This window comes from Diadema antillarum, unplaced genomic scaffold, assembly GCF_040938485.1.
Source record: "Diadema antillarum isolate AM-2024a unplaced genomic scaffold, OU_Dant_1.0 scf00000018, whole genome shotgun sequence".
Lineage (NCBI taxonomy): Eukaryota > Metazoa > Echinodermata > Echinoidea > Diadematoida > Diadematidae > Diadema > Diadema antillarum.
This window is the reverse complement of record NW_027270907.1, coordinates 1,028,169-1,172,347: the sequence shown is the minus strand read 5'-3', so window position 1 is coordinate 1,172,347 and position 144,179 is coordinate 1,028,169. Positions and strand designations below refer to the sequence as shown.

The 144,179-nt window shown below is 39.2% G+C and overlaps 6 protein-coding genes across 6 annotated transcripts in view; 5 read left to right on the top strand and 1 right to left on the bottom strand.

Annotated features, from left to right (window-relative positions):
- LOC139727886 (uncharacterized) overlaps positions 1–5,908 on the bottom strand; it is a 10,555-nt gene extending 4,647 nt beyond the window's left edge. The window contains exons 1-3 of the mRNA XM_071638862.1: positions 5,821–5,908; positions 3,638–3,863; positions 960–1,052 (exon numbers count right to left, since the gene is read on the bottom strand). Of these exons, the coding sequence (XP_071494963.1) occupies positions 960–1,052; positions 3,638–3,829 (285 nt within the window). The 5' untranslated portion in view covers positions 3,830–3,863; positions 5,821–5,908. The remainder of the gene's footprint in view (positions 1–959; positions 1,053–3,637; positions 3,864–5,820) is intronic.
- Positions 5,909–12,824: 6,916 nt separating this feature from the next.
- On the top strand, positions 12,825–15,632 carry LOC139727876 (uncharacterized). Its single transcript, XM_071638850.1, has one exon. It carries the CDS (start codon positions 12,825–12,827, stop codon positions 15,630–15,632), a length of 2,808 nt encoding a protein of 935 aa, XP_071494951.1.
- A 356-nt stretch (positions 15,633–15,988) lies between these two features.
- Positions 15,989–16,543, top strand: LOC139727867 (uncharacterized). The gene has a single exon (XM_071638840.1). It carries the CDS (start codon positions 15,989–15,991, stop codon positions 16,541–16,543), a length of 555 nt encoding a protein of 184 aa, XP_071494941.1.
- Positions 16,544–30,558: 14,015 nt separating this feature from the next.
- LOC139728123 (uncharacterized) lies at positions 30,559–78,006 on the top strand. Its single transcript, XM_071639086.1, has 21 exons — positions 30,559–31,014; positions 37,598–37,783; positions 38,521–38,883; positions 40,017–40,442; positions 41,194–41,310; positions 43,223–43,351; positions 45,696–45,821; positions 46,625–46,744; positions 48,403–48,558; positions 49,786–49,911; positions 50,476–50,601; positions 51,609–51,731; positions 59,086–59,172; positions 60,169–60,279; positions 63,964–64,155; positions 65,181–65,405; positions 67,548–67,684; positions 68,852–68,954; positions 70,575–70,862; positions 74,151–74,324; positions 76,121–78,006. The coding sequence occupies exons 1-21, from the start codon at positions 30,945–30,947 to the stop codon at positions 76,153–76,155; spliced, it is 3,420 nt and encodes a 1,139-aa protein (XP_071495187.1). The 5' UTR covers positions 30,559–30,944; the 3' UTR covers positions 76,156–78,006.
- Positions 78,007–88,667: 10,661 nt separating this feature from the next.
- Positions 88,668–106,274, top strand: LOC139727858 (sushi, von Willebrand factor type A, EGF and pentraxin domain-containing protein 1-like). The gene is made up of 8 exons (XM_071638833.1): positions 88,668–89,571; positions 92,064–92,281; positions 93,493–93,681; positions 98,277–98,438; positions 100,246–100,436; positions 100,898–101,098; positions 105,629–105,829; positions 106,201–106,274. The coding sequence occupies exons 1-6, from the start codon at positions 89,009–89,011 to the stop codon at positions 100,985–100,987; spliced, it is 1,413 nt and encodes a 470-aa protein (XP_071494934.1). The 5' UTR covers positions 88,668–89,008; the 3' UTR covers positions 100,988–101,098; positions 105,629–105,829; positions 106,201–106,274.
- A 1-nt stretch (position 106,275) lies between these two features.
- On the top strand, positions 106,276–142,486 carry LOC139727848 (sushi, von Willebrand factor type A, EGF and pentraxin domain-containing protein 1-like). The gene is made up of 23 exons (XM_071638825.1): positions 106,276–106,444; positions 108,017–108,256; positions 111,966–112,169; positions 116,269–116,567; positions 117,532–117,736; positions 118,125–118,286; positions 119,410–119,571; positions 121,297–121,458; positions 121,885–122,145; positions 123,006–123,160; positions 123,742–124,027; positions 124,737–125,007; positions 125,354–125,564; positions 126,955–127,105; positions 127,832–128,044; positions 131,365–131,493; positions 133,146–133,268; positions 133,771–133,808; positions 136,714–136,812; positions 138,709–138,760; positions 139,240–139,765; positions 140,523–140,836; positions 141,363–142,486. Exons 1-23 carry the CDS (start codon positions 106,285–106,287, stop codon positions 141,557–141,559), a joined length of 4,620 nt encoding a protein of 1,539 aa, XP_071494926.1. The 5' UTR covers positions 106,276–106,284; the 3' UTR covers positions 141,560–142,486.
- The last annotated feature ends 1,693 nt before the right edge of the window (positions 142,487–144,179 follow it).

Genomic DNA, 144,179 nt, shown 5'->3' with positions numbered 1-144,179 from the left:
GCATCCTGGTCACTGATTGGTCGGTGAGGAGACCGCCCACGCTGTGCTTGAATGAGCATTTCGGGAGTTGCTAGGGCTTACCTTCTATTGTCCGGAGGTGAAAACTGACTTGCGTGTCCCTTGATCGCGATTGCGTCGCAAGGAAAACTTTTAGGGTGCTTTTCTCGAAACAGTGATTTCCCAGACGTCTCGACATGCTCTCTTTTAAACATCGATATCCCCGTAGCCGATTAATTTCATAAGATGTGTTATATATCAATTTAAAGCAGAAAGATTAGGAAATTATGCCATGCAATTTTCAAATGATTGACCTCGCCCGACTTTAGGATCATTTTGTTGTAGCGGGTCACATATATACAGTACGTCACATTACTGATGCTTGTATTCACGAGTGGGCTAGACAAGTGTGACACAGGACACAGTGTGAAATGGAGTAATCTTCCTAATGGGACTAAATGAAATATTCAGCATTCCTTTTTTAATATATTCAATTTTTACTACTGTACCTTCCCTGAACACCACTCATGGGCTCCAGAGAATGTTACCATTGCCAACAGTAAGGCCTTTGGTCATTTCTACATCAGGACGATTGGTTAAAAATCTACTTTCACAATTTCAAGAAAATGAAAATGCGACAATCATAAGGTTTGAAGCACAACACTTAGATGCATCATGTTTGCAAGAAGGGGAACCTTAAAATTGAAGGAAAAGAAACTTAAAGTTTGTGTTCTTCTTAACAGTATATGGATATAGATATACTTAAAAGAAATTGGCTCTCATTTATCTAGACAGAACATACCAGTGCAACCATGAGTTACCACTGATTGTAATCGGAATCCCAACTGAGAGCACCACAGCTTTGTTGACATCAAACGCCTAAAACTTGACTTTGGGAGATTTGTGCATAGCGTGAGCCTGTAAGTGTAAATCAAAAGATCATCCAGAGTGATTTAACTTACTATATCTACTCCCCTATGTGGGTGGTCTGGAAAGCCAGCTGGTTTTCTGACGGTGATTTCATCGAGAAGCAGGAAAGGATCAAAGTACTCCATCTGTATGTTGGAAAAAAAAACACACACAAAAAAAACACACAAGAATAATGATTTTTACAAATTGCAAAAACCATTGACATGTTTCATTGACATCTGCGACAAAATGGTCCATCATTGTACTGCTTTGCCACATTAACAGTGAACATCCAAATTTGTAAGTCTTCAAGAAAAGGGTATTTCATTGACATTCAAGTACTGGGGAAAATCATTTGTATAAGGGGGATAATTATCAACATGAAGTTATGACCAACTGCACTGTCATTTTGAGCATCTACAACTGGGTTCTACCGCCATCTCAAAATACATAGTTTTGCTGTTTATAAACTGTAATGTCCTTTTTGCACATAATCTAAAGGGCTAAGTGTGCCATCCCCTAACTGATACTTATAACTGCCTGCTATTCTTTACAACACAAAAGAAAAGAGGAAGGAAATAAGTGAACTTGGCATGATATCAAATGAGTGAAGTTCAAGACACAACAGGTGTAACACTGGTGACCTTAAAGATAATAAAAAGTTTTGGTACCTCAAAAGCTTCCCTGAATTTCCTTGTCTTGGTTTGTGTTTCGGGTTAAAGTACGTTGTCTGTGAGAATTACTCGCCCCAAAGTGCTCTCATGTCTTAGTAATCATGCAATAATGGTTTCGGACCAGAGCAGACGCTGTACAGCGTCAATAAATATTGTACGAAACCACTGACTGCGACCAGCAGCGTGCAGCCCATTGTACGCATAGCTAACTGCGACCAGCAGCCCCATACGCATAGCGTAATGGGGCTTCGCATTGTAGCATTCAGAATCATGACAGAATTAGTATCGCGGGTAAATGTCAACTTAAAATCCAAAAATTTCTTCGATTTGAAGACTTACCAATTAAGTTGAAGTATTGAAAACAGGCTTCGAACAATGTTTGGTTCTGCCAATAGTCCCTTTCTGTTCGAATTGATGACTGAATGTGACTCGGTCGAGAGGACCTTGGGAGAGCTACATACACTGGATACTATGGCCAGCGCATGCGCACACAAACATCTTATCAGTTCATGGATTTGAAATTTGTGCGCATGTGATGTGTTCGCAGGCACTGGCTGTAGTATTCAGTGTACTGTATGTAGCTCTCCTAAGGTCCTGTCGACCGAGTCACATTCAGTCATCAATTCGAACAGAAAGGGACTATAGGCAGAACCAAACGTTGCCCGAAGCCTGTTTTCAATACTTCAACTTAATTGGTAAGTCTTCAAATTGAAGAATTTATGGGATTTTAAGTTGACACTTACCCTGCGATACTAAATCTGTCATGATCCTGAATGCTACAATGCGAAGCCCGATTACGCTATGTGTATGGGACTGCTGGTCGCTATGCGTATGGGGCTGCTGGTCGCAGTTAATTGCATGATTACTAAGACATGAGAGCACTCTGGGGCGAGTAAGTCTCACAGTGTTAGATATATGAAAGGTACTTTAACCTGAAACACAAACTAAGACAAGGAAATTCAAGGACACTTTTGAGGTACCAAAACTTTTTATTATCTTTAACATTTTTAAAAATATTTTTAATAGAACTTCCTTTACTGTCAAAATGCATTCATGAACCATACCCTGAAATTTTCACTGATTTTCAAGTATTTCTTTTTCACCACTTCCATTTTATCAGAAATTAATTTCTCAGGGGATGCTTAAATACATTTTACACTCAATTCAAGACAAATATTAACACTGTTGACAATACGATAGCATATGTGACCCTGCACCACAAAACCAACAAAAAGTCGCCACACATGGATTTTTAGTTAAGGGCTGATTCTGAAAGAGCAGACTATAAGCTTTAAAATGATATATAACTCAATTCAAATGGATTCTCCTAATCTATATAAATATTGGAAAGAAAGCACACACTCTGGGAAAGTTTGAATTGAGAAAAGAAGCTCTGAAGTACAGGGTCTATTCAAACGCTTTTCTTTACTAAGCCGTGCTACCTGTTCCATGAATGGGATAAAAAAAAAAAAATGATGTAAATCACTGTAGCGACAACACTGAAGGGATAATCAGATTAAGCTGAAATTAAGCATGCTCTATTAACACATTCTGTCCATAATAAATGTCAACTTTCAAAGCAGTAGCATCATCCTTTCAAAAGTTATTAGAGTTGAAAGTGAAGAGTGTGCAAAGGATTTTCAAGAAATGAAAGGGGCCTCTAAGAAAAACCTGATCACACTACTCTACTGAAATAGGGGTTGTTGAAAAACTGCTGAAAACACGCTTTTCCATTCAATTTATGATCCCAAACTCAAGAATAGTGTAGAAGGATAGCTCTTTCAGAAAAAATGGAAACTCAAAATCGACTCGGTTGACCCCTTTCACCTTTCTTGAGTCCTCACGTAAAATCAAGGGGTGCGACTCTTTGTTTGTTTTGTGACGCACCGTCACATATCATTGAATCTCCGGGCACTGTGTTACACATGCATCTGGTCTGATGGTAGCTAATGTATATCTGCAACGACGCATCATCTCATAATGTGCAGTGATTCTATTTGCTGTAGGGGAAAGAAACCTTGGATAGATACAATACAAAACATGTCTCCTACACGTACCTCATCGCATCCAATGCTCCTTTGGACTTTGGCTCCCAGACCCGCATCCGTGGCAATGCTGCCAAACCGCCTCATGACAAGTCTTGGGGATGAGCCTTCGGTGCCGGCATCTTCTCTCTCCTTGCTCTTGGCATCAGCCTTCTTCTTCTTCTTCTTTGCCAACGACCCGAAGTGGCTTCCCGACTGACCCATCCAAAGAGACCAGAGAGCCTGCCCTCGATGGCCACTGTGAGACAATACAGATTCATTAACCCTTTCTGTGACAGTCAAGTCACATTATGTGCAAATATTTCACACACACACACACACACACACACACACATGCACACACCCTACGGACAGAAAAAATAGTGTGGCATGCAGAGGATTAATAGAAAAACAAATCATAGATAGCATTGAAAGAAAGGAGACTGCTGGATGTAATCATAGACAACTAGCAATAACAAGACATTCAAAGTAGCATGCAGCAAAACTCTTAACCATCCTTACATCCGAGTATTCTCTCATCGTCTTGGGTTCACAGTCAATATTTTGCTTCGCCATCAGCAATGCATGATGGTATACAAGTGTCACAGCGATCAATCTGAAGAAACATGCAGATCCAGTCCAGTCTTATCAAACCGATAATTTGCAAATAATTGTGACAAAAAATTAATGAAATTTTATCCAAGTATAGTTCCTGTCTTTCAATGCAAGATTGTGCAGGCTATAAAGGCAAATCTTTGCAAAGTTGGCCTACAATGTTACATTGAAGTTTGTCAGCATGAAATGCAGGAATGATTGTACAATTTCCAATGGTCTCCATTTCCAGCTTGGTAAGATAATGACTCTCAAACTGTGCATTACAGTTTATTTACAATGAATAATCTTGTTGTACCCATTTACAGTACATATTCCCACCAGCACCAGAGGGGGCATTAGAGGACATGACTGTCTGTGTATTATAAACTCATGAAACAAACACTGTTTTTCCAGCATTGTCTGCCTACTGATGGCCTGGCACGTCCTCCAAGCTGCAGCTCTGGCAGCATCAGCCCAGTCTAACAAGATTGTCAGGTGTTGCTGCTCAACGGTTACCCTTTGTTGACTATCAAGTTTTCACTCGCACATTGGGTTGATTTCTACTCATGGCAGCATTTTTTTCCCCCACCACACCTGCACCTGTCAACTCAGGGACGACATTAAAATATGCATTCAGTAAGACAAAAAAAAAAAAAAAATTGAACTGCATTTTCCACATTGCAAACCATTTTTTTCTTTATTTCAGTCTCACCTTCTTGATTAAAAAAAAAAAAAAAAGCAAATTATACCTAACGTTAGATCTACATCTATTCTCCAGTCTCCAAGTTTACATTATGCAAACTACGGTGAACTTATACATCGTCACTGATTATAGAATACCTGTAATCAATATTTTTTACAATTTTCTCTTCACGGCTGTGCCTGTGGGGTATTCCACTTGCATAGTCTATGTTATTCATTCACACAGAACAGATTCGTGCATTGCTTGATACCTACCTACATGTAAAGATTATATTTCTCTTAAAAGCTGCATGTTTTCATCATTTCATGTAATGATTTAGTCTAGTCAATACAGACAAATCCCAGGCATTCATTCACATTAGGCTGGCCTGGCCCTGCACCTGCTCTGTGGCATGTCCTGACCACACGACTGACTGCTAAAGACGTCGTTAGTGCTGGTGTGAAGTGCAGAAACACTGCAACCTCGGAAAGCCCTCAACAGCTCCACACCAGCATTTGACGTGTAGAACTGTCGTTTGCAATTCTACAAGCCTCACAATCCATATTGAACCTCCATATTATGGGCTCTGAATTTACATCACACCTAACCCAGAGTAGCTAAGTTGTCATCGATGTTTGTGAATAGGGATGCACATGTATACAGTCTATTAAACGTTAGCAATGTGAGTCACTACGGCTCAATGTACCGTATGATACACTCACGTAGCAGCGGAGAGTGGCCGCTAGCTCAACCAATGCTACGGGGGCGCAGCACGTTCCAGACCCGTGTGGAGCGGTTCACTTGTCACATCTAACGACTGTCGACCACTGACTATTGGAGGCCATAACAAAACGAGGGATACGATGTTTTACACTCAGAGTGTCTACCAGTGCAGTGTTTACTGCCTTGCTACACCCATAAATTAGCGTCACTTGCTTACCCTTCAACAGAATGTTTCTCCTTGGCTCGAAACTCTTACACCTTGTTCATGGTCTCTGTGTCAGGCATGCCGTGCAGTTTACTGTTTGATATACGATCTTTCTTTCTTTTTTCCCCCCGGCCCTGCACTCTACGCAGACCTAGACCGACAGGTTGTGTGATCGACAGACACTCGTACCGATACAAACCAAACAAGAGATGGCGCTTTTGTGTTTGTCCGCACCGAACACTACACTTTTATTTTTTTGACTTCGCAGATTTTGTAAAAGTAAAAAGTATAATGTGATTTTTTTTCCCCCGGTGTCTGAGTGAAACAATAATCCTGACAATAGTGTTCTTGAATGAATTTTGTATCGATGTTCTCATTCTATGATAACGATGTAAAGTAATTATTTAGTGCATTGTGAATGCATGGCAAAGGGAAGGAAATAGAATATCGCTAAACACAAATAAAACAAAAAGAAAGAAAACACAGTCACCAAAGCGGCTGGGATAAGGATCGTTTTTTTCTATAATAGTTTTGGGCTTTATGATTTTTTTTTTGTTTTCATATAGAATATATAATTGCTTACCATCTAAGCATAGGAGAGGAGTGGCAATTTATGTCAAGCAAAACATCACTGCAAGAGAAATCGACTTTTCCAGTCATGACTTTGAGGAAAGTGTGTGGTGTGAACTGGAAACAGCAACTGGACTGGTTCTAATCGGGTGTTTGAATAGAAGTCCATCTAGTTCAATCGAGAATGACGAGCTTCTTCAACACTAACTTCAAAATGTCACTGAGCTGTCAAGGAATTATGTTCATATGGTATTGCTTGGTGATTTCAATATCCCGGAGATTGACTGGGATAGCAAGTCGGTGACGGGCTCATCAAGATTTGCCCAACAATTTCTGGATTTGTTAGACGATTAACTAAACCAGCTAATAACCAGGCCAACAAGAAAGAGACAAGGTCAGCAGGCAAACATCCTGGATCTGTCAATTACATACCAAGTTGACATAGTAGAATACTGGGAGCTGAACGCCCCTCTTGGCAAAAGTGATCATCTGACATTGGATTTTTCAATAGACGTACATCCTACGAGACTCAGGTCCACTCCACGATATGCATACTTTTAAAGGCAACTATGAGGGAATGAGGAAGTACGTCAGAGACAACAGCTAGTGTAGCGGCAGAAGTGTGATTTTTCCTCTGTATTTGACTTATAATGCCTACACTCATTCAGAATAATGAGATGTCAGTAGAGGAGATCTGATATGTATATAGTTCAAATATATTCATAGAGAGACGTGGGTCATAAGGGTTATGACAGAGGTCAAAAGAGGACTAACCGTGTCAAGATGACGAATCACTAAGGGGAATCTGCCCGACCCAGTGCACTTAGCACCACTGTCGGCACTGTTTCAAGAAGTTTCACTTCTAGAAATCTGGTTTTTTATATAATTTGTATAGAGAAAAGGGAAAATTGGTTTTAAACAGGCGAAACTTCTGACACTTCTTCACTGTGCAACTATCGGTGATAGAAGGCAGTCAGAACCAACGAAGCAGTGGAGGCTGCAAAATACAGTATGGGACTGTATGGCAACAATTGACTGGGGTTCTCAAACAGTTGGTAAGTTGAGATAGAAGCTTAATACTTGTTATTTCAGCCACACATCAATGATTGTCCCGATTCAATTGTGATATAAGAAGAAATGTTTGTTGTCATCATCATTTGGTATAACTAAAGGTGTGTACAGTTGTACAGTTGTAATAGTAAAGCTTTACAGCAATTTGTATGTCAAAATCTCAGTTATTTGAAGGAGATTCACACACACACACACATAATTTCATGCATTGTTATGACTGTATTATGCAATGATTATAAACACTCCGTTCACATTACCTAGACAGGTAGTTTATATAATGATTTGTAGAAGGTTATGAAGTGAACCCTTCAGAATGATGAAGTTATAAGACTTTGACCGATTACATTGTAAATATCATTCAGTTCAAGTACAATTGTATTATGTTTATGTTCATTGATTACTGCACTATAATCAATTATTGTTTATTAGTAATATTAGTCAAGTATAAACAAGGTGAGCTATAACGACGCTTATGCACAATTTGCAGTAGGGATTTACAGTGTAATTAAAGTGTATTATACATGTATTCCTTTGTTACAGTAAACCACTTCACCCATGAGACACTTTCGAGACACTTTCAGGACACTTCTCTACGACACTATACTTCATCACATCACTTCATCCCACGTTCGAATCTTAAGTTCACGTCGTGATACACATTGGTGTATTTATGTTCAGTTGTGATTCTTCAAGGAATGTTTTGATGAATCGATCATTAAATCAGGACAGGCCTGGATTATTGATTCAAGCAAACAACGAGTTGGACAGTGTTTCATTATTTCTTGACGACTGGTCGTGTGCCGGTGATGCAACAGTGCGTTTACAAGAACGAACCCCACCCAATGTAGTGAAGCTACATTTGAGTTTACAACTTGTTTGGATTTCAGTTTACAAGTGCTTTGAACTAAAGTTTTCAACTGGCTTTGAACGCTTACAACTAAGATGGAACAATCTAACCCTGTTGATACAACAATGGAGCAAGTGACAGCGCTGAAACGGTCTTGCATCGGTCACCTAGGAAACCTAACAAGGAGGTATGAAGAGTTGGAGCAGCTCTTTGTGAATTATGAAAATCAGGATGCCGTGCAACACAAATATGATCAGCTGAAAGGAATGTTTCTTCTTTATGAGAACAAGTACCATCAATACATTGCTCTGCTTAGTGGAGATGAATTACAGGACGCTATGCAGCAGTTTGAGTCGTACAAGCTTAATAAGGAGGAGTTCAACAAGCGGCTGTCTGGCTGGATGGAGGAAGCGACGAAACAGCAGAATGGTGGAGACGACGACGACGATGGGCGCCGATCTGTGAGGTCGATCCAATCAGCTCGTTCCATCCGCACTGCGAGTTCGACAACGAGTAGTATGAAGCTCCGCGAGGCCAGGGCAAAGCAGAGGCTCATGCAGCAGAAGCTTGAACAGCTAAGGGAAAGGCAGAAACTGGATAGAGAAAGGCTCGAACTGGAAGCGCGCATGGCTGAGATGGACATTGTTAATGAGAAGGAAAATGCCGACCTGGAAGCTGAATTCTGGGCACAAGAAATTGCAGACGAAGGCAACGGTTGGAAAAGAGAAAATATTATATGATTCAGTTAGAAAAATATAAACATGATATGAAAAATACATGGAAGGTGTTGAAGCAGGCTATGAATATATCAAAAAAGAAATCAGAAATTATAAAAATAAGACATGATAATAAAGTTTTTGAAGATCCTAATGATATAGTCAATATTTTTAACTCTTATTTTTCAATGATTGGAGGGAATTTGGCAGAAAAAATACCGCAGTCAAATATACATTTTTCTGAATTTTTAGGTCAATCCAATTCCAGTTCTATTTTTTTTGTTCCAACAACAAAATATGAAATAATAGATATTGTTACCGCAATGAATAACAAGCGAAGTGCCGGTTATGACGACATCAGTAATTTTATTTTAAAGGGGATTATATCTTCAATTGCTGACCCACTTTCATATATTTTCAATAAATCCTTATCAAGTGGTGTTTTTCCTGATTTTATGAAAATAGCCAAGGTTTTCCCTTTATTTAAAAAAGGAGATGATTCTGATATATGTAATTATAGACCTATTTCTTTGCTTTCATCTTTATCTAAAATATTGGAAAAATTGATATTTACGAGAACAATTAATTTTTTGAATTTGCATAATGTTTTTACAAATTCTCAATTTGGGTTCCGTCAGAAACATAGCACCATTCATGCTCTTTTAAAGTTTATTGACCACGCTGCGCACACTATTGATAATCATTCTCATCTTATTGGTATCTTCCTGGACTTCTCCAAGGCCTTCGATACAATTAATCATGAAATATTACTTTATAAACTGTTTCATTATGGAATACGCGGGAAGGCCTTGGAGTGGTTCAGGAGTTACCTACAAAACCGAAAACAATATGTATCTCTGAACGAGTACAGCTCGAGTTTAGAATTCATTAAATGTGGCGTCCCACAGGGTAGTTTATTAGGACCTTTACTTTTTATCATTTATATTAATGACTTTTGTAGATCATCTGACATACTCTCATTTATACTTTTTGCTGACGATTCAAATATTTTCTTTTCTCACCAAAATCCAGATACTCTTGTACGCATAGTTAATTCCGAATTGAAAAAAGTAACTCAGTGGATAAGAGCTAATAAATTATCTCTTAATCTTCAGAAAACTAAGTATATGTTTTTTAGTAATTCTTTAGAAGATTTAGACACAGGTATTGTTCTTGATAACACTTTGTTAGAACGAGTTCCTCATATAAAATTCCTTGGTATCACAGTGGATGATAAACTTTCGTGGAGGCCGCATATTACTAATATTAGTACAATAATTTCACGCAATATTGGTATTATTAATAGACTCAAGTTTCATATTCCATTGTCCTCTTTGTTGACGTTGTATTTTTCTCTAATTTTACCTTATCTTAATTACGGACTCCTAGCGTGGGGTAGTGCCCATCAAAACTTACTAGATAAATTACTTTTGTTACAAAAAAAGGTTATTCGTATTATTTGTGGCGTCTCGCCACGTTCCCATACAGAGCCATTATTTATTAAACATGAGATTTTGAAAATTAAAGATTTGTATTTTTTTCAACTTGGTCAGTTTATGTTTAACTACAATGTAAATGCACTTCCCAGTATTTTCAATTCAATGTTCCCACGGAACCAGTCTTTTCATGATTATCCCACTAGACAATCTAATGAGTTTCATTTACCCCTCCTGAGAACTTTATTGGCTCAGAATACATTTATATACACTGGTCCTAGATTTTGGAACTCACTGAGCTGTGAAATAAAAAATTCCCCATCTTTGTATTCTTTTAAGCGCAAGTTGAAACTTTTTTTATTAAATCCTCCCTGACATGTTTTTTTTTCATTAACAGCTATAGTTTTTGTTAACCTCAGAGTTCATCATCCACCCACCAATCATTCAAACACTGAATTTATTATTACGTAAAGAAGTAGCCATTACAATCCTTGCTCAGCTGCATGCAGCACCAACTCTATGAAGCACATTCTCTACCATCCTCTGTTCCATTTCCCTTATTCAGCGTGTAGGTATTCTCTCATTCTCTCTTTTCTTCTTTCTTTCCTTCCATATTTTTCATCTATTCTGGCAAGTTGTGTCATGTTGTTGCGTTTCTTCTGTTTTGTCCCGTCCTGTCGTATATTATATTCGTCACAAGTGTTTGTAAATAAGTAATTTATAGGTTTTATGAGTGGTTCACAATCTACAAGCTTTGCTTTTTAGTGGACCTCTCTATTCTTTCTTCCTTTTTTTTTTCAACTGAAGCATGACTTTGTATTATTTTTTTTTGCCAGTATGCGCTCCTATGTTTATTGATACCATTTATTAATTAAGACAAATGTTCTTTGTTTATGATGTAAAACCTGATTTATCTTGTTATGTTTTTGTTGAAAAAGAAGAAAGAAGAAGAATGAAAATAAATGAATTGAATTGAATTGAATTGAAGCCAGCTAACATCGCTGCAGAGAGAGACGTAGAATTTGGTAACGTAGAAGTACAATTACCTAACAATCAAGTAGTACATGAAAATGTTCGTGTCGAGAGTGAGATGTACAAGAAGACTCTCGATAGCAAGAAACCAGGTGAAACTGTTTCTACAACACAATTGTGTAATATGTTGATGTTGAGTATGAATATGCCGAAACCAGATATGATAACATTCGATGGCGATCCAATCAAATATTGGAATTTCATGAACAGCTTTGACATCAATGTAGCAAGTAAGATTTCCGATGATCGCATGAAATTGATGTATCTTGTGCAATTTTGTGAAGGTAAAGCTAAGGAGAGCATTGAGTGTTGTGTGTTGATGGACCCTCACATGGGTTACATGAAAGCCAGGGAGATACTGGCAGAGCAGTACGGGCAACCACACGTGATCACGAATGCATTGATGAGAGAAGTGCTGGATAGGCACCAAATTCGGCCAAACGATGGAGCCAAGCTCGTGGAGCTTGCTCGTCAAATGCGCAAGTGTGAAATTACCTTGACACAAATGGGTCACACTGCAAACTTGAACAGCAGTGAAACTCTGTTGAAGATACAGCAAATTCTCCCAGTTCACATGCAAGTGGACTGGGCAAAGCGTGCTCAGACAATGCTACGATCACGTGTGGAACCCAATTTCTGACGGAGTTCATAGAACAGCATTCACAGGTAGCAACCAATGTCTATGGCCAGAACATAGGTAAGTCCACGAGAGACGTTAGTCAAGCAAAGAAAGGTGGAAGGTCTTCTAGTGGTACTAAGAGACTGACTTCCTTCTCCACTCAAGGCTGCGAAGAGAGCCAGCCAACGAAAGAAAACACAGAGCGGCCTGGACGTAAATGCCCATTGTGTTCACAGGACCATGATCTGTTCAGGTGCAAGGACTTCCTGGCCAAGACGCCGAAGGAAAGGCTGCGAGAGGTGAGGAGGAAACGATTGTGTGACAACTGCCTGAAGCCGTCTCACATTGCGAGTGAATGCAGGTCTTCACAAAGGTGTAAAAATGATGGCTGCGGCATGAAACATCACACCCTCCTTCACTTTCAACGGGACAGTAGCAGTGTCAGTAACCAAACTGGGGCCGGCGCCAGCAACAATAACCCTCAACCTCAGGGTACGAATCTTTCAACAATAAAACAAGGCAAAGTGTGTCTTCGGGTGCTCCCAGTCAAGGTACGCGGAAATGGGAAAGAAGTGACCACCTGTGCGCTTCTTGACCAGGGAAGTGATGTCACCCTGTGCGATGAGAGGCTGGTCAAGGAGCTATGACTCAAAGGGTCGGCAAAGGAGCTTGAGCTAACAACAATCAACCAACAGAATCACAAAGTAATGAGTGTCGAAGTCGACATGACTGTTACTGGAATTGGGAAAACTGAAATCATCCAACTTGACTCAGTTTGGACGGTCAAAAAATTACCAATATCGGAGAGTAGCATGCCGCATGCCGAGGATGTTGAGAGATGGCCACATCTCAAGGGGCTAGAACTCCCAAATATGGAAAATAATGAGGTCATGCTGCTAATTGGTGGTGACGTCCCAGAAGCGTTCTGGGTCATGGAAGAACGGCGCGGAGGAAGAAAAGATCCATACGCCATAAGGTCACCACTGGGTTGGACCTTGATCGGACCTACCAACAATACGAAGAGGAAAACTGACTTCAAGGTGAATTTCGTCCACAACAAAGATGAGCAACTTCAGCAGCAGGTGGAACGATTTTGGTACATGGACTTTGGGGGATCCACACTTGGTGCCAAGGTGGGAGAGTCCCTCGAAGACAAACGAGCGAGATCTAAAATGGACCAATCCATCACCAAGGTCGATGGCCACTATCAGCTGGGTCTTCCGTGGAGGCATGAAAATCCATGCTTACCAGACAACCTCACACAAGCAGAGGCACGGCTGCAATATCTCAAAAGGAGATTAAAGAGGGATCCCCAGCTCCACCAAAGGTACACAGCTACCATGGAGGGATACTTGGAGAAGGGTTATGCCAAAGAAGTGGAAAAGACGGCCCAAGGAGAGCCACAGGATGGAGACTCGCGGAACGACAGAACCAATAAGACTTGGTACTTGCCTCACCATCCGGTACTTCATCCAAGAAAGCCAGACAAAACACGGGTGGTATTCGACTGCGCAGCGCAGTACAAGGGCATATCACTCAACAGTCAACTCTTGCAGGGACCAGATTACACCAATAGCCTAGTTGGTGTGCTGACAAGGTTCCGGCAAGAGAAGATAGCCTTAGTCGCCGACATAGAAGCCATGTTTCACCAGGTAAGAGTGACGCCAGAAGACTGTGAAGCGCTTCGATTTTTGTGGTGGCCTGGTGGAGACTACACTAAGGAGCCGAAACACTACAAGATGCTTGTCCACCTGTTTGGTGCCACCTCATCCCCCAGTTGTGCGGGTTATGCCCTACGCAAGACAGCAGAAGACAACCAAACAGACGAAAATGAGGCTGCTGTCAAGGCCGTACAAGAAAATTTCTATGTCGATGACTGTTTGACATCAGTTGGCACTAAGGAAGAAGCAGTGAAACTATGCGCCGACCTGCGACAGTTGCTCTCGAAGGGAGGATTTCGACTCACCAAATGGGTGAGTAATGATCATGATGTTCTCCAGACTATCCCTGTATCTGAAAGATCAACCTCAATTCTAGATCTGCATCTCGATGACATGCCTGTTGAACGCACATTAGGAGTACTGTGGAATGTTGGAACTGATCAATTTGGCTTCAGAGTGTCTGTTAAGGACAAGCCAGCAACCAGGCGTGGAATCCTCTCGATCACAAGCTCCCTGTATGATCCACTCGGATTTGCAGCACCATTCATCTTGGTAGCCAAGATCCTGCTGCAAGACATCTGTGCAAAAGGTCTAGGATGGGATGAAGAAGTAGGAGATTCTGAATGCATGCGATGGCAGCAGTGGCTGGAAGAGTTGCCCCAGCTGGAGCGCATCACCATAGACAGATGTCTAAAACCAACGTCGGAGGTCAGTCAGTACGAACTTCATGCATTTTGTGATGCATCTATGCGTGGATATGCTGCAGCAGTGTATCTCCGCACTACTTCTACTGATGGAAGCATCAAGTGCACCTTCGTCATGGGAAAGACCAGACTGTGTCCATTGAAGACGATGACAATACCGCGACTAGAATTGTCGGCGGCAGTACTGGCATGTTCATTGATGGAAGTGGTCAAGGCAGAACTCAAGCTACCGATTACGACCACTACTTACTGGACAGTTTTGAAGTACATACGCAATGAGAGTAGAAGATTCCACACATTCGTTGCGAATCGTATCACAAAGATCCAAAGTGTATCTGACCCATCTGAATGGCGTCACGTGGACACCAAGTCAAATCCGGCTGACGATGGATCAAGAGGACTTCAAGCCAGAGAGATGACAAGTGACTGTAGATGGATATGCGGTCCAGAATTCCTACAGAAACCCCAAGAATGCTGGCCACAACCTCCAATTGACTTGGGTGAAAACGATGACCTGGCAGCAAGCGGAGAAGTTCTCAACGACCCAGAAGTCAAAAAGGGTCTAGTAAACCTGACAACTGCTGATCCTGTACAGAAGCTCACTGAACGATACTCCACATGGAATGGCCTGAAGAGAGGCGTAGCGTGGATACTGCGGTACAAGGAATATCTGAGAATGCGGGTGTCAGGAAACCCACTGGCAAGACAGATGAGACACGACCTCACAGCGAAGGAGCTGGAAGTTGCAGAGCTTGAAATTGTCAAGCACGTTCAAAGGCATGCTTTCCCTGAGGAGATGAGAGTCAGGAGCAAAGCAGATTCTGTCAAACTCCAGCGGTCAAGTCGCCTTGCAAAACTGGATCCCATTGTGCATGATGGGGTGTTGAGAGTGGGAGGGAGACTTACAAAGGCTCCACTCTCAGATGATGTGAAGCATCCACTGATATTACCACACGATCATCATGTGACAAACTTGTTAGTCTCACATTTCCATGAGGAAGTAGGCCACTCAGGGGCGGGGATGACTTGGACAGCCTTGAGGGAGAAATTCTGGATACTTCGCGGAGGAGCAACGGTACGTAAGGTGATGGGAACTGCTTCAAATGCAAAAGGCGAAATTCCCCAAGAGGAGAACAGTTTATGGCCGATCTACCACGAGAAAGAGTGACCCCGAACGCCCCACCTTTCACCAATACGGGAGTGGATTTCTTTGGACCATTTCAGGTTAAGAGAGGAAGAACCCAGGTGAAGCGATACGGATGTATATTTACATGCTTGGCGTCGAGAGCAGTATATCTCGAAGTAGCCCACTCATTGGACACGGACTCATTTATAAACGCTCTGAGGAGGTTTATCAATAGGCGAGGACGTCCAAAGAAAATCCACAGTGACAATGGTACCAACTTCAAGAGCGGGTATCGTGAGCTCAAAGAAAGTCTCACACAACTAAACTCCCAGAAGGTCGGAAGGTTTCTGACACAAAAGGGCATAGAATGGGAATTCAACCCCCCAGGAGCCAGCCATATGGGGGGAATCTGGGAGAGGGTCATACGGGCTGTGAGAAGAATCCTGTCAGGCCTTCTTAAAGAACAGTTGGTAACAGATGAGGCACTCACCACGTTGATGACGGAGGTTGAAGCCATCTTGAACGCCCGGCCACTCACCCAATTGAGTATGGACTCGAACGACGATGAGCCACTTACACCAAACCATCTGCTTCTGTTGCGCCAGAACCCCTCCCTTCCACCAGGAGCTTTCTCGAAGGAGGACAGTTACCATCGGAGGAGATGGCGTCAGGTCCAGCACTTGGCAGATCAATTCTGGAAGCGATGGGTAAAGGAATACTTGCCGCTCCTACAAGTTCGCCAAAGATGGGCAAAACCCAAAAGGAACTTCGCCATTGGTGACTTAGTGCTGTTGGCAGATGACAGCAGCTCTCGTGGACACTGGCCTATGGGCAAAGTTGTGTCCACCTACCCCGACAAAAACGGTCTAGTCAGGCAAGTGGAGGTTAGAGTCGGTGCAAAACACTACCGACGTCCTATTTCGAAGCTCTGCCTGCTTGAAGCAAATGAGTAATAAGAATAATATGTGATTCTGCAATTGTCACAGCAGAGACTGCCGTGATACGTAGCTTTCAGTGAAGGCTTTTGATTGTTACATTTGTTGTTTGATTTTCAGTGCATAACATGGTACATTCATTAGGCAATATGTTTGTGCTTATTTGATTCAAGTTGATTGTAATTTTAAACGTTGCCGCTAGAATTAGTATTCATGAGAATGAGCAACTGGAAGAAGTTAGCTCATTGGGGCCGGTTATGTAGCGGCAGAAGTGTGATTTTTCCTCTGTATTTGACTTATAATGCCTACACTCATTCAGAATAATGAGATGTCAGTAGAGGAGATCTGATATGTATATAGTTCAAATATATTCATAGAGAGACGTGGGTCATAAGGGTTATGACAGAGGTCAAAAGAGGACTAACCGTGTCAAGATGACGAATCACTAAGGGGAATCTGCCCGACCCAGTGCACTTAGCACCACTGTCGGCACTGTTTCAAGAAGTTTCACTTCTAGAAATCTGGTTTTTTATATAATTTGTATAGAGAAAAGGGAAAATTGGTTTTAAACAGGCGAAACTTCTGACACTTCTTCACTGTGCAACTATCGGTGATAGAAGGCAGTCAGAACCAACGAAGCAGTGGAGGCTGCAAAATACAGTATGGGACTGTATGGCAACAATTGACTGGGGTTCTCAAACAGTTGGTAAGTTGAGATAGAAGCTTAATACTTGTTATTTCAGCCACACATCAATGATTGTCCCGATTCAATTGTGATATAAGAAGAAATGTTTGTTGTCATCATCATTTGGTATAACTAAAGGTGTGTACAGTTGTACAGTTGTAGTAGTAAAGCTTTACAGCAATTTGTATGTCAAAATCTCAGTTATTTGAAGGAGATTCACACACACACACACACACATAATTTCATGCATTGTTATGACTGTATTATGCAATGATTATAAACACTCCGTTCACATTACCTAGACAGGTAGTTTATATAATGATTTGTAGAAGGTTATGAAGTGAACCCTTCAGAATGATGAAGTTATAAGACTTTGACCGATTACATTGTAAATATCATTCAGTTCAAGTACAATTGTATTATGTTTATGTTCATTGATTACTGCACTATAATCAATTATTGTTTATTAGTAATATTAGTCAAGTATAAACAAGGTGAGCTATAACGACGCTTATGCACAATTTGCAGTAGGGATTTACAGTGTAATTAAAGTGTATTATACATGTATTCCTTTGTTACAGTAAACCACTTCACCCATGAGACACTTTCGAGACACTTTCAGGACACTTCTCTACGACACTATACTTCATCACATCACTTCATCCCACGTTCGAATCTTAAGTTCACGTCGTGATACACATTGGTGTATTTATGTTCAGTTGTGATTCTTCAAGGAATGTTTTGATGAATCGATCATTAAATCAGGACAGGCCTGGATTATTGATTCAAGCAAACAACGAGTTGGACAGTGTTTCATTATTTCTTGACGACTGGTCGTGTGCCGGTGATGCAACAGTGCGTTTACAAGAACGAACCCCACCCAATGTAGTGAAGCTACAGCTAGACTATTTGACATTCCTCCCGACTCAGACACCTCAACTAGATGTGCTCACATCGAGACAATCATCATGAAGGTCACTGAGATGTTTGTCCCCATAACAAGTACAAGCAGAACACCCGCAAACCACAATGGTTGAACATTGAGACCAGAGCTGCAATACAAAGGAAACAAAAGCGTGGAATGTATTCCAAAAGCGCAAGAGTGAGGAATCACGAGCCAGCTACAACAGAATACGAAATGAGACTTCTAAAATCGTCAAGCAAACGAAAAAGAACTTCAAACAAAAACTAGCAGAGGAAGTGAAAACCAATCCAAAGAGCTTTTGGAAATATGTACAGAGCAAAACAAAGCTAAGTTCTTCCCTCGGAGTTCTTACCAGATCTGATGGATCCCTTGCAGAATCAAACAAAGAAAAAGCAGATGTTCTGAATCAGTCTTTTGCGTCAGTCTTCACGATAGAGGACTCAACCAGCATACCTTTGTTTGAAGACAGATCTTTGGAGTCAACTCTTGATAACATCATAGTTACTCCAGAAATGGTCAATGAGCACCTTTCGAAATTTGACCATTCAAAGTTACCAGGTCCAGATAGCAATCGCGTGCTCAAGGAACTAGCTGAAGAACTAGCCCAACCTTTAACGGATCTCTTCAATGAGTCACTAGACAGTGGTATTGTTCCGATGTCTTGGAGAACTGCGAATGTAACACCACTGTTCAAAAAGGGAAATAAAAGAAACCCAGGGAATTATCGACCAGTCAGTCTCACCAGTACTATAGGCAAAGTCATGGAAAAGATCGTCCGAGACGAGGGAAACAGGCACATGATATCCAATAACCTCAGCCCCCATCAACATGGATGTCGTAAAGGAAGGTCGTGTCCTACTCAGCTACTGGAAGTATCAGAAGAATGGACGCAAGCGTTAGACAGCAACAACTCCATTGACTGTATATACCTAGACTACAAAAAAGCCTTCGGCAGCGTCCCACACCAAAGGCTTCAATCTAAAATCTATGCCTACGGTATCAGAGGAAAACTAGGGAATTGGATCAAATCAAACTTGCAGAATCGTCAACAACAAGTAGTAGTAAATGGAACTTCTTCGTCTAAACCAACCCATGTAACGAGTGGCATACCACAGGGCAGCATTCTTGGACCGGAGTTATTTCTCATTTACATTAATGATCTGCCTGATATCATTGGTGTGCCAACGACGACAGTTAAACTATTTGCCGATGACACCAAACTCTACTCTGTGGTAAACAACATCAGTGACCACACGGTCCTTCAAAGAGATCTTGAAAAGCTGAGCAAATGGACAGACCCATGGAAGTTACCTTTCAATACAGACAAATGCAATGTGGTTCATTATGAGTATTGCTCCAGATATGGCACCCTTGCTTGAAAAGGGATACACAGAAGATAGAGAAAGTCCAAAGACGAGCAACCAAGTCAATACCCAACCTCAGAAATCTCACATATCCGGAGAGACTAGCAGAACTGAAATTACCTTCATTAAGTTACCGCAGACACAGAACAGATCTTATCCAAACGTTCATGATTATGAATGGGCTGGAAGACATTAGACTAAGCAAGTTTTTTAACTTGAGAACTGACAGCAGGACTAGAGGGCAGAAGTACAAGGTGACGAAGAACAGATGCAGAACTCAAAAACGGTCAATTGTCTTCTAACAGCGTATCATCACGGAATGGAATAATCTCCCGGATTATGTGGTGAACAGTACATCACTCAACTCTTTCAAATCCAACTTGGAGAAAGCATGGAAGTCAAAAAAGGACAAATGCAACCCCGAACAACAATTTTTATGCCCATGTTCTCACTAAAATCGCAACAAAAGTTTGTTAGTTACCGTATCCAGATGATGGAGCAGCAGAGGGACAAATAAGTTTTGTATAACTTTAATGCCCACAACCAGGTATGTTAACCAGGTATGTTAATATGAAAGAGGCCAAAGGTCAACAAAAGTATGACAGAATTACTTCTGTGACACGACACATGCACTTCAAGCACTCAAATAGACCCTAAACTTTACAGGACAAGTTCACTTTCATAGACATGTGGGTTGAGTGAATGCAGCAATATTAGTAGAACACATCAGTGAGAGTTTGAGTAAAATCGGACAATCCGTTCAAAAGTTATGAATGTTTTAATTTTCTGGTCAGTCAAGGCAGGATGACAAGTTTGAATAGTACACTTATAAAGATCATGTTCTCAAAAAGGTAAAATAAATTGCATGTACCTGCTTTTATCGTTATCATAAATATGTTCAGAAAATACAGGAGCGAATGTTACTGCATGAGGCCAAAACCACAGCATCAACAATTTTTCTTCCCCGCAATGTTCGATTAGTTTCTAAAAGTGGGACCTATATCACACTAATGAAACAACTTAGACGACATTGCACAAAAAACAACATAACAACAACAACAACAACAACAACAACAGCAGCAGCTGCCGTAACAACAACTACAACAACAACAAAATATCACACAACTGCAGTGGCCGGAATTCGCAAAGGACGATTAAATCCAATCCATGGACAATGTACATTTCAACAACGTAAATCTATACACATGGTTTTTTTTTTTAATCCATGGACTAGTAAAATTAAAACATGACTTAGGTACATACTACTTTTGTGCATTTGGGCCAATAAGATACGACATTTAGTCCATTAATTATTACATATAAAGCCTGACAAATCTGCCTGGCTCACAGCTAAAATTTCATTGCAAACCCATGGATTACAATGAATTAATACCATGTGCCATTATTATGATATTCTAGGCCCTATGTCGGGTACAATATAAAATTTGTTTTACCCAACTTATAAAGATAGAATGCACGACTTACATACTTTTTTAGTCATTTTCAAACTATTGAACTGCATATGGAATAATGATTTTTCCTCTTTTTTTTAGATGATTTCAGCAGCTGATTTGAGTACGCTTACAGCTGTGTCTAATATGGTTCAACGGACTCTCCGTAAAGCTACGGTCACAAAGGTTCGTACGAACGATGCGTTCGTACGAATGTCACTGTTCGTACGAATTCTGGAGCTCGTATATAGAGATTCGTAGATGGGGCACAGATTCTTATACGGCCTTCTTACGAATTTCGTACGAACGCTGTTTAATTCGCAAGAACAACTTTAGACCTTTAGAAACGAAATGATTTATGACCCTAGAATTCGTACGTTTTTCGTAAGAATGCCTTGCGTTAATCTTTCGTCAGACTTATGGCCATCGTACGATTTTTTTTTTTTTGTCGTAAGATGGTCGTATAACGTGCAACTTACGGCACTCTCAAGTCATTCGTAAGAAGATTTACGATCTTTTAAAATATTTTGTCGGGTTGTTAAAAAGACACTGCTGCGTCCTGTCGAAAATTCTGTAACGGCTTGGTCACAAATGGCTCTACGAATTGCTACGAACGCCGTACGAACGATTTTTAGACAATTTCGTAAGATCTTCTTAATTAAGAAGGCCGTACGAAACCAGCGTTTGTAGAACGTTCGTAGACAGCTCTTAAGTTCATAGCCTGGTCGATGGTCTTGTCCAAGATTTTTTTAACTTCGTACGAAACCCTCTCTTCGTAAGACGGCCGTATGAACGTCGTACGAACATTGTAAGAACTACGCAAGATTTTTTTAGGATCGAGAGACAATTCTAGAAGCCTTAAATTCTTTCAACTGTTACATAATTTTCGACAGGACATGGCAGCGTCTTTTTAGCAACCTCACAAAATTTTCTTACGAATGACCTTAAGAGTGCCGTGACTTGCAGGTGCGACCAATTTACGACAAAAAGAAATCGTAAGATGTCCGTAGGTCTGACGAAAGAATAACTCAAGGCATTCTTACGAAAAACTTACGAATGTTACGGCCATTGTATAACTGAAAATTCTTTCGTTTCTCTAAAAGGTCTTAAGTTGTTCTTGCGAATTAAAAAGCGTTCGTACGAAATTCGTAAGAAGGCCGTAAGAATCTGTGTCCGATCTACGAATCTCTACGAATTCCAGAATTCGTAAGAACAGTAACATTCGCATTGTTCGTACAAAGCTTTGTGCCCGTAGCTTTATTCTTTCGTTAGACTTACGACCATCTTACGAAAGACAAGAGCCCTCTACGAACAACTTAAGACGTTCTTACAATCATCGCAAGAATTTAAGGCTTCTAGAATTGTCTCTCGATCCTATAAAATCTTGCGTAGTTCTTACAATGTTCGTACGACGTTCCTACTCCCGCCTTACGAAGAGAGGGTTTCGTACGAAGTTAAAAAAAAAATCTTGGACAAGACCATCGACCAGGCTACGAACTTACGAACGGTCTACGAACGGTCTACGAACGCTGGTTTCGTACGGCCTCCTTAAGAAGATGTTACGAAATTGTCAACAAATCGTTCGTACGGCGTTCGTAGCAGTTCGTAAATGCATTTGTGACCGAGCCTTTACCACGATTACATTCGATGAAAAGTTTAGGTCGGAGAGGTAGCCTTCTATACTAAGAGATCCAGAGCCGTAAGCAATAACAGCTGCTATTTCACAACAAAAATAAGGACATCTCGATACGGCTATCTTGCACGGAATGACAAGGCAGAGAAAAATAAGGCTGCTAGCTGCCTTTGATTTTTGTTCATGTCTTATTTTTCCAACTGTTGACCTGTTTGTAAATTCGTCATCATTCATGGACATGCAGATAATTAAGCTCCTGATATGCCTTGATTTACGGAAAGTGGTGTAACCAGTTTGTTGGATTTTTTTTTTGAAACTTTGCAGGTGCTGTTTTAAGATTTTGTTTAAAGTGCACATGTCATAATTATTACATTACAGCTTAATATAAAACCAGAAAGTGTAGTGCATTTTAAAAACATTGAAGATGTGCCCAGATTACTTTGTTTGTTTGTTTGTTTGTTTGTTTGCTTTTTTGCTTGCTTTTTTGCTTGCTTGCTTGTACATTTTTTTCTTTACAAATCCTGGTCTGTATCAATGCCGTCAAAGTAGTAAGATGTCTTTAACTTCTCTTCGGTTTTTTTTTTTTGAACAATCTTAGATGTATTTATGAACCATTGCTCTACCACATTTATCTGAAAAGAATGATGCTAATAAAATCAATAAATCAAGGATACTATTTAATCATAAGTAATTAGCGATAAGAATACCGATGTCTTCTGCCGCTCCTATATAGTTGCTACTATACTGCTGCCGATTGATCTAATCACCATAAGCATGATTATTATCATCATTTTAATAGTCTTGTTGATCATGGTGTTGGTGATGATGATGATGATGAGGTGACATCAATCAATATAGATTCTAAAGTAGAAATGACGATAACAATGACATTTTTTTCTCTACCAAGCGTACTTGCAGACTGACCGAGAATAGAATAGAATAGAATAGAATAGAATAGAATAGAATAGAATAGAATAGAATAGAATAGAATAAAATGAATTGAATTCGATTGAATTGGATTATTGGACTGAGTATAAATGAAATAAAATGGTAATAGTCACCATTAATAACCACAATGATAACTATGACAGGGAGGCAGGGGGGGGGGGGGATGGGGGAGGAGAAGGAATCGAGTGATTCAATCAAACTTCGATTTCTACCAGTCTTTTAAAAGCATGTATCATTACGCCCAGCCTTGGCAGGAGGTGTTCATATGTTTTGCGTATAACATGATGCACTCTCCTTATCGACAGAAAGTGTGATTACGGTCATGATATTGTTATTGTTCATTCAGCTGAAACGATTATTCTAGCGAGGACAGAAGCCTAGGAAAATTTGACTGACTCCAAGAGGCAGGTGTTTTTTTTTTCCCCCGGGCTTTACTTCCTCATGTGTTAGCTCATGTCCAGCAGCTGCAAATCTTTTTTTTTAATGTTTATTTTCTACCTCTTTTTTTAAGTGTGTGTGGATGGAGTGGAAGAAGACGTTCGAAAGTCATGGTTGTCTCGTGTGATTTTTTTCTGATGTTATTGTTTGTTTGTTTGTTTTTATTCATTTGTGTGTTTGTTTGTTTGTTTCTTGACAAAAGTGTGGGCGGCGGTTACGTGGCCCCTGACTTGCCTGATGTTCTTGTTTGAATCTATTTGAAAGAAAATGCTGAGTTACCCATTTTTGTTTCTGTTTTTATATACAAAATAGAATGGAATTCAAAGTTACGTAGCAGATGGCTGTGATTCCAGTTTGACTTTTAGTCTGAATTTCGCTATTTCGTCTTAATTTCAAGGAAAATTACACAGAAAAGCAGGAAACATGCTTCTATGTGAGGACCTACTCATGATCTTATGATTGCAGAAAAAAAATGGCGTGATTTTTACTTCAACTTAATGCATTTACACTTAATTTCTAAGAAATGATGTTGTACTAAATATTATTTATGCCTAGTTTTCGTCAGGTCTTCGTCAGCCTGAGGTCGAAAGCTTCTACACCAGCCGATATCGTGCGACATCTACTGTCTTCATTATTGTTTCAATTAAATATATATATATATATATATATATATATATATATATATGTATATATATACGCGTACATTGTATGTATAATCAAGCATAAGTCAGAATAGCAAACTTAAGTCAGTTATCAGCCAATCACAACTGAGTGTTCAGAGACTTATGTTTGATTTTTTTTTTCTTTCTGTCATAAGTTCGGTCTCAACTTTTATGCAACAGGACCCTGGATTACTGATCTGCAAAGCTCGACCTGATTTCTCATCCAAGTTCACGTAGATTGACAGTTTCCTTTAGCAGGTCATGATCAATTAACATGTCGGGATTTATTTAGGAATGGTTTTGAGGTCTGCTCCTACCAATAAAAGTACATTTTCTTTTTAATTTTAATATCCATCCCTCGGTTGTGATCATATACCCAATTAACTCTCTGCAAGAAACTAGGCAGTGAAAAATAAGGCTTCGAGCTGCCTTTGATTTTTGTTCATGTCTTATTTTTCCAACCATTGACCTGTTTGTAAATGCGTCATCCTTCACGGACATGCAGATAATTTAGCTCCTGATATGCCGAAACCAGTTTATAAGGTTGGAATTTTCTGAAAGTTTGCAGGTGCTGTTTTAAGAGTTTGTTTAAAGTGCACATGTCATAATCATATATTACAGCTGAATATAAAACCAGAAAGTGTAGTGCATTTTAAAAACTTATTGCAACACTGAAGATGTGCCCAGATTACTTTGTTTGTTTGTTTGTTTGTTTGCTTGCTTGCTTATACCTTTTGACAAATCCTGATCAATATCAATGCTATTAAAGCATTAAGATGTCTTTAACTTCTCTTCGTTTTTTTAACAATTTTTAAATCAATTTCTAAACCACTGCACTACGATTTCCACCTGAAAAAGTATGATGCTAACAGAATATTCAAATCAAGGATACTATGTAATCATAAGTAATTATCGATAAGAATACTGATGTCTTCTGCCCCTCCTATTATGTATGATAGCTGCTACTACTTCTACCGATTGATCTAATCACCATCATGATTATTATCATCATTATCATAGACAATGTTGATCATGGTGATGGTGGTGATGATGATGATTATGATGATGATGATGAGATGACATTAATTAATATAGATCCTAAGGTAGGAATGATGATAACGATGATTTTTTCCCTCTTACAAACTGACTTGCAGACTGACCGAGAATAGAATAGAATAGAATAGAAAAGAATAGAATAGAAAAGAAATGAAAAGAAAAGAAAAGAAAAGAAAAGAAAAGAAAAGAAAAGAAAAGAAAGGAAAAGAAAAGAAAAGAATATAAAAGAAAAGAAAAGAAAAGAATAGATAGAATAGAAATGAATTCAATTCAATTGAATTGGAATGAAGTGGACTGAGTATGAATTAAATAAAATGGTAATAGTCACCATTAATAGCCACAATGATAGCTGTGACGGGGAGGGGGGGGGGGGGGGGGGAGAAGGGGAAGAAGAAGGAATAAAGAGATTCAATCAAACTTCGATTTCTACCAGTCTTTTAAAAGCAGGTATTATTACGCCCAGCCTTGGCAGAAGGAGTTCATGTGTTTTGCGTATAATATGATGCACTCTCCTTATCGACAGAAAGTGTGATTACGGTCATGATGTTATTGTTCATTCAGCTGAAACGATTATTCTAGCGAGGACAGAAGCCTAGGAAAAAGTTTTACTGACTCCAAGAGGCAGGTATGTTTTTGTTTGTTTGTTTTTTTTTTTCCGGGGCTTTACTTCTTGACTGATGTGTTAGCTCATGTCCAGGGGCTGCAAATCTTTTTCTTTTTAAATGTTTATTTTCTCTCTTTTTTTTTTTTTTTTTGTAAGTGTGTGTGGATGGAGTGGAAGAAGACGTTCGAAAGTCATAGTTGTCATGTGTGATTTTTTTATGTTATTGTTTGTTTGTTTATTTATTTATTTGTGTTTGTTTGTTTGTCTATTTGTTTCTTGACAACAGTGTGGCGGCGGTTACGTGGCCCCTGACTTGCCTGATGTTCTTGTTTGAATCTATTTGAAAGAAAATGCTGAGTTACCCATTTTTGTTTCTGTTTTTATACACAAAATAGAATGGAATTCAAAGTTACGTAGCAGATGGCTGTGATTCCAGTTTGACTTTTAGTCTGAATTTCGCTATTTCGTCTTCATTTCAAGGAAAATTACACAGAAAAGCAGGAAACATGCTTCTATGTGATGACCTACTCATGATCTTATGATTGCAGAAAAAAATGGCGTGATTTTTACTTAATTAAATTCTGCTTTACCGACCGTTGATAAAAAGGCACAAAGTAATAACAACCACAATGTAGATTTTCTGGGTACCAATTCTTGTTATTTTTCTGTTTTATGATTCTGTTATACTTTCGATGCGTGGATGCTGTCTTCGTTTAGGAGAAAATATCTGCGTTTAGGAGAAAATGAAGAAATTATCATGAGTATCAAGGCTTATATCCAAGGCCGTCAATTAAGCCAACCTCAGAATAATGAAAACAGGCTTCTTGTTTTGTCGATGCCGAATAAGGAGAGAAGAAAACCTATCCACCAATTGTTGAATTTGCAGACAGAGTTTAATTGCGCATGCCTCGAAACGGAACCGACTGCTCCCTTGCAGCAATGAATGCCGAGTGGCGTTGTACATATACTAGTAGGCCCCTATATTATCAATGCTTCGACTTCTGGGTTACATGAAGTCTTCCAGTTAGGCCTACATTAAATTTTGCACTGTTCTGGGAGGACACGTAATCATCAGATCCCAAATATCATTTTGAAAGAGAAACCAAGTTCATGCTGTATTCACCAACAGTTTATTTCGGCACCTTTTAGAGCGATTCGCTCTTTCTCAAGTGTTGATACTGAGAGAACAATGACAATAACATATTGTTATTGTTCTCTCAGTATCAACACTTGAGAAAGAGAGAATCGCTCGAAAACTTGTGTGCCGAAATAAACTGTTGGTGAATGCAGCACGAACTTTGTTTCCGTTTTATATATATATATATATATATATATATATATATATATATATATATATATATTCATATATATATTCATGAAGATAAAATAATGATAGCAGCCACATAATGTAAGCTATAGTGAATAACATTTTCGATTACTCATTTGATAGCACACACCTCCTTTTTCATTTTCGGCATTTTCGGATTAACGAGCCTTTGGAATAACGAACCTCATTCTATTTCCCAGAGCATGAGCATGCCACAATAATCTCATTATGAAAGTTACAGTGATCATAATTAAGCAAACATTATTGCCTTATGATCCTTCTATAAGTTTGACCAGTGTACAGTTATAAATCATTGCACACACACAACCCCCCCCCCGAGATTTAGCAAGACTCCACACTCACCTAAATCAGACTTAAGTGTGTAATCACTTTTTTTTCTTTGATAGCTCCATGTTTATCAGTATTTATGCAGACTGCATAATCTTTACTTTTAAACTATGGGCAATGTTGCAATTCGTTCGACACGTTTGGGACGTGTACACACAAATACATTTTGAGAGTTAAAAACAGAAACAACAGCACTTGAAGTTGCATAACTCGCAACATCAGATCTGTGACTTATATTGGCTAACAATGTCCTCTCTCCATGGTAAAGATGCCCCTGATAAGTGGCATGAATATCCACATAACAATTGCATCATTGCTTGTGTTATTATTGTTATCGTTGTTACGTTTGCGTTTGCTCTAACAACTGGGTTATTCGAATTTTTGATTTATTTCAATTGTTCTTCCATTATCATGGCAAACGTAAGCACATCTTTGGTTTTATATTATATATTCGTTCCGTACAAAGTAACTTTGAGTCAATTGGGCTGTTGGGTTTACAGTGTGTAATGAAAGTGTATCTATACGCGACATAGGTACAATAGATGATACAGAAGGGCAGCTTGATTTCCTTGTGGCCCTTTGAAATAAACAATACATGTCGTGAAAGATGAAGTTTGACTGTTTTGGTCAAAGGTTAATTTGCCTGTTGAAATTTGTCAATACAAAGTTGTATCACCTGAGCCCTGTTGAATAAAAAAGATGCAATCAAGCAAAGTCAGAATATCGAACGTAAGTCAGTTATCAGCCAATCACAACTGAGTATTCAGAGACTTATGTTTGATTGTTTTCTTTCTGTCTAAAGTTTGATCTCAATTTTTATGCAACAGGACCCCGGACTACTGATCTGCAAAGCTCGACCTGATTTCTCATCCAAGTTCATATTGCAGGGGCGGATCCAGGAATTCCGTAAAGAGGGGGCGCGTTTACAAAATTAAAGGGGGGGGGGGCACGCACCCACTGGATTGACAGTTTCATACAGGTCATGATCGGTTATGCATGTCGGGATTTATTTAGGAATGGTTTTGAGGTCTGCTCCTACCAATGAAAGTACATTTTCTTTTTAATTTTAATGTCCATCCTTCGGTTATGATCATATACCCAATTAACTCTCTGCAATAAACTGGCATGAAATTGTCCAACAGTTACAAAAGAGAAGGAGGGGGGAGAGAAAGCGACCCGATTAGATGTGGAGGTGCATGCGCGTGGGTGTATGTAGGTGACTTTGTAAACCATGGACCATCCCTGATGATTCGGAATGTCAAAGGATGTCAACGTGACAGTACAGCCATGTCCTCCTCTTCATTGTCATCAAAGTCCTCATCATTGTCAACATTATCATACTGATCATAACACCCGTCACCTCGTCCCCCTTCAATAGTCGGAGAGTTGCCCCCGTCAAGAATAAAGGCACGTAGAAACTTTCTTGAATACTTCATTGGCAGTAAACTTGCATGTTATCTGTTCCTGTGGTTTGGGGTAACAATCAATCATTTGGGGCTGGCATTACCTGCGGTAGCGGAAGGATGTCCTTTGTCGTTAGCCTTGAATGTCCGCTGCTCGTGATACTACAACCGGTTGTGAACACCCTTTATAATAATAGGCACAGTAGGGCGGGACTCCCGATGCGTACGATAATGAGAAATTTGATTGCATCACTATACAACCTGACCAATTTTGGGGCCGGATATAGTTTTCACAGACTCAACACCCCTTACTAAACCTCTCAATGCCGTAGACAATATTTGTTTTTATGCCATATCAATAACTTTAGGACGTTGTGGTGTTCAGAGGGTTAAACGTTTATGATGTTATATACACCAATGAACCCGGAGAATATCCGCATCATTCCGTTGACCTAGTCATTGTACACGAATGCAGCAGATAGGTTCGAACTTATAATGTACAGGGAACGTCAAGGGAAAAGCCAAGGAAATACTGGCGGTCTGGGTAACCTGCTTTGTTTCTACATCTGACCGTCGTGTCGAATTCTTATAAATGGCCGTTGGGTCGATCGATTTTAGTATACTTTTCATCTCTTCATGCGGAACGTAATCAGTTTTGTGTGGAGCCTAAACCAGCGCTAACCTGCTGCACACGGGGACGCTCGGATTACGCAATCACGTGGCCGTCACACTCCGAGACAAATGTCCCGGATTACATGAAATGAACTGCGCTCATGTTGCCCTCGGGATCGCAGAATGTTCTTCCGCTGACAGCGTCGACGTCAAGCAAGGTACGCGATATCTCAAAGGACGGAGGGGTAATAAAAACGCCAGCACGATCAGTTTGCGCGATGTCACTCGGGCGGATGCAAACAAATGAATCACACGTAATGATCCCATCAGTTTACTCCTAAAAATGATAGTTTAAGCGTCATCAGAGATTCGCACGATAAGTGAGAACAATCTACAGGCGCTAAAACAACAACAACAACAAGGAGAAATGATAGCTTATACCATTCGCTCCTTTATGTTGTTTTGTCATCCTGAAGCATGCAGTATATATATATTCAGTCGCAATACATCTTCACACTCTCTTGGACCATCACCTGTGAGAAGTAACAACCAGGCATCTTGCCATAGCCTGTCACCTCTCGTAAGCAGCGCGTAAATCACCACTGGGAGCAACTGCGCAGACGGCGAAGCGACAAGAAGTTTTTCGCACCCAACCTATATTTTCACCGCGTTTGTTCGATAAGCATGTTGTGACTGTGTACATTTACACTTTCAGATCCCCGGCTAGATCGGCGTATTTGTCGCTTGCCTGCAAGAAGGGAACCTTTGTGTCTCGTCTCTCAAATTGGCAAGAATTGAGCGGTTGATGAGTTTGACACGGAGAATCATAGAAAATCAGTGTGACACCTTTGAACTTCCATCTTCCGCACATCAGAGGCACCCCTACGTTTGTTTACGTACGTCAAGCAGAACTCAGAAATCGGTACACCTCGGAGAGAGCAGGGCAGTTGGAAGCCTGTAACCATGGCAACGTTTCCCTGGATTTTGTTTACATTGTGCTTGACATTAGGCACAAGTTCAGCGCTAGTACAAGGTGAGTTGCACGGGAACCAGCTTTTGATACGTAGGATAGGCCTATGTCACATCCCTACTGGAAAGAACACAGTGTCCCACAGTGTGTTCACAGTGTGTTCACATAGTCGACTACTATAGTATGTGAAAACGCTCGAATTTAACAGTGTGAAAATGATTTCACACTGTGGTGTGATGGTTTTCACAGAGTGTTCACATAGTAATGCTTTGTTTCACCCTGTGAATTGATGACTCACATTGTGTTAACACTGTTAAAACGCTCGAATTTAACGTGTCTCACACTGTGGGACACTGTGTTCTTTCCAGCGGGGATTATACATTTGAATGTTTATGACATGATGCTTCATTTGTAGTCTATTTTGCATCATAACATCATACCCGATTATACCAATCATACCAACTCGAAGAAGTTTCAACACAAAACACAGCTCCATTTGCATGACAAAGAGAAAATTGTTCGAGTGACAAAGGACAAGAGACTACTAAAGTTTCTCAACTTCTGCCTCTTATGTTAATTTAATCGCTGTTAATTAAAACTGTTATGAAAAGTGAAAAAAAAAACAACTAAAATGTGTATGCCGGAATTGTTTTCCCCTGGATGTTTGACTCTACATTGAGAAGCAAAGATGAAATAAATGGGCACGACAAAACTGGAAAAAAAACCATGTGGGAAGGTTGTTTGTTTGTTAGTAAAGCCCCTTTCCATAGCAACAGTAAAGTAGATTAGATCAAGGCAAAAACGATGCCCTCAGCTAGCAACTTGACAATGTTAATTCCACGGGACACCTTGTGAAGTGCAAAGGAAAATTCGCAGGAGATTAAGGTCTGTTTGTTCCTGAATAAAGCGATATGTGAGGATGAATCATCGTATTGCGGTTGGACTACCGATGTTTTTTTAGTCCTTGTTTTTGTTTCTCAAACTAACGTATCACATATTTTATGGTTTTCCTCCTCCAAGATGTCGACACTTAAAACACTAAGAATACAGTAGGACCGCGATTATACGCCCATCGATTATCCGGATTCTCTGTTATCCGGATGTCGTCTGGCTGACCTTTTATTCTATATGCTTTCATGTATTTTCATTGCCAAACCGCACTCATAACAAACACACATTCAACCATTATCGTGCGAATACGCGACGGGACATATTCCAATCGTCCATCGCAGCGGACTAAAACTTTTAAGACAGTTTGTGAGACGATGTCAAAGACTGGTGCCGCGCTTGTCACTGGCACTGAGTACATATAGCAGTGTGGTTACAGTACAGTGCTGCAGAGGTATTCGACGAGTCGCAATATTGATCTCATTGTAGGCCAATATTAATTGATCAAGCAATACATGAAGGGATACTTTACTTTTATTTCGTTTAATTTCCACATCAATTTCTGAAGTATGAAACATAAAAATGCCATCCAGATAATCATGGCATGGTATATACTAGAAAGTGCTATATTTGAGCATTTCTCTTATCCGGTCAAATCGATTATACGGACGCCCGCCGATCCCGACGTGGCCGGATAATCGAGGTCCTACTGTATAGATTAGCCATAAACCTCAATCTTGCATGTATCTGAACTAGGTGCACACTTAGAGGGAAACATATATTTTCGAAATCTTCCCCCAACAGTCAAGACTTTTTATACTGGTATGTGCTTTAAATCCTATAATTACTCAGTCAAGTCTTCAAATTTTTCAAACAGGAGTAAAGGTCATTGGCATACTTTGCATGGTGAACTATAATTTCACAGATGTTTATTGAGTAGCCATAACTACGAAAAGTGAGATTTCACTCCCTTCTAAAGTTTGTATAGATAGACTGAAATTACACAAACAGAATGCAATTTTGCTTCATCGCAATTGGACGTGAGATAGGAACGTTTGGAGAATTTCGGAGCTTAACATGTTTCTACATGATACTAATTTTGTCTCCACCAAACGCATACTTCGAATGAAAAGATTATCGGCTCAAAATTCTCATTGACCTGCGCACAGATTTTCACAAAATTTCTATTTTTTTCCCCTCAATATGAAAGTAAGAAGAAAAGTTGTGTTCTTCACACTGAATGCTTGTTTCATTGTATTAACCTCTTAGAATTGATGACTTGATTGGCAAAATAAATGAATGTTAGGCATACAATAGAATATACATACACAAATTTGTGTACACACCTATGGGAGATTTACGCTCGATTTTTAACGAAGTGTAAATTCGCAAGCTTATGGTATTTAATTTATGTTTTTTCTCTTTTAAAGATAGTAACATTTTGCCACATAACGTACACTATTAGCTTTAAATCAGAAATGAATAGTAGTAATGCTTTCGTTTCTTGTTTGACACGTAGCTTTAATAAGACGTGACCCTTTGAATGTTTGTTTTAATTTAAATGAAAGAAGTTTTTTTTTTTGGATAGAATTATTGTGTTATTGTGACATTATGCATTACCGAAGGCTTCCTATCCAATAGGACCATCACGTGGAATGACCAAAAACAAATGAATTTTCCTCTCATCTTCATTTTGCGGAATCCACATGCCATGTTTGTAGAAACTCTCCCTCATTGTTAATCATGGGATGGTATTGCACTTCAGTGCTAGTTAATTTAATACTATTAAACTGTTACTTGGAAACACTATATGAAGTTGTGAGCTGTTCCAAGTTCGGGGTTTCTTCACACATGAGCAGAAAAATGTTATTTCTATAACGACAGGCCATGTTGGCTTATAAATTCACTGTATAAGCATAACCATCTGTGATGCAATGATTATTCAAATAATCCTTATAAATGGTGCTTGCCAGTAAAAGAGGTATTAGTTAATATCAACAGAAAAAGGACTATTGTTTGTTTGTTTTTATATCCGAAACAGTAAAAACATATACAAAATAAACAGTGTTAAACATGACATAATTGAAACATGGATCAAGGGTGAAGTATCAGAACACAATGAAACGAATTTACATGTGACAATGATTGTAGCCCATTTCAGATCTATCTACATGATAGATCTGGTCTTCCATTCATCAATACATTCAACGCAAAAATAATGAAATGGATGCTTTCCCAAGTAGTAGTTGCCGAACCATTCTAGTCACGTGGTCTACGCAGGGTCATCTTTTGTTTGAACATGATTAATGAATTCCAAATTCTTAATACTCCGGTATGGTATAGGTTGGGAAGCTAATGCATTATGTCGCTTTGTAAACGAGTGAAGTGCCTAACCAACTGAGAAAAAAAGGAGAAAGGTCATTGGTACCCATGTGAATAGATATGAATCGTGATCTAACTCCGATCTGGCTTATTAAAAGCGACAGTGACGACAAAGCGCAGGCCTGTGAACGTATATAGAGAAGACGAACAGATTTCTGAGCGTGTACTCAAACAACCCCAGAGACTCTTTCGCCCACATTTTTTTTTGGGGGGGGGGGGTGGGGGTGGGGGAGGGAAAGAGAAGGGAAGGGAACATTAATTTGTGATTACGCTACCCTCGACATCCGTTCCGATGACGAAGCGCGGGTCTGTTACCTCTATTTTTCTTCACTTTGCCCGGGTAAAAGTGACGAGTTAACCCCGCCTTACACCTAGCCCCCTAGCTGTCCCAGTTCATCCTTCATGGTACCACATCTGTATGACTCCTACTGATTGATGATGACCCCCAAAGCTTCCGTCTTCACAGTGAGTGTACCTTCCACCTCGAACAGATAAGCAGGGCAACTGTACGTCCCTGGCAACGCATCCTGTTGATATGCACATTGTTGTCAAATCATTTGTGTCCGTCATAATTGTGTTTTTCAAATAGGGAAAACAACAACTGCAAAGCGCACTCTCTCTTTACCAGCAAACACATTTCACCGAGACGTCGTTTATAGCAGTTTTCCTTCTTTTAAATGATGAAATGGAGGCCCAGAGGAAAACGTCTGCAGTGATAAATGTATGAAATGACTTTCTCATATCACAGCTGCAGTCTTCTGAGGTTATTAAATTTATTCCACTGACACTTTGATCTATCGTACTACCTTCTTTTTTTTCGCATGACCTCGAACCTCCGACATCAATAATTCCTATAATATTATACATTCTACAGTTCCCTTGACGTCTGTATACCCTTGACATTATTATGCCCAATATAGATTATTTCTGTAGGGAAATATTACAATTCTGGCATTGTCCCAAACATAGAATGCAGCATAACATTATGACTGTCAGCTATATAATACTCATATAGTGTATCAATATTATTCTCACTAATATCTTTTCAGGAGTAGTAGCCTATAATTAATGTGACATTGACATTGTTACCAAGAGTTCTATAGTGCTTGTGTGAGATGACTACAGGGGTGGGGTGGGGGTAGAGAAATACAACAAAACATGAAAGAAAATTTATGATCTTAAGACTTCGTCTATAAAGCCAGTGACTCTCATAAATGAATGGAAAACTGAGTGGCTTAGATAATAGAGCTGGTGCTGGTAGGACGAAGAGGACATGTTTAAAACCACTGTTAACCATCAGGAACAGTGATTTACAAAAATGTTTGAATTATCACATTCGATGCACATGTGTAGGTCAGTTGTATCACAAAACATCCTACGATATTAAAAGAAAAATGGCAATAAAGCCTAGAATATAAGGAGTTATCGTTTTTTTTCTCATTAAACCATAACTGTAGACGGTTGATTATAGAAATAATTTTCAAGAATTTGTTGTTCACATTTTGTATATTTAACAATATTTAACATTGATTATACTAATTAACATTATTGGTTGTTTCTATACCTAACTCATAATTTCAGAATTGTTTTAAAGCACTAAAGCTAGCTAAGTTTTGTGTTATCTGCAAATGATAAATAGTGTGTTTAAGGGGAGGATGAGATTATATTCGTATTCCATGTTTTCTCTTTAAGTGCGATTTTCATTTTTTTTTTTTAGAAGATAAGAGTAAGTTTCCAGTTTATCATCAAAACTCTCATTTTCCATCTCTCCCTTACTCAGTTTTCCGGCCAAGTGTGATATATGTTATATATAGGAAGAGAGGGAGAGAGAGAGAGAGAGAGAGAGAGGAAGGGAGAGAAAAAGAGGGGGGTGGGGGCAGTTTTCTGTCTGGGCCAATCATGATTAGTTTCCGTGGAAAGCGAGGGGGAATCGATTTGAATGATTCAATGTAGTCACATCTGTGTAAACATTACATACTAGTAGCTCAAAGTTACAAGTACTCATGTCATCGTAAGTAATACATTGTTTGTTTTACAATATGAAAGCAAATTGCAACAAACGATTTTAAGCGAAGAATGACACACAGAAGGGTTTGATTTAATCAAAACAAAACAAAACAAAACAAAGCAAAAGAAAACAAAAAAGCATTAACACTGTCATACTATCCATGATTTTGACAGTGAATTGAAGTTGCTCTGAGGTTTTTCCAACAATTATAATTATCATGTGATACTGCCACATTATGACTGTGTATTGTCACTTCATTTAATTCATGTTTATCGAGGGTTGTGGAATAGATATACTCTTTTGTAAGAATAGACATCCGTAGTTATGAACATTTTATTGCATTAAAAGCTGCGATTTTAAAAGAAAGGACTGTCAAGTGATCTATCATATCAATAAAATTGATTTGACACACGTGCTTTTCTGGTTATCGGCAGTACTCGCTTCCTGACAACAGTATAATAAAAATGATATAGTTATATATTGGAAAATTAATGTGAGCATTCCCATTACACGCCCCGATGCAAATCGAACGATGAAATGTTTTTATTGAATCCAATAGCAATATAGTCCATGATCACTGGCCAGCGATGTTCACATACTAGACGGGGTTGGGTTTTTTTTAGAGAAAATTTCATCAAATATCGTAAAATTTCCATAAAACTACAAACTTCACAAACCTTCATAAAACTTCATAAAGTACTGGAAATCGTCCACACGGTTGCTCAGCTGCAGGGTCGCTCTACATTTAGGGGAAAACAGCGGATATTTTGTCAGCAAACTTTTTAACACTTTGTCCAGCTGGTGACTCCAGTAATATAAATTTCATTCATCGGTGTAGTCATCTGGAAACAATGGGATTTCCGGTTGGATAGTGTTTGGCATGGCGTTATGTATTTACTAGTACGTGCACCACATTGTTGATCACTGCCTTCCGAATATCCCGGCTCTGCAGAATTTGGCTTTGTGCCTGAAAATGATGAGCATTCAGTATGCATTTCCGGGAAAGAATTATGAGCGCGTTACTTTCGATTCCATCGTCCCATGATATCCCGTGTTTTGGGGTGGTTTTTTGTTGTTGTTTTTTTTTTTTGTTTTTTTTTTCCTGTTAGTGAAGGGCGTTTGGCTTAACATTGGGTCTCACTGTGTTTCGCACGAAGTGCACTCATCTCGTTCTGTTTCAACACTAATAACGGGAGTGTAAATGGTGTGCACAGGAGCATAATCTGGCTCTTTACACAGGCAAGACATAGTTACAATTGTATTTCTGGTAGCTTTGCCCTTTATATTTGGAGGGTTAAGCGATAATGATGCTGATATCGACGTACATTATGTGTCTTCTCGTTTCTACTGTCATTCCCGCCGTTCTAGGGGATTTCAGCGGACGCTCGCAGATGTGCGGCGAGCCTCCGAGACTCGAACACGGCTCGTGGTCGCTCGTCGGCGACGGGGCCTTCGTGTCTTACCAGTGCCACTCCGGGTACGCCAGGTATGGGGAGGAGACACTCCGATGTCAGAGGGACCGAAGGTGGTCGGGCCAGGCCCCGATATGTGTGGGTGAGTTTCTGTCCGTGCTCATCACCATCATCTGCATCATCTCTCATCCTCCTCCCCCTCCTCCTCCTCCTCCTCTTCCTCAATTTCCTCTTTTGCCACTTCTTTCTTCTACATGCCCCCTCTTCCTCTTAGCATCCTCCCCTCCTCCTCCTCCTCCTCCTCTTCCTCGATCTCGTCGATTTTCCCCCACTTATTTCGTCTGCTATTTCTGCTTCTGCTACTCTAACTACAACAAGTGATTCTACAATTTCTACTGGTACTACTTTCTACTACTACTACTACTACTACTGCTACTACTACTACTACTACTACTACAAGTAGTAGTGCAGTAATAGTAGTCAGTAGTACAACTGCTACTGCTACCACTATTTTTTTCTATGTTGATCTACTACTTCCTCTTCTTCCCCTCCTCCTTCCCTGGTTCTCCTTTCCCTCCCTGCCTCCTCCTCTTTCCGTCTTTCTTTCTTTCGTTCTTTCTCTCTTTGTTTATTGTACATCTTAGCCCAAAGTACACAAATGATATTCTTCGGTTCAACATTGTCCTTGTACTTATGGCTATGGGTGGAAGGTAACCGGGCAAAGGGATTTTGTGTAAATACAGTTTGTATATAAACAAGGTACAATATCGTGATCACCCTCATGGCACGTGATCTCCTACAGAAAAAATGAAGACATTCTTTATTGTCATTATTATCATCATCATTATTATTATTATTATTATTATTTTACTTTTACAGCGCCTGGATGCAGCCCTCTGCCTAAATTTGCGACTGGACGCGCTTTCGTCCGCATGGAGGGCGCAGTGGTTGTGTACAAGTGCCCCAGACTGAGCTGGATCCAGGGGTCGAAGACCATATTCTGCGACGGCACTCGATGGAACGACACGGTGCCGACGTGCAGGCAGCAGAGCTTCCCGCGACTGGACTTCCTACCCATCTCCAACTGCCCGCCCCCACCCAAGGTGCCAGGTGCGGTCGTCGTCAAGAGTTTCGAATCGGTGGCCTACACATGCGTGAATCGCACTTTCCCGACGGTGGGGTCCGAAATCCTGCGGTGTCTGCCCAGCGGAGAGTGGGACAGGACGCCGATCATCTGTGCCAGTGAGTTAGCAGTGGCTATTTTGGTTTCACATGGAACGCCGATTTGGACAGAAATGAGTCAACACGAGGCGGCCTTTTGCGGTCACGCCACAAAGTTATCAATTAGCCTGTCTCGTTAAATAGTTAACGGAGCTGCGTGGTCTGATCGTGGGTGGGGTGCGATTAGACTATCTTCTGTGCGAGAACGTCACCATGCGCACATAATTGATAAGTATACAATTGTACAGTGTGATGTATATCACATCATAGACCTCTACCATGTACCATCACACTCTGGCAAACGAAGTTTTAACTGAGATTTGCATTTAAAGTCAATCATGTTCTCAATCCATCTATATCTTTGTCTGTTTGTCTGTCTGTCTTACACACACACACACACACACACACCACATACACAAAACACAAACACATGTATGATAATCATTATTTCTCGCAAGTGATTGACAAATCATGCATACCAACTTCATCCCATCCGAGTATGTATGCCCATGATATTCTTATCGTGGCTGTTACTCGAACACATTACGTCGATGTAGGGCTATTTGTCAATCAGTTGCAATAAAGACAACCCTACGCAAGAATCATTAATTTGAATAGATTACGATTTCTTTAATCTCACAAGAGAAGAGTAATAATCAAATCAAATCTCCTCCCACGCCCCTCGCCAACGACGCTGTCATAGCAACAGTTCCAGCTGTTCCCCTGCAGAACGTAATACAGGGGATCATCTTTCCTACCGACGACGACCATAAAGGGCTGAAACAGCCTCCCATAGGAAGTAGTGAATGCTTGATACATTTATGTCAAGGGTCAGCAACTAACCAACCATCATTGGACATTTGAAAAAATACAGTGTAAAAATAAAACAGTTCAGATGGGCAAGACAGGACAGGTCAAGCTTGGTCTACATCCCTAAGCATCTTCGGGAAGACAAGACTAAGGAGAACTCAAGAATGAAAAGAAAATGGAATAATAGGTGTTTCCATGAGGTAATTTCCTTAATATATTCTAGGGTGGCACGAGAACTTGACATATTAATCATTATTTTAATGTGAACAGTTTGTGCCTGTAAAATGATGTCTGTTTGACGGATAGATCCCTGAAGATTGTTTCCACATGTTCGCTCCCTGCAGAGACCGGGTGTGAACGCCTCACCGAGCCGGAAAACGGGCTGCTCATTGAGATGCACAGGCTGTCTGTGGTGGAGTTCCGCTGCTTCCTCAACTACCACCTCATCGGCTCCAGGGTGCTCTTCTGCGACGGGCGGCGCTGGAACGGAACAGCGCCCACCTGCGTCCAGGACATTCCTGTGCCGCCAGCTCCGACAGAACCCGCCACCAGAGACCAGTCGGTCCTCTTCCGGGTTCGGGAAGGGACGTCCTGCGGTCAGGCCCCGGTCGTCCGTCACGGAACTCCCCGGTACACGACCGAACTCGACGAGCAGGGCACTACCTACTGGGCGGTGACCTACCTGTGTGACCCCGGCTTCCGGCTGCTGAGACAGGGCCGGCTTTTTTGTTCGAGGGGAGCGTGGCTTGGGGAAAGCATCCAATGTGTTGGTGCGTACTATTGATGAAACACGCTAGAGGTTTCGTGTCGTATTGATCATACACGAAGAGATACCTAATTATGATAACTAATTAACCTGTCACTGTAGCATCGGTAGCACAATTAATGTAACTTTCAATTCATGTTGGTCAAGATTTCTCCATAGATTCAAACGGTCATGACACCAGCATCCTACCGACACCGCAAGATGTTTTTCCGTACATGACCGATTTTTTTTTTTTTAGCCATTACCATAATTAACATTTCTTCGTATAGAAGAGCTCGTTAAAAAGAACTGTGCTAATTTGGTGATTGAGATCTTGAAGAAATGAAAAGTTCTATCGTAAAACGAGCTTACTATAATTTTCTTAAGTTTAAGATATTTGTAATTAAAGCTGCAAAATAAGAGGGGAAAAAAGAAAATCATAACTTCTAGAATATTCCTTGTCATGTTACAAGTGAGGCATGACTGGAAAGGTTTTATTTTGCTCTGTCTGATGATGGATTTACTTTGAAATGTTTAAAAATGGTGCTTACTTGGTAGCCCATTTTGCGATAAAACTCTTCAAGTACGGATATACAAATGCCTATATTATTCTAAAAGGAGAGCAAGTTGATAAAAACTATGAAGAGTTATTTCATGAGAAATGATATATCCATGTATAGTTGATACGTGAGTGCGTGTCTTTTGTTTGTTGTTGTTTTTTCCTTCTTATTACACCTTTATAAAATGGTCTTGAAACTTGTTTTCCAACTGAAAAGCTCACTGTGGTTTAAGGAACGGGCGATGCGCGCACAACTGTCTGGACATCAACGGGCGGGCTACATGCACTTGTCGTCCAGGTTACCGCCTGCACATCAACGGGAGGAGCTGTGACGGTGCGTAAAGCGTCCTATCAGCTTTGCGCTCGCGGCATATCGCTCGGTTGGGTGGCGTTTTGCGAGAATCTAAGTGGCGAGAACCAATTCATTTTTTTTTTTGACAGTTAAAGCGTACAGGGGGCGGTCTGAATCAATGTAGCAAAATGTCGGATCAAAAATATTGATAGCCTGCGCGTTGGGCCATTATAAGTGTAGTCAGTAATGTATTCATGCAATGAAGACCCTGACCACTTCTTTTTCTTCTTCCTTTTTTTTTCAAGGCGGGATAGTTTTTCAAGCTTATTAATTTGCTTAATGAGAGAATTGCATTGATATACTGGTAAGATACCAATGATTTTATTGTGTATTTTATGCATGATGTATTGTGCAATGTTTTCCTGCTACTTTTTTAATAATGATGTTAAACATTAAATTGCGATGAAATGGACGATTTCCATGCTATTTTTATGACGCAGTCTGTCTGCATGTTACATTGTCATGTATAAGTTACTGTGTACTCGGAAAAAAAAATTCTCGGAATAAAATGAAAATAAAGATTGGAATCAAAATGTTGCAAGTACTCTAATTGTGTCGTCTTTATTAGGAAGTGATTAGGGTCGATTTACGCAACAAAGTTTTTGTTCGACTTATCAATCCATATGGGCTGCATTTTGACGTAAGTATGCAACCTATTATCATGAAATATTACGTGTAGTCTTTAAGAAAAAAATCTTTAAATAAGGAATTCTTATCGACAGTCGTATCTGTAGATATAACAGTGACGAGAAACTGAGAAGCAAAGGTGGCATGTTCTTGTTTGTTTGTCTGTTTTTTTTTTTAATTAAAAGCTAATGCTATCCCGTAACTGGTGGTTCTACAACTATATCCAACCCCTTTCTTGTGTATATTTTCCCCCAGAATAATTGTACTCGCCACCAGCTTTTTTTTTCATTAACTTCCAAAACTACTGAGCAAACAAGAAATAAATGAAATAATGCAACCTATATACTTCAACCTACTACTTGTGTCGGTACCAAAAACAGTATTAGCTCTGAGTGTGCCACTGACGTCATACGATGATATTTTTCTTTCGATTACAATGTGATCCTATCAACATTGTATATCATAAAGATAGATAGTAAGGATTTTTAGAATCGCGTGCAGGGAAAGGGTTGATCAAATTTCAGGTACCGTTAGATGTATGTTTTGTTTGTTTGTTTGATTTATTTTCTTCAAACATAAATTTTCATACATAAATCAAATTTCATTCCAGTAATATCACAGAAAACATCAATATACAGATTACAATGTACATGATTCAAAGAATGAAAATAGAAGATAGAAATAGAGGAAAGATAGTAGAAGAAACAAAGAAAAACTCGAAGTAAGAAGATGTAGTTCCCGTCTGTCTGCCTGTCGGATGTCAAGATGTAGTGGACTGTAATATTTATTGAAAATCTGATCGAATTCCGATGCACAATATGACATCCCTTCATTTATATAATCATCAATAGTCAGTCGTTGCAACCGGTCACAAATTCAGGGTCTCTTCAGAAGTCTTGCACAGATACTGAAAATACTTCATGAGTCAGTCAGGCTGTTCAATTATATCTCGGTTATATCTCCATTTAAGTCCAGTTAGCATGGAGGTCTCTTACCCCGAAAGAACCAATGTGTTCTTAGCTAATTGATGCTACTTGTAGGAGGAGGAGCTGCGCAGAGATTTACTTATCATGACTTTAACATTTGTGTCTTGTGTACAAATATCTGTACATCATTTTTTTTTTAATATTGGAAATAATTACCTCGATCATGTGGGTCACTTCGATATTTTTAAAATCTATTTTCTTTTACGATTTCAGTGTGCTTGAAGACGCAGTATTGTAACTATACTTCAATTAATGCTTTTTGAAATTGTGTTTCAATGCAGATATCAACGAATGCGCTCCGAACAGTGGTAGGGGACCTTGCAGCGAGAGATGCCACAACCACGGGGGCAGCTACTCCTGCAGCTGTCAGCGGGGCTATGAGCTCAACGCCGATGGACACTCGTGCGCATGTGAGTCAGTCAAGCCGGGGGAGGAATGGGGGAAGGCGGAGGAGGGGGGGGGGGGGGGGGCACCACTTGGAAGATGATTTGTTTCCTGTTTTTGCCTCGTTTTTCATGATGCATCAACTGTTGATAGAATGGCCCTGATTTTTTTTTTTCTTTTACAAGAGGATGTATATCAAAAGTCGGATTAGGTTAGAAGATCGTATCCATGGAGACGCGTTCATGACAGCCAACTTTCCAAGCGGAGAAGTACCTATGTTTTAAGAAGAGAATTGTTTTTCTCCCTAATTCCCCTTCAACAATAAAGTTGCCAGAACCCTGTATCTTCTCCGTGCACCTGTTTAGCCTCTTTACTCCATTGTATTCATGGCTATAGTTACACCCCAAAACAAACAAACAAAACACCCCTTACAAAACAGTCCAATTGAGAAGCAATGTCATGTTTATCGTGTTATGACGATATTCTGTCAACAAGTTCGCTTATATCATGAATTTTCGTGCAAAGATGAGTAGGATCTACTTAAGCACACACAATGCATTCTATAAGACGAAATAGCTAAATAACAGTAATTACTAGTCTGTAAATATAACAAACAGAAAAAATGGCATTGATTTCTAATCGGCCATGAAGTATTATAACCTGACTACCCCCGTTTGACCAAAAAAAAAAAAAATCTATTATTTTTATATCCCTGACTACCAATCATTTAATTTGTTTGTAGCATATTGATTTGTCCTGTATTTTTAAAGGCGTTATTTAACGGCACACCCTATAGCCAACGCAGAACACAGACGCTACCGACAGAAAAATAATTGGAATTATGCAGAAATAGTTTTTCTGACTATTAAATGCGCAGAAAGGTATCATACTTCGATAGCCTGGTTACGTAGTTAATGAGTAAATTATCATTCCTTTGATTAAATCCCGGGCTGTTTTATGGGATATTGTAAGCGAAAGTTCAATTTAATTTTAGTCCAATTTATTTATTTTTTTTTCATTTTCTACCACACAACGCAGTATAGGAAAATTACAAATAATCTAGAATAGAGACGCCTACACATTGATCGACGGTAAGATTAAAATCAGAGGTGACTAACTATTGAAAACAAGTATAGATAGTCTCACACCAAACTTGTTTCATTATCTACATGTTCTGAAAAAAAGTAGGGGACCACTTGTCTAAGCAGTGCTTATACTCGTATGTGGACAACTAATATAATCGACGCAAAACACTTAGACTTTCTTGATTTACAAAAGAAAAATATAAAGTAATTCAAAACAGGACAGACATTACAGGACAGAAAAGAAGAAAACCCACAAAAAAAAACAAAAGCGCAAAAGCACAGCAACATATGACTGTAAATGTAAATGAAACGATAGTGCTATACATTCATTGAGTGATTGTTAGATTTCATTTCCGAATTTCTTTTTCATGCGTGTGTAGATGTAATAAAAAGTCAATTGAACGAAGTATGATTGAGTATAACATCATTTGAAACTAACATTAAACTTGAAAATGCTACTTTTTCTTCAGTAAGTCATGATAAACAAAGCTTGCAATGCATAATGAAGAGTCAAATGATTAGGTCGGTTTAGTTATGTTTTCAACTTCATGCATATTTTCCTCTTAGCACCTGTAGCAAGCTATTTCGATCACAATGTGCATTTCAATGTTTTGAATGCAGTTTACACGTAGGATAGTTGTTACCATATATCGGGCAAGCCTCAGGCAAGCTATCTGGTAACATCAGTAACATCTGTCATTCCATCTTGCCATACTTCAGGTTTTCGTTCTTTCGAATCATTGACAACTTGAGCTCTTTTAAAAGCAATCCAGAAAGTAGATTTATAGATATTATATTAATCTCTTGCCATTCATTATTGTAACAAGTCATTGTATCAAATTTTTGTTTTCATTAGGCACATTATTCTTTTCTGTCACAATTTTACTCCTGTTGTCATCGAAATGTACTCTTTGTCATTCCAAATCATTTTATGTTTATATTCACATATATGTTCCACTTTTAATTCTGTTCATTTGCAGGTCATTTATGTTGTGTTTTATTATTATCATTACAATTGTTTTTATTGTTATTATTACTATTATCATTGTACCTGATACTCTTTGTGTTTGAAGCAGTTTTGTAAATTCTTATGCACTGCACGCGTGCCCTGCTGGAAATCAGCTTCAGAGCTGATAGCAGGCTTTTTACCCTGTTGAAATAAATCAAAGTCAAATCAAAATCAAATCAAAATCAAAAGAAAGAAACAATCTAGGCGTGTTTTTCCTCATCATCTTATAGTTTTTCCTATAGAATTAACAAAGTATATCCCGTTATGTCTTTGCAGATCAGATCGTGGATCCGTGCTCTCGAATGCGGTGTGCTTACGGCTCATGCGTAACGGTTAACGGGACGGCGTCTTGCCAGTGTCGACGGGGACTCGCTCTGTCACGTGACAGGCGAACGTGTGAAGGTAAAAAATAGTTGTCAGAGTACAGCCGTTTTCAGCTGGCATTCATCTCTCACTCCTTCACACAATTCCTGTATCACCATCTCCCAAAAGAGATTGGTCTTTGATTATGCTGTTGCCCTATTTGGCGATTTTTTTTTTTTACATATAGATATTATACAATTTATTCATACCAGAATATGTGTCATGTTTTCTGTATTATTAAATAACATATCTGTCAAACTATTTGTGTGCATGATAAAGGCCTTTAATGTTTTTGTTTTTATTTGTTTGCTGTTTGTGTGTTTTTAAGAGTGTATTAAGATTTGCATGCACTATTCTTGAGGATGTATGATTCGTGCTCATACTTTATCAATGCGTGACTGTGAGCTACATAAGAATTTTTAGAGAATAAGAATGAATTACAATATTAATTTGAAATAATTTCGTCGTCTTGTGCGAACGATAAGAGGAGCAAATACACTAAGCCCACTAAATCAAATTAACATTCCCTGCAAAAGAGTCGTATGTCCACTATTCTTAGACTCTGAATGTCAGAAAAGAGATTGGTGAAGTGTCAAAGTTTTCATTGTTCAGCAAATTCGATATTGTTTTACTTTTGCTTTCAAGTCATTGTGTGTACTTTTCTCGGCTTCGATATCAGCATCTCAATCAAGGTCACTAAATGGCGGGTTATTATGACATTACGTTAGCATCAGTTTTGGTATCACAAATTCTGTCTTTGCAAGCCGTATTGTGAGATCTTTTTATGAATATCACTGTGTCCCTCAACAACTTTTCTTTGAACCGAAAAAAAAAAATCTTAGACATCAACGAGTGTTCACGTCCGTCGTCGCCCTGCGAGTACCGATGCCGCAATACCTTCGGCGGTTACCAGTGCCTGTGTCCATCGGGCTCAGCCCTTGTGGGAGGAAGGCGGTGCAGAGGTAAGCCAAACAAAAGTACTAAGTAACACTAGCATCGAGTAGTTCGACGTTTTCGGGGGGGGGGGGGGGGTCGAGACCTTGTCAATCATAATACATGTATTTAAGTTTCCATTACCCAATTCATATTTCCCACTGAGATGTTGGGTGTGGCGTTGTAGTCGGCACTGATTGTGTGTTGCTATAAAGGTAAGGTGTGTCGGGCTCTTAGTTTGATTTCAGTTTTCATGTGTAGTAACAGAGTCTTACTGACCTGTCATGTCTTTGCCATATATGAAAGGTCGATTTAATAAATATAGTATAAATTCTGAATAAAAGATGATGTACTCTGACTCCTAGAATGATAGCCCGGGGAATGATAGTCTTCAGACGCTGTCTATAGCTGATGGTGTCGCCTTTGATGATCTTTTCCTGCCCAGCGAATGGGGGAAGACGTGCTGATCCATCAATCCTAAATAAAGCGAGGAAGCAGCAATTTATTATGCATTCAAAGAGGCGAGTCCCAGGGGCATAGAGCTGTTGAGAAATCACCGAGGGCAATAGGATCAGACATTGTAGGATTCACTGCCCCATCCACTCAGCAATAAGTGGGTATCTCATCGGTCTGGTGATGGCTGGTTGCGGAGATGTCTTCTCGGCGTCTCCGCGATGTCTCCTGGAGACTATAGCCGGGTCCTGAGGAGAATCGAGCATGTTCAAAATTTTAAAGAAACCTTTTCCAATTTCAGCTGGTCCCGGAGATGTCGTTGCCTCGTCGCTGTGACTAATTTTGTCCGAGACGTCTCCGAGACCTAATGGCGACCTACCGGCGACGATTTTGAGACGTCGCGAATACGTCTCGGCAACAGAGAATGCTTCTCGGAGAAGTCGCGATGAAGTTACGGGTGAATAAGTTGTCATCTTGTTTGGAGACGTCTCGGGCGTCGCTCTGCAGTTGTCCCCTTGGTGAGAGCTCAAGCCATTTTTTGGGTCTACCGAGACTGACCATCAGTAGCGGCAGCAGTCGTGGCGACGTCTCCTCCTGTGGGATAGGCCCTTAACCCCTCAGAATGTTTGTAATGTTTTTTCGGATTGAATGAAAATTCTGGGCCCTGTTTCATAACGCCGTTCGTAAAGTTGCGCACGGCTTTACTAACGACTTCAATATGGCAAGCCAAGTGGGTTTCCTAATCATTGTTAATCAATTTTAATAGCTAAATTTGCAGATGATAATGATTATTCTTACATGTTAACACACGTTTTTAGTTGAAAGCGTATTTTTGTTTGCTGTAGATGAAGATAATATTGACATACAGTCGTACTTTGTTAAAACGTAAGCAGGTAAGGGGAAAAGTGGGCACTCATATTGGCACTTCATATTCCAGTCTTTCGTAAAGTCATGCGTAACTTTACGAACAGCTTTATGAAACGGGACCCTGGTCTTTGTGTGTTGCAATGCAATGGCGGATCCAGGCAGGGGTGCACCGGGCGCGCGCCCCCCCTTTTTTTTTCAAAACAAAAGAAATAAAAAGAAAAAATGGGGGGTGGGGTGCGTGCGCCCCCATCAATTTTGTAAAAAGGCGCCCCTCTTTACGGAATTCCTGGACCCGCCCCTGCAATGGCATATGATGCATGCATCATTAGTTTGCATGCATTAATCCACCGACTGTTCTTGACGGCAGAATGTCCCGCCAACACCTACCTGAGCTCAAACGGACGGCGCTGCAAACCGTGCCCAGAAAACTCGATCACCAGTGACCCCGGTCGACCTTCAATCGCCGACTGCCGATGCAAAATCGGCTTCATCGTCGTCCCTGGATCTAGTGTTCGATGTGCAGGTGACTATCTGGCAGGCATCAGCGAAAATGATAATAATAACAATACTAATAAAATAATGGTAGTAATAGTAATGATGATGATAATAATGATAGTAATATAACAATGATAATGATACTACTACTACTACTACTACTAACTAATAATAATAATAATGATAATAATAATGATAATAGTGATAATAATAATAATGATAATAATAATAATAATAATAATAATAATAATAATAATAATAATAGTAAGAAGAAGATAACAAATATTTGGTAATCTTTATACGCTTTACATACAATACTTGAGTGACTCTACAATGCAATATAAAACAGACCCTAAAGAAAAAACAACAACAACAGAGTTTTTGCCCCTAAGAGACGTTTTTTTTTTCTTGGTCACCTGAAGAAATCCGGAAGTGGAATCAGAAATTTGCGCTGAGGGCCCCCCCTTTTTTGTGCTTGTTAGGTGATGAAACCCAGAAGTGGTATTAGAAATATAAACGCACTCTCCCCCCCCCCCAAAAAAAAAAAAAAAAAAAAACTGGTGACGCCCCTGTAATATCATATGATATACTTGATATAATTTGTTTTTTTTTTCCTTTGGAATGTATAGTAGAAGTACTTAGTAAACACCATCCAATCTGATTCGAAATAGATTTTTAAAACATCGTTTGATTTCAATCTGAATCAACTGACAGTAATGTCAATGCTAGAGAAATGCAACATATAAATTCTGCAATAGTTGATGCCAACTTGCCTCTCTTTGTTACAAATAACATTATTATGACGAAAACGATATCTAGAATTTTTTTTCTTTAAAATGTTATTGTTATTATACATCATCCATAATCAGGGATGTAGAGAATGTATGTAAGTTGTTAATGTCTTACATTTGAAGATCTTCCAGTTCAATACGGGGGATCAGGAGTGATGAATTGCATCACGTGACTAAAAGTAATAGATAATAGCGTAAGTAACTCACTAAACTTGCTTATTTATTTTATTTTTATTTTTTGTTCTGGTATAATTCACACTACCTCAGTTGTTACGAAATGTTTTATATTGCAATTTACACTGTTCTCAAAGATGTCCTTTGAAATGGATGAAATTACAGTACAAATGTTACGTAATTTTTGTGTGTGTTATTTTTGTGGGTTGTATGTTTTCATAGGGAACTGTTAATCTTTGGTGACGAAGTATGATGTTAACCTTTTCATTCCTCGTTCGAATGGAATCCAGACGTCAACGAATGTGCCATGCGCAACCATGCCTGTCAACACTCGTGTATCAACACCGAGGGATCCTACTTCTGCACGTGTAACACTGGTTATACACTAGATCCCCAGGATCAGAATTCGTGTATAGGTAGGCAAGAAAAAGTCAATAACTCTCCCGGTACATGAGTAACACAAACACTAGCCCCTCATGTTGGTTTTACAGGGCTGTACAAATCATACGACTTTCTTCCTTCTTCTGTAGTTCGTTTGTCTTTGTTTTTGAACAAAACATCAAATTTCATGTGTGGACGCTTGTGTATTTTTTTTTTTACATGATCGTTACTTAGCAAAATATGGGATGCAAAGCTGTTTATCTGTTTGATGATTTAAAGGGACAATCATAAAGTAATTAGGCGGATTTGAACAGTATCACCCAGAAATTTACGTTTACATAGTAATGCCCCTTGCTAACTCCCTCATTACACAGGTTAATGTACTTCTCTGTTTGTGAGCGGGTAAGTGGATAGAAGTATCCAGAGTAAGTTTAGGTGGCTCACTTAAAAGAATTAGTTGCCTTCCAGTAGAATTAAGCTGTGTTTGTAGCGGTGCGTGTCTGTGTGTGTGCATGTATGTGAGTCGCATACTATCATGTTTTGTTTTTTCAAAATGTCATAAATTTCAAGTCCATGTTTTCCTTCTTTGTTGTTGAAAGAAATCGATGAGTGCTTACTGAACAACGGAGGTTGTGCGTACCAGTGCCGCAACTCTCCCGGGAGCTTCTCCTGCACCTGTCCCGAGGGTTTCGCCGTCGATCCCCATGATCGGTTCAGCTGCATCGGTAAGACTTTGAATGCAATTAGCAACTGTCACTTCTAATTCAGGGTCGTATCTTCACTGACGGTTTGAAAGTGCATTTGGTGTCTTCCAGTGCACCTTCTTTCGTTTTCCCAATTCTATATCTTTTTGTTTCCACTTGTTTTTTTTTTTTACTGTACTGAGACATGCTTAGAAAAATAATTTTGCCTGGCATTTGTTCCCTATTTCTATTCATTAAGAGATGCCTTCTTTTTAAATACACAAAGTTTATTGTAATTTTTCGCATAAGATGCGTGATAACGGGGTACATGGTTTCTACATCTAAAGGTGTATACATTTAACAACATTGTCATCATGTTCTCATAGTCGTCACCACAATTACTATTCTAGATATCATGATTACTATAGTATTATCATGTAATAATTATGGTCAATAATTATGATAGTCATAATTATCACCTATATCATTAATCTATTATTATCAGTGGACATTTCATTTAAAAAAAGATTACACATCTTTCTGTCTCGCTTTGATTTTTATTGACGCACAAAAGGAGCATTAATCATTAAGTTCAAGTTTATGAACTTTATTGCTTTTTATTGTACACCCTATATACACCCTATTCTCTTTACATTCGCTCTAGCCCGTCCACGTGCTAGTAAGTATACAATGTGAATGGTCAATGAGCGTGATTTTACAGGATTTCTCATGAGATGCAAGATGTAGATAGACGCTCTACTTCACGAGCCAAAGCCAAATTAAATAATGAGGATTTTTTTTAATTGCACGTATAAAGACCGTTCACTATTTGTTTTATGAACCCATCGGATGTTAACGGAGCGTGGTCCAAGCCAATTACAAAAGGTCTGAATGTAACGAAACTACGAAAATTGCGAAACTGCTAGTTTATTGAACAGTCAGCTTACCCGATAGCAAAGGTGTGTTATGGTACATTTTAGAGAATGTCATATGATGAGCAATAACGAAAATGTTTGTATTCTGTTTTTTTTTTTTACCATATTATGCAGATGTGAATGAATGCGCCTTCGACAGTTCTAGATGTGACCATGTGTGCGTCAACAACGTGGGTTCGTATTTTTGCACGTGTCCTCAAGGCTACAGGCTCAACGAAGACGGAAGAACATGCACAGGTCTGTACCCAACTTTAAAGTTTGTGCCCGAGAGCTTATATCCACTCCTATTTTTTTCCGATGTATGAGGGCTGCAAGCAAATCAAGCTACGCTTAAAGGGACTGTACAGTACTGGTTGAGGTGGGGATTCATGTTTTCAACATTCCTATAAGTGAGACAATGAGAAACCTCCTATGAAATATGAAAGAGCATGTAATTTCAAGAAGGATTCAACGTTTGTTTGATGAAAATTGGTTTTCAAATGGCTGAGATATCCAAAAAAAAGTTTAATAATAATAAAAGGTGACAGGCCACGCCTTTCATTAGGATCTCTTTGTTTCACCTTGTTTTTGGATATCTTAGCCATTTCAAAACCGATTTTCATCAAATCAACTTTTGAGTCCCTTAGAATTGCATGCTCTTTGACATCTCATAGAGTGGTTTCTGAATATCTCGCAAAACGTTAAAAGCTAAATCCTCACCTCAACCAGAACTGTACACACCCTTTAAGCTGTAGCTGTAACCCTTCTGTATAATTCCTTGTATCGCTGATACGTTTTGCTGTACACTGTAAAGGCAATGAAGAAAAAAAACCCTACTATGTTAAGAACGTATTTCATATATGTATGCCACCAACAATCTATGTACACATACTCATGAATGTGTATGTACGATGATAATGTAAGAATCAATAAATCAAATCAAATCACTTTCATTGGGTAACCAGGATTATGGGCAGAAGATGCCAGTTAAGATTTTTTTTTTTTAAGCTCGCGTAAAGGAACGAAGTAATTGATTATCTCTAGGGCTAAATATATTCGAGTAGGCAATTGACAAGCCCGCCCCCTTTGATGAGAAAGTTTACATTCCGTAACATCTATCAGGATTCATGCGCTCCACCAAAAAGAGCAAGCTCTAATCAACAGCTATATTCAAATTAAAAAAAAAACAATAGTGTAATGACTTCATGACGTCGAGGATATTCATGTATATGATATGATTTATAATACTGCATGATATACTTAGTGAGGGGTAATATAGTGACGTAACAATTTCACTATCCATTACATTTAGTTTTTTCATTGAGTGTGAACTTTGAATGTGTTAACATGTTAATACTATGTGTTGTAATAATCATTGTTCGCGTCTCATTAAAAGCATTATTCACCATTTTGCAGATGAAACAGAAGCCCAGCATTAGTGCTTCAAAATACTTCTAAGATCTGAGTTAGGGATAGAAACAGCCATTGCGAAAAATTAAATCAGTATAATCAATGTTAGTGTCCTGGGTATGACGTTAAACTGCATCCGGACAGTGTAGGAAGGTCATGCGTGGACTTAGCTTTGGCCACAGCTAAGCTCTTAAAATGTGCATAATTGACCATTATTACCTACACTGTAACTGGCGAGTAGTCAGCGCCATAAAACTGACTAGGCCCCTCGCTGGCAGCAGGACGAGGAACCAAAATTCAGCATGAGGTGACAGACTACCAACATGGTGACTGGTTATTAGTAGCAGCCGGATGAATGGTATCATCAGCGACTGGTACTGTTGCTCTAGTTAGTTGAGCACTGCGAATGTGGAAAGTAATGGCGACCTACCACATTTCAATTGTATCGCTTACACACCCAAATGGCAGCACAAAGACATGGAAATCACGTTTTTAGGACAGAGGGTGGCTCCACCAGGCCTGAAGTCCTAGAAGTTGCTACTGGCGAAGAGCCTATTGTTGATGCAAGTACCACTACTCAAGATGATGGCCATGCACCAAATCCTGCAGGAAGTACACGACCTGAAGGCGATAGTGTGGAAAACTCAAGAATACGGCTGAGAAACCACATGAGAGTAGCAACATGGAATGTCAGAAGCTTGAGGTCAGGAAAGCTCAAAATGGTCATAAATGAAAGTAAGCGTTATAATATCAGCATAATGGGTATCGCAGAACACAGATGGGCAGGTCAAGGACATTTTCAACCTGAGGAAGGAGGTATGTTTATCTACTCCGGTAGAGAACAACCTGGAATAGGGGGTGTTGGTATATACCTGACAGATGATGTTGCAAACTCTTTATTAGGATATAACCCTATTAGCGATAGGGTATTAACACTGAAACTACAAGGTCAACCAGCAAACATCACGGTCATCCAGGCTTATGCGCCTACGAGTGCAGCCCTTGATGAAGATGTTGAACAGTTTTACGAGAGCATACAACAAGTACTTGACTCAATCCCAACTAACGACATCGTCATCCTGATGGGGGATTTTAATGCAAAAGTAGGTGAAGGTTTTGAACTGGGTGAGGAAACTACAGTTGGTGGCTTTGGGCTAGGTGAAAGAAACGACAGGGGAGAACAACTTGTGTCATTTGCTGTAGCAAATAATCTGAGCATATGCAACACTCTCTTCAAACACCACAAGAGGAGACTGTATACTTGGACAGCCCCAAATGGGACAACAATGAATCAGATCGACTACATTCTTGTCCGCAGAACCATGAGATCAAGTGTTAGAAACACCCGTACATTTCCAGGTGCAGACTGTGGGTCGGATCATCAGCTACTGTGCTTAGATATGAAATGCAAAGTCAAAGCCAAGAAGAAGTGTCAACCAGTCATGAGATTTGATGTGTCAAGCATACCAGATATCTTTTCAGTGGAGGTACATAACCAATATGAGGCCCTAGCAGCGATAGCAGAAGAGATGTCACCAAATGATCTTTGGGAGGAAACAAAGGAAGCAACACTCACAACAGCCAAAAAACACCTATCACGGAGAAGGAGGAAAAAATCAGAATGGATCTCAGAAGAAACACTCAATCTCATTGAAAAGAGGAGAAGTATGAAAGAGGAAGGTGTTAGCATTGCCAGCTTGGAGTACCGTAATGCAACAAAGGATATCAAGAGGGCATGCCGAAAAGACAAGAGACAATATCTTTTAAACAAGTGTTGTAGTATAGAAGCACACAGTAAAGCAGGCAACAGTAAAGCAATATATGGTGAAATTAAGAATTTGACCAAAAAGTTTAAACCCAGTCTGAATGTTATTAAGAATAAAGAAGGCAATATTTTAACAGAAACAAATAACATCCTGGATCGCTGGAAAGAATACTGTAGGGAACTGTACGAGGATGAGGAAGTGGAGGAAGAAGCAGAAGAAAGTCCGCTAAACTGGAAGATAAAGACATCAGAAGACAGTCACCTGACCCCTTTGCGATCTGAAGTAGAAGCGGCAATGAAAGCTCTGAAAGGAGGAAAGTCACCAGGTTGTGATGGGATTCAAGCAGAACTATACTCCTTGCTGGTGGTGAAGCAGCCATTACATTGATGCACAAGCTCTGTGTGAATATATGGCAGACAGGGGAATGGCCTGTTGACTGGTGCCGTGCTCTGTTTGTGCCCATCCCAAAGAAAGGTGATCTACAAATTTGTGAAAATTACAGAACAATCTCCCTTATATGTCATGCAAGCAAGATCATGCTAAAAATACTTCTTAGTAGGATCACTCAACAACTAGAGAAGGAATTGAATGATGCCCAAGCAGGTTTCAGGAAACACCGGGGCACTCGAGACCACATCTTCAACCTACAACTGCTCATTCAAAAATGTCATGAAATGAACCAGGAGGTATTCATTTGTTTTGTAGATTATTCCAAAGCTTTTGATAGTATCAAATATAACCGTCTTTGGAAAGTGATGCTGGAAATGGGCTTCCCCCATCATGTAATTAAGTTGATTAAATTTTTGTATGCAGAGCAACAGTCAGCTGTTAGATTGGAATGTGGCACCACGGACTGGTTTGGCATCAAGAAAGGAGTACGACAGGGATGTACACTCTCTCCAGCACTTTTCAACATCTACACAGAGAACATAATGAGGGAAGTACTGGACAGAAAACAAGCAGAAAATTTTGATCTCCTACATGTTGGAGGGAAAGAGCTAGGAGATTTGCGATATGCAGATGATGCAGCTATAATCTCTAAATCAAAAACTGGCCTGAGAAGTTTTGTCACAACCCTAAATGAGAGAAGTAACTCATATGGTCTGAAAATGAACGCATCAAAGACAAAAGTTATGTCAGTGGCTAATGAGACAAGGGGAAATGATGAAAGAGTTAGCATTGATGGTTCAATACTGGAGGAGGTTGACAACTTCAAGTACCTTGGGGTGAGAATGCAGCAAAATGGTGATAACAGCAGGGAAATCAAAAGCCGACTAGCTATGGGTTTGAAGGCATTGAATGCCATGAAGAAGCTATGGCAAGGACAAGACAAGGAGACAAAACTCAGAGTTCTCAGAGCCTGCATTTTCCCAATTGCAACCTACGCATCCGAAGCTTGGGTTCTACGGAAGGCAGATGAGAAAAGAATCTGTGCATTTGAAAATAAATGTTATCGCAGAATTTTGAGAGTCCCGTGGGTGGAACGACGAACAAATGAAGACATCAGAAAGGTACTCAATGTACCGAGTGACTGGCTACTGAAGTATGTAAAGAAACAGAAGCTTGGATATTTTGGGCATATTATGAGACACAGTGGGATGGAAAAGAGAGTCCTTATGGCCCAATTCCCTGGAAAGCGTAGTAGAGGGAGACCAAGATATAGATGGGACAGAACGGTGAGGGAGACATTTGGTTCTATGGAGAAAGCAACTAGAATGGCTCAAAACAGACGTTTGTATCATGCTGCCGTGAGGGAAGCTACGCTCTGACAAGAGTATGCTGCGACGACGACGACGACGAATCAATGTTAAGTACTGTTAAATATACAACATGTGAACGATAGTAATAATGAAAAATTATCATAACAAGACTCATTCCATAGCCAATTCAAACCAAGAAAGCACTGATGGTTACCATGGATTCCAGAGTTAGCATTAATTGTAACGTTACCACAGTTTTGTGCAACATGGCCCTGATTGTGAATATAATAAATATTAAGTATAAGCCATATTTGCAGTTTGGGAAGATCGCTAGGGCGAGATTTCTAAGTAAACTACAGTATAATTATTATCATTATGTATATGTAGGTACAGTGGAATTCTCTTTGGTTTGCTAACCGAAACATTCGCATCAGAAATCTGATTGAGAGGGCGTTGCAATTTATTTCAGTCTGATGTTAACTTTACTAACATAATTTAATATGCACGGGACTTTAAGGCGTCCCTTCTTCTCACGCAAAGTACTAGTACTATCAGATCCCAAAAAGTGCCAATGGTGCCAGTGTTAACGTTTCATCTAGATAACAGTCTGCAGTAAACGAGTACGCACGTTGGTGTTTGGAAGCTGTTGCAATGTCAGTATTATCGCAGTCAGTTAAAACCTAATGACAGGAGGTGAAACTGTCAGTGGAAGCTCAGACCGGTGCCGCGAGATTACCTCTTTTGATTTGAATTATGGTAAAGGTCGAGGGGAATTCCCGGCGAAAGTCCCGCCGCCTTGTAATTGGGATAGTTTATTTCCTGTTTCTTTGGATTATCTATTGATACAATCAAGAAGCTAGTTGCCATCTACTCTGTACAGTACTGTAATAAAGATAGCAATGACAAATTGCACTTTTTCAACTTTGAGTGTCATCACGAAGGAACAATGACTGTCTCAGTGAAATAATGAGATCCGTCAGTGAAAGTGGCCAAATAAATAGGCCACCCTTTAGGAATGCAGGTTTGTGTTTACGGTTGTGTTCAGGGTTTCTTCTAACATTTTATGGTCCATAACATTTAACATGGCCACCTGCGTGATAACTTGGTCACTCCCACAAAGGCCAGAAAGGAGAGAAAACGGATAATGGTTTAGCATTTGTTGGAGTTAGATTTCTCGACAACGTGGATATATTGAATGTTATGGACCATAGAAGGTTAGAAAAACCTGCCGTGGCCTGCAGGCTGGCCTGTTAATTTGACCACTTTCACAGATCTCACCCATTCAGTGAGACATCCTTCGTTTATTTTTGATTGATTGTTTATTGTCCCCGCCGAACGAGTTCGAGCAGGGGACTATGAAACGGGCTCCGTACGTGTGTGTGTCCGTGTGTCCGTCCGTGTGTCCGTCCGTCCGTCCGTGTGTCCGTCCGTGTGTGCGTCCGTGTGTGATCAAAATCTTCAATTTGCTACTACTCTGTCATTTATGAGCCAATTTTGATTCTGTTTGCTTTATATGATAGCACTACATGGGAGCTTTGAAACTTCTACACAGAATTTCAGTCGTGACCTTTGACCTATCTTGTACATTTTGCTTCAAAATGCTACTCCTTCGCCATTTCTAACCCGATTTCGATTCCGTTTGCTTTATGTGATGGCACTAGGTGAGGGCTTCAAAACTTCTACACAGAATTTTGACCTTTGACTTCTTTGACCTTTGACCTTGATTTTTGACCTGTATTGTACATTGGATACAAAATGCTACTCCTTCGCTATTTCTTACCCGATTTCAATTCCGTTTGCTTTATGTGATGGCACTAGGTGAGGGCTTCAAAACTTCTACACAGAATTTTGACCTTTGACTTCTTTGACCTTTGACCTTGATTTTTGACCCATATTGTACATTGGCTACAAAATGCTACTCCTTCGCCATTTCTAACCCGATTTCGATTCTGTTTGCTTTATGTGATGGCACTAGGTGAGGGCTTCAAAACTTCTACACAGAATTTTGACCTTTGACTTCTTTGACCTTTGACCTTGATTTTTGACCTCTATTGTACATTTTGCTACAAAATGCTACTCCTTCGCCATTTCTTACCCGATTTCGATTCTGTTTGCTTTATGTGATGGCACTAGGTGAGGGCTTCAAAACTTTTACACAGAATTTTGACCTTTGACCTTGATTTTTGACCTACATTTTCTTGTACATTTTGCTACAAAATGCTACCTTTGCCATTTCTAACCCGATTTCGATTCCGTTTGCTTTATGTGATGGCACTAGGTAAGCGCTTCAAAACTTCTACACAGAATTTTAACCTTTGACTTCTTTGACCTTTGACCTTGATTTTTGACCTATATTGTACATTTTGCTACAAAATGCTACTTCCGGCGGGGACATATATTACGCACTGCGTAATTTCTACTTTTCCTTGTTTAATTATTCCTCTTACAATTATCCGCTATTTAGTTGCAATAAAAGATACTGGCAATAATGAATACATGTTTCCTTTAGATCACGACTTCAGAGCTGGATTGTAATGCTGCAAAATGCTTTTAAGTTTCTCAAGAATTATTTCCTCTGTGTCTTTTAATTTAACGGGGTGGACTATTAATGTTCTCTCTTCTCCATCTCACCCTTCCTGTCTCTCCTCCTCTCTCCCTCCCTCCCTCCCTCTATCTATCTATCTATCCACCTATCTATCTACTTACCTATCTATCTACCATTGGCCATACTATCAGCCGAAACTTGCAGTCCGCTGTCAGACCCCAGAAACGGAAGAGTGAGCAGAAGCTGTGGCCGGGACCAAGGCGACACCGGTCTGCCGGGTAAAGAACCGCAGAAAACTCTCCGCAATAAAAAAAAAACAAAAACCTATGAACCTCTGGTACAATGCACTGCTCTTTTTATCACTAGGTTATTCTACTTAGCCCATAACTCGTCCTGTGTCCTTTAAGTACTTGTTAATGTAGAGCTTGAAAAACACAATTATTTTTCAGTTGTAATGTAACTGCAACACCCATTCTTGTACCGCGTTCTATATCTCTCTGGAATTACACAAGCGGAATAGATATTGGTCCCTGAGTGAGTAGGTACTTGTTAGAATGAATTCCAATCGAAAAACGAAAACAAAAGGAATAATCAGTGCATGATAACCATTAGAACAAACGACCTGAACAAAGATATGGTAACCTGGGGCCGACGAATAGAAAATTGCAAAGTAAGGGTGAATGTTCATAATCTTGAAAAGAGTGGAAAAAAAGTCGACTGAAATATTCAAGGCTTCAAGCCGTCACGCATAGTGACTATGCTGTCCTATGTTGGAAAAAGGAAGCAATTACCATGTAATGTACCATAGTAATGAATGTCTTTAGACTAAGCAACACTCGTCCTACTGATGAGATATGTCCGCATCAAGACGTCCTACGGTTAAATTGAACTGGTGTCAATGTAAATTACAGATAAATTTTGCTCATCTATATTAAAGGAACAGCATTCTGTCGCTTGCTTCTCTTTGTCAGGATAGGACATAACATGCAGTATAAACCTGTGCTCACCTTAGATTCAAGTTTCCTTCCTGAAGATGTAGAAACACGACTTAATTTGCATATAATTTATCTACGAACAATATCGAATGACTATGTCCTCTCAATGTTGTTTCCCTCACATTTCTTTGCCATCAAGACTAATCGCGATTATACCTTAATCAGTGTAATGTGAGTGCGATCTCATAAGGGGGGCCAAAGAGGCGCAAAGGCACCAATGTGCGTAAGTTGTTTACTGTCCTCCAATACGGTATGTTTTTTTTTTCTGCTCTTTTTCAGTCCAAACAACGTGCACGTATAACTGCAACCGAGGTTACCACTTGGAAGGCGAGGAGCAGCTCGTGTGTACAGCCAACGGCCAATGGTCAGGGGAAGTTCCCCGTTGCGTTCGTGAGTACCGCATCGGCAATTCGTTTAATCTTAAAGCCCCCTCACACCTGAGCGAATGTAGGGGGACGAAGGGGGACGAATGAGAAAAACGCACGAAATGCGCGCGAACTCAACGATTTCAAATAAAATTGCCTTCAAATCATTCGATTATAAACTAATAAAGTCAAATATGATCAACGAATGGTAAGCGAAGGATAAATATGACACGCGAAGGATAACGATTTTTCGGTTCACTTCTTTGAGTAAATTGCGGCCGAAGGCGAGCGAAGGGTTGATATGACCCGATAAGACGAACGAACAAAGAGCAATGGTTTGATATGGCGTGCGATTGGAAACGAAGACGAAAGAATATATCAGGCGTTCTCGTACGTGTGTGTGCGCTCCTCGGGGAGTATAAAAGCGACCAGGTCCGTCCAGATTTTAGTGCGGCCAGAGAAATCATCCACGCAACATTTAAATTTAAAGGACGACAAAGATAAACAGTAAAATCAGCCGGAAGATTCCAGTATTTTTTGCCATTGTAAACATTAATATTTTTTTTTCCGCAAAACTTGTGCGAGTACGTGGAAGGTGATAGTCATCACGATGACGAGTTGGGTAGATATGAAGAGAGTTATTTCTATAATATGAACATATGTGCAAAAATGTCAGGAAGCTCATCAATTGACAATTTGTACATAAAAATACCAACATTATAATGAAACAAATCAATCAATTTCAGATTTTTCCTTCTACACAAAAGATCATTTGTGTGAAATAAATATCCAATATTATTAATTATTCTTAAAGCACGTTTTTGAAGAAGAAAAAGGGTATCAAGCAAAAACTGAGATAAATTGCCCCAATTGCTTTCATTTTAGCAAAAAAGTAAATATTGAAACAGTAACAATGGAGGTGAGGTGATAAAAATTTGACGTACCCCTAAATTGACTCGAACTACCCTCTTTCCCCTATTGTATCGTACCTACCACCAACATCGCACCAGATAAATTTGTATAGTTACTGTCCACTATAATAGCCAGCATGATTATACTAAAAAACCCTTGTAGTTGCAGCATTGCGAGCCGGACAGAGGAGGCTTTCTGATGGCCACATGCTTGCCATCAATAGCTGCCACACAGTGGGGAAAATTCCAGCGCTTATAGAATCCACCAGCAAGTTGTTTCCATCCATCAGGGGTTGAAGGGGCTGTCATGACTTCATCTGCATACTCGTCACATATGGCCTGACACACTTCCCTGGCCACTACAGATAGGGTGTTTTCAGGCACCCTCCACCCATACTGCATGTCGGAGTACTTGGTGCCAGACACAAGATGACGGAGAGTAGCTGCCAACTTGAGACCTTCTTCCAGCGGCTCCCTGTACCAGGTGTACTGCCTCCTGATTCTTCCTCTAACCCTCTCCAGGATTTCATCGTAGAGTTCAGGGGGCATGCAGAGAAATTTCTTGAAAGTCGAAGGGTCTTCACTTCGGAGCTCAACCAACAGCTGGTCGTAGATTCCAAAAGCCCTTCTTCTGGCAGGGTTCAGCCTAGTCCTTCTCCAGATACGACGTCGTCTGAAGCCTCGTCTCCATCTGAATCGGCCTCTGATGAACTGGTGTAGGTTCAGCTGCTGATGTATGATATCATTCTGAGCCATTGCCAGTAAATACTGGACTCTGAGGCGGGCTGCATCTTCCATTTTTCTGAAGAAACTTTTAAACTTTCAGGTGGAATGTTTATATATGAGTAGCGTGGCGAGTGGCTGGTCACAGAGAGGAGCTCAGCATTCGCCAATTTTTTCGTCAGGTCATTCGCTCGTATTCGTATCACTTCGCAATCCATAGTTTGTCACAGTATCTCTTAGACTTGCCTTCGTGTAAGCATCGCCTTTCAAATTTAGTAAAAGTCAATCTTAGTTTCCCTTCGCATAGAAGATGGCAAGCGAAAATACGTTTGTCATAGTATCTTCGTTTCTATGCGCAAGTCCACATGTAGTCATCGTGTTGCTTCGTTTAGGGTTCTTTCGAGATCGGTCCACCTTGGCAAAAGCGCGATGAGGGACCATGCGTGACAATAGCACACGAACGATAATCGAACGATTACCGCAGACTAAATAAGAGATGCAAATGACAGACGAATTTTCAATTCGTCGGGAAATTTTAAACATTTTCAAAAATCCCGTGCGAATTTGAATAATCGCAACTGTTAGTTCAGAAGGTGTACGAACCCAAACACGAAGGGTAAATATGACTTACTATCAATTACCATTGAAAACGATTTTTCCAAAAATGCCTTTCGCCAGCCATCGCAAGTCATATTTCAGGCAATTCGCTCAGGTGTGAGGGGGGCCTAAAAGCTGAATTGTCGCCTTCTTTGTGATTTTTGCTACTTCTTTTTCTCATAATCTTATAATGTTACCGTATTGAATATATCAACTACACCTGCAAATATTTCAATTGATATGCATGATATTTATGTATAATTTTGAGCTTGCCACATATTATTCCTGTATATGTAACGTATACACTTATCTACTTATTCCTATCTTTACCTCTCCTTCTCCTATATCCCTCTCGTATCTCTACTCCACACTTCTTTCGTATTGATACTTACTTTGAGAATCACTACCATAATGTTACTTTCCCTTATATTTCTGCAATTCTGAATGGAGATATATGAAATTTTATGTATATTTCGGGACAGTTAGAAAAATTTTTTTTTTGAAAAATTTGATGTTATTTGGACGATGTTTAAAGAAGAATGTATGTCACGGGATCTTGGAGTCGGGCGAGAGTGCTACGGTTCCCAAATACATGTTTCACGGGATAATCTAGTCATGAGAACGAAATTTGGTTACGAAATATATAAACAATTGATATAATTATATTTGGGGTTCTGCAATGACATGTTTCTAAATATCTTATTTTTGGTTATCATCAGTCATGCAAAATTGATGTCCTGCGTATGATGTTCTGTAGTTTTATTGGAGTACAGGCAAACCAGCTGTCACAGTATTTTTCATATAGATCTGGTTGTTTTGACCAATGTGGAATATGTTCTTACCGTGCGTTTTATATATCGGATATTGCTCAATCTATTGATTTGTGTAATTATGATATTTTCTCACTCATTTTTATCATGCCTGTAAGTGCTTTATTTTGTAACTGTCTGAAATTATTTGTAATGTTATACGCAATTTAGCACCCGGGCTTCGAGATATAATATGAATAAATAAACTTTTCTGAACTTCCTTCCTTCCACTGGGCCATTTTCTGCGTCATCAGATTAAAGATGCGCTCATTTCCTACTTTCCAACGAGAGTGAAAAAAATGAGGAAGACAAGAAAACCTATTCGCATGACAGTGGTCATGATTTTTTTTTTTCATGTCATAGTACACATTCCATACCTTTCAGCCCAATACTTCTAGGAGTAGGGACCTATGTGAAATAAGTGGGTGAGTACTAGTCTAGTTTGTCAAATGGAAAACCGCTTTGATTCTGGTTAAAAATCAAGTTTTGGGTAATGTGTGTTTTATTGGACCTTTTCCGTGTTCCTAGTGGTAATGTTATTGATTAGCTATTGAATATTCCAGTGTATTTCATTATGATTCATGTTCATGAATAAACAATTTCCAAGTGAAAGTGACTTTTTACCGGGCTAATTTTCCCTGAATTTTCAATCCGTTTTTCCATGTGCAGGAACCGATTGTGCCAGCTTTGAGCCTCTCGAGTTCGGCCAGATTCTGCCCGAGAGCTGTCGCCTTGGACCCAGCGAGCCTCAGTCCGCCTGCACCTTCTCCTGCCAGAGCGGCTACCACCTTCTTGGTGCCTCGGTCGTGACGTGTTCGCGAAGGGGAGAATGGTCGCGGAGGGCGCCAATTTGTTCAAAAGGTAAAGGAGACCTCCGGATGATTTTCAGATTTTTACATTTGAACAACTATAAATTAGCTATACTGAGGACAGAATTTCAGAATTTATGATAATTTGGATGAAGAATGAGAGTATTTTCAAAATTTATAACAAATTGCAATGAACAAGGATGATGACATGGCAGGGTCACCATAAGAATGCATGAGCTGGGGCTCAAGGGAGCAGAACAAAAAAAAAAAAAAGCATACATAGATTATACACAGGTGAACTCGCGAGCAAGTGGTATTGTAATGTATTTACATTGCTACATTTCTGAAATATGTGAGCCTCCTATGTCATCGTCCTTGTTCAGTGTAGTATGTTTAAGGTTTTTTTCAAATTATTGTCTCTCTGCTCAAGAACCACAATAGATGCCACAAATCTATACATGGAGCTGTTGATTTATGTACTACATGATGTAAAATTATGAAAATCGTCTGGAATGCCCCTTGATTAAATTCTTATGGTGCAGAACTCATTATAATACCCTAATTGTGCAGAAAATGCTATTGCTGGGTTCGTTTGACGAGGCTAACCGAGTTGAACTCACGTACTTGAACAATGAATATGAACTTGATGCCGTACTGTATGAAGATTTGAAATAGATTTTGTCAAATCATTTGAAATCCAGATTTCTTTGACCCTCATTCTTATTGGTAAATCAAGTTATGTTACCGTGAAATCACAGCTACCTCTGTATCAATAGATGAATTGAAGAATGCCTTTGGTCTTTAATCATTATGTAATATTGACCAAAATAAAACCCAAACAGACAAACACCCCAACAGAATACTGATCATTTCATAGCCAGACAAACACAGAAAATACGAAGATTAAGAAAGCAGTTTTACCCCAAGCTCTGTAAAGCAGTGGAAAATCAAATCTAAGAACTGGATCTTGCTTTTTCGGCACATTCCGGGCAACGGGTCACGGGTTTGGTTGACAAGTTGTGTATTGCATGTTAAGGGTTATCATAATTATAATCTTCCCTTTCTTTATCTTCACAGATTCTCGGATTCGATGCCATGAAAACATCACGGCCATTTTACCACAGGGGTCATCGCAGATGATCGTCCCCCTTCCCGAAGCTGATCACGTCCTGGACTTCGTCAACGCGTCGCATCCGCTGTCGGGACACTCTTTCGGGATCGGCGAAACGCTGGTTACGTACACGGCCTACACGAGTGACGCCAGGACGGCCGAATCGTGTAAGATGGCCGTCACCGTCGTGGGTAAGCCGCTGTCACTAAACCAATTAAAGGGATGGTGTAGTTTGGTTGAGATGGAGGCTTCATGTTTCCAATTCTTCGCTAGATAATGAGAAACTATTCTTGAAATATGAAAGAGCATACAATGCTATGATCAGCATATCTTTTGCTTAAATTTTATTGCATGAAAATTGGTTTTGAAATGGCTGAGATATGCAAAAACAAAGTGGTCTTTATAAAAGATGGGACCCACCTCTTATCAGAGCCACTTTGTTTTACTTTGTTTTTGGAGATCTCAGCCATTTCAAAACCGATTTTCATCAAATAAACTTTAAATTCCTCTACTCTTTAACATTTCATAGAAGTGGTTTCTAATCATTATCTCGCAAAAAGTTGAAATATGAATCCCTGTCTCAACCAAAACTATACCATTCCTTTGAGACTTGCTGAATAAAGTTTGGTTACTTTATCTTTCAAAGTAACGAATTCCAGCAACCCGGCGATATATATCTTTCTTTCTTTTTTCTTCTTTTTTTTTTAGCACTAACAAATTGAAAAAGACAGACGTAGTAAACAATAGAATGGCATAATGGGCGTCGGGCAGTTGGGCGTCTTTGTGTACTGTTGCGTCTTTATATCAAGTAAGTTTTAAATACGCTCGAGCCAAGTGGCTGAATGGCTCCATATTATTATACATGTCTGCACCTTTGATATTCTTTGCCATTTTATGAATGTAGAGAATAGAACATTTTCTATTGATCACCAATAACTCTGTAAAACTTCTCTTTACTCTGTAATTGTTTGTTTTAAGCCACAGTTACAGTTCACTTCAAAATACCAATATTGCAACTTCCCTTTAAATTGATTCTCTCGGAAAAACACTTAGGTTCGGATTTCCGATATTTCGCAAGCACACGCGTCAGATAAGCAACATTTATATAATATTGACTGGCCTCGAGGGAGATACCAGAAAATATTGCCCAAATTAAAAGAATATTCTTTCTGTGCGGGCAATATTTATCTGGTATCTCCCTCAAGGCCAGTCAATATCATAATTATTACCTATCCCCTACGTAAATTAGGAAAATATGTGAATACGGCTATACACTATGATATAGATCAAGCCACATTTGACTACCTGTAGATCATCAACATGTCGAATAACTGAAAAATTGTTCATCAATGTATATCATTCAACTCCAACTTCAAAGATATGTAGTCGTAACAGGCGAATTTCAAACATCTGAACGCTTTTACACTTTATTTTTACTTCTGTTTAAATTTGGAGGGTTGTAAAGCTGATGGTCACTGTGCAGTTATTGAGCGCAAATGGACTAGTCATTGTTTGACGCGTAGTGCTGCTGGAAGTGGTCGACCTTGTATGACTTGATTTATCGGCGTTCTTCTGCGGTGCGCGTAACCGACACGCAGCGGCGTCCTGGAATGTTTTCTTTTCGTGGTCGATCGGAATGTTTACATTTAAAGCAGGGAGGTGGGGAGAGAGATTCCACTCTTTTTCTTCCCACCTCCCTGTGTAAAGTGAATAGCGAAAACCGGAAGAGGCAAAAGACCAACGAATATTGACTGATGACCTTTGACCCTGCAAAATAACAACTGCAATTGCCTCGCAAAACTACCTCGTATAGGTAATAATTATTTTTTTCCACTTAGCTCGGAAAGAGATGTGCTCGTTCACCATTCCGTAGATCACATTTCTTCACTTATCATAGTACAGTTCGACCTCGATTATCAGGCCCTCTCTTATCCGAACATCTCTATTTTAGTATCCGGACGCCTCCTGGCAGTGAGGACAAAAACATCATCAACAAAGAAAAAGTGATTTAAAATACAATTCAAACCCCACCAACTCACGCAATTTTCCTATGATGATGCCACAGAAACATGAAACGAATTTTACATTAAAATCTTTCTATTCCATTACCGTGATTTTAAGTAGGCTAGCACGAATTACATTATTGTTGCGGTGTACACTATCTTCGTAGCTACCACTGGGTTGGAACATTGAAACATTGCTTCTCCCATAACCGGCCAAATCGCTTATCCGGAAGAGTGACAGTCCCGACATGCCCGGATAACAGAGGTCGGACTATTGTCACTTTGATGTTCCCATCAAATATAATATTCCACAATTCATCCCTACCACAGACAGCGAGTCCCCGCAGCCCGTCGAGTGTCCCCAACAGGTGACTTTGAAGGTTCAAGAACGCTACCCATCCTCGATCAACCTGACGCAGCCAACTTTTACTGATAACGTGGAGATCGCCAGTGTCACACGCGAAATAGTGAGTCCACAGCAAGTGCGTTTGTTTTTGAAGTTATTGTAAGATCTTACTTTATTGTTTAATTTATTCTGCAACTGTGTTTTATTGTTAAACACATTTTTGTTTGTAAAAATGTATCATTCAATGTTTGACCACTGGTTTATTCTAGGGTATCTCTTGGACATAAAACTCTTTAAAAACTGTTAGTCCATGCAAGGCTGTAATGTATTTGATAAATGTATGCGTTTTCTCCGAGTTCTAGGCCCCGTTTTAACAAAAGATATAATCGATTATGAATTTCTTTACCGCACAGGCTGCCATAAACTTACTTGATAAAAAATCAACTATACAATCAATTATAATAACTCTTCATTAAACAGGGCCCTAGTTTGTAGGTTGCAAACTGATGAGCAAATCACAAACAAAAGCGTGTGATCTCAAAAGTGACGCGACATTTGATTGCTCCTGCGTCAGTTGCTCCGATATTGTTTTCTCCAAGGACTTTGGGTTAGGGTTAGGGTTGTGATAGGGCTATATAGGATTAGTTTGATGTGAGGATTAGGATTAGGCATAAGGTTATGTTTGTGGGTAGAATATATTATGTTTTGAATAGCATGCAGATATTTCATGAGAGTAATTGTGGCAGGAGCAAATGTCATGGAACCGATCACAACTTTCTACTTTGATTACCTATTATGTCAAGTCCGTAATTTGTTCTTGAATCCGTCTAAATCACTGAACTGAGATTTATCAAATTCAAAGTACATTTTCGTATAGGTTACAGTAGTAGTGATAAAAAATGATAATAATAATAATTGTGGATTTATATTGCGCAGTTTCTATGAAGCATATATCAACTGCGCATAACAATAAGATATAATCAAAGAAAAAAAAACCGAGTAAATGCACGACAAAGAAAAATGATATTTTTCATCTTTGTGTTCACATTTATCTACCTCCCAAATACGTAAAAAATTATTTGTAAACTTCGAATTAAAATCTAAGATGATTTTCATTTTTTAACTACAAAAGTAAAATTCTAAGTGTTTATGCAACTGTATCAAAGACGCTGTTACAGTATTAGTGAGTACACTTATAGACAAACCTAGTAATAAACAGTAAAACGTAAATTTGGTCACGTGTGATTACTAAGCGTACTGCAATGTGACGTATGTATTCCATGTCTAGTTCCCTGACGGTGACATCACGTGGGGAGAATATACAGCCCGGTATGTTGCCACTGACACGTCTGGTAACACAGCTACTTGCACTTTCGGAATCACTGTACAGCGTGAGTATAAGCAACGTAAAAAAACCCCCAAAACACACACACACACACACACACACGCACGCACACACAAACAAGAGTTTACACACAAACACAGACATGTATTCATAATCGTGATAATTTCTGTCATGATCACTACCATTGCTATACAATCATGACCATTGTTTGATTGATTGATTGATTGATTTATTTTTCTTCCAACACAATTTCATACATAAATCAAAATTATTTTCAGTAATATCACATGGAATATCAGTAAGCAGATTACAAGTACATGATTCAAAGAAGGAAAATCGATGTGTAAATTAATTTCATTAACAAATTATAAATCGTATTACCAATTTTCCAAATAATTATCTGAGAAATTATGCGGAAGAAGGACTGCCACTATAAGCAAAAGCTTGAGCACGTGGCAGCCCAGGCACCTATCTACATAATACACAGAAAATTATATTGTTTGCGGAATGGAGAAATACTACAAAATATAAAACACTGTAAATACATTATGTTTTTTATATATGTATAGTGCATAGGTACGAATAAGAGTAACGTGAAATATGATGATGATGATGATGGTGATGTATGATGATGCTGACAGGGTAATGATGAAGAAAAATGTGATAATGAAGATGAAAGTGATAGTGGGGATGCTGAAGATAATGGGAATGAAATGAAATGATAGACACAGAAACATTGCGTATATTTATTGTAGTTTTAAATCCAATTTACAGGAAAAGAAATGTGATCATACAAAAAATATATATATTCAAATGCTATATTCATAGATTGTAATCTGACAGTAATGTAGTTTTCAATCTAGCCTTGAAAGAATATAAAGTTTTACACGATTTAACATAATCTGGGAGTATATTCCAAAGATTTGGTCCATTGTGTCTTATAGATGTTTGTGCAATTAATAATCTGGGATTTACTAAATGAAAATTTTGCGAATTACGAGTGGGATATGAATGAACGGTATAATTCAGTTTAAAGAAATCGTGAAAAATGTTTGGAAGTAAGTTGTTCAAATACTTATACATAAAAAGCAAAGAATGTAATGTATTTATATCAAATATATTCAGTGTTTTTAACTGATAAAAAAGTGAACTGGTGTGGGCTAAGTATTGTGATCCAGTACAGATGCGAATGGCTTTCTTTTGTAGTAAATAAATAGGGTTGAGTTTAGTTTTTGAACTTGTAGCCCACACTAGATTACAATACATAATATATGGTAGGATTAAAGAATTGTAAAGCATAAAAAGAGTATGTTCAGTATGTCAAACGAGTATGTCAAAAGATAGTGATGATTACCATTACCATCATCGTTGTTAGTATCAATGTGAGAGTCATAATCACCAATTTGCATCATAATTGATCAAAATTTAGTGTTGCCTGCATCATTTTTTACATCACGGACGATATTGCTTTTTTTACACATCCAGTAGGCCTACTACTAGATGCCTACTACTGCTAAATAACAATGGCAGGTTATGACTTATTAGAAGCTGAGTAATAGGGACCACTCCATTTTTCATAGTTTATTGTGTAACGTCATTAGCAAAAATTTGCTTTGACTTGAACATCAATCCTTCTCCTGATACGGTGATTTGTGGATTTGCACAGCTCTCGCCATGGATTGTGGCGTACTGGACGGCCCACTCAACGGCCACCACTTCTGCACCGCCTGGCGCGAAAGACAGATGTGCCAGCCGGCGTGCCTACCTGGTTTCTACTTTTTCGATGGTCCCCTCCCTAGAGCGACTTACACCTGCGACAGTACCGCACAGTGGAGCCCATCGAAACAGGTCCCAGATTGCACCGCAGTCGAGCTCGTGAGGAGGAACGCCTCGGCGCCGTGTGCGGCGGGAAAGCAGCTGAAGACATTCCCCGCACTTAGCGGCCCAGCTTGCAGTAAGGACAGATGTTAACTTATAATCAGGCCACCCATACTGCAGATCGCACCAGAAGCCTCGGTCACAAATACCTTTACGAACTGCTACGAACGCCGTACGAACGATTTTTAAACAATTTCGTAACATCTTCTTAAGAAGGCCGTACGAAACCAACGTTCGTAGACCGTTCGTAAGTTCGTAGCCTGGTCGATGGTCTTGTCCAAGATTTTATTTTAACTTCGTATGAAACCCTCTCTTCGTAAGGCGGGAGTAGGAACGTCGTACGAACATTGTAAGAACTACGCACGATTTTGTAGGATCGAGAGACAGTTCTAGAAGCCTTAAATTCTTACGATGAGTTGTTCATAGAGGGCTCTTACGTCTTTCGTAAGATGGCCGTAAGTCTAACGAAAGAATAAAGCTACGGTCACAAAGCTTTGTACGAACAATGCGAATGTTACTGTTCTTACGAATTCTGGAATTCGTAGAGATTCGTAGATCGGACACAGATTCTTCCGGCCTTCTTACGAATTTCGTACGAACGCTTTTTAATTCGCAAGAACAACTTAAGACCTTTTAGAGAAACGAAAGGATTTTCAGTTATACAATGGCCGTAGAATTCGTAAGTTATTCGTAAGAATGCCTTGAGTTATTCTTTCGTCAGACCTACGGGCATCTTACGATTTCTTTTTGTCGTAAATTGGTCGTACCTGCAACTCTCGGCACTCTTAAGTCACTCGTAAGGAGATTTCACGATTTTTTGCATATTTCAAGGCTTCTAGAATTGTCTCTCGATCCTACAAAATCTTGCGTAGTTCTTACAATGTTCGTACGACGTTCATACGGCCGTCTTACGAAGAGAGGGTTTCGTACGAAGTTAAAAAAATCTTGGTCAAGACCATCGACCAGGCTACGAACTTACGAACGATCTACGAATGGTCTACGAACGCTGGTTTCGTACGGCCTTCTTAAGAAGATCTTACGAAATCGTTTAAAAATCGTTCGTACGGCGTTCGTAGCAGTTCGTAAAGGCATTTTTGACCGAGCCTTAACTCAAGGCATTCTTACGAAAAACGTACGAATTCTACGGCCATTGTATAACTGAAGATCATTTTGTTTCTCTAGGAGGTCTTTAGTTGTTATTGCGAGTTAAACAGCGTTCGTACGAAATTGGTAAGAAGGCCGTAAGAATCTGTGCCCCATCTCTACGAATCTCTACGAACTCCAGAATTCGTACGAACAGGTACATTCGTACGAACGCATCGTTCGTACGAAGCTTTGTGACCGTAGCTTTACTAGCATCTTTATGTTGTCCTTTTCATCACTTTTCATGTCTCTATATGAGATAATCACAAAGATCTGAAACAAAATCGTGATGTTTGTTAGCTTCTATTAAAGAAAGAAAATATTCGAGGAATGTTGGGGTTTTTTTCGGTGATAGCCCTCATGATTTACCCACTGGTAACTTAGTCTTGTTTTGTAAAAACAAAAACGAAAACAAGAAACGAACAAATGTCCAGGGGATAAGATAGTTCGAATAGCACGGGAATAAAATGAACAAGTGAAGAAAATGTCTTTAAAGAAAGGTTGTTGTTTTTTTTTTTTACCTGAAAAACAAAACTATGAAACGAATCTCTATCCCCTATGTCAGGAAATGAATCTCTGACATCCTTGAAATTGTCACGTGGATTTTAACTCGCTAGTTTAAAGGAAATAAATACAGAAATTCTGCTCATTTAACCATCTTTATGCTTTTTATTCCCTATGTCATTTGAAGTTTGACTTAATCGAAAATTCTTAGTCTCCCCTTTAGTTTCCCACTTTGTTTTCTTAGGGGTAATAAAGAGATAAAGAGAGCAAAGACTTATTTTTCCTATTTCATTCATGTCTCTCATTGTGTTAAACTGGTCTTTTGTTGTCAATGTTATCGTGAAGGGCATTTGCAAATGAAAGAGAACATGCCAATTTTTGCAATTTTTGATTTTGTGGCTTGGAGGACAAAAACGAATGTGCTCACTCATGCGTAAAGTTTTCTTTTTAATGAATCCATGAGCTTAATAGCCAATTAAAGTACCGTTAATATGGTATAGAATACATTGATTTTCATAAAAATCTTCTATGAAAAATATGACCTCGAAAAAGTGTTTACTTTCTTTTTTTGCTGAGTGTAGATAGAAGGTTGATTCTTTGGCTTTCTTGGGTCTCTTCCACTGTAACTGCTCTTGCGTACGTGCAGATTGCAAATGTTGAATTGAATTTTGTCTTTTTTTTTCCATTTCTGTTGAGCGAAAAGAACAGACATGTGAGAAAAAAATGGATGCTTAACATGTTTAAGTTCCGGAGAGGTTACCGAGGGCATCACAGGATTATTTTCTGGAGCCAACTTTATGTAATTACGGAAGGAACTGTGATGCGAGTATCGGGAAACGATTTAGCCTTCAGCATCCGAATGGAGAAACTTGGATAAAATGTGTAAACTTTGCCCTGATATGATTGTAATCTCACCGAGCTGACCTGTTATTGTCCCTGGTTTTTTTTTTGTATGGATTTGCATGGAGAACTATGCTGCCCTACTTTGGCAAAAGGAAGCAAGTGACATACCATCCGAATATGAGTTATTGATGTTTTCATAATTCACATAATGAGCTCTTCTTCCAGGCCAAATTTCATGCAGAAACACTCATCCTACCAAGAGATATGTTAGATAAGACATCATGATAGTCCATTGACGTCAGTGTAAATGACAGACACATTTCGTTCTTTTACGAGAATTGTCACTTTTGTCACTTGCTTCCTTTTGCCAAAGTAGGGCAGTATGGTTGATTTCCTTTTTGTAACAATTGTCTCAGCTCAAAAAAGAAAGGGGAAAATTCGACGAACCTTCCTCTTGTTCGAATGTGATTTATCACCATATTTTGCAGCTTAAAGGGCTAATGTTGACTTAAGCTATAAGTAAGCGGGTATTAGTCAGTCACCGAATCGCAACCTTTTGCAATCCGGGTTCTTAGTTTGAATGTCCTGTTTGTAGCTCATCTGTTTCAAAATGCGGTTATATTGATATTCAAGAGGTGTGGAGGTGTGTCCATCATAATGTACAAATGCAAAGTTTTCGGCCTTTCTCGGTCTTAGTCGCGCCTGTTGTACAACAAACCAATAACCAAGTATTATCAAATTAGAATCTGGACATAACACAGTAATAATCGTATCATAAATAAAATAGTCTAAATAATGCATGAATGTAAACCAGTTTAATATTCTGCGTGATTTCGTTACAATAGTAAAAGTCCTGTTGGTTCTCCATTTACAGTTGACTGCCCCCGTGGTATGTATTCCGTGGACCTCGGTCCAGCCACGCAGCCGGTCTGTAAGCTGTGTCCTCGAGGTCTGTACCAGGACAGTACCGGGCGGACCTCGTGCCTCATGTGTCCAGACGGCACCACGACAACTATGAGGGGCGCCACCAGTGCCAGGCAGTGTGGAGGTGAATAACTCATATTGTAGTAAGATTATGTGCACATTTTGGAAAATGACCTTTTTTTTTCGCTCAGTTTTTTAGGTACTTCACTCATGGTCAAAGTGGCATGATACATTATCTTGACAGATGTAACAATTTGAGGCATTTATATGTTCAAAAAAAGAATGAGCAATGAACCTGTGCAGACCGGATGACCAGAATCGTCAGCTCGTCAATTAATATTTGAAAAGAATCTATTTCACTGTTTCGCATTGATGACATAATGGCTTTGGCAGACTTTTTTCTGGTAGTATTGCCAAATACTAGGCTGTAATGAATACTTTATTGCTGTCAGGATGATGTGCTGCCAAGCACCAATAGACCGTTTCTGTAATTGATTACAATTCGTGGATATTTCTTTTCCTACAGTCTAGAAACGAAAGAATGCCATTCACCTGTTTGCTGCATATAACTAGGTTCCATAAGCAGGAATTCATTTAGTTGTTGCTAGATAGGGCAAGCCTCCGGCTTTGTGGTTGTTAAGGTCAACAAAGCAGGCATATGATGTGAATACATTTCAGAAGCGGTCTAATTTAAGTATTACATGAATAATCACTAAATCACACTTGCTTGCCTTAGTGGATTTACAAACAAACGTGCTTGATATTATCGCAAATTACTTTTTTTACTGGTCATGCACACAGTGGAATTACGGACGGGTCTATTATCAATCACGGATCCCTGTAGGAGGTTATACCCCCTACCAGGGATCAGTGATTATGAAATTTCCCACCGTCACATTTCACCTACCAACTGCTGATAACCACAAATGGCACACTCATACATTCACATAAATTTACTTCAGAGGTTCTTCGTAACCTCAAATGAATGGTTCTTGTGCGTAATGTATCACTATAACACAATGTATTGTTGTCATGATGCAACACTATGCGGACCTGTCAATAAATTGTTCTCGTGTGGCTGGCACTCGCAAAGAAAACAGCAGGGAATTCAAACTAGGGCCTATCTCTTTATACTTCATAATTATGTGCCTTGATTGAGCAAAGATTATTTGAAAATGCATATTTTGCTGCCACCTAGCATTGAAAGATGAATTTGGATGGAAATCAAAATGGCTTGCAAAGCCACCGTACATGCCATAGAGTCGAGCTGTGCAGTAAGCAACTCCTTGTGCCCCAAGGTAGTCCTGTTGGATGGAAAGGTTGGAAGTTTGCTGCGGAGAAAGAAAGGGGAACTTGAACTCCCACTGATTCAGGAAGTGCATTGTATGAAACAAAATAAACAGCCAACCAGCTTACTAAGACCAAAACGTCTTTCACTTTGTTTGAATTCGCGTGAACCTTACTGTTACATTCGTTGTTGTTAGTTTTTCAACATATTTCCTTCCTACAGCCTTTGAACGTATCCGTTCTGTGTTTTTTTTTCCCCACAGCATTATGTATGATATGTGATTATGCGACAAACGTACTTTAAAGGGATGATATAATAGTTTTGGTTGAGATGGGATTTTATGGGGTTTTCCCCCTACAGATTGTGTGTGTGTGTGTGTGTGTGGGGGGGGGGGTGCTGAGTTTGGGCTTTCGAACGCTGTTAACACTTGCCGTGTTCAGACATTCTATGAACTTTGCTTTTTTCCGAAATTGTGACCTGATGGTCATCCGAACTTTCGCACACGCATCAATACCAGACAGATATCGAATCAAACGATTCTTTAATGTTCTTTATTTCAACTGTTCAGTTAATTCAGCTAATTTCTGTTTGTTCATTTGTTGTTGTTGTTGTTTTTTTAAATTTCTTTGCAGTCACAGTCGAAAGGACCAGGCGGCCGGCGCAGTGAGCAAAGATCGAACAATGCGGGGACATTGCGGGATGCCTTGAGGACATTACAGTGACGAAATAATAATCTCTTGTGACGTCATTTTGTCAGAAAAATCGGTTCAGTCTGTATTGTACGTCGGTCCATGGATGCGCCATGAAATTATTAAACAAAATCACACCTTGTCATTATATCTAACACAATACCGCATTTTTTTTATACTGATGGCTGTACTTGCATGTGGATTGTATGTGTGATGCGTGGTAGGGTGCATCTTTGAGAAGTGATGATTGCCAAGGAGAATTGGAACGGATCGCTTTGGGGATTCAGGTTCGGTTTGTATCAAGGATACAAAGATTACATTATCACGGAGTCATCCAGTTGAGTACATGCGTACTTCTATTCTGTTCATATATTTGCATATATACTTCATTGTATATACTGTACATTATGTTTGTATTCTTGTCAGACTCAGAGAGAGGGAGAGAGAATATGTGCGTATGTGGCCATTGATTTCGTCCAGTGATATTTATAACTTTCATTACTTGTTATGAGTGGACACTAACATCTTCGTCCAAGACTATTGCAAACAATGGATGCCTTTGAGCCTCTATTAACTTGAGTGTCACAAGAGATAGAGAATAATCATGTTTTCTGTGTGGATTCGTTTGCAAACCACGTGATTAAAATCGTTACAGCATTGATGTGTATATAAAGAGTGTTCACTGAAGGAGAAGTCATTTTTTTACGTAATACATGTAGTATATTGTCATTCCTCTATAGTTTGATAAAATGTGACTGTAAAAGGAGTGGGAAAGATAAGTGATTATATACCTTGATTTGCCTACGATAATTTTCTGTAACGATAATAAATGTCCGAAAGAGTTATGAATTAGTAGTAATCTATGCGTTGATGTGCATCACACTAAAACAGAGTGATGTGAGTCAAAAGTAACTTTGTTACCGACGAATGAAGTTAGGGAGAATATGATGATTTATAATGACAAAAGTTTTGTATCTTTCAAGCATTTCTCGATAGAATTTCCAGATGTCTGTCAGCTTTTTTTTTATAGTGTATATACATTACTTGCAACAAAACAGCATCAGACAATGCAGCATGGCACACATAGTTTTAGCACTGCACAAAGTACGAAAATACTCGTCCCAGAGGTCAACGTACTTCACCTGGAAGAAATAGAAGAAGAAGCTCTGTATAGAATGATTCTGACAAACCGTATTCTTCCTTAGTATGACTTGTGAAGAATAGGTATGTAATTGTAAAGTGACGCGCATCATTTAGAAATACGATGTCTTTTCCCTGTCTTGCATGGGTAAAAAATGGCATTGATTAGCATATCGCTGTGGGGGCGACTAAACTTTGTATCTCCAAAATGTCAAATGCTCAGGAGAGCGAAAAAAACCACAAAGCAGCCAAAGCGCTACAACAAATGGGAAAGCCTTTCCTTTGACATCTAGGACTTGGACAAGACATCATTTAACTGATTATCTGACAATTAATCCACAAAAAAGTGATTTACACCAAAATTTGAAACACAAAGCCTTGCCACCTCAGTGACGATATGCATTTCACAGGAAAGTATTCTCTAGATAATGATATACTTGCATATAGTGAGACAAGTTATGTGACAAGAATCATTTAAGTAACAGATTTACTGTCAATCTGGTTGTAATCCAACATTCGTGACTAGTAGGAAACACCGTGAAGTGTCCCTTAACGAACAGAGAAAGACAATTAGTTAAACGTAGGAATATGACACCCTGTAACTTTTTGTCGCCATTTCCATCTTATCTTGCACTAATTTTAAGTCAAATACACATATATGTGTATCATAATACGAAAGCTAACCTTGAAAACACCACCTGCGAAACTTAAATTCGCACCATATCGTGACTTAGTGAAAGGTCACCTGTATCATTCTATGCCTCGTCGTTGTGTTGTTTAGTATTCGGTGAAACGTAATCACGTTGATAGGCTACTTGGCGCGATTATATACGTGTGTGTAATTCTTGAATGAAAATACATGCTTAACACTGTACATTTTGTACTTTGCGATGTTGTCATAAATCACATCATCTACAAAATAGGCAATGTGAAAAGTAAATTGAGAGTCCCTTTTAGTAGTCACATTATCATGATTATGCTTCTATTTGTGCGTGTGCATACGAGTATGTTGATTGAATGCAAGACAAAAACTTTACCACTTGTAGCTAATGTGTTCCGTCATGTAAGGTGATTTGATTCAAATCAATACTGTCATATGCCTGTACTATTTTGTATTCCTTTCACGACAGGCCCCACGTTGACTAGGGGAGCATTGGCTCATCATTCCCTTCTGACACTGAAAGTGATTATTCCCTTCTGACACTGGAAGTGATTATTCCCTTCTGACACTGAAAGTGATTATTCCCTTCTGACGCTGGAAGTAATTATTCCTTTCTGACACTGAAAGTAATTATTCCCTTCTGACACTGGAAGTGATTATTCCCTTCTGACACTGAAAGTGATTATTCCCTTCTGACACTGAAAGTAATTATTCCCTTCTGACACTGAAAGTAACTATTCCCTTTTGACACTGGAGGTGATTATTCCCTTCTGACACTGAAAGTAATTATTCCCTTCTGACACTGAACGTAATTATTCCCTTCTGACACTGGAAGTGATTATTCCATTCTGACACTGAAAGTGATTATTCCATTCTGACAATGAAAGTGATTATTCCATTCTGACACTGAAAATAATTATTCCCTTCTGACACTGGAAGTGATTATTCCATTCCGACACTGAAAGTGATTATTCCATTCTGACACTAAAAGCAATTATTCCCTTCTGACACTGAAAGTAATTCTTCCCTTCTGACACTGGAAGTGATTATTCCCTTCTGACACTGAAAGTGATTATTTCCTTCTGACACTGGAAGTGATTATTCCCTTCTGACACTGAAAGTAATTATTCCCTTCTGACACTGAAAGTAATTATTCCCTTATTAAGCCAGAAAATTTTGTTTCTTTGGCTCTTATTATTTCCTTTCTACTCTTTTATTATCATTTTTCTGGGGGCCATCTTTAAAGATTCCCTCGAGAGGAATGTTAGCAGGAAAAACAGAATTCGAGTCAGGTGATATGTCACTCTCTTTGGGGGGACATTAGTCTGCAAAAGTAGGACACAGTTTTGACATGTGGACGTACATTATTTTGTCAACCCTTGACAATCGAGTTCAAAACGCACAACAACAGACAAGGGAAAAAAATGGCAACAGGTGTGCGACGACCTGTGTCGTTTACAGTGTCTACTGAGTGAATAATTGTAATCAAAAATTCTTGAAGCATGCGATGACGGCCCTCGTAACCCGTCATCCTGATACCCTGAGGTCTGGAAAGGTTAAAAATAAAGTGATCTTGGTGTAAAGTCAGAAAAACACCCCAAACCTGACGGGTAATTTAAATCTCTCGAGATATCAAAGAATAATGATTAAATTGTGCTCTCTCTTCTTCTTTTTTTTTTTTTTTTTTTTGGGGGGGAGGTATGAATAGAGTATTTATGGTATTATTGATTTACCATCAAAATTGTGGTACGGCCTCCAAATGTTTCATATTCTATACACTTACCTTGACAATATCTTAGATTCAAAGCCGGGCTCCTTAAACTATAATCTTTGGAGGACTTTTATGTTTGTACCTTTGTTTAAATATATTAATCGAAAAGTTATTATAAACCAATTTGGATGGAAATTCTCATGATTGGTCCGTTGTGGTAATTGAGCAGGTGATCAATTTAGAAGGTGAGCCGGTGCATGGTCTGCATGGATCCAGAATTTTAATTGTTTTGAGGATGCGTTCACAGATCTGTAGTACTAAGTGACCCCCGTGTTAGTTTAAGCACCTCAAGTGTTTTATTTTTCAATGCCAATTTATGAATCATTTCTATCATTAGAAAGAGGTTAAAGTCGGAGGGATTTAGAATCGGATTCCAAAAAGGAAAATCAATGTGCAGCAATTTTATCCCCAACCCAACTTTTTTTTTCTCCAAATGATGCCGAATCGTTGTAAGGTTTATGTGGTCTTTATGAAAAATATGCAATGTTGATTTCCCATGTACAACTGTAGTTGTTCATATTACAAAGCTGTATTTCAAAGGCGGATTATAATTATACACTTAGACTCGTATCCCAATCCTGTGCTATAATCGACACCAGCAATCGACTTGCCTGAATGTTTTTTTTTTCTTGTTTGGTTATATATATATATATATATATATATATGTGACCGTGCACCTCAAAACGAACATAAAGTCGCACACACTGATTTTGCGTGAGGACTGAAAATAAGTGAAATGGGTCAACCTAGCCGAACTTGACTTTTTCATATTTTCTGAAAGAGCGGGTCTTCTTTTACATTATGCTAAAATTTGGCATCATAAAACGGGCAGGAAAGTGTGTTTTTTTAGCAGTTTATTTCGAACATTTTTGGTAGAATAGTGTGATTAGGTGTGTCTTTAGAATCCCTTTTTCATTTCTGAAAAACCTTGTCCACACTCTTCAATTTCAACTCTAATAACTTTTGAAAGGATAGTGCTACTGCTTTGAAAGTTTGCATTGATTATTGACAGAATGTGTTAGTGAGGCATGCTCAATTTCATTTTAATCTGATAATCCCTTCATTGTTGTTACCCTGGTGGTTTACTTGCTGTTTTTGTCCCATTCATCGCACAGCCAGCACGGTTTGGTAAAGATTAAGCGCTTGAATACACACTGTACTTCAGAGCCTCTTTTCTCAGTTCACACTTTTCCTGAGTTTGTGCTTTCTTTGCAATATTTAGATAGGTTAGGAGAGTCCATTTGATTTGAGTTATACATCATTTTAAAGCTTAAAGTCTGCTCTTTCAGAATATGGTCTTAACTAAAAATTCATGTCTGGCGACTTTTTGTTTGTTTTGAGGTGCAGTGTCACATATATATATATATGCGTGTGTCTATGTGTGTGTGTGTGTGTGTGTGTTATATAAAATACCATGCTCTCCTTTCCTCTATTTTGCTATATATACTGAAGACAGAATTTCGTATCTTGGCGGAAGCGAATACATCCCCGCTATAAACAGTAAATTTCAAAGAATATACAAACAAATAAAAACAACAACTTTCATACGTAAATGTTCCATACTTACTATCACTAGCTACTGCCTTAAGACCAGAAGATATAATGTTGATAGATGTTGAAATGTTCCTCCAATGACCATATAAGTCTATTTCTCGAAAACTCGAAGAGGTATGATATCATAATAGTTTCCTTTTCTTTAATGCACGCTCACTATTGAAGTCAATACCAAGTTGCCCTTATTGAATTGTCCAATCCATGACAAAGCATTGTAGGACTGCAAATAGTTAGCTGCGTGGTGGCTTGTATGTATAATGAGAATGCTTTAGACATTTGAAAGTTCCTACTAATTTGCTATGGGTTTTTATAGGTATCTAGGGATAGAACAGAACGAGGAAGTGAATTACAGGACTTTAATACGGAAGTGAGGAAACGACCTCGACTCTTTCCCTAGGTCGAAAATGTGGCTGATGCTGCTCGAGGTTATAAACAGGTAAGCAGACGACACACTTTCAACGACAGGAAGGAAATTCAAGAGATGATAGACAGCTGGAATGTTGCCATTTTTGTTAATGTTTTATTATTTTTGTAATGTAGTGGTATTTTGTTCAACATGATACTGCTTGACTATTCCGCTTTTCAAACCCAAAGATACTTGGTCCCCTTTGCCCCAACCTCGTCTTGCGATTTGATTGCATGGATGCTGTCGATGGGGGCCATCGTCATGCTTCTCCATCTGAGAGCATTTTGTAGGCCGGGCTTAAAAAAAGACGACCACCACCAACCACCACCACCACCACCACCACCACAACAACAACAACAACCACTGGCGTAGCCGGGGGGGGGGGGGGGGGGGGGGGACGACGATGGGGTCGGTCGCCCCCCCCCCCCCCCCCCCAAGATTTGGACCGGGGATTTGCGAGGCGGAAAAAAAAATGCGTGTATACTGTATGCATGCACATGAAGCGGGTCTCTTATTCAACCTTTCATCAAATAAGATCCTAATTTTTTTTTTTAACATTTCACTTAAAGTGTGCACCAGATCGTTGAATTTTAATTGAAATTATGCAAAATCTCTCGTGCTTCGGAGGGGGTATCCCCTTCCCAAACCCTCCCCCTCTGTGCCTCTTTCCCTAGCCTTAGTACACTTTTTAGATTTACACAAAATTATGAATAATTCTGAGTGCACAAGACTTATCACTTATATTCCGAAAACTCAAAGTTCCCTCATGTACACTGCAAAAAGCCCGGTGTTAAATAGTGAACACCGAGCTGGTGTTAAATTTTCGGTGCTCATTTATGGTGTTAAATTAACACCTCCGGGTGTCATTTCCAAATTTTAAACTGTTTTTTGAAGAGTTTCTTAGTAACTGCACTTCTTGTTTTTAATTTAAACAAGACGATCAAGAATTTTACATTAAAATACTAGATTTTTGAAAAAAAATTGAAAATAAATTTACACCAAAGTAACACCAGCTGGTGTGGTCTCTTATTGAAGCTGGACGGGTGTTAAACCATTGATATTAACACCAACGAATATCAAATCAGCACCATGTGGTGTCATTTTTGAATTAACACCAGTACAGTGTCAAAATAGCACCAGGTACAGTGTCAAATTAACACCACGAAGTGTCAGGTGAACACTTTTCAACACCATCACAGTGCATTTTTAACACCTGTGGGTGTGGTCCTTTATTGAAGTTTGATCGGTGTTAGATTTAACACCCGTGGTGTTAAATCTAACACCGATATTTTTACAGTGTACAAGGGGAATTTCCCCTTTTAATCGACCCTTTCCTCCCTCATTCCCCCACCCCACATTAATTTCTTTTAATAATTTCCCAAATATTCCATCAAATATGCGTATAGGAGATATCTCAATTTCAACCTTAAAAAGGCAAAAGCTCCATCGTACGGGAAGGGTGGAGATAACACTCGCCCACGCCTTCTTCCTGCTCGCCCCCCCCCCCCCCCCCCATGCATAGAAGTAGACTGTGGCTACGCTTTGAACATAAACAGTTTTCCAAATATGACACAAAATGTGTGCACCAAAACGTTTAACTGCAATCAGAAAATTATACAGAATCTCTTCCACAGGCTTGCTACACTTCTCTTCTGATTGAAAAAATTCCAGATATTTCAAAAAAGGGTGCGCCAGAATGTTGAATTTCAGTTCAAAAAGCTTCAGCAAAACTGAAAAAAAAAGGCTCCCTTGAATATGGGAGAGGTATCTTGCCACCCTTCCATTGCTTGTTACCCACTTTAGACTTAATACATTTTTGGGAATGACAATTTCCGAATTTTCCATGAAAAGTGTGCTCCAGATCACTTTATTTCGATTCTTAAAAGGCAAAAGCTCCGCAGAGCGGGAGGGGGAAATCCCCCTTCCCGTAAGCTCTTCCTCACTAGACTTTGTACATATACACAGATGATGCACATTCGGAATAAGAGCTAAATTCCGTGATTTTAACACTTCGATGAAAAAGTATTGCACCAAAAATTTGCACCAGATCGCTGAATTTAAGGTCTGAAAATGCAAAATCACCTTCGTGTGGGAGGGGAAATGCCCCTATCTACACCGTCGTGTCAATGCTTTTTCTGTTTGATTGCTGTGCAGAAAGCGTTCATGATATTCAGTGTAAGAATTAATACAAGACGTTTATTTAACTAATACCATTTTATAGCCACAATGTTCAATAATAATCGACATGAAAATATTTCATTGCTACCTTAAACAAGTGGGACTGTTTCAAGTCGATAAAACACGCAAAAACAAGCAAAAACATGCATCAAATTGCACAATTTTGCAATATCCAAATGCAAAAAGTTCTCACCGTCGGAGGGGGGACACCCCCTCCCACACCCTCCCCGTCCCCCTCGCTCTCTCCGCTCAGTCGCGTTCATGATATTCAGAGTAAGAATTAATACAAAAAGTTTATCTAAATGATACCATTTTATATATATCATAGGCAAATTGTGCAATAATAATCTACACAAGAATATACTGCAACCTTAAACAAGTGGGACTGTTTCAACTCGTTAAAACACGCAAAAACATGCATCAAATTGCACCATTTGCAACATCAAAATGCAAAAAGATCTCACCGTGGGGGGGGGGGGGGGAACCCCCCCTGATATTCAGTGAAAAGAATTAATACAAGAAGTGCATTTAAATCATTTTATAGGAAAATTGTTCAGTAATAATCTACTTCAAAATATACTGCTACCTTAAACAAATGGGACTGTTTCACGTCGATAAAGCGCGCGAAAACATGCATCAAATTGCACCATTTACAACATAAAAATGCAAAATAGTTCTCACCGTGGGAGGGGGACACCCCCCTCCCACACCCTCCCCCCCCCCCCCCCCCTCTCGCTCCGCTCGCTCGGGTTCAGTCGCGTTCATGATATTCAGGGTAAAAATTAATACAAGACATTGATTTAAATGATTCCATATTTTATAGCCAAATTGTTCAATGATAATTGACATGAAAATATATTGCTACCTTAAACAAGTGGGACTGTTTCGATTCGATAAAACGCGCAAAAACATGCATCAAATTGCACCATTTACAACATCAAAATGCAAAAAGTTCTTACCGTGGGAGGGGGACATCCCACTCCCACACCCCCCCCCCCCCTCGCTTGCTCCGCTCGCTCGGGCTCGGTCGCTTCGCTCCCTCGCAGACTAACCGCCCCCCCCCCCCCCCCCAAGATCAAATCCTGGCTACGCCGTTGACAACAACAACAACTACAACAACAACAGCAACAATAAAACCGTGAAGATAACATTTTCTGACTTCACAGAGACGCTTCTTGCATATTTTGCATATGACGATTTGAGTCTTCTTCTAATATCTCTTCTCGCCTGTTGTTTCTGACGCGATCGTGACTGAGAACGATGCTGCGAGTCAGCTGAAAGGGGTTTGATTTTTCATTTTGATTTGATTTATTGGTTTCTGTATTATCATTGTGCATATACATGTATTGTTCGTGCCATAAACATAGGTTGTTAACAAAGTATTTTTCTACATTGTCTTTACACAATGTACAGCAAAACGTATCAGCAATACAACAAAGAACTAGAAGTTGCCAGTGTCCTTTATCACCAGCCAGTGCGTTCTACCAAAGATCGTACACTGAAGTGTACGATCTTTGGTTCTACAGTCACATCACACGCAAATCACATCATTTTACATACGGTAACACTCATTCACCACAGGAAAGTCCTTTAGTCTCCTCCAAAAATCCATCGAAAATCCCAAATTCCACCGTCAAAAGTGCAGATTCGGAACTTTTCCAAGCGCGCGCGAATTAAGTCCAGTTTTAAGAGTATTGTCTACGCGACGGGTCGCCAAAAAAGCGCTAAAAATCGAGAAATACGCCGTTTTCTTGCGGGATATTTTGCTTATAGCAAGCCGAGAGTGTGTTGATATCAAAGGTCGTATGAGTGTACGATCTTTGATGGTATCCACAAAAGCGCAAAAGAAAAACAAAATTTACGTACCCCCTAGGCAATTACCCCTATGATTAGTGTCTACGGGAATTATTCAATGCAAGGGTTAAATGCAAATGTCTACTGCACCAGTATTCGGTCACCAACGAGCGCCGCAACGTCCCCGATGCTATTTTGCACCTAACAGGGTAGAGCGCGATGCATTTTCAGCGGCCTTGCACACGCATTGACATTGAGCGCGCATATCGTGCAGTGTGACTGCGACCGAGCAAATGCTCCTCCAACGAAAAAGCAATCAATTTTAATTTGAAAAATCATCAAAATACGGGCCAGTTTGTGACGACGGAGAACGAACTTTCATAAATCCAGAAGGACATAGTCCTTCAAATAGGCCTAAACGTAAATTTCGGAATTCTTACGAACATTTGAGCAGCGAAGTCCGATCGTTTGGGAGTTTATGTTTTCGTATGGTAGCGGAAAATCGCAAAGTGAAAAACGGGAAATTTTCGGAGTGGTCACTATACCATGGGGTCAAAACTTAAAGGTCGCACAGAATTTGCAAGGGTCAACCGATTATCACCAAAATCTAATCGATTCTTTCCTGTCATTATCCAGACATCCCCTGAACATTCTTGGAATTTGTCAACACTGACAAATTAGGTGATCCGATCTTTTCGAAAATCAATGATTTGAGTCCTGATCCCAATAGGCGTGACCGTAAAGGTTTCATCTGTGTTTATGGACATTGGCCGTGTGATGTTTGGATTCTCATTTAGAAAAAAGGGAGTCAGGTCTGCCATCTTTGGTGCCATATTCCGTATACACTATAACGAAGATACAGAATGAAGTATATTTTGACCATTGACCCCACTGTGCACAGCCAAGATGACATCTGAGAAAAAAGTAGTTCTTTTGTGAAATAATCCTGGTAACGTGGTCTTTGTGTGTGCAAAATATTGGAAAGATAGGAATTGTATTCACCAAGATACAGAAGGATACATTCATGACCTTTGACCCTAATTTACCTACCCAAGATGGTGTTCGATCAAGTAGTTGTTACTTATAAAATAATGTACGTCACATGAACTAAACATGTGCAAAATATGGGGGTACTAGGGAATGTCTTTCATGTGTTATTGCAAAAAAAAAAATGCAAAAAGAAAGAAATATGAAAATACATCGAAACTAAGCTTTAATTTAAGCGAAGTTTTTCGACGTGATTTCGACGTCGTATGAAAAAACGCAGGACACATTACCGATAGCGGAAAGTCTCAGCTACAACATATTGAAATCTGGAAGCATAAGTGAGCTAGTGCTCGATAAAGACAGTCATGTTAATTTTCATTTCAAGAAAAACTGCACTCCTGTAGAGATAACTCGCAAATGGGTCAAATTTGACAAGGTTACATTCAATCCACTTTTACGAGGTGAAGATTTCATCCAGCGAAATATTTGATTATTAAAACTGATAGAGCATTAAATTAGCTACAGCATACTGAAATCTGGGTGAAAGTTGGCCAAGGATAAGTGAGATACGCTCGAGCAAACTTAAAATTTGATGACGTCATTTTGAAAATTTACTTTTTTAATTTTATTAAGAAATTTGATATCTTTTCATCATTTTTCCAGCATGGCCAACCCATGGAATGACATGTACAACTCATCAGCTTTCAAAATATGTAAAGAAAATGGGGGGTCATTGTCCATTCTGACGAGTAAATTCGGATTTAAAATTGGCGTTTTTTGGCATTGTTGCACTGTATATAGCCATTGACGCGCGCGCGGAATTTCAACTTTGACGGGCCCGTATGAAGTCATATTTAGTCGGATTGACTTGAAACTTGGTAGAAATATTCCTTAACATTTCATTTCAGGCATCCGATAAGTGTAAACAAAAACGGGAAATTTCTATTGCATATGAGCTGTGCGTGCGTATATGTGCGCGCGCGTACGCGTCCGTCCAATTTTTTCAATTTTTCAAAAATGCTCCAAATGGTCTGAAACGTGTGCAAAAAAATTTGAGCTCGATTTGAGCATACAAATATTTCAACGCGCGCGTACGCGCACGTTTTAAGAGAAAATATGAATTTTGAGAAGATGAATAGAACGGGCATAACTTGAAATATATGTGACGTAAATTTCATTGAAAAATTCCATTCCATTGATGAGATATGATTGAGAATGTGTTTTCATATAATGACGTCATAGTCACGTCACGGTCGACTGATCACTATGATTTTATTAGACCCGTCGTCTTTGGGACGTGGTACATATATGGTATAAGTTTGAAATTGATAGGAAGAACACTTTTTGAGCTAATCGATACACAAATTTTGTCCAGAAATAAAGAAAGAAGAAGACTAAGAACAAAGAATCCGTACAGATACAGAAGGTGATCCGAAGGATACTCGGATCACCTAATAATACAGTGACTGTGAAGAAAACGCGGCACAAAAACGATGTCACTCAAAATACATACCACTGGCATCCTGAAACACGATTTTTTTTCTTCTTTTTTTTTTTGGGGGGGGGGAGCACCTTTTTATTTTTGTTTGCGGCAGTAAAGCTGACAATAAATAAACGTGCGATGAGAAGTCTGAAGTATAAAAGAAAGAGACAAAATGGTAAATACGAAAAAAAGAAACGTACGTGAGCGTATGTATTAATATCGGTTATACACTGTGAATAGATGTTGCATGAAACATAAACAAAAACAAGATGATCGTTCGTGTGTGTCTGCGCACATGTGGGCATTAATATTTTGTGCGTACGTGTGAAGATGCTCCCCCCCCCCCCCCATCAACGCCGCGCAAAACGCAATGCGACCCCGGAAAGCAAAAACGATAAGGTCGAAGCCAAATCTATCTACTACCAAGGAGCATACCTCCTTGCTACTACCATGCAAGTGCGCAAAGATTCGCTCAGTTAGATTCATTGAGTGCGCAGATTCGTACGATATCGCTCGATTAGTCACATTATTCCTTTAGTGGAATAAGCTCTGGTGTTTCGGCAGTTTCAAGACAGTGATCCCCCGGTGCTCATACAACGTTATTCAGGTCAGAAGACAATCCAAACGATAATAATCATTGTAGCGAGTGAAATCATTCGACGCCCAGGGATCAACCTCTCCAGTATGTTCGCGTGAACACTTCGCGAGGAAGCTTGCTTTATTCTCGCATGATAACAGGTGACTGAATGTATTCGAAAACCCTGATCAGATTGCAGATGTGTGAACAGAGTGTTCGAAGTCACCTTATCTCGTAGGATCAGGTGCAGTGAGCTATTTTGGGAAAGATTCCATTTTGGATGGTAAAGAGCACCTTCTCAATACATAGCAGCGGTCGACACTCCACTGATGATAAGCTTGTCCACTGTAAACAAGTCACAATGAGGAAAAGGGGCTTAGTGTTCGTGGTGTCCTACCTTTGCCATCTCCTGATTACATCCTGTGGCGGTCAGAGCACGACATCCAACGCTAAGACACTGTCAGCCGAAGCGAATAATTTCAAGAAACAGATCGAAGACACCTTCGGCTCGGCGACCGAATCCAACCTTGTGTTTCTGCTCGATTCCTCGGGTAGCGTGAGCTTGACGCACTACAGACAGGCGATTGAATTCGTCCGGCTGACCTCGACCCTTCTCAGCGTGTCTGCCAACGCCACTCGTATCTCGGTCATTTCGTACTCGGATTGCAAGTCCATCTACACCTACATAGACTACATCTCGGCCCCCGGCACCAAGAACAAGTGCACGCTGGACACAGACCTGGACGACGTGCGGTACACACCGGGTGCCACCTGTACGGGCGATGCCCTGGAGACTGCTTGGACGGTCTTACGAGCTGGACATGGGCGACCAAATGCTCAGGGGTAGGTGAACATGCAAAGAGGGGTGAAGGAATGACGCGCTGTGTGACGTTTCGTTATTCCGAAGGTTCGTTACTCTAAAGCTCACATATTCTTTATACTTTCATGTCCTTTAATCCGAAAACGAAATTAAGGTTCGTCAATCCCACAAGGAACAGCTAGAAGCTATCTACTAACGAACCTTTGGAATTACGAACCAGCGGAATAACAAACCTTATCTTATCTTCGGATTAAGGAATCTTCGGAATAATGATCGTGAACTTTATTCAACTTTCGAAATAACCAATCTTCGAAATAACGAACCTTGGAATAACGAAACATTTCATTTTCAGATTGACAGATATTCAATGCTCGTAATATGTTCTTTAATATTTCATATAAGTGGTTTTTGATTAACTCACAAAAAAAGTTTAAACTGAGTCCCCGTCTCAACCAAAATTATTCCATCCATTCAAAGTGGTCTTGATGAGTGGGGCTGCTGCTCGAGGTCTCTCTACGTCCTTTTTCGAATATTCCCTTCCGTGATCGAAGGAAGACCATGACCTGTTGGAGTTATTATTCCAGTTCCGTAGAGGACCTCCCAGCTTTACAATACTCTTAATCATTACTTTGATATAGTTACAGCATTAAATAGATTTGCAAATTGATATCCCCATCACATGGCCAATATTGAACACACGCACACACACACACACACACACATAAGAGCAAACTAAAGAGGAACATCAGTGTCATTAATCCTTTTATGGAATTTGTTGTGTATATACTGTACCTTCCATGCACGACTTTCGTGGGGTTTTTTTTCTTGATGTGTATATGCTTGCGTTCAGTGCTTATTGCTCATTGGTTAAATTATCGGAACCACACCTATAAAGCGTTTTGAGTCCAACGTTTACAACAGTTGCATCGAGTTTAATGGCAGATCGTCGACCCGGCGAAAGATTACATCAATGTTTGGGGTTTGTTCTTTTGTTCTTTGTGGAATACATATGTGCCTTTTTTTTTCTTTTTTCTTTTTTTTTTGACGATGAAAGAGTTGTACTAAGTGTTGATTACGTTTATGGGTGGTGTTTCACTCACGTTATAGACAGCTTTCTCCGCATGCACACACACACACACACACACACACACACACACACAGTATACATTTCATAGACACATAGCTAACATCTACACATGCACATTCACACACACACAGACACTTATTTTTACATTCTTTTTTACATGTTTACAAACGTAAAAGTGATTAATAGATCCACGCAGAATTATAAAAAAACAATTGTAATGATAAGAAAATAGAAATAGAAATAGTAAAACTGTAACCTTACACGCGCGCCGTAACTCACCTTGCACTAATGTATTCTTTCATCACCCCATCTCGTCATTAAATGTATTATTTAATCACCCCATCTTGTCATTAAATGATTTTTGACGATAAGTAAATCATACGTTCTCTTTTTTGAGGGGGGGGGGGGCTCATCAAAATCAAGCTTCAACTTAAGATGGCGATCTCCTGCAATTTGTTCCTAATAATTTGATCGAATGAATAACGATTTTCCATTAATTTTGTTCGTGTAGGACTACAATTTACGTAGCCTACACTGATTGGTACCTGATTATACATAATATCAATCCTTTGTCCACTGTATGATTAATCTTGGAAAATTGTTCGTTGCGTCATATTCACTTTGTGAAAATCCAGAAATCGAATAAAATCTATAATTATAGCAAAAGCAAAGTTCTATAGGCAATCGCCATCCTGTAAATTAATGACGGGGAAGATTATATGCAAATTCATCACTAGTTTCTAAACACTGAAGTTGGGGGCTGCATACAATGCAATTCAATTTGATTTAATTCAATTCAATTCAATTCAGTTCAATTCAGTTCATTCAGTTTAATTTGATTTCATTTAATTCAATGCAATTCATTTCAATTCTATTCAATTCAATTCAATTCAATTCAATACAATTCAATAGTTTGTTTATTTCCATCACCAAAAAAAAAGAAAGAAAGACATAATTCAAAGCGGTACAAGTTGTCGATCTGTCTACAATATAAAGTCGATGAAATTGTATGCGCGAATGATGTCATGAAAAATGGACAATGTACACTCTTTCATAGTAACAACAAAAGAATGAATAATCATAACGACGGAAAACAGTGTTCCACTAGAAAAACGAGCTTGTGTGACGTGGAACACTGGAAACAAAACAACGACAGCACCAATTTGTTATACCAATAAAATATATTCATACTGAATTCGTCTATATGTCATTGTACATTTGCTCATTGAAATGCTGATAATACAATACTATAAATAGTACTTGCTGTGATTTTAAAATGCAAATGGGTATCTAACATAGCAAATTCATGGCACAGACACTTTAATTTGGGCCGTGCATGCCAGGAAAATGTGACCAAAAGAGAAGATATATATACCACACGATGACCATGTCCTTCCTTGCACTTTCTGCCATCCTGTCTCATATCAGAGTCATTATTCTGCTGACCGACGGTGTGTCCACTGAGGGCAAACGACCCGGCCCCGTCGCCGACCAGCTCAAAGGGGGAGGTGTGGTCATCTTCTCAATCGGACTGGGAACTACTGTCAGTAGTTTCGAACTGGAAAGCATTGCGACAACCTACGAGTACGTGTTCTGGCTCGCAGATTTCGGCGACATCAATTCGTTTGGTTCGGCGGTCAAGCAAGGTGTTCTTTCTTCTTAATTATGCCCTTGAATTCATTATGATTGTTTCAGATGTCAGTTTGATTTTCGTTTGTTTTTCTTTAAGGATTATAATCGTGCTATAAACGAAGACTCTGCCTTCACCAGCAGTGGTCCAAACCTGATCGATGGGAAACAGAATCTAAACACATCATTTGTTATAGTCCTGGCTTAAATAGGAAATCCAGTCCAAATATACGTTAATCTGATAAAAAGAGTATTACGTCAACGGTAAAATTTTTACTGAAATCGGATGAAAAACGAGGAAGTTATGAAATTTTGAAGATTTGATAATTTCTCCAAAACAGTTCTTGTACAGTGGGTATGAATATGGAAATAAGTAAGCTAACTATGTCATACCCTCACAATTTTGCATTGATCGTGTACACACAAAAAATGACGCAAAGTTAATGTTTCTGTCATTGAAGTCTGAAACATGACGTTATTCCTGGCTGAATAACTTCAGAATAGTGATCAATTAGATGTATGAGGATTTGAGCCGCGGGCATAATTGCGTTTGAATGAAAAACAGGAAAATTCACAATTTTATGTGCAAACTATAATGGTAAGTTGTGAGGGAATGACGTGATCGCTTTGGCATTTGCATTTTCATATTGACTATTCAAGAACGTTTACCCCCAAAATATATCATACAAGCATGGCCAACTAGAATTCTCTGCATTTATGATCTTCTTAACGGAGACTTCAGGATAATAATAAGACTTTTTTTTTGCGTTTGAACATCTATGAATTGGTTAGACTAGGTACTGGGTTTTAGTGACTGGATGAGGAATAAGAATGATTACAAAATTCATAACCACACGCAAATTCATACCCACACTTATCAAGGATGATGTCACAGCAGCTCCACATGATCGATTGCTCACTGAAGCAGAAAAAAAAGAGGAAGGGAATATAAATTCTACACAGGTCAACTTGTTAAACAAGTGGTATAAATGGAATTACATTGCTACATTTAAATACTGGAAAATGTGAGCCTCCCTTGTCATCATCCTTGTTCAGTGTTATAATGATTTGGGTTGTTTTAGAGTATTGATTTATCTTCTCAAGGACCACAATAAATTTAACAAATTCGTACATGGCACTATCGACTTCTATACTACACGATGTGAAATTGTATGAATTGTCTGGTATGACCCTTTGACTTATTTTCTTTTTTTACGCTTCTCCCAAGATGTCAAGGATAACAACGCCCTCTACGAACAGGTGGACATAGCAAAATGTTATAATAACGACACAAGTCAGTGTGACGGTTTGGGGAACTGTTGTGGACAGGATGCTGCGTGTTCGTGCGCTACCAAGAGCGGCTCAATCGCATGCACCTGCGAACCTGGATACACTGGGGACGGCTTTAGCTGTAAAGGTACCAGAAACAAATGCTTGAAACCCACGAGTTTGATCGCAAAAACGAATTAACTCCATTTTTTTGTTGATTTGAGATATTTGCGATTAAAGGTACTAGTTAATGAAGAAATTAATCAGAAAACATGGGACATTTTCGATCTTTACTTCAAGATTTTTCTTGTTATATACACCTATAAGAGGTGAGGTATCACTGCAAAGATTTTATTTTGCTCCATCCGATGTTGGGCTCACTTTAAAATGTTAGAAAATGACCCTTAACTCGTTTTGCAATAAAACTCTTCACAATGTTTTCATGATATCTAAGCATTAAAACTTGTACTTTATTTAGAAGAGCCAAGAGATAATTAACCTAACCATAATAACATTTTTAGAATAAAGAAAACAACATCCAACGCATGATTAGAATTTTAGTTTTCCAAGGGGAAAAAAGGAGAAAAGCACTTGGTGAACATTTGTCTGTCTGATTGAATCATATTTGTGCGTCAAATTCTAACTATAGGGGCAAACTCGATACCATAAATATTATCCGCTCTGCGCGTCTTTGTGTAAGAGCCTTCAACCATGATGCCCCCCCCCCCTTCTCTCGATGCTTGTAATGATGTTTGTGGCTTAACCCGTTCCATACGGGAATCTGGTGGCCTGTGTATCAGCTCCATGGAGATTTCAAAATTCAATATGGGATGGGTGAACTGTGCCAAGATTGATGGACTGTTACTATAACTTCGACTTCTATTGCTACAACAACAACTACAATCATGTACTACTACTACTACTACTGCTACTGCTACTACTACTACTACTACTACTACTACTACTTACTACTACTACTACTACTATTACTATTAACTACTACTACTACTACTACTGCTTCTACTACTACTACTACTACTACTACTACTACTACTACTACTACTACTACTAAGCGCGACAATAGATACCCCGCAAAAATCTAATTGTCAAGTGGCAGCCTTGCTACTAGTCACTGTAGAAGAGGTCCGGGGTAACCATAATCACTATTACAGTTAGGTTCTTGAGCATTACGAGATTCGTTTAAATCAAACAGACAATCGATAAGATTGCAATCACTATCTTTACTATTTTTTTCCTGTTTCTCATTATCCGTTGTCTTTATTATCGTACTTCTGCTGACCCTCTTCAATAGACCGTGTGTAAAATGTTATATTTGTGTATGTTTCTTTTCCTTTAGCTTCGTAATGAAGCATTTCATTCACCTGCTCGCTCTCTCTCTGAATATCGTAGGCAGGAATTTATTTAGCTGTTGCTGGGGAGGGTAAGCCTCCTGCAAGCTTTGTGGTTGTTAAGTTCAGATTTTGTGAACACACGCTACAAAGCATGCACAAGATGTGGATGCGTCACAGAACCGGTCTACTGTTTTAAGAGCTCACAGACACGCTTGGGTTTGTAATGCTCCAGTCACACAGTGCTTTGCGATGGGTTACGTCCGCCGCGGATAGATTCGGATGAGTGAACGCAGGGGGACGCAGCGTGGACGCAGGCATCCGCAGGGACGTATGTAGACGTATCTGTCCGTAACTCATCCGTAAAGAAACGAACAATGACGGCGCCAAGCCTGCGAAATTTTGAAATGTTCAAAATTTCGCAGAGGGATTCTACGGATGCAGACTTTCGCAAGTAACCGTAACCAAACGTAATTATCCGTAACTGAACGTAATTATCCGTAGCCTGGACGCAGACCATCCGCAAGAAATTTTACCTCCCGTCCGTTTTCGTTCCTTTACGTCCACCGTAAGTATCCGAAAGTAACCGCAAGTTAGCGTATCTCAACACTTTCGTCCGCTTACGGATATTTGTGGACAGTTACGGATGCTGCGGCCGATTACGTCCTTCGACGTTTTCCGTTTTCCACTCACATGGGAACACAGAGACTCGTGGGAAGCCACACAACTCGTGTTGCCAAGCTGCAGCGCAATTACCTGAAAGAATGCCACAACACAGTCGGAGCAGTGGAGAGGCAGAACCGCATGGTCAAATTATGACATTTCTCCCACAAAATGGTCATTTTAGGTGGCACCCATATACTCATGACATCGGTTGACAATTGGTGCTAAACTTTTTTCTTGCACTCTTTGAATGTATACTGTTTTCGAAAAGGCAATATTTTGGGTAGGGGATGGGGTGACAGCATTTCATTCACTTTTCTGGCCGGGAAAGGTGTGTGACAGCGATAACTATATACGATTCTCTATGTCAATGACATGTCAAATTCTTCAAACATCCTATCTTTCTTTTGCGGACGATAATAATGTGTTTTATCTGATTCTGATTCTGATCGATTATTGACACTTTAAACGGTGAATGAACGAAGTTACTCCATTGGATAAGAGCAAACAAACTGTCAATTAATTTGCAAAATACTGCAAAAAAATGCATGCTGTTCAGTAATTCGCCGGAAAATTTAGCAAGAAATGTTTTCCTGGAATGTTTTCCTAGAAGAAGTCTCTTCCATCAAATTTTTAGGTTTGATTCTGGATAATAAACTTACCTGGGGTTTGCATATTGATTCTGTATGTCGTGTTATTTCAAGGAATACAGGTATTATAAACAAAGTTAGATTTTATCTTCCCAAAAATGTACTTTTCATGTTATATTCTACTTTGATACTACCTTACTTAAACTATGGTATACTCCCATGGGGAAATACCTTTTCTACTTATACAGACAGAACATTATTATGACAGAAAAAAAGCTCTTCGTATCATTTGTCACGAATCGTGGAGAAGTCATACTAATAATTCATTTCACGAAAATAATATTTTGAAAATTTTTGACCTTTATCATTTGCAATTAGGACAATTCATGTATAAACTCACTAACCATCGTCTCCCCCTTGTGTTTGATTCCATTTTCTTAAAGAATGAAACTGTTCATGCATATCCAACCCGTCAATCCCATGAATATCATTTGCCTTTGACTAAGACGGTTTTTGCAAAATCTTTATTCTCCTTTTCTGGACCAAAATTCTGGAATTCTCTTGACAATAATATTAAAGAAGCCTGAAGTTTTGATACATTTTCTTTAAACTTATAGAATTATCTAAAAACTTCGTATGCAGCAAAATAATTCTTTTTTTTTTTTACTTTTGATTTTCAAAATCGTTGTTGCGTCGGTAACCTCACTACTCTTTGTTTATCAGCGAGCCCGTGCTTCTGTGCCTCCAGTGCCCTGGTTATGACCCACCATTTCCCTCTCCTCTCCCCCACCCCCCTTTCCACCTCGGACTTCCTACCTTCCTTACTATCTTTCTATCCTCTCATCAATCTTTCCTCATAAGAGAGCCGCTTTGTGTTTGTTAATGTGCGTTGGTATGTGTGCATGTATGTGTGTATTACTCTGTCTGTCTTTTTCTTTACTACCGTTTAGGGAAATTGTTGTTGTTGTTTTTTTTTTTTTGCAATCATATCTTTTTCTGTGTGAGGGGACTGCATTCTACAAGCCCTGCTTTTTAGCAGTCCCCTCCATTTCCAGCAATATTGTTTCTGCATTCACAACAGTGACGTAACAGATATTTGTATCTCTGTTGAAAATTTACCTGTATCTCTTTTACAATGTTATTCTGTTCATCGCATTGTGGTACTGATTTCCTGACATCTGTGTATTCGAGTGTTTCATTGTATGTCTAATTATTTTGTTTGTTGGAAGTGAAATAAACCAACTTGAAAACTGAGAACGAATTTAGTATTTCTCTATAGTCTTACCCACTTTGCGCTCCATGGAATGTGCATTACATTTTTGGTATATATATTGTACTTAGATGTGGGAGGGGTGTTTGAAAGTCTTGATGTCTTTTTTTCTCTGGAAATTTAATAAGCATTGTTTTATTATAAAAATCGCCTTAACATAACCCAATAAGTCATGAATATCGCTGCACAACGACAATAACGTAACCACAGTTTGTCTATTCCATGACTGTGAGTAATAGTTTTCTTACTCTAATTCTTAACTTATCGATCTATATTGTATTATATTTGTGGTTTAATTATCTTATGTATTCTTTACATTTATGAAGTTTATTCATATTTGAGTTGCACAAATAAGATTTAAACCTCAAGTTCAAAATTTCATGTATCTTTTATCACTGTAAAGCAAATTAAAGGATTACGAATTTACTCACAACTTGTACGTAATTCAATTTCAGTTTTCCCCAGTCTTGCCAGTGCACAATATAAGACAGTCCACTATAAGATAACCTTGCTGTCATAATACACTGACTTGGCAGGGATCGTCACAGAAAACAAGACTGTCCATAATTATTTACAACAATCTGTAACTATCCGTAACTATCCGAAAATATCCGCAACTCTCCGAAAGTCTTCAGAACTATAATGTGCCAATTCGTAAGAATATCCGCAAGTGGACGCAAGTATTCGCATTTGGTCGTATTTGTCCGTATCGCCCGCATTTTTCCCGGTATGTTTCGAATAAATTTGCTAGTGACGGCAAAGGATCCGCGGGAGTCCGCAGAAAAAATGACTTTTTTGGACGTAACGCCGGACGCAGAGCATTATGTGACTGGGGCATAAGATTGATAACAAATGGTGGTGCTCTCTTTAGTTTGCCCGCAGGGTACGTATAAGTCGTCGTATGGCAACCATCCGTGTACCCCGTGCCCACCCCTCTCCTCAACAGTCTCCACAGCCAGTACGGACAGCATGGACTGCGAGTGTGACCCGGGTTACGTAGAGAACACCGGTATTAACGGAAGCAGCTGCCAACGTGAGTTTTTTTTTTTAATTCATTGTAGAAACTGTAATTATACAAATCGATGGTTTAGATTTGGAAACTCTTTTTCATCATGATCAAACATGTTAGGGCATGGTCAACGTTCGCATAGACTTGTCGCCGACCTCAAGCAACCAAACATTTCTGGCGATTATCGACAACCAATCGGGGACCACACCCAAATATTTTTGATCGGTTAACTGGTTACCGACAGGCTGCTTACCGGTTGCCTACCATTTGCAAAGTCTTTGACGACCGGTTGGAGAGCGCTTTGCGAACGGTTTTCCAACAAAAACAAATTGACGATGAATGGGCGACTGCTAACAGAAAGGTTTATAAATGGTTGGCAACTGGTCGGCGACTGAAGGGGAAAAATGGTCGCCGATTAATTGCTAAAATTAGTTTGGGGCTAGGCAACCATTACTAATGGAATTCAAATTTGTAGGCACGTGGACACAGACTCTCTAAAGAAAATTTCAGGAGTAATTGTTATAAATTTTGCATGTAACCTGGTAGGCAACCACTTGACAAATTTTTTTTTGGTTGCCGGCCAAATTTCTTCATGATAAGGGCCAGAAATTACTGCAGACCAGTCATAACGAGGTTAGCAACCAGTCGGCATCTGGTTGCAGATCTTTTAACTACCAATTAAAGATTTAAAAAAGACGTTTTGCCCTCCGGTTTCGTAGGCAGAAAGTTTTCAATGCGGCAAAAACCTCAAGCCGACCAAAAACCGTTCGCTGACAACCATTTTGTTACCTTAAAGGAGGAAAACAGGTATTTTATGACATGTGACAACCAACTGCCAACCAATGATTGCAGAGGCCGTAGAATGGTCGGAGACAGGTCTTGGCTTATTTGTGATCGTAGCTCTAAGTAACCCTTTCTGTGCTGGGGACTTTGAACAGTGAGCACAACGCCATGTGGTTTTCCGTGTCAATCGACACTTAGAGTACGCAGAGGGTTAAACCGTGAGCAACAAGATTGAATTGCAAATCGATACCATGTTTAAATTTACTTGATCATGGGGACTAAAATTACACAAAGAAAACTATGTGAAATTTTATCGATACCGGATAAAGAATGTCAGAAAGTGGTCGAGTTTCAAGTTTTCTTTTTTTTTTTTTTTGCATGTTAATGAAATGACACTGGTTGCAGCAGTGTATACTGATTCGATGAGGTGATTCAGTCAAAGCTCCTTTAGTCTTCTATTGGCTTTCACACAAATATTTCAAAAGTGTCCACAGTAATGTACTGTTTTCACAGTAATAACTTGTGTGGATGAGTAGGAGTGACTCTACTTGCTAAATTATTTCATAGAGGCGTGGCTTTGTTTAACCAATGACTTTATATCATTTGCATCATGTTATTAAAAGATGGGAAACTTTTCAGGATTTAGACCTTCTATTTCTTTGCCCGACTTTGCTGATATCTTTACTCAGTAAAAAAACTCCAAACATTGAGATGCAAACTCATGACACTGCTACTTTGCCTGAGGCCTTTCATCATCTAAATCACAAATAATGTCACATTTAGTGAAAGAGATACCCGATTAGGAAAGAAAAAAAAAATGAAAGCATGATAACATTAAATACTTGCCTATCTGCTTTGAAATAAACCAATTTCATTCTTGCATTGTAATCTGTGCATAGATATTGCACACACAGATCATAAGCATATGACCACACTTGTAAGCAACACTTAGGAGTGAATTAGTCAGATGTTGTAATAATTATGCCTAGTATGATGGGAGATTTGTAAGACGATATTTTTTTTTCTTATCAAAATGTTTTCTACGTAGCTGTTGAGTGCCCAGCGTTCAATATTACCATCAACGACACATCCATAATGATGATACCTCCCGACTGCCAGAACACATTCGACAGCATCTGCTCGTTTCAGTGCAAACAGGGATACCGGATCGTGGGTGCAGACACGAGTTCCCGTTGCCTGGAAACTGGGGATTGGTCGGCCACGCCCCGACGTGTGAGAGTGAGTGCACTTTTGAAGATGATTCTTTACGAAAGTTATGGCATACTAAAGATGAAATTAACTTGTCATTATGCCACATTTTGTTTTTTTGTTTTGTTATTTTCGTTGACCACTAACTATAAATACATGAGATTGTTGAATCTAGCGTCAGGTAGTAATATCATAATATAAGAGGTCAGATAGGATCCCGATTGGCAGGTGTTTATTCATTTGTGTTCACGTTAGAAATTCTCACACCTTAGAATAATCTAAAAACTGTCCCGACACTCTAAATTTCGACTTCAAGTGGGAAGAATCAACATTCAGTTGGCATTCCTTGCCAGCATTTCGAGCAAATGTGCGTCCTTTTGTACTATATTTTCAAAATTTCCCATGAGTGCGGCATCAAAGAACAGACCTTTATTATTCAATTCGTTCATTTTATCTTCGGCAACTATTTTTGTGTGGTAAAACGTGAGCAGAAGTTACTTGCAGCGATTTGCCCGAGCCGGAGGACGGTGGAAGTGACTGCAACACGAATGATAATAGCATCGGGACAGTGTGTACCCTGAGGTGTGACGAGGGGTATCAGCTGGAGGCTTCAGGAGTCAATACCACCACCTGTCGGGAGACGGTCCCTTCTACCACTGCCGAATGGGACAGCCAGCTTGGTGCTTGCCAAAGTGAGAAGCGTTACTTATGATCTCTGTTGGTAGTAGTTGTCGTATTAAAGAGGAAATCCACCCCAAATGTGACAAAACTTCAAAAGAAAGAACAAAATACCCTACAGAATGTTCCCTAAATCGCAAAAATCGGATAAAAATAGGGAAGATGATATTATGACATTGTGAAATTTCATTTTTTTTTAATATTTCTTGACCAGTCCTCATGAATGCTCACAGGAGCTAGTTGATGATGATGATGATTTTTTTATGTATGTTATATATGAAATTCAGAAAAATGTTGGTTTTAGCTGATTTTTAGCTGATACATGTGAAAGCATATTCCCATACTAAAATATACCAGAGGTAACATTTGTTCCTTTTTTATTTTGTGTGGTTTTAAGGAAAGTTTAAATTCATACAGCAGAAATATGAGATTTTTGTCATTTCTGTATACGAAATAAATAAGAAACTGTGAGAACATGACATCATCAACTTGCTGATTTGAATATTCATAACAATTGGTCAAGAAGTGCTTTTTGAAAAAAAAAATGAAATTTCAGAATGTCAATCACTTCCTTATTTCTTATCCGATTTTGTTCATTTTTATGCACTGCTCTGCAGGGATTTTTTTTTCTCTTTCTCGTGAAATCGATGCAATTTGGGAATGGACTTCTTCTTTAGCAATGATTGTCTTCACAAATTGAAAGAAAAAATTTTTTTTTTCTACAAGTCAAACGTCTTCACATTGCATTCAGGCCATGTCTTCTTTTTTTTTTGTTCTCCATATGTTAGAGTTCATGGCTGATGCAGTACTTATTAACAGAATTTAAACGACCCTTTTAAAGAAATGGCGATTGCTAATATTATGCTTTGTGCATCTATTGTTCGATGACCACTGGACTTGAGTTTGAATCTACACCAGGTCTAGTGTCCAGTAGACATGTAATTTATTCACACATATCTTTTTAGCCAGGAGTACAAATTTGCTGGATAATATAGTTCGATTGTCAGCAGAATAAATGATACATTTCAATGTAAAATGTGAAAATAAAATTGAGAAAAAAAATAAAGATGTGAAAATGATACATAAGTATGCAAGGAGTAAAACACCATGGCAGAGTAGGTAAGGGTCTAGCCACCCTTTTTTCAGTTCTCTAAGGGAACTTGCTATCCAGGTTATAATCAGTACTTGCGTCATTGTTCAAGTTCAAATTTATTCGTTTTTCCACTATATATAAACATAAATCTCACTTTCTTGGGTGACAGAAACAATGCATGTAAATTTGTATAGAGAAAACAACAATAATAGAAAAAACTAACAGTAGCGATACATTGCAATAGTTTGCTGAGGTAACGAAAGTGAAATAATTGTCAATAGCAGTATATGCACTGTGTGGAAAAAAACGGAGGGACCCACTAAAAAGACAATGTTTGTAGAGCGTGGGCCCCTCTTAAAGCTCGATGCAAATATTGAATTGAAAACAGCAACAAAGGAGCTCAAAAAGTTGGGCACAAAAAGTTGGGCAGCCCACTAAGAGACAGACGAACAAACAGTTACACAAAACACAACAACAAACAAAGTAATGAGCATGAGACAAGTCCGGGACAGCAACAAGACTAATTGTAGGAAAAAAAAACCTGAATTGACGACACGAGAGGAAACAAGACTATAGCGTGACAAAGAGGTAACAGAATAGGAATATGGAACAGGGACAACGATCTTCGGAGGTTTGAGGAAGAAAGAAGAAGAAAAAAGAATATACAGCAAACCCTTTAACTGCGAAGTATAGGTTAAAGAAGATCTTATCGTAGTCAAAGCTTAGGCAACAGTAACAATAATTAAAAAGAACGGTAGCGCAGATTTTGCGGACGGGTAACAAAATAAGCCTATAAACTAATCTGATTCTGGGGTCGTCTCTATAAGATTGTAAAAGAAAAAACCTTAATCTCCTCTGTAAATGAGTATATAGAAGGAGCAGAGAATTTATATCGTGATTCAGGGAATTCCAATAATTTGGTCCAGTGTAAATAAGTGTATTCTTTGCTAATTAGAATCGTTCGAAGAAGTGGTAAGTGAAACTCGTTAGAGCGTCGGGTGGGGTAATTATGGAATGATTGATTTTTTTTTTTAAACAAAGAACCAAAAATAGGTGGAGTAAACTGTTATCATACATATACATAAATTGGCCTAAGTTGAATAAAATAATTCATTGATTTTTAATAAGTTATTACAGTCAAACAATGCATTTGTATGTGAACGTATGGGAGAATTGGAAATGATACGGAGGGCTTTCTTTTGCAATAATAACACTCTATTCAGCAGCGTCTGATGAGTATTGCCCCAAGCTAAAATTCCATAATTAAGGTAAGGGAGGATCAAAGAGGAGTATAACACAAGTAATGTCTTTTCAGAAATATTAAATTTCAGTCTGTTCATAACACCTATATTGAGAGAAATAATTTTGCAGATAATATGATCAATATGTATTTTCCAAGGAACTTTATTATCTACAAAAATACAAAGAAATTTAAAATATGACACACTTTCTAAATTACAATCATCCAGAGCTATTTCTGAATTCAAAGAATCAACAGTATTGCTGAAAAGCATATATTTTGTTTTTTGAACATTCAATAATAGCTTATTAGCTCTGACCCAGTTGGTCACTTTTTTCAATTCTGTATTCACTTGTTGAACAAGAACATCAATATCGTTATGCAGACAATGGGCAAGAAAAACACTGGTGTCATCAGCAAAGTGTATAAAGGAAAGTACCTCTGAAACAGAGGAAAATCATTGATATATGTTATGAATGATAGCGGCCCTAAAAAATTCCCCGTGGAACGCCACATTTAACATCTCTTATAACTGAATTATTATCTTTAATTGAAACAAACTGTTTTCTGTTAGCTGAATAACTCTTGAACCACTCCAAGGCCTTCCCGCGTATTCCATAGTGCGATAACTTGTCGAGTAAAAATGTTGTGATTAATTGTATCGAAGGCCTTTGAGAAGTTTATACTAATTAAATGAGAATGATTGTCAGTTGCATTAACAACTTTATCAATAAAATGAAGAACTGCGTGGATGGTACTATGTTTTTCTCGGAAACGAAACTGGGAATTTGTGAATATTTTGTGCACATTAAAAAATTTAATAATTCTGGTGTATATCATTTCTTCTAAAACTTTCGACAATGAAGATAATAAAGAGATTTGACGATAATTGCTGACATACAGATTACTTTAGCCAATTTCATTTTATCAGGAAACATACCATTAGAAATTGACAGATGAAAAATGTGAGCCAAGGGATCTGCAACTGATGATATAACACCTTTAAGGATACAATTATATATATCATCATAACCGGAACTACTTTTGTTTTTTAAAGAGGATACAATATCGATAATCTCATGTCTATTTGTTGGAATTAAAAAAATAGAATTGGGGTTACACTGGCCTAAGAATTCAGTAAAATTCTGTTCTGTAGCCGCGAATACCATGAGCAAGCGCTTCACCTGTTTTTGAAAATTAAGAATTAAAAACATTTGCAATATCAACAGGGTCATTAATTATTTCATCATCCCACTTTATTTCAGCCAATTTCTGCATTTTTTTGTTCGGAATATTCATAGCCTGCTTTAAAACATTCCATGTATTCTTGATATCAAACTTGAATCTCGACAGCTGCTGGGAATGATACCTTTTCTTTTCCAAACGTAAAATCCTGGTCAATGTGTTTTTTATATGATGTATATCTGTTCTTTGATCGTTCAGTTTTTTCCATTTTGTATTTATAATACAATCGTTTTTCTATTGATTGAACGAAGAATTGATTTTGAAATCCGTGGTAACCTAGTTGTCTTTTCATAATCAATTTAACTTTTTTTTTGCTTTGGAATAATATCATCCAAAAGAAAATTAAACATTTCCGTAAAGTTTTCAAATGACAGATTAACATCATCAGTTTCATATACTCGTGACCAATCAGTATTATCAAGAGCGGCATCAAAACTGGCTAACTTTTCACATGAGACTCTACGTTTGAATAAAGAAGATGAAGGTTTTGCATCATTAACTAAAGTTTTCAGGGTAAAATGAGTCATGATTGGGAAATGGTCAGTCACACCTGAAAGAGTTATAAAATAATCGGGAAGAGGTAAGATATTGCAAACAAGTTGTCAATTAGAGTAGCAGAGTGATCCGTGACGCTATTCGGTTTGGAAATGAGTGGCAGAAAGGATGAAGACAAAAGTGTTTCAAGAAACTCGCTTTGGGATATAATCATTTCCAGATTTCAGTAAATCAATATTAAAGTCACCAAGTAGAAAGCAATCCTTAATTCGAAAAGTGGGTTTTTTTACCAGGTCTGAAAGATAAGTAAAAGAATCTAAAGTATTTGAATTAGGAGGGTCTGTATAATATACCCAATAACACATTGTCTAGACTTGTATATAAAGGATTTAGCCCGCCCTTTCACCCTATATCCACCAGGCAATACATGCCTTATTCCATCTCTCTCTACCTGCCGACTCTCTCTATCAGAGATATCCTGCCAAGGGCTCACCGTTACATATCCGATGACCATTAGACCAGTGGTCTGCCAGAGCTCTCCCAAGTACGGTCAAGTTTGCTCCTATGGTTGTCAGACCGGTTACACACTGAACAGCACTGAAGAGGCCTTCATCAACACGACGTGTCTTGCGGATGGAACTTGGACCAGCATTCCTCCGATGTCCTGTGAAGGTAATACTTTCGAGATAATGATTGATTGATTGATTGATTGATTGATTGATTAACCAACATACATAATATGTTGATTGATTTAATAATTGATTCATTGATGAAATGATGGATTGATTGATTGATTGATCGATCGATCGATCGATCGGTCAGTTGATTGATTGATTGATTGATGGATGGATGGATGGATGAATAGAATTTTTTTATTCGTTCCCTCATTGTTTTTAATGTCATTCGACGTATTTATTGACAGGAACTTTTTTGCACATCCCTATACAAGCGACGTTGATTACGACAGGGATTTTTTTTAACGCGTGTCTTTCTGCCAATTGCGAGCTCATATTGTGTTTCCATCATTTTGTTTTCATCGATAGATAACTTGCCCCCTGAAGTGACGTGCCCTAAGCAGTATCAATGACACCACCGATGATTTCATGCCAACACGAGAAGTAAACTGGATGGTACCAGTGCCGACTGACAATAGCGGCATAAGGCCGGATCTTGTCGGGAGCCACAACCCGCCGCACCACTTCCATATCGGGCTTACTGTCGTAACGTACGTTGCGACTGACATGGCGGGGCACACCGCCCAGTGCAACTTCACAGTGGAGATTACAGGTGACGAGTTCTCACTCAACGTGTGTATTTGCGATCAGAATTCTATTCTTCTGAATCAAGTAATCCATTGTAGCGCTTAAAGATTGTAACAGAAACTCCTATGGGAGCGCTGTGGCATAGTGAATAAGCTCCAGACTCCAATCGGAGGACGCGAGTTCGATTCCCGCCCAGTGCTTACGTCCTTGGACGAGTTGTTTTTACCCACCATGTCCCTCTTGCTTGACCTAAGTGTATTTAACGGGTACCTGGCAACACTAGGGTAATAATAATGAAAGGGCCCTCTTCTAGAGCAGTGGCAACACTAAAGAGGCCTACCCTGGATAAAGAAGTTCTCTATTATTAGTGGTATTTTTATTTAGTATGATATAAAATGATATCGATGATGATAGCTTTTGTTCTTGCAAGGACACGTACGTACAGCAGAATTAGTGAAAAATACCCAGGTCATGACATTTATTGTTCAGGTGACTCTGTAGGCTCCCTTTGCACGGCTGACTAGGCAGGGGTTGTATGTGGATGAATGGATTCCCACTTCAAGTAGAATCCCAAGAAGGCCAAGATTAAAAATCATTTTCACAAAATGTGGCACAACCAGGTCACAATTTCCAAGGAAATTTGTCCAGGAAGGTCAGTGTAGTATATCACATAATTTGGTAACAAGATGAACTGAAGAAGTTGGCCTAAAGCAGCAGATAAAGGTATAGTAGAGGAGAGGAGTCAAGCAGCTGCCTGGCGCTGCGGCTCGACATGTAAGAAGCAAAACATTTCCATGTAACGGTAAACCAAAATGGCCAGTCCTACGAGCTATCCCAACGAATTGTTTTCAAAGATATTCATCAGGTGATGAGCTATACCAACGAACTGTTTTTCAAAGATATTCATTAGGTGATATGCTATCAGCGTATCACCTATTGTGCTTGTCAAAATCTTCCTTTTTTTAGAATTGTTTTCTGCCAGTAATGACTGACAGATACCAAACAATGGAGCTTCCAGAAAAAAAAAAGTCTGCAGAGAAAGCCGCCGTTATCGGTGAAACCCAGTAGTTACGAATTATTCATTCCGATGTCAGTTGTTCTAAAGACTTTCAATAGTTCGTCTAAGCTAGGAACAAGTAAAATCTACTGATCAAAAATTATTCCAGTAGAGATACAGGTTTACAAAATCATTCTGCTCTGATTGGGTTATAATTTATGTAAACCAGAATTATGTTAATGCAGCCTACAGCGTTTGTAATCTAGGCCGAATTCCAGGTTCAATGAAATATTTCCTTCGCGCAACAACGCTGTGTAAACACATTAGTGGAATTATCTTTATATAAGACAATGTAGCAAATGGTTACCAGGTTACGATCATTGAAATTGCATGTACAGTGTACCTTTTTAGCGAAAATCACGTGATGAGCAGTTGACCAATCGGGTAGCAAGAATCCGTTTAGACAGAGTTAGATGTCGTATCAATTGCTATCTCATGTATATAGCCAATGGCGTTGTCGTCGTAGTTGTTCCGTTGTTTTATATTCATCCTAAGTAGAGGGGTAACTTCGTAATCTTTCCCGTAACCATGGTAACACAGATCAAGAAAACCCCAGAGTCCAGAACTGTTCAGATGACATCAACGAGCAGACTGCGTTGCCCACTGCCATCGTCACTTGGAATGACCCAGTGTTTGAAGACAATTCTGGTAACGTGATCATCACCCCTCCTGAGAACGCTTCCGGTTCAGCGTTTCCGATTGGCGAGCATGAGATCATATACACTGCAACTGATCCGTCCCAAAACGAGGAGACGTGTGAGTTTACCGTGAGAGTCACTGGTAAATGAAATTTATTGCATTTCTTATCAACCTTTTGACCAATGTAATGTCTTTACAGTTGAATATCATGTAAAAACCCATATGGCTTAAAGGGGATGGCTAGTAACTGATCAGTGGGAATCAGTGGGAATGCTGGGGAATGATTGTTTCAATCCTTGTGGGATTCATTTAAGAGTACATTATATATCTACTGTTGTGTGAAAATTGTTTTCTTCAGAACAGTCTCATATTCAACTAATGTGCAGTTTAATGCCCCGTCACTGTACAGGCATGCTAATCTGGAAACATTAAACTGAACTACGTTGGGTTCAGGCTGCAGTTCCTTAGAAAAGCAAAAAAGAGTACATGTACTGAAAATATAAAAGTTGATGACAAGACTGCTGTTTGCAAGCGATAGCAACAGATATTATTTTCTAGAAATCGGATCACAGGCACTCCACAGGATATCAAGACAATTTACATTATGATATGCTATAGTCCAGTTTACAAATTTCTAATGGAGGGATTTAAGTATAGCTACCGTTCGTAGACCATTCGTAAGTTCGAAACCTGGTCGATTGTCTTGTCCAAGATTTTTTTTTTAAAACTTAAGCTACGGTCACAAAGGTTCATACGAACGATGCGTTCGTACGAATGTCACTCTTCGTACGAATTCTGGAGTTCGTAGAGATTCGTAGATGGGGCACAGATTTTTAAACGACCTTATTACGAATTTCGCACGAACGCTGTTAAATTCGCAAGAACAACTTAAGACCTTTTAGAGAAACGAAATGATTTATGGTCCTAGAATTCTTACGTTTTTCGTGAGAATGTCTTGAGTTACTCTTTCGTCAGACCTACTGCCATTTTACGATTTCTTTTTGTCGTAAGATGGTAGTACGTGCAACTCACGGCGCTTTCAAATCATTTGTAAAAAGATTTACGATTTTTTTGTATATATAATTGTCGGGTTGTGAAAAAGACGTTGCCTTGTTCTGTCGAAAATTCTGTAACAGTTGAAAGTTTTATACTCCAAGATGTCAGTAGTGCCAAGGAGACTACAACTGCAGCTGCATCTACAAGTAGAGGAGGAGGAGGTTGTTACTCCAACTCTCCCCCTCTCACTCCTTCCTCCTCATCTCCCTCTTTACTATTATTCCCTTTCCTCTTTTCCATTTGATTGCCTTCTCTTTTGGTCCCATATTCAACGGAAATGCTCTCTGGTCGAACACCTAAAACAAAGTGAGGATTTGAACTTCGCACGATTGGCTTTATACCCCTAAAACTCAACAGTTGCACAAATATTGTGTACTACTCCTTACGAGTCCCCTACGAACGCCTTACAAACTGGAAGAGGTGTCCGTAAGAACGCCGTACGAATCTCCGTTCGTAAGGCATTCAGACTTAAGAGCCCTCTATGAACGACTTAAGGCGTTATTACAATCATCGTAAGAATTTAAGACTTCTACAAGTTGTCTCTCGACCCTGCAATATCTTGCGCAGTTCTTACGATGTTCGCACGACGTTCGTACATCCGACTTGCGAAGAGAGGGTTTTGTACTAAAGGCTCGGTCACAAATGCCTTTACGAACTGCTACGAACGCCGTACGAACAATTTTTAGACAATTTCGTAAGATCTTCTTAGGAAGGCCGTAAGAAACCAGCGTTCGTAGACCGTTCGTAGACCGTAAGTTCGTAGCCTGGTCGATGGTCTTGTCCAAGATTTTTTTTTTAACTTCGTACGAAACACTCTCTTCGCAAGGCGGATGTACGAACGTCGTGCGAACATCGTAAGAACTACGCAAGATTTTGCAGGGTGGATGGACAATTCTAGAAGCCTTAAATTCTTACGATGATTGTAAGAACGCCTTAAGTCGTTCATAGAGGCCTCTTACGTCTTTCGTAAGAATGCCTTACAAACGGAGATTCGAACGGCGTTCTTACGAACAACTCTTCGAGTTTGTAAGGCGTTCGTAAGGGACTCATAATGCGTAGGGACACAATATTTTTGTAACTGTTGAGTTTAGGGGTATAAAGCCAAACGTGGGAAGTTGTAATCCTCATTTTGTTCTAGATAGGTGTTCGAACAGAAAGCATTTCTGTTAAATATGGGACCAAAAAGGGAAGGCAATAAAAGGGAAAAGGGAAGGGGATGAAAAGAAAGAAGGGAGATGAGGAGGAAGGAGTGATAGAGGGAAAGCTACTTGAAGATACAGCTGCAGCTGTAGTCTCCTTTGAACTACTGCCATCTTGAAGTATAAAACTTTAAACTGTTACAGAATTTTCGACAGGACACGGCAGTGTCATTTTAACAACCCGACAAAAGATTATATAAAAAAAGATCGTAAATCTTCTTCGAATGACTTGAGAGTACCGTGAGTTGCACGTACGACCATCTTACGACCAAAAAAAAAAAAAAAAAAAAAAAAAATCGTGAGATGGCCGTAAGTCTGACGAAAGAATAACTCAAGGCATTCTCACGGAAAACATAAGAATTCTAGGACCATAAATCATTTCTCTAGAAGGTCTTAAGTCATTCTTGCGAATCGAAAACAGCGTTCGTACGAAATTCGTAAGAAGACCGTAAGAATCGGTGCCCCATCTACGAATCTCTACGAACTCCAGAATTCGTACGAACAGTGACATTCGTACGAACGCATCGTTCGTACGAACCTTTGTGACCAAATCTTGGACAAGACAATCGACCAGGCTATGAACTCACGAACGATCTACGAACGGTCTATGAACACTGATTTCGTACGGCCTTCCTATTAAAAGAAGATCTTACGAAGTTGACTTAAAATCGTTTGTACGGCGTTCGTAGCAGTTCGTAAATGCATTTGTGACCGAGCCTTAATTATGCCTAACCAAAAAAACAAAAAGTATTGTAATGATTTAAGCACTGACATAGCAACGCACCTGGCTAATTTCGTAAGCCATTGAAAGTGCTTTTGTTCTTCTTTGCAATTCCTCCCCCCCCCCCCCCATTATGACCGCCAGGCCATTAAACAGTGCTCTGAAGTCGAATTCATCTGTAGTTATTAGAGGATTCTTCTCTACTCTGAAATGACACACACACACACACACACACACACATACACATACACACAAAAGCTGCATGTGTACTTGATCATAAGTAGTACGCCTACCCATGCCTACTTATCATTAAATTTTATATAACGCCTGAAGAGGTCCTTTTCATTTGATTGGTTGTTTAACATTGATCATTCGGGCTATTTCACTATGACGTGCAATTGTGGCTCCATTTACCGTGCAATTTTTGATCCATGCGATTTTTCCATTGCACGCTTGCTGAGAGCCCGACACACGACGCGTGTAAAAACGCTTGCGTTTGCAGTGTGTATGCGACAGTGCGCTAGAGTCAAGCGCTCATATTAGTGAGAACCCTCGCAATCTCAGATTCTCTCTTGTTTCTAAATTAACAAAACATCAAAAGAAAATGACAAGGATCAACTTTAGGCGTTATATAAAACAAATAATAAATGTTTTTTTTTTCATTCGTGCAATGAACAGAATATTTCTTTCGATGAAAAATGAAATGTTTGATCCATTCAACAAGGATGCGCCTCGTTGAAGGGATCATCATTTCATCTTTCACCTCATGAAATTTTTTGTCCATTACACTCATGAACATTCATTATTTGTATACTAGTCGTTTGTGTTGGACTTTGAGATCCATCTCCCAGGCTCTTGTTCTTTGCAACCTCAGAGTATTCATGCCCGCCCTTTCCTCCACCACTCAACGGAGCCGTAGCCTGCACCCAGCAACTCGGAGGACAAATTTGCAAGATGTTCTGCAACAGGAAGTACAGATTTGTGGAGTTACCGGAACGATATTACAACTGTAGCCAGGGGAAGTGGCTCTCCGCATCAACCAGTACACCAGCTCAGATGCCGTGGCCAGACTGTTCACGTAAGATATTTCTGGTACAGTCTAAGAATTAATCTTGGGGGTGTACCACCCAAGAGTTTTAGATAGAGCATTACCAGACTTTCTATCTTATTATATGATTTTTAACAATAAAAGGACTCTTGCACTTTACAGAGAATGAGACGTCGACCGTACAGTTCAGTGCAATTTTGTGGTGACACCTGGACACAGTTTTTTTTTCCCCTTCCACAGGGTTCCTTTATTGAATAATATCATACACACAAATATATACAAAAAGAGATATGTATGTACATGCAGATTTAACACATGATATTCTTGGCCATTCTAAATACAATAAGAACAGCAAACAGTTACAAAAATCAATTATAAATTGCAAATTCTTTTCAAAGTGTCAGAAAATTACCTGACAAATCATTTCATAAGAAAACACAATCAGAAACATTTAGTAAAATGTAACCACTTTTTCATAAATTCCTTTTCTTTCAGATTTGTTTTACATATATACTTTTCCATATCATAATAACTTTTTATCGCTGACATGATTTGTTCAAAAACTGGCAAACAATTTTTGCATTTGGCTGTAAAAATTTCTTTCCTTACTATAATCATAATGCAATTGAGGGCACTGTTATTACGTCCATAAAAACCAAATAATTTATTTTGATTTGTAAGCTTAATATGAATAGCATTACGGGACAGCCAAAGCTCAAGCCTTGACCATATCTCGTTTGAATATATACAAGAACAAAATATATGCATAATTGTTTCTTCGCTGTTATTACAAAAAGTACATAAGTTATCTGTTACTAATTTAAATCTCAATAAAGCGTCTTTCATATAAAGAATTCTATTTAGCATCTTGAACTGAAACCATCTCATGTTTACATCGACAGTTGAATAAAAGGGAATTTGGTAATAAAAACTCCAAATGATATTGTCAAAATCAAACTCCTGTTTCCATTTTATAAGACTTTTACATTCCTTTGTCTTATGTTTCAAGAAAGCCTGGTAGATATGTGCACAACCTTTTTTCACTTTCAGTATTAAAAGCAATGTTTTAGGGATAATACATGTAGGTTCCATAATCTTAGGTATGACATTTTTATTATAACCAAATCGAATAGCATTACACAAACCATAATATTGAAGAAAGTTTACTTGTACATTGTATTTACGTTGAAAATCAAAATATGAAAGAAATTTTCCATCTGTTTCTAGAACATCGTTAACAAAACGTACCCCCTTAGCACACCTGGACACAGTTATCATAATTCTTCGGATCCACAACTGCCGTGTCTAACAATGCAAGTAATGGGTTGCATTTTCCTTGGGCCAGGTAAAAATACGGTCATTGACCTTCTGATAACAGCGAGCTTTAGACTTGCGATGCGGATGTTCATAGATATATATTAAAAAAAAAAACTGTTCTGCGCATGCGCAAGATCGCTTTTGAAAATCGATCTTGCGTCGTCTGAGTTTTCACGACGGTTCTGCACCAAATTCACGACGCAGAGAGCTACTGGCAGCAATTCTCGCTATCGCCAATGACGTAAAAAGTACCCGGATGTTGATTTAAGCGTCATTTACGGTGCATTATGGGATAGTCCGGTAGCAAAGTCACTTCCGTTCGTACGCGCGTGATACGTGACTAATGCTATTTACACACACAACCGACTGTATTCTACGTGTACTTCCGGTTTTCTCGACTTGAATTACAGCTTTAATATGATTTGAAATTTCTCCATTCTTAAGAAATTGCTGTTAATACGACTATTGGTTGTTGCTGCGAAGCTGCCATGTGTTGTTCGCACGACAATAAATGAAAAAAATCTGCAGATATAGGACCCTTACTGGCATGCGAGACGTGACGTGGCCGCGTGGGTGAAGTTTGCGGGTGACTCCACAGCGCAGTACGTGCACGCGCGACTTACTAGTAGTGGTAGTACATGTATTATAGTAGCACTAGGTAGTAGGCCTAGTGCCTACGCTTCATTGTACGTACTTACTTGGAAGAAATTGCTTCGGAGACAGGATAAGTTCGAGATCACTGTTCGTTCCCGATTGCGTTCGCGACATTTCGACAGAGAACAAATGAAAAAAAAAAAGATGGGCATTCCATGACGATAATTATACTGTATATCCAGGTGGGTGAATATTTTCCAGCATATTTTCAGCGTATGCAGAGATGACTGATCTGTGATGTGCACATCGATCGCATGATCAAGCAGTACGCCGTACCGGTATGTGTTATGTACAATGTAATTAGCTTACTAGTATGCGCTGCGTGCAGTGGTGCATGTTGACCGAAATATCGGTCTGTATCTGTCCGTCGGGGAATGTTCCGCGGAGACTGCGTCTGGCTTCACCGATCCCCTCCGATCTCCGATCTCCGATCTCCACTCTTTTAGGAGTCCTCCGGACAGACGGATCTTTCTGTCTATGGTGCATGCTAATGCAAGGCCGGCCACCGACGGGGACTACAGTGTACGAGTATGACAGGCCTGGCCAGCGCCACTCGCTGGGGATGGCTCGGGCGGTACACATGCAGCGGCCTACAAGCTACTGTACTACTATCCGTGGTCGGCGCTGCGCTATAGGTAAGGTACACGTACGCGCACGCTAGCGTTGTGCAAATTATGCCCCGCGCCGGAAGTGCCCTTGCTACCAAGTGCACTAAATCTTGACGAAAAAGCCACATCCGGGTACTTTTTACGTCATTGGCGATAGCGAGAATTATCATGTATTGGAGCGCCATTTTACTTTGTGTAGGCTGCACCTATACATGACGCATGGATAGAGGAGAACGGCCAACGCAATCGTCGTCTCAAACGTCTTCGTCGCAAATCTAAAGCTCCCTGTTCGAAAGTTAAACTCCAAGTGTCACTGAACTGTAATGATAAAAAAAAATGTCCTTCATCCTAATGGACAGACAACAGAAAAGCATTTCTTTACTCATGCACAAGCACATCACGTCTATACGAAAACACAAGATAGGTAACTGACTTTTCACACATACACACATACACACACACACACACACACACACACACACACACAAACACTTATAACCATCATGAATAGAAAACCCCAAGGTATTATCTAAGTGATGTATCGACTGTAGACACAAATGCCCGAATTCACGAAGGTGGTACAAATGAAACCATGGTTTATTAAACCATGGACAAAAACTACGGAGCGCCAAGTGTCGCTTGGAATATTTCGTTACGAAATCAGTCATTTCGTTGATGAAATGATTATTTTGTAACGAAATGAAAACATTTTGTAACTAAATGAACATTTCGTCCACGAAATGATAATTTCGTCCACGAAATGATAATTTCGTCAACGAAACGGTCATTTTGTCGACGAAATGACCACTTTCGTAACGAAATATTCCTTGCGACACTTGGCGCTCCATAGTTTTTGTCCATGGTTTATATCATGGTTTCAGTTGTACCACCTTCGTGAATTCGGGCCATAATGTTAAGACAAATAAGGTATGTTGTCATGCCAACAATAACTCATAGTAATACTTCCCTTGACTCAATTATTTAACCAGTATTTGATTTAAAGTTTTTCATAACAAGTAATCTCACACAAGATGTAAAGATAAATGAATACATTGTTTTAATCTTTTCCTTTTTTCTTTCTAGTAGATAAAGATGTACATTAGCAAATGACATGTATTAATAATTTATAGCGGGTTTTACGAATACCTGTCTCAAGTGGTTGTAGGATTTCATTTCACCTACCAACACGTGACCAGTATACATTTCAATTTTTAATGAACTCTCATCAACATAGAATAAATACTTAGTCAGGCCAGGGAGGTAAGACGAGGCCTGTGAATACAAATAGTACTGCATGCGTGCGGTATTTTTTCTATAATACCATGAAAATTCGAAGATTTGACTATTCAAAATATTTTTTTTTAATTGATCAAAAGCAAAATTGCCAAAAAAATACGATGTAAAAAAATTCTCGTAAACCTATGAAATCCTGATATCAGAAAATAATGACTTTCAATCCTCTCTTACTTTCAAAAGAGAGAAAATCTAGTACAAAAACAAATAAAAACCAAGTTGAGTTTGACAGTGCTCTTGCGCTTTATTTCTACCAGAACCGCAAGCTAGAACAGCGGAAGTTAGACTGTCGGTCCAGTTTTACCGTGGCAAATGTAAGCGGACGTCTTTGGATCAAATTACGGATAAATTCGGGAAATACTTCCGCAGTTTGTTGTCGGAACTTGGAACAACTAGCACGTCCTGTGGTCCTCACTCCGTCTGCAATTTTCAGGATCTCAATATCACGTGTGGTCAACGCAATCGACGCAAACGACAGGCGATTACTGATGACATATTAACACTGACTTTCACGTCATCCGTGACGTCAAACACAAACTTCGCAGACGTGGACGAGGTACTTCAACAGGTTTTTATAAATTAAAGTGTTTGCAGGACTGGGGACAATCGTTATAAATTGAAACATGTCACGGACAAGAAAATGCAACAATCTACTTTATTTAGTCTCTATGTGATCTATTGGATTTATATGAAAAAAAAAAGTTTCCTAAAGAAATCCTGTTTTACCAAAGTTCTTTGTACATTGTATTCTTGCAAAGAAATAAGTTGCTGAGTATATAAATTGCACTGAAATTCGTATATATATATATATATATATATAATTAAAGATATATTCAAGATATGTTATCGAGGAGAGAATGTTGGTTACTCGCTAAAGGGATCATTGGATTTCATTACAATACTATTGTACTATTGATTCAATCATCATGATGATTCCAGGGCACAAATCGGGTTCAAGGCTCTTCGTAAATGACGTAATTATGCCAGCAGTATCATACCACCAATCTTCTTTTCTTTTGCTCAAAATTTGTTACAGTCATAGCAATAGCATTTTGAATTGCCTAGTAAAACTTCGATGCTTGGCTGACAGTGATGTTTTATGCTCTAAGTGCAATAATTACTGTCAAGATCGTAGAGTTAGGGACTTGCGCGATTTGACAACTGGTGACAGATGCTTATAAAGTGTGCTATACCTTATCTTCAATAATTTTCTTATAGGAGTGCGAGTTGAACGGAAGATCGCAATTAACTATGCGTTAGGAAATAACGAATGTACCTTTCAGCCGAGAGAAGACAAGAGTCTAAAGTTTCCATTTCATTCCCTGTACTACTGTGCATTTATATTTTTCAAAGGAAATTGTACAGATAAGTTCCGGGTAAATAGTCATTTGGAAGAACTACTTGCCAAAATAGGTTTGACATGTCGACTATTATTAAGTACTTAGTAGTTGACTGCCGAATGTTACAGAAGTAGACGAAGACCTAACACAGTGGTTGGTATTAAACATCTGTCTATCTAGGGCGCACCCACAGCACCGCCGATCTTCGATACTCGAGCTACTTTGGACTTCCTCGTTACGTCGATACAAGACTTGGTGACATCCGGGAACTTCACTGTTACGGTGGACGACGTTCCGTTATTGCCTGCCGCAGAAACATTCACCGTCGGCGAATATTACTCAGCCCCTTGTGATCCTGGCTTGGTTTTATCGAATGACTCGTGCTGTAAGACCAGAATCTTCTTCTATTACTTTTACAAGCAGGGGGTATGGTCTGTCCAAGTCTTTTTTTTTAAATGCAGTGGCAAATTAATTTTAACTCAAACTCAATTTTTAGAAATCATGGACGATATCATGCATGCATGACACAATAATGTACGCAGTATTGTGATGAAAATGCATTTTGCCATAAGAATACTGACATGCGTGATACAGATGCGTCATAAAAAAGTCCTAACTGTGTGAAAATAAGTTAACATGAGTCATCTGTTTTCCTGTTCTCTTTTGTTTGTGTGTGTATGTCTTTGTGTTTGTGTGCTGTTGTTTATTGTGTGGGTGTGTGCTTGTGTGTGTGTGTGTGTGTGTGTGTGTGTGTGTGTGTATGTGTTATACAGTGCCATGCGCACCGGGAACAAGACACAACCAGACATCTGATACCTGCGAGAGATGTCCCGAGGGAACTTATCAAGACGAGTACGGCCGGACAGTGTGCCTCAGCTGTCCCGAGGGAACTTCAACGGCCGCAGCGGGAAGCAGAACGGCTAAAAAGTGCAAAGGTTGGAAAGAAATTAGAGTTAATTCAGCCAAATATCCACTCAACACAAATTAAAGACTGCATTTCCACAAAATGCAATAGCAGCTAATTCCATATTGATGTAAACACTGGAATGCGCGAAACTGCTGTGCACATTGGTCACTCTGTAGGTATCATATTCAAAAATCTATTTCCATGTTTTCCAAATACGATCATCATAAGAATAATGCTGAGAGGTCAAACTAGACAAAGACAAAAGAATAACCAATGCCAAAAACCAAGACATATGAATCTTGATGCCCTCCTCATAACAGAGACTTGAACATGACTGCAATGTACGTGATGCATGGCGTTTTCTTATCTTTTTTTTTTCGCAGGACGAGTCCCCAGGTTGCGAAGATAATGTTGATATCGTAATAAATATATTCATCAAACTATTCATCATTACCAGTGTCCATGTCGAAAACTCCCCATTCCATGACAACCCTTTACAATCATGCGTAATGTTCCAAAATTAAGTATCTCGATTGTTGTCCAGCTCAGTAGAAAAGGGAACACTAGGTCGTTATCATTCTATCAGCGTCCGTTTGCAGAGTAGTTCAATATAAGGAAAATGAAAAATGAAAAAGAAGAAACAGAATATTTTTAGAGCGGTACACCAAAACACAAGTAGTGATTTACATAGTTAAATGCAAACATCTGAACATACACTCAATGAGAAATCCACGGCATTATTCATTTCTGTGAATTAGGAATGATAATAGGCCAGGTCTTAATGGACTGAATATGGGTATTATTTCTTCTTCTCATAAGTATCCTTTCAATGTTCATTGTCCCATTGAATGCGTGTCAATACTTGGAATTTAGTTTTGATGCAGAGCTGGTAGTTGTATTATAACATTATATCGTGACAGGCTTCTGAAAAACGTTTCCTGCTTTCAGTAACAAATTTTGGTCTAAATAATATTTGTCTACATAATGGTTGGCCTGAATATATCAAATGCTTATATTCAAATGTGTTGACCAAGTCTGTCTCTCAAAGAGGACTGTCAAAGTACACTTGGTACCACCATATTGGCCACTCTGTCTGCGAAATGAAATCATTATTTTCCTGTCCAATATCTCCCCCACATTATATCCCGCAGCCATGTGTCAGCCAGGTACCTTTTCGAGGACGGGAATCAAATCGTGCACTGCGTGTCCCAAGGGCTCGTACCAGCCGCATCGCGGTAGCACGTCTTGCATGGCCTGCCCGGATGGCCTGACCACCTGGACAGTCGGCGCCTCTTCCACAGATCACTGTACAGGTAGTTTGTTCATGGAGCTGCTACCTATGGTTGTCTCTTTTTAGTTCGGCGTGACCTAAGCCCCATCAGAGCCAGTCCCGTGTCCAGCCGGGCTGGGCTATCTACATATGTGGCAAAATGCGTATTTTTTTTTGTTGTTGTTTTAAATAGAAAAGAAAATAAGAGAGAAAAAATGGGACCCTATAAAAACTAATAATTTGCCCCAGGCAATACTGACATACAAGACTATCGTACTTACATCTTAATCAATTCAAACATTATTATTAGATATACAGTACAATGTCTCGACGAGGGAGCTCATTTGGGATGTCTCCACGAGGGAGGTCATATTGGATGTCTCCAAGGGGGAGCTCGGAATATCTCCACACAGGAACTTATGCAAATTTTAATCATTACGGCAATATTTAACAATAAAAATAGTCATATCTCCAAGAAAGATCTCATAATAAGTGGATACTATAAGGGGAGAGTATCTACGCTGATGAATTACCTCACTTCCATCACACACACACACACACACACACACACACACACACACACACGTAACCACAAACACATATACATAGGGATCAGTCCAGAGTGATGTTGAGAATATGGCATGATAAAGTTTTACCGAAAATACACACATTTACAAATATGTTTTACAAGATAGAGAAAAAATAAAATACAATACTGCGTATTCTAACAAAATCTAATCATTTTGATTTTAAGTAGCGATCCCTTGATCATTTTTGCTGTGGTGTTTAGATCTGCCTTCAAAATCATGTCCCGGCCCTAAGGAATATCGAATCAGATTCGAAGTTTTCTTTCCCTTTTTTACCCTCTGCATGTCAGATTTTTTTTTTTCAGATCCTTCAAAGGTATTTTTATTCTTTGTTATCGATATAGATCTACATGTAGTAATCATTAATATTTCAAGATCAGAGAAATCTATACACTTCAGTCACACCGTCCTGCCGTACAATGTGTTCGTGTGCCTTCGGGTATTTAGTTGTAGATATACTCATATTTTTGTCTTATTACGGCGTACAATCGACGCCGACAAGAAAAGCAAAAGGTGAACGTCATAAAGCAGCCGTCTTTTCTGTATTTGTTTTTCAATAAAAGTGAAAGCAGCATCTATAGAAAAACCACTCAATAATAGTGATGCTCATGATAATGATGATAAGAATGGAAATGATGACAATAATGATGACACTGATAGTAGTATTTATGAGAGTAATACATTATGTTTGTTTCCAAGAACAAAAACAATTTGGGGAAAAGAAGAAAGGAAAGGAGGTAATGAGAGTAACCAAAGAAAGAAATGAAATTGCACTTAACTAGACAAAAATATGACATACGGTCAAAGCTGCCTTAGCTGCCACCTGTCTATAGCGGTCACCTGCCGTAAACAGTCACTTAAAACAATTCCTTCGAGAGAAAAAGCCGTGTTGAAAACTCTGTGTATAAGGCCAATACAACAATACTCCCGGGAAAAAAGCCAATGTTCGAGACCCTGTGTATAGCGGTCACCTGTTTATAAAGGCTACTCTTTTTCAGTCCCCATTGGATAGCCGCTATGGGCGGGTTTGACTTTGCATCAGAATGTAACATTAAACGGATAGGTTTCATATAAAGGCATTTTGCTCAATACAAAAACTGGCGGGTGATTGATTATAAAAAAGGACGGGTTTTTAGAAGTAACTTATTACGCTGTTTTTCTCCAACTTTTTGCGTCATCAGAAATCTGTCCACGAGGTTCTACGTCTCTCACCGGCTTTGCCCCTTGCACGCCGTGCCCTCGGGGCTCGTACCAACCAGCTTCCCAGCAAACTGAGTGCATACCTTGCCCTGATGGCACATTCACTCACGAAGCTGGAGCACATGCTATCCAGTATTGCCAAGGTTTGAAGAAAACGATACTGCTTGCTAGCCTCGCTAGCCTCTTTGATTCATACGTCAGATTTTAAAGATTTAAATTCTGCTTGGTTTCTTTTATTTTTCTTTTGTCGATTTACTTTTCGTTTCTTCTAATTTGTAAATGCCGATACAGTTTAAATATCGCTTGACATCGATCTGAGATGAAGTTAAACTGCGTATGTGATGAAGTAATATTTATTTTTCTCTTGTCAAGTATAGGGGTTATCTATTAGGAACGACTGGAGATGTATTGCGTTGATATGATGTGAAAGTAGATAATTTCGTTGATTATGAACCCACTTCCCAAAATATCAGACTGAGGACTCGTGAGTTACACCATCGCACTCACATACACTTATCCCGTCGTGCTGAAATGCTTCATTTTTCAATGAATTTATCCGCCGTGTCCAGCCATCAACGAGTGCGACTTCAACGGACGCAACCCCTGTCTTAATGGAGCGACGTGTGAGGATCTTCCACGGGGGTATCACTGCGCCTGCCTGCCCGGCTACACCGGCCAGAACTGCGAGGTAAATATCGACGAGTGCTACAACAACGATGCGTGTTTAAATGGAGGCACTTGCGTGGACCTAGTCAACGGCTACCAGTGTAGTTGCCCTCCGGGATTCCATGGCGTCAACTGTCAGAACGATGCCGATGACTGCCTTGGAGGTGAGAGCCACTTTCATTCACAAGTCATATCGCAACATTTCGACCTCATCTGCTCTATCTATCCACATATCACAATCTTACACAGTAACACACACAAATGCAAGTCGACACAAGCACAAATCGACACTAATACCTTGCCCAACATATTGCGTAAAGGCATCTCATTTCTTGAATATTGAAGTTTCACATTTATCCCAGGAATGAGATTGGTGTTTGGTGTTTTTTGCAAACATGTTTACAGATTTCCTATTTCTTTCCCTTCTCTGCTGAGGTCGCCAATCAACTCTAATTCAGTATGTTATGGTGGCAGTCTCCTTTATTTTTTCTCAGGCGCAGTGCAATAGCTATTATATCAATTCTTTCTGTGGCAGTGAAAGAATATTATAATTTCTTTCCTCACATTCATGACATACTGTGTGGACATTCTCTGTTATCCGGCCAAGTCGAGAACGCACCCGTCCGGATAACTAATCTGGTCCGATATTCGAGAAACAATGTTTATATAGGCCTACCTTTGCCTGTAACTGCCGACCCAGGGGTAGCTATACATGCTATTGGTTCGTAGCGTGGTGTGATCTCTGCTATCCTATTAAGATGGTCACGGAAATCAAAACATTTTGAAATATAAAATTCACGCAAGGGTTTTTTTTTACATTATAGGTAAATCATGTGATTTTTTTAGGAGTTTTAATTGAGTGTGAAATTACTTTTGTTTCTTTTTCGTTTTCACTGCGTGTGAACAAGTCCGGATGATAAAGAAGTTCGGACAAGAGATAGCTGGGTAATCAAGGTCGGGCTGTTCATGGGAGAAAGCGTCTGCATCATTTTTTTTTTTCGCATTTGTTTACTGATTTGGTCAGCTGATTGCCGTTTTGGTGGAAAGTGTGTCGATGGGATCAACTCCTACACGTGCCGTTGCCAGGACGGTTTCACCGGCGAACACTGCCAGATTAATCTCTTTGATTGTGCATCGGATCCTTGCCAGAATGGGGCCTCCTGCATAGACCTCAAGTCGGTAAGCATTGCTCTCAAATCAGGAGGCTTCACATTCTCATCTTCAAAAAAAATATATATTTCTCACTTTGATATTCAGATGTCGTCTGTGTTACATTAGTAGAAGAATAGGGCCAATCTGTACTACAGACTTACAGTATCTTCATTGTTGTATTTGTAATATGCATTTATACGATGAATTGCGCTAATTGCATGTACACCGGGCATATTCAATTTTGCGTTAATAAGTTAATACAAATGTAATGGTAAAAGTTTAATCCTATTCAATGAAGTAAATTCAGACATAATGTGGGATATCGCATATTAAATACTTTTGCCTATAAAAGTTAAGTTCTTTCGTTCAATCACGCATTTCATTCTAAAAGACGGGCTTATCTGAAGAGAACGATGCATTTTAGCCCAATTGATTACAGATTTTTGATAGGTTGTAAACCGTTGTGGTACTGTAAGCCAAATGGGCATAGTCATGATAATAACAATTAGACTTTGTACTTCGCCGAAGCTTTTTGTCTTTGCTGCACGTGTCAGTGGCACCTCAGTTTAGTGAAATTAATTACTTTATATTTTGTGTCGAAATCGCAGAACTTCACGTGCTGCTGCCCGCTCGGATACACTGGCCGTTATTGCGAGTTAATAAGGGATTACTGTTTGTCATCACCGTGCTACGGCAACGCTACCTGCTCCTCATCAAACACCGGCTACGCATGCGCATGCCCCCCTGGGTTCGAAGGTCACGACTGTGACGTGAATATTGACGAATGCCACACAAGAAATGTCACCTGTGAAAATGGCGGAATTTGCACTGATGCCATCAGCGACTATTATTGCATCTGCCCACTTGGTTTCGATGGCGTCCATTGCCAAACAGGTACAGTTGAAAAAAGTATAGAGCCGAAAAGTATTCATGTGGAGGACAAGGTGACAGTCAGCCGTAATTAGCATATGTATACATTTTATACCCGATACCAATTATAGTTAAGTGCCATAATGTATGTTGTATCACAGTTTACTGAAGACAAATAGCAGAGTAGGCCCTATAGTTTCGTCCTCTCTGACTTCTAAGTGAATATTGTGATCTGTATATATATACAGTGTATGTGTTTCTATCAAACACAGAGAAGTCTATACCCACTGATTCAGTTTCTTTTCTCGATTACGTTGACATCGATGGGAACATGCTGTTTTAAAGTATATGCAACAAATGATCAGATACCGCGACAGTCTATAGACTTCGAGATATTGATAACCATACATTTGTGTGCCGTAACCCGCATGTTATCACCATCTATTCCTCTTTAATTTTCTGTTACATGTACAGTACAGGGTATCACTGTGTGATGCTCACCCTAACTTTTGTTTCATGTTTGTAATGTTTATGATATCTATGCTATGGTCATTACCTTCTCGAATAAGTAGTAGTAGTAGTAGTAGTAATAATAATAATGATAATGATAATAATAATAATGATAACAAGCCAGTTTTATTCTTCGTGATTTAGTTCATTACTAAAAACTTTATTTCAAAACAAGTATTATAGGCTGACCCATAATGTTTTATATCACAATTGATAATTTCAGAACTTTCGTCAGATTACGATCTTCATTTTGACATCGTGAGAACTGTGAATAGAGCAGAATTAGAGGGCGTCCTCCCAGACCTCTTCGAATTCACATTGGCCTTCTGGATGCGCACGTCGGACCGGGTCAATTTTGGTACACCAATTTCCTATGCAGTGAGAGGGGCGGAAGGTGAAGAGGATGTTGACAACGCCCTCACGCTGCAAGATTACAACAACTTCGTCCTCTCCGTGAACGGGGAAAGTGTGGCGACCTATGTGTCGGCGAATCAGTAAGCTGCATGCTTGCCATGTCAAGAATAATTTTAAATTGAAGTCAATCACATCATAGGTTGTTTCAAAATCGTATTATGCACGGATACATTAGGTAAGACCGTTTGACACAAATACATATATACTTACATGTAAAATCGTGTGCTGCTATGTTAATTATGTTTCGTATTTTTCAGTTTCAAGGGTCTTAAGTTTTCGTACACATGTTTGCAGTGCATTAAGATTGTAGAGACATCTTGCTTTGACATCCAAATAAGCCTGCATGGAAATACATTTTTGGTGTTTGAGATTATTTTTCTGTAAAAATTGGTCAGAGTCGTGTTATCTCTTGAATATCTCTCTCAGAGATGACCGCTGGTATTTCATCACCGTCACCTGGTCGAATCATAAAGGGGCGTGGTCGCTTTATCTGGACGGGAGACTAGAGACATCTGGTAAGAGGCTCTCCAGTAAAAGACCTATCAGGGGGCGTGGCATGTTTGTCGTCGGGCAGGAGCAGGACAGTTACAACGGGTCGTACGTCCCAAAAGAGTCATTCCTTGGAGCGATTACACAGGTGAATATATTCACATAGGAAATATTCGTTATTCCTCAAAACATCCCTTGGGATCATATCTTACTTCTATGGCAAGCCAAATGTCCCGTAATGGAGAAAAACAAAGCTTATCGGCAATAATTTATCGCTCAAAAACTGAGTTTATAGATCGATAAACTTAACTAATTGACGGAAAACTCGGTTTATCGGTCGACAATACCATGTACATAATATATATATATCGTGATAGAACTGAGTTTATCATGATAAAGTTTTATATCGAAAACCTAATGTATCTACAAAATTTGTACCTATAAACTGATTTATCGGTGAATAAACCGAATTTTTCAATTTATGGGACATAATTATATGACAAGCCGAATGTCTCATAAAGGTGATAAACTGAGTTTATCGTGGTTTATCGCCAGTAAAACCCAGTTTATTGGTCGATAAACTAAAAAACACGAAGTTAATCACGAAAAATGGAGTTTCTCTCGAAAACCTAGGGGTTTTTTTTCGATTTATGGACATTTGGCTTGCCATATATGTGACGTGAAAACCCAATAGCGTTCATGGGTCTCCCGATTTCTTCCCCGCCCATCGGGGTTCATTCGAAAGCAACAAATAGCACCGATTAGAGAATAATGATTATTATGTGCATCGAGGCGTACGTTCATCGGTAACGGTCGACCCCAGTCGAAATTTTTTCGGCTGTGTTTGTACCAAAGACACAGAGATCAGTGATAAACCTGTACACAATTTGTTACGTAAACAGCGCGATTCTCGAATAAATGGGAGCAGTACAGCCATCCCACTTCGTGTTATCTCCTTAAGACACTGACACCAAATTTAACTATTGATTTCTGTATCGTCGTAACAAACGGAAGAGTTACCCAACATCGCAAGGAATGATTCATGCAAACTGGATTCCATGTATTAATTACGTATTCAAAACTCGGGAATCCTGTGAATGAAACTGGAAACTTTCTTAAATATTAATGTGTACGTTGCAAGGAATAAACTTGATATTCGTAGAAATTATTCAGTATCATATATTCTTCTTCTACTACGACATCATGAAGTATTGTGAAGTTCCCCACTACAAACGAAGGCAGCACATGGAATTGACCGACCTTTAGGAAGGAACTCATGACTTTGAACTGATTGTCTCATTTCCTGCTAACTTTCAATGTGTGAATGCTTGTTTACATTTGGAGAAACTTCTTATTTTAAACAGCCGGTTAGAATTCTCAAAATGAAGATGTACACAAACCAATTTATAAGACAGCATGTTAATTTAACGAAATCACATGAATACAGACGGAAGTACATATCGAAATATCGAAATACTTTTTAAATACTGAATTATTGTTTCTGTTGGTTGTTACCAAATGTCAATGCCGCACATTAGGTCAATATGTGGGACTACGCCATGGACTTGGACGAAATTCTTAATCTCCAAGCTTCGTGTTCTCCCACGGGCAATGTGCTGTCCTGGGCTCAACTGTCGACGGGAATCAACGGCGAGGTCCGGGTCCAAAGCCCATCGCGACAGTGCTCCGGTAACCTCTCCAGATCCCTTGATGTTTCTTTTCGTGTGTCTGTTTTTGCGGTCATGTCAAAAAATCGTTTCGTCGAAATCAGAGTCTTGTCCGAAAAACATCGACTTATCGTTTTGGCAATAGCATATGCAGTATCTAGATTGAACATCTGCGATAGCAAGTCTGGTATGATGTACCGATCAATCCATTTGAAAATTAAAGTTGGTCAACATGTTATAGAAATCCTGCCTGGACAGGAATTGAACCAAGAAAATACTTATGAATCGACGTCATACATCAACTTTGCACATTGTTTGTTAATTTCATATTAATGATCACACACGTGAGTGATTTGCACAACTCCATATCTGAGGTAGAATTCAATGATTGACAACAAGCATACTGGGTCCACTTCTCTGGTATGATAATGTCCCTTTTTATGACAGGTCATGGGCACTTGTGAAATGTGACATCAAAGGTGACATATTATATCAAACGTGGGAACATCTTCGTACAATTCATGGAGTGTTCTAAAGAAATGTGAATAGCACAAGACCGCTCAGAAATTAATGACGTGTAAATGGATGAACTTGATATGCTTACAGATTCACACTAAACCAAAAGTAGTAGTAACATCCCCTTATTAGTACAATAAATGCGTGGTCACGTGTCATCTCTGAGCCAATCAAATGCTCAAGTCTCTTGTCTGCATTTTGATCATGACGTCTTGCATCCGTCTCTCAATAGCACTGGATGACTGTGCTGCGGCACCGGATTACTGTAGAAATGGCGGCACGTGCGTGGATTCTCACGACGGTATCTCCTGCAAGTGTTCGCCCGGTACTTACGGACCGACGTGTGAAAACTTGGCGATACCCTGCTTGCCCGACAACCAGTGTCTTAACGGGGGCAGCTGTACTCCACAGGGCGATGGCTGTCTCTGTCCCCTGGGATTTTCAGGTGAGATGATGCTGAATTCGAACCAACTTCTTTCTCTTTTTATTCTGTTTCTAAACATCATTCCGTTATTATCGTTTATTTCATTGTCGGCAACATTGTTGGAAGTAACTCTGATACTGCTGCTTTGGTAGTATTGTAAAGCCTAACTTGATATGCTATCAGGGGTGTTATCATTATTATCATTTCTAGATTTTTTCATCATCGTTATCTTTGTTGCTATACGACAACTACGACTAGGACTGTTATGATGAACATCACTGCCGTCCTAATTGATTGTCATTGCTATATCAGGGTCAATGGGGTCCACAGCCGTATCAACTTTTACCAGTGTGCTCCTATGGATTTAAAAAAAAAACAACAACTTTGTGTGTGTGTGTGTGTGTGTGCGTGTGTGTGTCTGTCTGTATTTGTCTGATTGATTGACTGATAATTGAGTTATTCATGTTGAAGAGACATTAATTGCAATATACATTGAAAAATGTACTGTTTAGGTTTTGAATTGTATTTGTATTGTTTTTTGATAATGATACACCCAGATTGGGTTAATTCATGAATGATTTGAATGAAATAAATAACGAGGAAAAAACAAAAATGTGTGGGCGTGCTGATGTGTGTTCACGCGTTTGTTTGATTTTTGTTTTCTTTTTTATTTATTTATTTATTTATTTCTAATCTTTTGTCAGGGTAGTCCATTCACCAATAAATAGTGGTCTTCCATGGAGCCCTGAATAATATTGATGAACATATGTACATTAAATAGCAAAACGTATATACAGAAGATGACATAATACAGTGTAGATACATACCAGCATACTGTACATTGCAAAGTAACATAAAAAGTACATGCCACAGCAAGAGTTCACCAGAATGCCGAAATAACAATTAAAAACGCTATTATACAGGAATGATAAAGCCCAGAATGAATTTCGTGTGTTACTTACAAATAGCAACTTTGCTTAAACAATCTCTTAAATGAATATATGGAAGAAGCTGATCTAATTGAATGATCTAGCCTGTTCCATTCAAGTACAGAGGATACGATTGGGCTGCACTTGTGACAATCATGTTTGGCACACATAGATTTCCACTGTCTATTAGCCTTGTATGATGTTCATGTACATCAGTAAGCTTAACTAAGTGCACCTGAAGGTACGAAGGTGCTAAGTTATGGACACATTTATATATCATCATAACGCGGCTGAAATCAAAACGTTTGTCTAGTGTCATCCATTTAAGACTTTTGAATAAATCAGCCGACGGTGTGGCATATGTTTTGTCCAAAATTATTTTTGCTGCCCTCTTTTGAATTTTTTCTAGCTTAGTTGTATGGTATTGAAATCTGTTTGACCAAACAACAGAACAGTAATCAAATTGTGGTAACACTAGACTATTATAAAGTAATTTTAGGGATTGTTGGGGCAAAAAGGCCTTCGCTCTCTTTATCATGCAGACACTTTTTTGGGTACGTTTACATACATTTTCGATTTGTTTAGACCATTTCAGTTCTTCATCTATTAAAACACCTAAACATTTAGTGAACTGAACTCTTTTAATCCGACTACCATCTAATGACATACTGAAATTTTCAATTTCCCCGAGATTAGCACGGGAGCCGATAATCATGACAGAAGTTTTGTCAGTGTTAAGGACGAGCCGATTTTTCTTAATCCACCCCATTACTTTATTTAGTGCAACAGTTATCTTTTCTTCCAAAACTGTTGTGTCATTAGCCATGGCTCGACACTAACTTTTTTGTTTGGTGGCCCGATGGGCCACCAAAATCCTAAATTTCAAATTTTTGGTGGCCCGAGAGAAAAATTTGGTGTCCCGAAAAAAAAAAACATTAAAAGTCCTTTTTTTTAATGAGTCAAATATTTAAGTTTTATGATAGTAAGAATTAGAAGTTGGACATACAGTGTATCTACTCATAAATAAACTTTAACAAACTTGCAACACTCACTCTCAGGCACTCATTTAGTCCTTTCATCCATCCTTTAAACAAATTTAACTGCTAATTTCTGGCGCAAAAAGTTACGAATTTATTGACATACTTTTCAAAAAATTTTGGTGGCCCGAGGCGGGCCACCAAATTTGCCCTTTTTTGAAATTTGGTGGCCCGACTTTCATTTTTGGTGGCCCCGGGCCACCGGGCCATCGTTAGTGTCGAGCCCTGCATTAGCACTGACAGTGAGGGTCGTATCGTCAGCGTACATATCTATAACACCTTCTGAAGTACACTCGGGTAGACTGTTGACATATATTGAAAATAAAAGGGGACCAAGAATTGACCCTTGAGGTACACCCAATTTAATAGTTGAAGGGTGGGACTTGGCTCCTTTGAATTGCGTCACTTGCTGTCTGTCACTTAAATAGGATCTAAACCAATCTACAGTCGTCTTACTACACCCTATACACTTTAATTTATGTAAAAGTAGGTCATGATCTACAGTGTCAAATGCCTGTTAAACTGTTTAAGATAGATACAACACTGAGATAGCAATAAAAGGAGCAATAAATGTGTAGGCCTACTCGACATAATATGTGACCCTGCACCTCAAAACAAACAAATAGTCGCCAGACATTAATTTTTAGTTAAGACCATATTCTGAAAGAGTAGACTTTAAGCTTTAAAATAATGTATAACTCAAATCAAATGGACTCTCCTAACCTATCTAAATATTGGAAAGAAAGCACAAACTCACGAAAAGTGTGAAAAGAGGCTCTGAGGTACAGTGTCTATTCAAGCGCTTAATCTTTACCAAACCGTGCTGGCTGTGCGATGAATGGGACAAAAAAAAGGAAGTAAACCACCAGAGTAGCAACCATGAAGGGATTATCAGATTAAACTGAAATTAAACATGCCTCATTAACACATTCTGTCCATAATCAATGCCAATTTTTAAAGCAGTAGCACTATCTTTTCAAAAGTTATTGTAGTTGAAAGTGAAGAGTGTGGACAAGGTTTTTCAGATTTGAAAAAGGGATTCTAAAGACACACCTAATCACACTATTCTACCAAAAATGTTCGAGATAAACTGCTAAAAAAACACACTTTCCTGCCCGTTTTATGATACCAAATTTTAGCATGATGTAAAAGAAGACCCGCTCTTTCAGAAAATATGAAAAAGTCAACATCGGCTAGGTTGACCCATTTCACTTATTTTCAGTCCTCACGCAAAATCAGTGTGTGCGACTTTATGTTCGTTTTGAGGTGCACGGTCACATATGTACTGCCGCATCCACTCTCTTCATGATTCGTGAAAAATGCCGGTGTTTATATTGTTATGACGATGATTTTTTTTTTTTCTGTTGACTTTTAGGCCGACGCTGTGAGGATGCGATAGCTTGTGCAAACCGCAAATGCAAACGCAGAAGCAAATGCACTGTAGTCGATGGGCGTGCAACGTGCATATGTCGACCCGGTTTCACGGGTAGATTTTGCAAATACGGTAAGAACTACAATGCCTACTTTTTCTTTCTTAAAACAACAACAACAACAACAACAACAACAACAACAAATTGTAACCATACATAATAACCTTAAATAATCTTTGCTGTGGCTCTTTGATACTTCATTAGCGTATTCATTATTCATAATTCAGATGCCAGTTGTCATTTATTCGTATTCCACATTTTCAGATAGGTGCTAACCAGCTTCGGTCTCTTCCGCATGCCATATGTACACACGACATGGAGAATGCGGAATGCCAAAAACTATCATTATCAATTACTTTTTCTTTTTCTTTTTCTTTTTTTTTTTTGGGGGGGGGGGGGTAATTTGTTAAAATCGTGCATGCGTTTGATTTAGGGCCTACCCCTTTCTACAGTTCTAAGTGTTTATATTCGGACAGGTAGGACCCTGTTGAAGCACGAGCAAAGCTTACCTTCATTTTGTCCAATTGGAAATATAAACGGATAATCTATTTTTTGTTTTCAGATATAGAATGGTAGGCATGGTCACATTGGCATTTCTACAAATGTGATGATCACTTGCGTGAGACGAAAAAACGATATGTATTTCACCTGGGTTGTTTTGTGATCATGAGTAATTGTAAAATCATATCAGATTTGACATGAACATCATTTTGCGACGAATCATCATCATTGACGAAGTCGCACTATTATATGTGTAGTTCAGCTCCCAATTTTAGCAAAGTTGTAGTCACGACTTTTGGCGAGCTTGTTACGAGTGCCAAATCGCAAGAAACCTTTGAGTCCTAAGCACGGTTCCCATTTAGCCGAGTTACAGTGCCGAGGTTTGGCAAGTTGTGGCGAGTTGCCTCAAAGGGGCACTCGCGCTAACTCGCGTAAAGCTCTTTATGTAACTCGGGATAACTCGCGACAACTCGCGTAACTCGTAGTCAATATGCACAACTCCCCGTGAACTCGCGAGTGGTTCAAAAAGTTTTCAACATGTTCAAAATTTTCCCTAACTCGAAGTAACTCGTACCGAACTCTTTTAAACTCGTAATTTTACTCGTATTACTCGTAACAAACTCTCAATACTCGGACGAAGCTCGCGATGAACTCTTCGTAACTCGCCACCTTCAAGTATAAACGCGAATTCTGCTCGAGTTTTATGTGTAAGGGGGAGTTGCCCTCGAGCTAAGTGCGAGTTTAGATCGAGCTCTGCGACATACAACGAGTTTTGTGTTCGCTTATTCAGAGTGCATTGAACTGACCTTTTGATATGGAATTATTCACATTTCACAGGGATTGCACGAACTCATAACGGACTCGTAACGGGCTCGTAATGGGCTCGTAACAAGCTCTTTGTAACTCGATGAAAGCTCGATTTAAGTCGTACATAATGTCATCACAACTCGCCCCAAGATCGGTGTGACTCGTATCACGCTCGGATCACTCGTACCGCTATCGTAGTAGAGTCGATGTTGCCTCGTAGATCACTCATGCGTAGCTCATTAGAATTGACAAATTTCACGCGAGTTCACGCGAGTTCACGCGAGTTCAAGCTCTTGCAGCTCGGCACAAATCGGGACTCCAACTCGGCTAAGTGCGAACCTTGCTTTAGTTGTTGTTCGCCCCTTTCTTTCGCTGAAATTTTCAATTAACACTCATTCATTCCCATCGTTGAGAGCAGATATAGACGAGTGTTTGGCGGACAACGGAGGGTGCGAGCATTCCTGCCAGAACGCAGCTGGGTCGTTCCAGTGCTCCTGTCGTGAGGGATACGCCCTGCAGGATGACGGCAAAACATGCATCGGTGAGCAGGGCCCTGTTTTATGAAGAGTCATAATTGATTATATAGTTGATTTCTATGGTAAGTCTATGGCAGCCTGTGTAGTAAGGGAATTTATAATCAATTACTAGTATATCTTTTGATAAAACGGGGCGCAGGATAAACTAATTGGTCAATCATTTATTCATTTGTTCAGTAATTCATGTTGATATAATTATATTATGTAGATATATATATGTATATATATATATATATATATAGAGAGAGAGAGAGAGAGAGAGAGAGAGCGAGAGAGAGAGAAGATTGGCAATAGACCATGTTGAAATAGCTACGTCCGTTGAACGATTCACCTTCTCGCACTGTATATAGATATATATAATAGATATAACGGAATATATAATGAATAACATAACATGAGACATTACATCTGACTGTCTGTACAGACGAGTGTCAAATCTAAGCCACTATAGTGGTGGGAAATTCAAACCGTCTAAATTTGTGTTTTCTTTTCGATTCTGTCAATTAGATACGAGTTTCTGCAGACACCATGACACTTTTTATTCGGTGAGTTCTCTGTTTAATAATGCTTACCTTGGCATTCAGCAAAGACTGAAATCCCGTAGTCGTGCGTTTCAATTTCAAATAGGGTAATTACAACGTTCACACAGATGATTTTACCCCCCAAAAAAATCGATTTTTGGTGTTCGGTAGCCCGCTTTCTTTCTTGTTCCCCTCAAAAGGCTCATAGGGGAATGTGCGGAAGGGCCTTATCGGAGAGCATAAGAGACGCTGCTCACGAACTTTGCAAAATGAATGCGTAATTAGGAGATGCCATGCTTGTGTGTGGAGACTTCAGTAAAACAGATTCCACATACAGAGGAGAAAAAAAAAAGTGGAACAGGTTGATGATAATCAACCTTGTAATGTTACTCCAATGAGCCGGCAGACGGACAAGTCAAGAACTGTGACCTGCAGTGTTGTAGATTAACCACTCTGATATGTAAGTTTAAACATTATTAGCCAGCTGACATGAGAAAAGGTCAGTATGATCCATTACATAATGTACTATTATTATTATCATACAGTATGTCCCCAAAAAAATTGCAATCAGATTTTTGCATTGATAACACCCAGTATGATTGAACTGTTTATATGCTACTTCAGGGTCTTAAAATATAACATCTTAGATGTATTTTGCAGAAAATCCCAATCAATTTGGTTAAGCGGTAACTGAGAAATGTGGATTGTTGTAAAGCATGTCATGAGTCTGACTGATTCTTCCAAGTTTAGCACTTGGATGCTCTTGTATGTGAACACAATAGACACAGCTTGGAGGGAAGAGATTCCTGACATGCTCTACAAAATTCCTCATTTCTCTCTGACCACTGAAGCAAATCGAATGGATTTTTCTGTAAGATGTGGGCAATGAGTTATAGTTTCGTATCCTGAAATTGTATTTGGATTGATTTATTGTTTTTAAAGTTATCATTGCGGAGGGTCCCTTTGTATTTTTTTTTTACATACGGTACACAAATAAACATTGCATAATAACGGTTTAGGAAAATAAAGGGCAAACTACTGAGCTGAATGTGCTACAATACGTAGGTAGCCCTTAACGGATCTAATTGCCCTGGATCCACGTCAAAGTTTGCGCATCTTCCACAATAACGGCATTCTCCACGTGTATACACCCCTTTTGTTGAGGTGTGGTGTGCATTGTGCACAGTATATAAATATGGCCAAACCAGCACCCAGCGTCGTCTGCTAGTGTGCTTATTTATACGATTTATACAAGCAGCATGACGTACGTGCAACGAATGTGGCGAAATGTCCTGCGAAAAGAAGCACAGTCTTGCATGCTCTAAAGCAAAACAGGCACTTTATTTCAAAAATTTTCGGGAGTTATATGCAGTATTTTTTTTTCGGGATCCTATTTCAGGATTGCTATGGGAAAGATCTGAAAACTAATCCTAATTGAAAACATTTTGGGTAAACATATAAAAGGGACCCCCTATTTCAAAGAATTTTCGGGATTTTTCTTCAGCGAACTGATCCCTTAAAATATGTATAACCCGTTCCCGAAAAAATCGGGAATGCTCATACAATACAGATGATCGTCTGGGGGGGGGGGGGGGGGGGGATGAGATATACAGCGGAAAGTAAACCAGTTCCTGTAGTCTGTATGTATGTATTGTTACATATTCCAAGTTTTAAAATAAACCATAAACACATCACAAAGTCTAATGAGTGAATTTACGAATACAGCAACTAAGACAATCAAACTTGTAAAATATGTGGAATCTACATAGAAGCATTGCTTGAAGGGCGAATAGATTCCCAAAATACAGATTTGAGATAGTATTCTTACATGAATTTACAAATTGAAAAGAATGACAAATTATGAAGTGGGGAAATGCAGTCGTCGCAGAATATAAAATAAGAAAAGAAATGAAATGAATGTCCGCTACACAAGAGTAGACATGCTGGAGACGAAGTGTAGAGAGTTATTGTGTGATAAAAAAATGATAGAGGCGCGAGTCACATGGCGGAGATGCATAGTATGCACATAGATGCCCAAATTCACGAAGGTGGTACAATTGGAACCATGGTTGAAACCATGGACAATTTATATGGAGCGCCAAGTGTCGCGTGGCATTTTTCGTTATGAAATCAGTCATTTCGTCGACGAATTCGTCGACGAAATGACTTACAACATAACAACGACTGCAAACTTTTTCCAATGTCTACAAACATTGTCTGTTGTTAACTGTTAACCCATGTCTGAATGAATTCCAAAAGACGTGCTGTCGGAATCAGAGAGAGTAATATGTCAATAGCGTAGAATCAAGTGAATTACCGTTTCACACCATGAATTCATGATCTAGATTGTAAAGTCGGTATGTTCCAATTACCGAACAATTCTACCGGGGCCACTTTGGTATCAGCATTGTACTTAAAACTCTTTAAGCCATCACATACTTTGTTCTCAATTCTGACCAGAACCATCCTCGCGGAGGCAGGCGTAAAATCGCGTGATCGATTATTCATATTTTGATCGATCACTCTCAAGTTTCTGATATCCCGTAATGTAACTACAAAATGCAGCTATGAGTACTCTGAAATTTTATTTGCAAGGTCGAATAGGCCCATAGCTTACCTTATGATCATAATCCAGCAGAATTATTATAATAATCTATCACAATAAACGATATGTAATGATATGATATGACAAGATATCGTGATTTTTATCATTTTAATGTTTATATTATATTATGTTATATTATAGAGTATTATATAATATGGTATATTATAATATTATAGTATATTATAGTATATTATAGTGAATCACATTATATTATGACACTTATATCATATTGTACTATACTGTATTATATTTCATTTTATTGTGTTTTGTTACATTTTATTATGTGTGTGTATCTGCCGTCTGTCTGCCTATATTTCCATGTAGAGGGGAGCTGTATGGGATTCTGGTTGCGATTCGTGTGTCTGCCAGAATGGACAGGCTCAGTGTACCCCGAGGGAATGTCCATCCATAAGTTGTTCCCAGGTGAGATCATGAGTGATATTTAGAATTTTATTGTCTTTTTTGAAACGAAATTTAGAGCTAAGCCTGTTTAGGAAAACATTCCCATCTGCTGCAACCATATGATATACAAAGTAAAATCATAAGTCTTTAATCGGTTTGTCCACTAAATATTGTAAAGCACCTAATGTTGAACATATGATTTTAATCATCACAATTCCCTCTCCCGTAGATGTCTTTTTGTCAGTAATGCAATAGAAATGTATATAAAATGTCTGTCAATGGGAGACTTTAAAGTCCTACTACCTTCACCTCAGCTATTGCACAATAAATTATTTTTTATCACTGACATCATTTTGTTTTACCTTCATTGCTTTCCTCCATTTCAAAGCGGAGGGCCCATTCTTTTACTTTAATGTTTCACATGTGTAGTTGCGATTGCTTATCCTTTTTATTGTCTCGCCCACCGGAGGTGAAGGCGAGACTAAGGGATCCAAATGGCGTCCGTCCGTCGTCCGTCGTCCGTCACAAATGTTAAAGTTTACCTGCAAGACTCTCTTATGATGCATAACTTGGCAACTGTTACAGCAACGGCAGCCACACTTGGGTGATAGAAGCACTAGGGGTATCTTCATGTTATGGTGTTGTCGGAGGTCATGTGATAATGTCAAAGGTCATTTGAGGTCATATATTAACGAGTATGTGCAAGACTCTCTTTTCTATGTTAAAGTTTACCTGCTAGACTCTCTTTTGACAAATAACTTCACATGAGTTGCTTGGATTACAACCTAACTTGGGTCATAGATGCACTGGGGGTACCTTCATGTTATGGTGCCGTAAGAGGTCACATGATAAGGTCAAAGGTCATTTGAGGTCATACGGTAAAGTGTACTTGCAAGACTCTCTTATCCCACGTAACTCAGCACATGTTGCTACAATGGCAATCAAACTTGGGTGATGGTAGATGTCTCTTGGGAAGTTGAAGGTAACCACAAGTTCAAAGGTTACAGACGGGGGTCATCGAACTTTTAGGGCCCAATATTAAGTTTTTAGGGCGCATTTCGTTTATGGCTTATAACTTTTGATCCTTTTGTCCGTTTGTGACCAAACTTGGATGGAAGATGTCCCTTGGTGAGGTGAGGGTCATCACAAGGTCAAAGGTCACAGACAGGGGTCAGCAAACTTTTAGGGTTCAATGTTATGTTTTTAGGGCGCGTTTTGATTGTGGCTCATAACTTTTGATCCCTATGTCCGTTTGTGACCAAACTTGGACGGTAGATGTGCCTTGGGGAGTTAAAGGTCATCACAAGGTCAAAGGTCACAGAAAGGGGTCAACAAATTTTTAGGGCCCAATGTTATGTTTTTATGGCGCGTTTCGATTATGGCTCATTACTTTTGATCCCTTTGTCCGTTTGTGACCAAACTTGGATGGTAAATGTCCCTTAGGGTGTTGAAGGTCACCACAAGGTCAAAGGTCATAAGCAGGTCAATTAACTTCTGGGAGTTATAAAAAATATTAATTCCTTGAATGCGAATGGGCGAGACACAATTTGGCGATTGCCTTGTTTCATTTTTTCCTCATGAATCAAGATAAATAGTTTTACCCTCTTTGTATGTAGAGAATGTGCCAATTATACGTTGCTTTTTTTTTTATTACGGAAATTAACTTTCCATATATAGACAGTCTGAAAAGACCGAGATATCACGAGACGTTAAAATAAAGTACGCGTTTGGCTAGCAAAAATGCGAAATTACTGCAGAATAATATATGCTACTAAATCTTATCCTTCTGCAATTCTTGACATAAATATCTCCAGTCTCCCCACCCCCCCCCTTACATGGAGATTTGTTCCGCAACTTGGCTTTGTACACAGATGTAACTTATTTTAATTTTACTCTTTTTTTTCTCTCGTAATATAGGAAGAGACGGAAATAAGGTTACCTGGTGCTTGTTGCACATCATGTCTTCCAGGTAATACAACAAAATCAGAAGAGAACCAAATGGAACAATATTATTTATGTTATGGAGGAGACGAAATTATGGGCTTTAGTTATTTCACAAAGACTCTTATCCGGGTCTAGAACACGCCATCAAATAGTTACAATGCTTTAATCGAAGGATTGTCAAAAATTGAATGGGAAAGAACACACGAAAAACTCCTGCAAGCGTTCCGTACTTAAACATTAAAGACAAAACAGCACCACAATCTAAATCGCAGTAACTAATACGTATGTGATTACATGATAATTTACAGATATTCTGCGGAGTGATGGTGTGGCTTTGCTAAGCAAAGTTGAATTAATCACGAGACCACTTAATACAACGTTAAAGCAATTTTCTTTGTGTATATATCGTGCGTGTGTGTGAGTGTGTGTGTGTTTATATGTGTGTACGTGTGTGTTTGGCGATGACAACCAAGCCTTTATTTATTTTCATGTCCCCTCATTTAGAACTGAACACGTGCTCAGTGGATAGTCGGGGCCTATTCATCACTTTCGACGGGTATTCGTTCAGAAAGATGGGAAACTGTCGCTACATTCTCACCCAGGACTGTAGCGGCGTGGCCAACTTCGAGGTGCACGTCGAGCACCGTCAAGGCAGCCACGACGTCGTGACTTATCAGCCGGTCGTCTACATCTATATCGATTGCGTAGAAGTCAAAATAGATGCAGATGGTACTGTGTACATCTTTGGCGAGCTAGTGACCCTGCCGTATCTTCACGACAGTCCACAATCTGTACATATAAACTCAAGAGGACCTTCGGACATTTTAGTTGCAACGAACAAAGGAATGTTCGTCGAGTGGTCTTCTGAGAGGGGGGTTATCGTACATCTTTCGTCGCAGCACAGTTCGAAGGCGTGCGGCTTGTGCGGGAATATGAACGGGAATCCCGAGGACGACACGTTGACCAGGCAGCTGATCACAAGCCAAACTACGATGGAGCTTCTCCACACCTGGAAAATCGGCGGCTACAAGTAAGTAATTTCACCTCCCCCTTCCTACCGTCAATTAAGACTCGACAACAGAAAAACAAGCTTCTCATTAGTCACCCGTAATGAGTGAAAAGACAAACTTATCTTTCTCTTCTCTTTTTTTTTCATTTTACCATTACTATGAGTAAAAATCATCTCCTTGCATGCCGTTGTTTTCATTTCATTTCATTTCATTTCATTTCATTTCATTTCATTTCGTTTCGTTTCATTTCATTTCATTTCATTTTTATTGTTTCCGCATGGTACAATACTAGTAATCAACTATGATCACTTTCGGAAATACACACATGGTTCATCATTATTCATGGCTATTTCGCTCATGAAAGGGTAAGCAAACCATTCTAGACAGAAAGCAGAGATATAATTAAAAAGAATCGAAGTACCATACAGGAGGATCCCCAGTAAACCGAACTTAATATTTTGGGGTCTCATTGAATACAAAAAGAAATAAATAAACAGTAATTAACCAACTATCGACTTAACTACAACCAAAACAAACTACTTCATACAACAAAATATACATGGTCATGTACACAGGTGATGCTAAGAAAGAAAAACAAAGAAGAAAGGGATGGTGATAATGGAAGATGGTGAGAAAGAACAGGAGAGAAAGAAATAGAAAGCACCGATGCCATTTCTTTGCTTTACTTGATTTGAAAGAGATGAACTCCACCGTCTGACGTAATTGCATCTGTAACACTTCTGGTCAATGTTTGTTTTTTTTTTTTTTTTTCAACAGGTACTGCAGGCCAGTGGAAAATCGACCTCAACAAAACGCTCTGAAATTTGGACGCATCACAACGGAAGCCTGCGGGCTCATGAACTACCTAGACTTCTGCCGGGCGAGGGAGAAGTGCGGGGTGTTTCGGCACGAGCAATTTGCAGTGTGTCACGAGCGAGTCGATCCCACGTCATACATGGCACTGTGCGTCGAGGATGTGTGTACGTGTGGAGTGACGGAGCCGTGTCACTGCGAGGCCATCTCCGCGTACGCCAACGAATGCGAGCGCAACGGCGTGACGATCGAAGACTGGAGCGCCATGACGGCGTGCCGTAAGTAACCAGTGAATGTCAATTGGTTGGCTTGGTTTGGTTTGGCTTAGCTTGGTTTCATTTCTGTATTTTTTTTCTTGCCAGGTTCAGCAACAAATGGATACCAACGGATGCAAAGTTTGCAAAGAAAGCAGAAAATAATTTGTGCTGTAATAGTAGTAGTAGTAGTAGTAGTAGTAGTGTAGTATATAGAAGTAGTCGTCGTAGAAGTAGAATTGTAAATAGGAGTAGTAGTGGTAGTAGTAGTAGTAATGATAATAACAACAATAACGATAATAATAATTATACTAATAATGACAATGATAACGATAATACACACTTCTTTGTGTAGCGCATTTCCAATCAAGCATAAACCGCGATTTACACGGTAAAAATCGTCTCAATGGCGAGATCAAAAAGAATATCAGAACACGTGATAATTGTGGTCGTACATGAACAGATGCTGCGAATCCGAGGACGTCGAGAATTGTTCTTATTGGTTATTGATATGCGTGTGTGCGTTTTTTAATTGTGGTTTGTTTTGTAGACGTGACCTGTCCGCCGACCATGATGTATGATGACTACGGCCCACCATGTCGACCGACCTGTGGGGACCCACAAGGAAGGAGCTGTCCGTTCTCCAGCAGTCAGTACGTCGCGGGTTGCCAATGTCCGGCTGGGAGAGTTCTGAACAATTGTCAATGTATCACCCTGGACGAGTGCCCGGAACTGAACGGAGACTGACGATTGTGTTCCGAATCGACTTCCTATTCTCAGAACATTCTTCTTCAAACTCCCGATATACGACAAACTTGACTCGAGAAAAGTAATATTCACCTCACCAACCTCCTTCCCCCACACACCACCCCCTTCCTATACGAAAGAACTATCCTTAACCGTTGACAAACCACATCAGTTGTAAATGATAACTTGAAGCCGCTTGGGATTTCTATAGCAGCAAAAATATGAACTTCACTGAACATTATGTAGGACCTACAGATGAGGCCATCCCATTTGTTAACAATCTCATGAATTAGGTATGAGAGTGCCATTAGACCCCCTAACTCACTTAGAGGGAGGGAGCCCCACTCAATCAAAACCTGAGGAACTTCTTCACAGGAATGCCAAACGCGCATCAAATCCAAACACCTGTATATGGAAGAAGACGTGAGCATGATATTATTATGATCTATGTGGCGGTGCTTCCTCTGAATTGGAAAGCACTATTATCCCTTACGACTAATAAAAATTGGAAGAATCTGATCTTATATTCATTCAATATTTTGATCCATCTAAGTTTAAGGTTGTCAGTGAAAGAAAATAATAAGTCAATAACTTCTGAAGTGATGATTTCAAAGTCCTTGGTTTAATAGCTTGGGTTGGAACCAGGTGAGGGCATAGCCACTCAGGCCAGGTAAGGTTGTTTAGAACCAGTTTCCATGGCGATGAATGGCTATGACATCACACTCTCGTACTCTATACACACAGTCATGTATATGATTATTAGTGAACTTGAGAGCTAAACTTGAGAGATAAGTTTCCAACCCTTTTATATAGACGACGTACTGCTTACAAACTTCTACTACTGTAATGAATGATCGAGTTGAGTTGCTGTTTCTAAAATAGGCAACAATCAGAGTCGTAACGAGTTAATAAAATCTTGGTCTAGTCAACTCGATACTTGTTGTGTCATTGTTCATTCATTTCTAAGTTATAAAGGTAAATTCTATCCCTACGCGTAATTTTGAAAACAAACATATCATTGCTCAGAACAATGTCCATTTTGTAAAGGGGATTTGGAAACACTAATTGAACATATTTATTAGAGATTCCAAGCGGAATATAACAATACAAGATTCGAGTTGAAATATGTTGTAATATCATAAGTGATTTTGTAATATTTTGGAAGAATGTATGTCCTTATTCAATAAAGATATGTATATATCATATGCGTGTATGATGTTCAACATTATATGACAGAAACATTTGTGAGGAATTGTTCAAATACCGGAAACAGCTCAGAGGGGGGACGGACCTCTGAAATAGTTTCCTTTTTATGATCGGGGGGAAAATACCCCTGAGTTATGGCAATAACCCAATATTTTAGCTTTGCTTGCTGATTTCGATTAACATCATACACAATCATTGAAGAGAGTGGAATCATTTATTTATCTATTTATTTATTTATTTATTATTTCATCTATTTATTTGTTTATCAAGTCTTCCTTAAAAGCAGGGTAGTCCCAAACAAAATCCGCACATATTTCATCAAAAGAAACGGAAGATCGTGCACGGTTGACATAATTCAAACACTTTTGTCGTTGCTGATTTTTATCATTCTTGTCATTATTACTACAACATAGTTTGCTAACATTACTGAACATAACATTAAACTCTGTTGCAATCCCATGAAAATCTTCAGTCGGTTCACCATCAATACATACATTTTGACTCATCATATACTTCCTTATTTGGCAATAAATCTTTAAAAACTTTCCACCTTTTCCTCATATCATTACCACTGTCTGATGATGCATTACGATAGTACACCTTTTTAAAACTTTTTATTCAAATTATTTGCTTTATTTCTGAAATATTTATTTTTTCCTACAATGCCATTTCCTTAGTTTCACTGTATTTTCTTATTAAAATCACGTTCCCTTGCTATATCAATATATTGATCATTTATCCATGGCGATCCCTTTTTCTTTTTACGAACTGTAACATAAGGTGCATCTTTATTGCACATGTCTGAAAACACTTCATGGAATTTACACCATTTCAGATCAACATCTCTATATTGTGGCCACAGTCTTTTCCAGTTAACAGCAGCCAAATCACTCAGAAAAGCATCTTGATGAAAAGATCGAAAAGAACGAAAAGACGAGAACTTGGGTTTCGACTGTTGTGTCTTTGACTTTGTCACTACATACATTAGGGAGTGGTCACTTAATCCGAGTGATTGTACACCGCAATGAACTTCCCCTAATGACTGCGACACAAAAATCAAGTCTATAAGTGTACTGATGTTTGGAGTAACCCTGGTGGGTTGTTGAATACACTGAGATAATCCCACCAATCCACTCAGCTCTGTCAGCCTTTTGGAGTGGATTTACCGTAGATATGTTACAATGAAAGTCTCCCAATAGGATGATTCTATCCGAAATTGAATACACACGATCGAGGCTTTCTTCTAACAGATCAAAGAAAGACGGTTGGCCACTAGGTTTTCTACAGGCTATCCCAACAAAAAGACTAGCATCGTTTCTGGGCTTCACTTCTATCCATAAGAGTTCAAGATCAACTTTTTATGCCTCCGCTAAGAAGTGGTGCCGGAGGCATTATGTTTTCGGGTTGTCCGTCC

Bases quoted from the DNA above. Each gene is read 5' to 3' on its own strand.
- LOC139727867 (XM_071638840.1), top strand. From the start codon at position 15,989: ATGGGGGGAATCTGGGAGAGGGTCATACGGGCTGTGAGAAGAATCCTG.
- LOC139727858 (XM_071638833.1), top strand. From the start codon at position 89,009: ATGGTAAAGAGCACCTTCTCAATACATAGCAGCGGTCGACACTCCACT. The intron at 89,572-92,063 runs GTAGGTGAACAT...GTCTCATATCAG, and splicing joins GGGCGACCAAATGCTCAGGG to AGTCATTATTCTGCTGACCG. The intron at 92,282-93,492 runs GTGTTCTTTCTT...GCTTCTCCCAAG, and splicing joins TGGTTCGGCGGTCAAGCAAG to ATGTCAAGGATAACAACGCC.
- LOC139728123 (XM_071639086.1), top strand. From the start codon at position 30,945: ATGGCAACGTTTCCCTGGATTTTGTTTACATTGTGCTTGACATTAGGC. The intron at 49,912-50,475 runs GTAGGCAAGAAA...TGTTGTTGAAAG, and splicing joins GGATCAGAATTCGTGTATAG to AAATCGATGAGTGCTTACTG. The intron at 50,602-51,608 runs GTAAGACTTTGA...CATATTATGCAG, and splicing joins TGATCGGTTCAGCTGCATCG to ATGTGAATGAATGCGCCTTC.
- LOC139727876 (XM_071638850.1), top strand. From the start codon at position 12,825: ATGACTGTTACTGGAATTGGGAAAACTGAAATCATCCAACTTGACTCA.
- LOC139727848 (XM_071638825.1), top strand. From the start codon at position 106,285: ATGGTACCAGTGCCGACTGACAATAGCGGCATAAGGCCGGATCTTGTC. The intron at 121,459-121,884 runs GTTTGAAGAAAA...CGCCGTGTCCAG, and splicing joins TGCTATCCAGTATTGCCAAG to CCATCAACGAGTGCGACTTC. The intron at 125,565-126,954 runs GTGAATATATTC...GCCGCACATTAG, and splicing joins TCCTTGGAGCGATTACACAG to GTCAATATGTGGGACTACGC.